Below are 144179 nucleotides of genomic sequence, written 5' to 3'. Positions count from 1 at the left end.
GTCTTTTTGATTGACCTGCACACTCAGATTGACATTCTCAACAGATTTTAGGTCTGTGTAAGGTGAAGTCAGTCTAATGCAGAACCTATGGGGCTGAAAGTATGTAACTCAGTGTGATTAGATAATTTTGGAACAAGAGATGCAGTAATACCACATGGAACTATACTGGTCAGTATACAATAAATATTTGAGAATGAGGTACTTCCCATGGCAAGGAGACAATTTCAGAATAATAGAAGACAGAATTCATTACCCAGAAAGGACGTATACATGATCATACCACTACTTAAAAATCATTTCCCCGAGAAGTTATCGAATTTAACTGAGTTTCAACAGAATCCGTTATATCCAGTCTTAGAAGACTTCACATATTTGTTCAAGGGAAAGCAACATTTGTCAGCTATTGTCCTTGGTTACCACAAAATTCCAACCAGAGGTCCTAAACGAAGAGCACAGAAACGATACAGAATCCTATACAACTTACAGTTGGTTATGGAAGGAAGTATCTAGCAACAATTCCAGAAGCTCAATGCAACAATTATACAACTGTCTGCTAGCCCCTTGGCATCTCCAGTAGTGGTTCTTCCCGAAAAGCCTATTAATGGTAAGAATATTTATGGCCTGTGTTTGGATGTGAGGGTGGTAAATAAAGTCACCACTGCTGACATGTAGACTTTGCCTCGTATTGATGAACCTCTGGACAGACTGGGAAACTGTAAATTCTTCACCACATGAGATACGAAATCCAGATATCATCAGATTCTGACTGCACCCCAAGACACTACAAAAACTGGTTTTGTAACGTCCTTTAGATTGTATGAACTTTTGAGAATGCTTTTTGGTCTATGAAATGTAGGCCTACCCATCACATGTCAGTGATTTGCAGACTTGCTCTTACGAGGATTAATGCCTACAACGTGCTTACTCTATTTAAATAATATCATTTTATTCTCCAGAACAATTGAGGAACATGCTGATTGTTTAACAAATGTGCTATAAAGGTTGCAAGGCGCTTATTTGAGTCTGAAATTGGAAAAAGACTCTTTTGCAGATGCCATTGTGATTAAACTGCTATCAGATTTACTGAAGAAAGGAGCAGCTTTTGAATGGATTGCAGAATGTGAAACTGCAATGCAAAAGGTTAAAGATGTGTTAACAAATTTGCTCTTGCTGATGTACTATGATTTTGAGAAGCATTTACATTGTCAAATGATGCCTGAAATTTTGCTGTGTGTTTCATTCTGAGCTAGGAAAAAATGGCGAAGAAAAACTGATTGGTACACCTCTCACCAACTTGATAGGGCTGAAGTTAATTACAGCACCACAGAGAAGGAACTGTCAGCCTTGATGTTTGGAGTCAACTATTTTAAATGCTATTGTATGACAGGAAGTTCACAGTGGTAACTGATCATGCTGCCTTTTTATGACTCCCAAATTTGAAAGAATCCAGTTATCACTTATCGCCTTTGGGATTGAAATTGACTGTGACTCTGACAAACGCCATCAATTGGACAAATGTCATCAAACTGCAAATCTTAAGTTCTAATGTTCATTTATATATAGAATACGACGTTGTGAAGCTCAAAATCAATCAAAACGTATTGGAACAATGCCACCTGCGACTGACATTTGAATCACATAAACGGACAGACATCGCCTTCAAGATCCAACAACCAGCAAATACTACAATCCTGACAGCTAAAAAGAGAAAGCATAGATGGTGAATGAGGTTTGTGATGAGGTGGTGGTCCAAAGAACAAGGTGGAACTGTCTTTTTGATTGACCTGCTCACTCAGATTGACATTCTCAACAGATTTTAGGTCTGTGTAAGGTGAAGTCAGTCTAATGTAGAACCTATGGGGCTGCAAGTATGTAACTTTCAGGAGACCTGAAGATTTTGATGTAATCCATGAAGTTCGAAAATATGCAGCCAGCACTTTACGAAGGTCGAAGTGATTGTATGAGAAACAGCAGTTGGAACAGATCGATCAGGATTTCCAGAAAAACAATGCCAGAGAGTTCTATCAGACATTCAACTCTTCTCCATCTGGTAAAGAGGAGATCAAAGAGATCATCAACAACCTTAAGAATAATAAGGCAGCAGGAGAGGATTCAATAGTGGCGGAACTACTGAAGCTGGTAAATAATGAAACTCTAGATGCACTGTCTAACTTTTTGAGGAGATCTTGAGAACTGGGATGTTAATGGCAGTAAGCTTTAATCAATCTTCTACACAAAAACGCGATAAAAAGAAAGTCAATAACTATAGGGGCATCTCATTAGTATCTGTTCCATATAAGATTCTCTTCAAAGCAATACAGAACAGAATAGAAGGTCATCTTGACCAACTGATTGTGGAATATCAAGCTGGATTCCGAATGGGCCGTTCTTGCCCAGAACAGATCTTTATCCTGAAGAATATCATCAGGTACAACAAACTGGAGAAAATAACTATGTGGTTGTTTTGGTTGATTTTCAGAAGGCATATGGCTCCATCGACCGAGACATTAATGAATATTTTTGAAGAGTTTAGGGTGGATGATACATCAAGAAAGCTGATCAAACAAACTCTCACTAACACATTGTCAAAAATAAAATTGATGGGTGAGATCTCAGAACCCTTTACAATCAGAATGGGCATAAGACAAGGATTTGGACTATCCCCACTCCTTTTGAATTGCATCTTGGAAAAGGTCATTCGAGAGTGGAGAAATTTGTTAGCCCAAGAAGAAACAAATGAAGAGCGGTTCAGACTGAGTTCTAAGAACAAAGGGGTGTACATTGACTGCTTGGCCTTTGGAGATGTCCTGGCTATTATTGCTAACAACATAAAGTCAGCATCAACAAGATCAACAGACTGTCAGAAATTGCTGAAGAAGTTGGACTCCAGATCTCTATTCAAAAGAAAAAATACATGACGAACATCTGAGATGGATCTGAATGGATGATCACCAATCTGGGAAAAATCGGATGAGTCAAGAATTTCAGGTATCTCGGTGAAGTCATCCAGGACAATGGATTAGAAGAAGAAGCAATTAATGTCAGGATGAGGAAGTTAGAACAGGCATATCAACTGACAAAAAATTCCTATAACAAAAAGTCTATGAGTATAGCGCCCAAGTGCCGACATTACAACACAGTTGTAAAACCTGAGGGCTTATATGCATCTGAAACTTTGACCATGAATCAAGGTCAAGCTGAGTGGCTGGAAAACTGAGAGCATAGGATATTAAGAAAAAACCTACATAATATATGGATTGGTGAACAATGATGAATGAGAGCAAATGAGGAATGGTACAGCATCCACTAAGAAGAGACGGTTCTTATTTTACTGTCATCTCATGAGGATGGATGGTGACTGACGAACAAAAAGAATATGGAGTTTCATACTATCTAAGAAAACAAGGTCGAGATGGTTCGAAGAATGTGAAAAAGATCTTAGGCAGATTGGTATCTCAGAGAGAGAAATTCCTGCAAGGAAGAAATTTAGAAGATTGGTGAACAACTATCAAGGTTTTAAAATGCCATCGATGTCCAAAAGACAGAGAGGACCTTTGTCTAAAGAGCATAAACAGGCACTTCTTGGTGGGCTCAGAAGACACTGGCAGGAAGTCAAAGCTGGAACAAGAACAAGACCTAGACACTAAAATGAAATTGGTTGTTACCACACAGGTCAAAGAGGCTCAACTCGATAGTAATAATAAAAAATATGTCATTTAGTATAGGAGATGAGGTCCTTATTCTAGAACCAAGATAAGTGCAAAGAGAAAATGCCAACTGTAAGTTGCTATAATTCCAAATTTCGTATCTGGAACAGTTTATTTCTATTGTAAGACTCCTTTTGGGAATTTGTTAGTAATACCGAAAACTCTCTAGTCTCATATCATTGGCCAATGTCACAATGGCATCCAGTCCTGCCACAGTAGCAAAAGAGCTACACATGCTCGAATTGCTACTTGTTATTCGTCTAAAAATGGTTACTGGTGACTTGGAGAGGTATACCGGTATATCTGCTTATTTTTCGTGAGCACAAAGAGTGCAACATAGACGATCATGGATTTCACTGCAGACTTTGCCAGTAGCATCTATGTCACTTGAGACTGTGGTCCTAGATATCACTGGATCTTTTCTCCAGTCACAACGGGAGAATTAATACATTGTGTCAATTATTGAGCATTTTTCTCAGTACCTGATGTCAGTGATTGTGGAGAGTGTGGCACGAGGCTTTGTCAATCACTTGATAATACCACTTGGAAGTCTCGATGCCATTTTGATGGACCAAGGAACAAACTTCATGTCTACTTCATTTGTACAGGTGTGTAAACTGTTAATGATTAAGATGCATAGAACCACTCCCTTCCATCCTAAAGCCAAAAGCTGTGTTGAAAAAGTCAAGAAGACTATTGTCTGAGTGCTATCTTATTAGGTGGATAAGACACATAATGACTGGGATCGTTAACTGCCAAATATTTTATCTACATGTAACACAAGAGTTCAAAAGTCAACTGTCCTATGATCTGTCCCTCTGAACTGGATAAATTGCATTCAGTTGTTGATCTGAGAGAGGCAAAAAGTTTATCAAAATGGCTTAAAATGATTGGCACCACGCACAGCAAAGTAATTTCAAAGCAGCTTCAAGACAAGTACAAAGATATAATAAAGTAGTACTGTTACCACCATATCGACTGGGTTTTGCTCCAGAAACTGTCAATTAAAAAAGGGAAAACTAAGAAGTTTTCTCTGGTGGATGATGGGCCTTATCAAATTATGCAACTGATATCGCCTGTCAGAGCTGAGATACAGCTAGCAGACTGCTCTGTAATTGTAGAAAACTCTCTGTAGTTGTTCACTGTTATAGACTGAAACACTATTACAGACAAGAGACACCACCATTCCTATCGTGGCTGCAGAGCCACTATGGGATAGAACACATGTCGCTATTTGTATGTGGAAAAGAAAAAATCTACTGCCCCTTCTTCGCCAAGATATGCCATACAATCCAAGCCTCCTTATGTGCTTTGGTCATGATATAGGCGTGTTCTATTATTTCATCCTTCAGTGTATTCTCTATATCCATGTTGAATGCTATTAAATATGCTACGCAATCCAACTGTGCTGCAATGCTTATTGCTATGATGCCAATTTTAGTGTTTTACCCTTCTTTTCGCAGGAATGGACAACTGTCACGACATCGAATGTCTTATTTTGCCCTGCTGTGCTGCACCTGCTTGCTTGTGACATATTGGTTGCTCGCATGTTTATGTTGCCTGCAACTGTTATGTCCTGTTGCCACAGTTTCAGAGGCGGTAGGAGTAGGGTTTATTCACTCAATGGCAGATATATTCAACAGCTAGCTGCAACAGAATGTGATGCAGTAAAGTGCTATTAGCTTCATAAGCAACAGATATCAGAGTGTATAAATGTAAGGAATAACCCTACTGTCGCCACCAGTAAACAATGAAGAAATGTTTAACAGTATACTTGTCACAGGACTTTACTTGCTATATCTTTTATTTTAACAACATTGTAAAAATACGAATTACTAACAACTTTCGTTTTTATACTTGATCATTTTCACGGATTACACTATTTTTAGAGTAAATGAATATCCTTTTTATTTATCGCTAAATAAATATAAACGTTTTGTCTATAATACAAAGTATCCCATTATGATTTTGACACCATGTTACACTATTACTACATCTTGTTAACACAAACCACACTCTACAGTTTTACTATGATATTTGACTTCTGTTCTTATTCCGTTTTGTACCTCCGCCATTACCGGTATTCCCCCGCTAGGCGCATGTTCCTTGGGGCATGCCAGCTTTCGTTGCAGTCAAGTACCATTCAAACCTTTGCGTCACCACCTAGATGGTGAGATTTGTCTCTGCTGACTACTATTAAGTGATACCCTCTGGCAGAATTACCATTGCAGTTTGAAGTTCTGAGTCATACATCGTACTTACGAAACCTGGAAGTTACAAACACACATGCTGATTACACACCACATTATCATATTTTTATACAAATGCACCCTTAACATATCCATGTTTGGTTCATCTGTTTTTATCCAGTAGTGTGTTCTTATATGCTACCTGTCTGTTGTTTATGTTTGTGTGTCATACTGGTTAGTGATGGTCATATAACATTTGAGGCAAGTTAATTGTTACATCTCTGTAGCAAGCCTAAATCCACTCTTTACTTACATGTGGAAACAATGGATAAGAGGTACAGCACATTCAATATTTACGTCCTATTTGCATGTTTTATGTATAAGATTTACTTGTAGGTGTCTCAGCTTGCATTAGAGCAGAAGCTGAGAAATGAACCTGTTAAAACACAAAAAAGGCGAACATGCTTGTCTTTAAAGGACTGTGATAATAAAGTGGGAAACTAGCTGTCTCTTTCTGCCTTCAGCCGGCCGCGGTGGTCTAGCGGTTCTGGCGCTGCAGTCCGGAACCGCGGGACTGCTACGGTCGCAGGTTCGAATCCTGCCTCGGGCATGGGTGTGTGTGATGTCCTTAGGTTAGTTAGGTTTAAGTAGTTCTAAGTTCTAGGGGACTTATGACCTAAGATGTTGAGTCCCATAGTGCTCAGAGCCATTTTTTTCTTTCTGCCTTCCTCACCAAAACTTCTGTCAATGGAACATATTAGCGCTCTTTTAAGACAGAACACACTAAATCCTTTTCCCCTTGTCTCCACTTGTAGTAATGCCTTCATACTCAGCAGCTGCATCTCACTGCTTCTGTCTTTATGTGTCTCTTTCCCACTGCATTCCTTTTCCTCCCATTGACACTTTCTTCTGCCTCTATCTCCTATTGTCTGTCTTCAATCCTTTCTCTTACTTCTCCTTAACACTCCCACCTTCTCTGTCACTTTCACTGTCTTTCTTTCCCACTGCCATTTTAGTTGAACCATTTCTTCTCTCCCATTGCCATTCTTTCTTTCTCGTGCAGTCTGCTATCTTTCTCTTCAACCACCATTGTCTCCTCATCACACATGTCCTTGGGGACAATTTGCTCAGGTTTTTGACCTCTAGACTGGGAAAATTTGGTGGATTTAGGGGACGTGTGAATGGGGCAAAGTTTTTGCATTAAAGTTTACCTATGTATGGTCTCCAATCATCTCTCTTTTTCATGTCCACTATCTACTCTCCTGTTTGCTCCCACTGCTAATTTCTTCATTCGTCTCTGTTTCTGTTTTAAATCCAGTGTCTCACTGATCACCACTATCTCCTCTCTCTTTGGCTTCCACTGCTTATGTCTTCGTTCAATTCTCTTTCTCTTTACTTGCCACTTTCTCTCTCTCACCATCACTGTCTCCTCTCTCTTTCTCTCTTATCTGTGCCTGTCTAAGATGATGTGTTCTTTCTGTCTGCCTGAGAAGAACTGCATACCAAGTCGCTATTATAGAAATTGGACTGGGTCTCCCAGCGTTGGATACTCTTTGCCAGTTACAGGAAAGACTGCGAAAAGTTCCGAGATATGTTACCAAAATCGCTTCCCTTACGTATTTCTACTTGATTAACCAATGAAGTTAACTGTCTGTAAAGTGGGGGCAGAATTTCGGAGTTCTTTCCCTCCAAAGGCGCAGCATTTCACCCTGGGCAAATGATAGGGAAGGAACAGACACAGACACACACACACACACACACACACACACACACACACACACACACAAGCCTATGCTCCCGCTCCCAAAAATTTTCATGAACCAGCAAGTGTTCGTTTTACAAGTTTGATTAAGGACAGCTGTTTGCTTGCTCCTTACTCGCTACCGTGACACTCTCTGCTATCACAGCATGTCGTGTCTTTTCCACACTGTAGCTCTGCATCTGTCTAACAGCATTCGTGAGACTCCAGGTGGCAGCTGAAGGTTTAGTCTCGTAGTTTCTCCAGGACACTCCCTGTTGTTACTGCCTCTGGATGACTCTGTCCTCATCCCAGAGCGGTAGCACATCCACAAAGGAACACATTTATAACCCAATATCGCGCTCCTGCACAGGGATGTCCCACAGCAGCTCGTCAAACTTGGTGGCAGAAAGAAAGGACGCGACAGAGTGAAAAGACAGAACAGAATCTAAACAGATTTGCAGTCATTGCAGTAACTCGTACTTGCATGCATACGCAAGTGGACTACTCATATCAAGACTTTATGAGGGTGTCCTATATTAATTATATGAATGACAATTAGGTTATGTAACAGTTTGTCAAAAACTGTCACGTTATACTCATCTCAGAGATAAGAGGTCAAGTGCTTTGAATAGCCCTTGGCAAAGCGACCAATTGTATACCTATTGGAAGAATGCCATAATGGATCCTACAGTACAATACAGGGTCAAAATTTAAACATTATTCATCTTCCCTAGTCCAGGTAAATTGACAAATTGGTTGGTTGTTTTGCATTAGGTGTTGTCCATGGTGGGCCTTTTGTAACCATTTGTTCAAGGGCGGTTCCTGAGGAAATCCCGATAAACAATGTTTTTTTGGTACCAAAAGTACCAATTGTGGGGACATACACTTCGACAGTTTCTATTCAGGCAGATCGTCGAAATTTTTACCATATGATATCAAGATGATGTCTCCAGGAATTTTGAAACTTTTTTCCATTTCATTATCCATTACCGAGATCCATAGGTTTAACGTTACTCGTCCTACTTATGCACAAATCCACAAAAGAGTATTTTTTCTATATTGTAGGTGTAGCCTAAAATTGTTAACCACATTTACCTAAAGTAGTTAATGTGAACTTGCATTTGATGGAATACGAGTTTATTTTAACCCTATATTATGCATACTGATTTGTTTTTTATGTGTGCCAGAGTATGTAAATGTGTCGAAGTATACAAATAAGGTGTCAAAACTTTACCTACAGAATTTGTTTTATACAAGCTGCACACTTACCTGTAATATGAAAAAGAAGGGAACCAGCTGAAAAATAACTCCTGTCAGGCACGAAATAGGAGAATATGCTCATCTTTTAAAGTCTCTGACAGAACCACATGAGCACTCCTCCGTCTTGACGCTAACAACACTTCCCGAGTTTGCACTTGCACCCACTTCCCAAGTGCACCCCATCTAATTGTATACGGGTGTACTGTATAACACTGGTACCGCGAATTGATACCCATCACTGGTATTTGCACTTCTACGTGTATACCCGCCTGATCCGTAATTACTCTCACTTTAGACATGCGATAGAATAACGGTAAATTGCGCTTCGCCGGAGGCACGACATGACGCACTCCTTCCGAGAATTCTTTCTGCGCTTTCAGCAACGCCTTCAGCATCTGATCTGGACCTAACAAAGTGGCACTCAATTGCCCATGCACTGCGTGATGCATAGCTTCAAATAACGCTTCCAATTCGACACGCGCATCATCCACCCTGTCTGCTAATGCCCTCAATAAAACTGCTACTTGTACTTCCCCGTCTTTTCGGCTCAATCTCGCCTGTATCGCATCTATATCCCCATTCAACACTTTCCTGGTATTTGCTGCATACCGTACCAGGTCTGACGTCAACTCCCGCACTGTTCTAGTGACATTCAATATCCCCTGCTCCATGTTACCTATACGTGTCGTGTGCCAATCCACTTTCGACTTTGTACCCTCCGCCAACTACTGCACCTCCCCCACTGTACTATTTAAGCTCCTTATATCTTCCTCGTACGTGGTTCCAAACACTGTTTTCAGCAATTTTCCCCCTGCATCCAACCACCCTAGTTTCCTGCGAACGAGCGTTTGCGGGACCACTTCCGTTACTTGTTGCAGCTGCCTTCTCAGCTTTTCGTATGAGAGCTTCAATTCCTGATACTCGTTCCGTATGTCTTGAAACAATCCCTCCTTCTCCGTGGCCGCCTGTAGCGCCATAAACCTATCCTGTAGTGTCCGCACATCATTCCTCACTCCCCATATATTGTACGTGAACACAGTTGTCCACCTGCGGCTTGACAATACCACATCTAATTGTCTTGCTAACAAAATTCCCTTATCTAGTGGTTGCACCTGCACCACCTCTCTTCTGCAACAGTGTAGCAGTACCAGACTGACGAAAACTTTCCCGGGCCACATCCTGGCACGGCACCTGAAGGAAAAGGAAGCCATGTCAATCGCTCCCTTCCTTACAATGTCTAAAATATACAAATGACAAGTAAAAACTACAAATACCCTATTACCTAATAACAATAAATACAACGTGTTCCTCCCCGAGGACACTTAATCTACTTATCCCTAGACCTAAGTGCGTAAGGAACGTTCCTCTGCTGTTCTTTTAGCTTCGGTACCCTCACACCCTTTGTTACTGCTGGAGGAATCTGCGATAACGCATCCACTGCGCCCTTAAACGGCTTAATCCTACTCACATGAACTACTGACGACTTGGTTGGTAACTGCAACTTTACGTTCACTGGTGACACTATTTCATTTACCTGATACGGTCCAGAATATTTCGTCAAAAACTTCTTCGTTTTACCCTTCGGAACATAAGGATTAGCCAACAATACCCATTGACCAACTCTGTATTGCGGCAGTTTACCTGTTCTTTGCCCAATACTCTCTTGTTTCTCCAAAGCTTTAGTATTAGCACGCCGTACCCTTTGCCAAATCTCTCTCAATTTCTCGGCGAAATTCTTCACTGCCTCATCATGTGAACCTACCTGAGGTTTGAGCACATCAAATGGTAATGGCATTTTCCGACCATAAATTACCTCACACGGAGAGAGCCCCGTTCCTGTATCAACTTTCGCGCTATATGCGCTTGTCAACAGATTTAAATACACGTCCCAATCCGTGTGTTCTGAATTTACGTAATGACTAATCATCTTAACTAACGTCCTATGAACCCATTCTGTTCGTCCATTCGAGTGGGAATGAAATGGGCTTGTCCGCAATTTCTTAACTTCCAATAAACGGCATAACTGCTTCATCAGCTCCGACATAAAGTTACTACCCTGATCTGTAATTATAGTATCAGGCACACCATACTTCAGCAACCAGTTATTTACTAAGGCTTGCGCAACAGTGCTTGCCTTCTGATCTGGAATAGCTACCATTACCAGGTATCGGGAAAAATGATCTAATATTATTAATACGTATCGATTACGCGCTTTGGTCTTGTTAAATGCTCCGATTACGTCTAGCCCCATGAATGCGAACGGACGATCCGCTTCAGGTAGTCTCTGTAACTGAATTTTCTGATGACTTAGATCTGCTCTCTGCGCACATGGTATACAATTTTGCACATACTGCTCTACATCATTGCGACGTGTCTTCCACCAAAACCTTTCAGCTAACCGTCTATCAGTCGCTCTTTTACCACCATGACCCGACAATACATGGTCGTGCACTTGTTTCAACACTTCTTCCCTCAGCGAATCCGGTACTACGACGCGTAGTCCGCACTTCGTCTTCCTGCAAAGCGACCCATCCTGCATTTCAAACTGCGGTTGCGTTCGGAACAATTGACACTCTCTGTCAGTGGCTTGCACCTTTATCCACTCCTTCTCACTTATGCCCACAACTTGTACAGCTGATATTTTTCTACTAAGCGCATCTGCATTCGTATGTTTTACCCCTGGTTTGTGAATTACCTCGTAGTCAAATTCACTTAGTTTCAGTGCCCATCTCGTTAAACGACTCGAAGGATCTTTCAGCCTCAACAACCACTTCAATGCTGTGTGATCTGTAATCACCTTGAACTTACGCCCATATAAATAACAGCGAAAATACGAGATACCGTAAATCACTGCTAACATTTCTTTCTCTGTAGTTGAATAATTCTTCTCTGCCTTATTCAGTTGCCTGGAAGCATAAGCCACTGGATGTTCCTGTCCATTAACCCTCTGAGAAAGAATACAACCTACAGCAATATTACTAGCATCACAAGATAGTATGAACTCTTGTTCGAAATCAGGAAGTATCAACACTGGGTCTGATGTTAGTATCTGTTTGAGCTTCTCGAATGCCTTCTGACACTGTGCTGTCCATTCAAACTTAACCCCTTTCTTTAACAATCTCGTTAATGGATGAGCAATTTCCGCGAACCCCTTTACATATCGTCTTTAGTAATTACATAAACCGACACATTGCTGAACTTGTTTAGTGGTCTGTGGTACTGGAAAACCACGCACAGCCGATGTTAGACAAGGATCCGTTCTTACCCCATCCTGACTGATAATATGCCCATGATAAGTCACGTGCGTCTGAGCAAACTGACATTTCTCGACATTAAGCGTAAGATTTGCCGCTCTTGGCCTACTAAATACTTCGTTCAGTCGTTCCACATGCTCTTCTATATTACGCGAAAAAGTAACAATATCATCGAGGTACACCATAGCAATCTTCGGTTTCAGTCCCCGAAGCACACCATCTAACAGACGCTGGAAAGTAGCAGGAGCGTTTGTCAACCCAAATGGCATTCTGCGATAATTAAAGTGACCAAGGCTTGTTGTAAAGGCCGTCTTCGGTCTATCCTCGGGACTTACTTCTATCTGATGGTACCCACTCTAAAGATCTAGTGTCGAAAAATCTTTACACCGACCTAGGTTGTCCAATGTTTCCGTGATGTTTGCTATTGGATACTCCTCTGTTACAGTTCGTGCGTTCATAAAACGATAGTCACAACAAAACCTATACTTTTTAGTACCGTCCAATGACTTCTTAGGAACTACCACTATGTTGGTAGACCACGGGCTTTCACTGTTCTCTATAATACCGTCCCTTAGCTGTTGATTAATAAATTCTTCCACTAGTGGTTGTTGGTGTTTCGCTATCTTGTATGGTTTTCTATAGACCGGCGGACTATCGCCAGTCGGTATACGGCGCTGTGTAATAGGAGTTGCTGGTAATGGGCCTTCTGAATTAAGCAAATCCAAATACTCTAATAACAAAGCTTCCATAGCTTTCCGATCACCATTCTCCAAATGACGAATCTTATCACGTAGTACAGATGCCTTGACGGTTTGCTTGACGTTATAATCACCTTGTGATTCACCTATATCCTCATCATCGAGTATTTCCAAACTTGCTGCCACTAAACCCTTTGAGAGATCCACTTCATCTGCCCCAAAATTATCTAAACTGACCGGAATCATCAGTTCCCCATTTATATCCGTTACGCGCGCAACGCTCCTCCTAATAAAACAATGCATTTCATCCAATGCTTCATTGCTCTGCAGTGGCTCCACCACACATAGTCTCTGCTGTGGTACATTGGTACCTACTGACAACCAAACTAACTTCCCTGTACCCGAAGGCACTTTGACATGCGTAATCATCTTTAATGCCCTTGTACGCGGTTCAATTGGTGACATCTTAGCAACGGATGCACCTCGCGACGTAGAAACATTTACAGTTGTTGTACCCATTGAAAACAAGTTTCCACTAAGTTCAATTGTACGCTGTTGAAATGGTTCAAATGGCTCTGAGCACTATGCGACTTAACTTCTGAGGTCATCAGTCGCCTAGAACTTAGAACTAATTAAACCTAACTAACCTAAGGACATCACACACATCCATGCCGGAGGCAGGATTCGAACCTGCGACCGTAGCGGTCGCTCGGCTCCAGACTGTAGCGCCTAGAACCGCATGGCCACTCCGGCCGGCAACTGTACGCTGTGAAAGATTAATTTTGCCATGGTGTTTATCGAGGAAGTCCAGTCCGAGAATCACAGAATACCCTTGTCCCACAGTTGGCAACACTTCCATTTGCTCTCTGAACTCTACAGTTCCAATCTTAAAAACGAGCTGTGTTGTACCCAATTATTGCACCTCATTATTTCCTACTCCACGTAATCTATACCTAGGAGTACCTAGTCTTCTCCAACCCACGAGGTCTAGACTAGCAACAGATACATGTGCCCCTGTATCAATCAAAAAACTTACATCTGTTATTCCTTACAACACCCATCAAGCAACAATCCGTCTCTGTACTAGTTTTCGCCGTACTTCTGCTTACCGGGAATGTCTCCCGACGGACGAAACACTCCCGTTCCCGTTTAACGCTTTTTCCTGTTTATTCCCGTTACCATTCTGCTTACTACGACACTCATTCGCCTTGTGACCGTAGCGTTTACAAGCATAGCACTGCGTCTGTCTGCATTGAGCCTTCACGTGAGCTTTCCTCCCACAACGGTAACAATTCCTCTCCGGCGCAAAGATGCGTTTATCATTGCGAACCCTTGTTGCAATGTCTATCTACTGCAGATGCGTTGCAATACGCAGTGCTGCAGCTAAATCCCCAGGATTCTCCATCCTAGCCCTACGAGAAAATTCTGCAGGAATTCCCCTGAGGAATACATCGAGGGCTCTGTTTTCTGCCTCTCGTAGTAATACACGATCCGCATCAGGATTACTCGATAATTCTGCGAATTAATTTTCCGTATCCTATCTGAAAAAGACTCCACTGTCTCATTGACCTTCTGTGTCATATTAACTAACTTCTCCCTAAAAAACTTGCACTATTCTGCTTACGATATCTTTGTCGTAACCCATCTGCCAATTCGCCAAACGTGCTCACCTTACTAAGCGTCTCATAGTACATCACGAACGTCTTGGCTTCCCCTGCAAGTCGCAAATTTGCCATACGTAACGTAGTTACGTCCGACCAATTGCTCATAGCAACTGTTGCCAAAACATCGTTAATGAACGCTGTGTCATCCTCTGTTGTTTTACCCGAGAAAGGCGTGATCAGGTTAGCTACTGGAGGATATATTGCAAGGTTGGACATTGCTACTGACTTGCACTCACTTGAACCCGTTTGCGACTTTTGCGCCGAACGCATGGTCTCCATTTGCGTCATTAATTCTACATGACGCAACTTATGCTGCGCATTCTCTTCTAACAATTTTGAGACTTGCTCCGTCAGAGCAGCTATACTCACTTCAGTACTAACGGATCTTGTTTCCGGCATGATTTGTGCAAATTACCAACAACTTACTCTATACTGAATTTACTCCTCAGAACAATAACTACACTAGCTACTCAACTCCTTTGTCACAGTTGAGCACTACACGCAAGAAGACAAACAAGACTCACAATGCACAACCAAACAAAATTAATCCTTCTGCCTTGTTATTTCCCAGCGACACTCTCTACAATTGTGCGCCGTGTGACCAAACCGTCTACAAATTGAACATTCTACTGGTACAAACATCGTGCATGGCTCCCCACGCCCCGTTAAATTACACACAGTACATCTGACTGGTGCCAAGTACGTTTCCCAACTGTTTCCCTTAAACTCAGATAAATCTGCTGTTTCCGCAGGCCTCACAAAGTGCACTCCCAACAAACAACGTGCATCCATAGTTATTAACAAAAATCACCTCTTGCACTTACCACAAGGCTGCGTAGAGTCGACAGTTCTGACCGCAACTCTGTGGTATCAGTCCTGCAGTGGCGGTCTCGACGACTCCAGATACCAGATCTGCAGGCCAGTGCTGTAGTGGGCGATTCGAACACTTCTGATACCAAATCCGTAGGCGGTGTGCGCGAGGACTTCTTACACCAAATCTGTAGGCGCCCCGGTGGTCCCGGGCGCCTATGCTGGACTGGAGGCCGAGCAGTGACCTCTCCAGTTGTCAGGATGCTAGGAAATGACTGCGGACGCGTCAGAAACGCCAAAGAAACATTATTAATTCATGACACCTTTATTCCTGCCGAGTACAATGTGGCCCGCGTAACACAGGCTGGCTGAGCTTGGTGATATCAACGACCTTCCCCGAGTCCTCGCTGACTCGTAGCGATGACACCAGCTCCGGGCCGCACCAGTCTTGCTAGCGCACCGCCGCGTGCTGTGATATAGCAGTGGACTTCAGCAGCGCGGGGCTGGCGGCATCCGGCTGGCCGGCCGGCTCGGCGCAGACAACAGGCCGCTGCGCGTGGGATGCTCCGGGTTGGAGTCCCGGCGCTGTCGGCACGGGAAGCATTCTCGTAGTGTGGAGTGTACTCTATCCCACCCCGTCTTCTTCCCTTCTCCTCCTGGTGGCTCGCCCGCGGTGAACGGGCGGAACGGGCTGCAATCCCCCAGCGTCGTCGGCTCACACGGTTGTGATGGCGGATGCACAGGGCCTAGGCCCCGCACGATCTTGACGACGGATCACTGATGTGGTCAGCATTGACGGCGAGCGAGTCTGCCGCGATGTCTGCTAATCCTGGGTCGATGATTGACAGAGGCAGCAGAGGACCAGAGCTGGTACTGTCCCCTCACGTCTACGCTTGACGGGCCGCTCTTACTGCAACATCTCCTTAATAAAGATTAACATGTCGATCACCGAGCTGAGCGCTACACAGCGATCCAGTACACATCTAACTGCAAGTCTAACTGCGAGTGCCTTGTTGCTATCAAAGCTGGCGTATTTAAAGGAAGCACGAGCGATGTCCTGACGTCATGCTTGTTTGTAATGAACGCATTCGTTCCACTTATACTGCTGATTCATTTGTCGTACTCGCCCCTTAGGTGTTCTTGCGACCGAGTTATGTGTTGTTACGGCAGACTTACGCGAAGTTGTGAAATGCAATACAGTTGACGCTATACCTCTGTCTTACGCTCTACGAAAGTCTCCGTCTAACACAAACCCTCGTGCTAAGCAATTCTCTCTCGCCTGTTGTGTGTAACCAGGCCATTGCCTCTGCGTGATGACACATTCCGATACATGTGCAATCCTCTTACCTCTTGGCCAACCTACTGCCTCTGGCTCTCGGCATAGGCAACGAAACTTTGACAATATTCCACGTTTCCAACTTTTTACTATTCCGCGACACTACAGGAGACACTCCATATGACCAGCAACAGCGGTGCCCTCACACTAGCATCAGTATAGAGCTGAGATAGGAAGAGGTCCGCACAATTCGAAACTTCAGTTTCAGTAGTCAACAAAATCGAGTACAACAGTGTTTGTGGAGATTCAGATGGACTTATACTTTTTTCAGGGTTGAATATTGTACCAGAAGATAACAGTTACTGCATCAAGTGATGCTTTGCTGGCCCAGGAGAGATGTAAATTATCCAGTACTACTGCGGTAAATAAGTGTGTCAAAGTTACATAATTGTTTTATTCATTCAGACAATAAAGTGAACTAATATTTAATGTGTTCTAATTTGACGAGCCTTCTCTCAGAGCAAACAAGAAACCCACAGTTGTGGCTGGACGAAAGTAGTTTCACCTGGCCACAACAACAGAGATCTGCTGAGCTCCCAATCGTAGTCTCACAATATGACCCATTGAAAAATCGCATTTTCTCCCTATTGTCAACACAGATTGCTGTAGATGCCATTGCGCGAGTTTTCATTAAATAATTTCACGCGATTTCATCGGTGGGTCAGTCTGTTTACTGATTACATCAGTTTAAGATTTTACTAGTATCACAGGGGTATGCTCGGCACTGAATCGTGTTCTCACAATATGACCTCCTGATAAATCGCATTTTAGCGCCCAGTTATTTGGAACATTTTGATACTGTGCATGACAGTGCCTAGGGATAAACTAATGCATACACTACATACTATCCAGCCGGTGTGGCCGAGCGGTTCTAGGCGCTACAGTCTGGAACCGCGCGACCGCTACGGCCGCAGGTTCGAATCCTGCCTCGGGCATGGATGTGTGTGATGTCCTTAGGTTAGTTAGGTTTAAGTAGTTCTAAGTTCTAGGGTACTGATGACCACAGCAGTTAAGTCCCATAGTGCTCAGAGCCATTTGAGCCCACTACATACTGTTGTTTGTCGCCAGTACACGAGCTATCACAGGTGATGTACTGCTTTGTTTGATGTCTCCCTTCGACATTCTGCACAATTAAACTTATACTGAAAAGGCTAGAATCACAGCGTCACAGTACAAAACAGAATCAAATTATAAGATACGTATTATTTCGCCTCGTGGTGTCCGACTATCGTATTTTAGGAAGCAAGGCCCCATAACAATTGAAACTACGGTATTCCTTCTGTCCAATTATAGTCACCCAAAGGAAATTTGAATTTTTCTCTGTGGAAATGTGAACACATAAAAGAGTGATATTGCGTATAAGCAACGAAGTGCATTTTGTGGCGTAGCTGCCTTTGTTCTGAGTGTAACTTGTTCTTTACCATAAAGGGCTAAAATACAACTGATGCCACAGAAGGGACTAACAGTAGATGCCGTTTCCTGAAGAAGTAAGAAAAATTTAAAGAACCCATTTACTGTGCCTGCCACACATACTTCTCCAGGTTATAGAATTAGAATTTTAGCGTCAATTGCAGTTGGTCTCTTCTTTAAGCCTCGATTAGCAACTAGAATACGAAAGGTAGAGATGCACTAGGCGAATAGAGGGCTGTTAAAGAAACTGTATTAGTTATAAAATTCACTCCATCATACTCCTTATTTTAAGATAATTGATCAAATTCAGTCATTTGCAGACTTAATGAAAGAAACGACTCTAAGCTTAATCCATTTCTTACTGTTTAAACGCCCTGAGCTCCTTCTAATGCTCACTGGCTAGGGTGTTACAGAGCCTGTATCATCCAGTTCCCTGAGGTGTGAGCAACCTGGCAGGCACCATCTACCATCAGCAGCCATGAATCCCTCTTACTGCTGCATCTGGCCTTATCACCACGCTGCCACAAGTCGCTGCACCACTCCATCACCTCCCTTGTCGATCTGTTTGAAAATTTTAATGCAAGAACATTTCAGAAAAAATGCCCCTGTAACCAACTGCACCCCCCCCCCCAAAAAAAAACATTGAATGAATATAAATACTGTGAGGCTGCACCCCACACCAAAAATTTCATTATCATGTAACAACAGCTACCCTCCCTTAGCCTATAAGGTCATCTGATATCACCATCTGTCCAAACGAAAATTCCACTGATATCACCATCTGTCCAAATGAGAATTCCTTATTCATTAAATTTGTAAATTAGTTGCTCTACTCTTAAAGGAGGCAGAAGGAATGTTCAGTGGGCTACCTGCTTGGAGGTAGAAGCAGTGAATTATTCAAAATTTTCATTTTATGAATTGATTTCAGAAATTAAGTTTTCTGCTGTTGAGAAATCGCTCACAGCCTGCCCACCAACGCAGCACATGATGCTTGGCTCAGCCAGGTTCTCACAGTGAATATTTCTGGTGGCTGGGGGTCTTGGTAAAGTCTTGGTCGCAGTCCTTGACCAATCGGAAAGTAGGCAGGGCCATGTGGGCTTTCCGATCCTGAGAGCCAGCGCAAAGACACTTAGCTCTCTTGGTTGCTGATTTCCCATCCATTAACCGTCCCTCTCCTATGTTCCATTTGGGACTTTGGCCGTAATTACCTCCTCCAAGTGTATAGCGATTACCCTAGGTGCACCATATGTATCCCTTAGAATGTAATATGTTTTTATTTACAAACGCAACCATCTTGGATGCCCAATTACCCGCCTATCCTGAAAACTGAATTTCGACTCCACAGGCCCGCAGTTCGACACAGGACAGACATGCAATATCACTGTCCTACATTCACCTGCGCAATAGGGAGCACAGAGGGTGCTAAATTTAATTGAGGGCGGTAATTCAGCAAAAACACCTATGCGCATGCATTTTCGATATAAAGTCAGTGATGTGCATCAAAAGTTGTCTGTCTAAAACACATCTGAAGATGGCTGAATGAATGTCAGCAGAATTATTGTGACAAGATGTCGACATCATCTGTCTGCAAACCAAAAACCTCCAGAAAACTTCAACGATCAAACTATTAAATAATTTTCAAGATATCTGTATTTTCATTTTGACATACTAATGTTTCAGTAACAGTTTTGATTACAATGTTATATCATAATCAGAGATAATTATTTCAGGTTATTGGGCAAACAAAGGCAGGTAATTTATACATAATAAAAATAAGAGTGGACCAAAGACTGATCTCCTTAGAATCCTGTTTGAAATCCGAAATAAGACGTACAAACAATCTCATTTTGGCATACTCATGTTACTGCTCCTGTGTACATAATGTTTTCCAGTGCCTTTAAGGAGAATACAGACAGTGAGACTGCTTGGTAGCTACTAATGTATCAGTGAATACCATTCTTGTAAAGCAGTGTGACAATATATTTCAGAATTTCTAAAAAATTTCCCGAAGTAGTTGTGTATTCTGTGCGTTTCTGAATATATTGCGTGTATGTGAAGTACATTCTGGAGTTTAGTGATTTGCTTGAAATATTATGAGCTGTATGGGAATTTTGATTTTAAAAGAATTAACTGGATTCTTAATTCTTTTGGTAGATAACAGAGAAACTGTGGTTTAGATGTATACATATAGTGCCATTTCATGCATGTATCCTATTGCATTATCTGATAACTTGTTCACACCACTCTTTTGAAATATTTCCTGGGAATTGTTACTAAATACGTTGGATATGTGCCTTATCATTTATTACTTGCTGTTTTATTTAATAACTAATTCCTCATCTTTCCTGACAGGAAAAGGTTTCATGTTACTATCTGAATTGTTAATTTCAGATATTAATCCGTCATTTAAAAATCTGACTTGCATGAATATCAAGAGCTTTGATGGAAAACCAGTTCTGGGCACAGAAGGGAAGGCAGAAAGGTGGAAGGAGTATATAGAGGGTCTATACAAGGGCGATGTACTTGAGGACAATATTATGGAAATGGAACAGGATGTAGATGAAGATGAAATGGGAGATATGATACTGCATAAAGAGTTTGACAGAGCGCTGAAAGACCTGAGTCAAAACAAGGCACCCGGAGTAGACAACATTCCATTAGAACTACTGACAGCCTTGGGAGAGCCAGTCCTGACAAAACTCTACCATCTGGTGAGCAAGATGTATGAGACAGGCGAAATACCCTCAAACTTCAAGAAGAATATAATAATTCCAATCCCAAAGAAAGCAGGTGTTGACAGATGTGAAAATTATCGAACTATCAGTTTAATAAGTCACAGCTGCAAAATACTAACGCGAATTCTTTACAGACGAATGGAAAAATTGATAGAATCCGACCTTGGGGAAGACCAGTTTGGATTCCGTAGAAATGTTGGAACACGTGAGGCAATACTGACCCTACGACTTATCTTAGAAGAAAGATTAAGGAAAGGGAAACCTACGTTTCTAGCATTTGCAGACTTAGAGAAAGCTTTTGACAATGTTGATTGGAATACTCTCTTTCAAATTCTGAAGGTGGCAGGGGTAAAATACAGGGAGCGAAAGGCTATTTACAATTTATACAGAAACCAGATGGCAGTTATAAGAGTCGAGGGGCATGAAAGAGAAGCAGTGGTTGAGAAGGGAGTGAGACAGGGTTGTAGCCTCTCCCCTATGTTATTCAATCTGTATACTGAGCAAGCAGTAAAGGAAGCAAAAGAAAAATTCGGAGTAGGTATTAAAATCCATGGAGAAGAAATAAAAACTTTGAGGTTCGCCGATGACATTGTAATTTTGTCAGACACAGCAAAGGACTTGGAAGAGCAGTTGAACGGAATGGACAGTGTCTTAAAAGGAGGATATAAGATGAACATCAACAAAAGCAAAACGAGGATAATGGAATGTAGTCGAATTAAATCGGGTGATGCTGAGGGGATTAGATTAGGAAATGAGACACTTAAAGTAGTAAAAGAGTTTTGCTATTTGGAGAGCAAAATAACTGATGATGGTCGAAGTAGAGAGCATATAATATGTAAACTGGCAATGGCAAGGAAAGCGTTTCAAATTTGTTAACATCGAGTATAGATTTAAATGTCAGGAAGTCGTTTCTGAAAGTATTTGTATGGAGTGTAGCCATGTATGGAAGTGAAACATGGACGATAAATAATTTAGACAAGAAGAGAATAGAAGCTTTCGAAATGTGGTGCTACAGAAGAATGCTGAAGATTAGATGGGTAGATCACATAACTAATGAGGAGTTATTGAATAGAATTGGGGAGAAGAGGAGCTTGTGGCGCAACTTGACTAGAAGAAGAGATCGGTTGGTAGGACATGTTCTGAGACATAGAGGGATCACCAATTTAGTATTGGAGGGCAGCGTGGAGGGTAAAAATCATAGAGGGAGACCAAGAGATGAATACACTAAGCAGATTCAGAAGGATGTAGGTTGCAGTAGGTACTGGGAGATGAAGAAGCTTGCACAGGATAGAGTAGCACAGAGAGCTGCATCAAACCAGTCTCAGGACTGAAGACCACAACAACAACAATCAATTTCTTTGGAAGAGCAAAATATTTTTTTAATACAAAATCAATCTGATCTCTTTGCTTGCTTTAACTACTCTTTTGTGTGGGTTTCCTCTTTTTCCTATTAATGAAATTAGTTTTGAACGTTGTGTTGGAAATAGCAGAGGGTTAAGTAAATGTGTAACCTAGTAGAAAATTTGGCTCGCAGACATGTCTAATGGATGGTTACACATCACTCCATTTGTCAACCTTTAACAGTCTTGGCATTAAAATCGTTGAATTTTTAATCTGTAACCTATCAGTCTACGAAAACAGCGAAACGTGGCCGAATTTATAAATTAAACCTACAAAATAGAAAAGTTAACTGAAGTAAATTAATGCATCAACCGTTTACTATCGTATATTGGAATATAAAATTTTATTAAGTAAAATCAAAATTGTGAGTAGTGACCTCAAAATAAAAGGAATAATATAAAAGCGGTTTTGAGGTGAGCAGTTTGTCAAAAATTTTCATGAATGCATCTAGTAAAGATAGCAGTATATTAGATATAAATACAGTGAACTCTCATACTAAGTTAACATTGCAGCATTTGTCATGTTCCCTGGTACTGCTGTGCTTAATCGTAATTTCTCTTTTAACAACAGTTATGAGCTGGACTAGCTAGTCAGTTCCAACTTGACTTCTTGGTGTTCTCAGTACGTGTTTTCCTAAATGTGAGTCCATCACTGAAAGAGAGCGGAATTTCTGCTATCTGTAGCTATGTGAATTATTTTCTACAGTGATTTTGCTTTAAAAACCATATTTTCTTCCATAAACTTACACAATTACAACTCGCAAACATATAACAGTAACTTTTAATCTGGACCTTCACCCACATTCAACCAGTCTCTTTCGTGTCTTTACTAGTATTGATGATCCAGGAGGTCTCCTTATGTATTCTATAATAGCCCCTCCAGAGCACCTTCAGCTGGTGGCTGCATGGAATAGTGCACACTATCAGCAAGTGTAGACACCCACTCACCACTCAGGCTGCACACCCAGGTAATGACTTGTCTCACTTAACTTGTACAGAGAGGAACCTCTTGACAATGTAGTACTTTTACAACATCCATTTAAGCAATATATAGTTTTTCATATTTCGTTCGAGTGGCTATCCTCCATACTTCGAAGAGCCTAACAGCATCCCATAACCTTTCCCATGGAAATGCTGTCAAATACCATGCATTCCCCAACTCTGAATGGAAGATATCATGTTAACAATCCCTACACTTCTTTATACCATTGAATCATACATTTGTTAATCTTAGATACTACTACAAATTCACCATTGAACATTTTCTGTAATCCTTAATAATACTTTGCATTTGTTTTCTTTAAGTGTCTGTTTAATATTTATTTAAGATGATAAATCATCATATCCAATTTTTTCTTTTTCTTTTCAATTATAATTATTCATTAAATTACATCTGTTGGTCAAATGGAACTCTCGGTTCCAAAACCGATAAGATTCTGAATAGTTTTTATACCTCTCACATAGAAATACCATGTTCTGGTGAACATCACATTGAAACTCAAATATGGCGAATTCAGAAATGTGCCAGCGCTTCAATCTTACTTTTTAGGGCCAAACCTCAGGATCCAGTACAGCCAGCATAGTGAAGCTCAGAAAAAAGTAAGTCTAATGATTCCTTTATTACTGTTACATCATACTGTCTTCATTTCAAATAAAAAAAATTGTCCTTTCCTAACCTTCCATCACTCTACAGCATTTCCAGGGATAGTTTATCATCCCTCCTCATACACAATCATGATGTGATTAAACCTGTTGCCTCCTACTCCCATCATCCTAAAAATTTGTTTGGGCCATCCCTCCTTTGGGCCCAACCTAACGTAACATAGGTTCCCATGTGTGATATAACCTACCCTACAAACCATCCTTGTCTCTCTCTTCACGAGGTGCATCACATCACACAACTACCATTATGAGTATTGAAGTATCCTAACCCTTTTATAGCTCTTCAAACTTCTTGTCGCACCTCCTGGTGCCTCCGTAACAGATCTTTTGATTTCCTGCCCACTTTGCTGCACACCTTTTTCGTGCCTTTCTTTTGGTTTTCTATGTCGCTTTAACTTCCCTATGGCATATTTGCTTCCCACCTCCCCACTTATGTGACTGTATTTCCTTGCATTCCAGTGTACCGTGTCATCTGTTTCTTTATCTCCATAGTCACTAATTTCGTAAAACATTTAAATCGTAATTTATATTTGCCTCGGTGATTAAATATCGTTTATGTCTTCTGACACTGATCAAACAATATGTTTCTTAAAAATAGCCCAATTTTCGTGTCCTCTACTAAAACGATCTTGTTTTGCTTATCGCGTATCTGTGTTGTTGATTAATCGGTTTCTTGCTAGATGGCACTATTGTCTTCTGCACGTTACCCTCATGTTAGCATGTTATATTTCATACTGTTGCACTGCATGCACACGCTTTCTCCCATTATCTTCTCACACAATGTGTGATAGCCTAACGTGCAGTATACTGATGTCATACACAATATGTGTATGGCACGAAAATAACGTCGACTTGTCCAAATCATATTGTCACACGTGTTGCTCCCCTCAGCCAGCCTGTGACAACAAGTTGTGATACAAGTATGCAGCAAAGAGAACGGTTTCACTGACAGAAAGTGGTACTTCAGGTGGAGAAGGAAGAAAAGAAATTAAAGAATAGATTTGCTAAGACCAAAGAAAGAAAGAAGACAGCCACAAAAGACAAAATCCCTTACCACCCCTCACCACAAGACAATCCCACTTCTGCTAGATCTTCATGGTGGCGCTGGAGGGAGAATGTGATTGGCATTTTCTACAGAACAGATTAGTCACAACTTCACCGTCATAGAGTTCAGAAATTGACTTTAGTAAATCTATTGCAGGTGTGGAGAGAAAGAATAATAATACGAGAAAAAAATTGTAAATCTTCGTCGACAAAGTCTGTTGTCATCTCTATCAACTCCTCATAAAGTGTCTCCCATGCAAAATTCATAGACGCTTAGCATTTTGTATTTTTCCTCTCAAAAAATATAAAATCCCAATTATACATAACAGTGTATGTAGATATCACACTATGTATCTTTCTCTGTAAGAAACAATCTACACATTATTAATACTGAAAAAAGAATAATTACAGCTATCTGAATAGGAACTTGGGAGTCCTGTATTCTTGCTTTTACAAAATTCACAACTAAATATTCCCAGTTTGCTGTTACTATTCCATAAAGGTGGATATTTCAAACGTTTTACCTGTTACACAGTATATAAGCCTTTATCTTGTACTGTAGTTGGTTCTATTAGGAAAAAAGCTTTTGGTTGTGGAATCCACTGATGAGCCAGCACATTACGACCACCTATCTAATAGCAAGTATATCCACTGTTGGCATGGATAACATTGGCAACATGTTATGGTGTGTAAGGAATGAGACCTTGGTAAGTCGCTGGAGGGAGTTGGCACCACATCTGCACACACAACTCACCTAATTCCCGTAAATACTGGGGAGAGGGCGATGAGCTCTGACGCCACATTCAATGACATCCCAGATGTGTTTGATCAGGTTCAGACCTGCCGACCTGGAGGGCCAGCATATCAATTGGAACTCGCCACTGTGGTCCTTGAACCACTCCATCACACTCCTGACCTTGTGACATGGCGCATTATCTTGCTGATAAATGATACTGCCATTGGGAAACATGGTTGTTATAAAGGGGTGTATGTGGTGTGCAACCAGAATGCAATACTCCTTGGCCGTCATGATGCCTTGCACGAGCTCCACTGGACCCATGGATGCCTATCTAAATATCCCCAGAGCATAATGGAGTCGCTATCAGCTTGTCTTCATCCTGCAGCACAGGTGTCAAGGAGCTGTTCCTCTGGAAGACGACAGATTCGCACCCTCCTATCAGCATGATGAAGAAGGTATCAGGACTCATCAGATCACACAACGCTCTGCCACTGCATTAACATCCAGTCCATGGTCATGTGTCCATTGCAGTCATAGTTGCCAACTACATATTGTTATCATTGGCACAAGCGTGGGTCGTCGGCTGCGGAGGGTCATCGTAAGGAGTGTTCAGTGCACTGTGTGTTGCGACACACTTCTACTCTGCTCCAAATTAAAATCTGATGTTAGTTCCACCACAGTTCGCTGCCTGTCCTGTTTTACCAGTCTACAATGTCTTATGTCTGTAATGAGGGGTGACTGCCTAACCCCACGATGCCTGGACATGGTTTCATCTTCATTATGCCAAGTATTGAAGACACTCACCACAGCACTCCTCAAAAACCTGACAAGTCATGAAATTTCGATAATGCTCATGCTGAGCCTCCAGGCCATCACAATCTACCCTCGGTCAAACTCTGATAGATTGGGTTCCTTCACCATTCTACACATGGACAGCACTCTCACTGACACTACATGCACTGTGTGTTTGTCTGACTAGCACTCATTCGTTGTCAGGTGACACTGCTATTGCCTGGATCATTCGTCGTCAGGTGACACTGCTGTTCCCTGGATGGGTTTTTATCGGTAACAGAATGGTGGTCATAATGTTCTGGCAGATCAGTGTATGGTCCTCTAGATTATGTGTAAAATTTGTTTGTCTGCTTTTTGATATTTCAACTTAACTGGTGATTACGAATCAATACCAGTTCGCCAATTTTGAATTTTGGAACATGTGCACGATGGTCATGTTGCCACACATGTTGTTACGCACATAAACGTAAATTATTGCACATGCTTAGTTGTATTTCATTCATAGAGTTTGCTTCCAGTTTGTACAGGGGAGTCAGACGTCAAGGAGAACTCAGCCAACAAGTTTGACGCTCTGTCATCCTCTGTAACTCAGCCAGTGAGACACAGTTCACCTGCTATGTCCCATGTCAATCCCCGGCAGGATAGTAGTCGTCACCAGTATTGAACGAATGGCAAATTATGGTAACCCCTACAGAAATGGCAGCAGTGGGTGGAAAGGATGACTTTGTGCATTCAATGTATATGCATGGAGGCCCCATTTAGTATGCTGACTAGTTTTTCCTGGCAGCTGTTGAAGGGACAAGGCGCAATCAACTGCACACTATGTTGCATATTGGAAAAATTATACCTGTCACCAGAACATCATGTACATTAAGTAATTATCCCTCATGCATCACTATAGAAAATGTGTGAAATCATTGTGATTCCAAGAAAGTAAGACAATGTTCACTTACCGCCAGTGCAAATCCAGTCACCTCCTAAAATAATGTCTTAAGTTGAACTACCCACCCCAATACCATTACATCTACATCTACATCCATACTCCGCAAGCCACCTGACGGTGTGTGGCGGAGGGTACCCTGAGTACCTCTATCGGTTCTCCCTTCCATTCCAGTCTCGTATTGTTCGTGGAAAGAAGGATTGTCGGTATGCTTCTGTGTGGGCTCTAATCTCTCTGATTTTATCCTCATGGTCTCTTCGCGAGATATACGTAGGAGGGAGCAATATACTGCTGGACTCTTCGGTGAAGGTATGTTCTCGAAACTTCAACAAAAGCCCGTGCCGAGCTACTGAGCGTCTCTTTTGCAGTCTTCCACTGGAGTTTATCTATCATCTCCGTAACGCTTTCGCGATTACTAAATGATCCTGTAACAAAACGCGCTGCTCTCCGTTGGATCTTCTCTATCTCTTCTATCAACCCTATCTGGTAGGGATCCCACACTGGTGAGCAGTATTCAAGCAGTGGGCGACCAAGTGTACTGTAACCTACTTCCTTTGTTTTCGGACTGCATTTCCTTAGGATTCCTCCAATGAATCTCAGTCTGGCATCTGCTTTACCGACGATTAATTTTATATGGCCATTCCATTTTAAATCACTCCTAATGCCTACTCCCATATAATTTATGGAATTAACTGCTTCCAGTTGCTGACCTGCTATATTGTAGCTAAATGATAAAGGATCTTCCTTTCTTTGTATTCGCAGCACATTACACTTGTCTACATTGAGATTCAATTGCCATTCCCTTCACCATGCGTCAATTTGTTGCAGATCCTCCTGCATTTCAGTACAATTTTCCATGGTTACAACCTCTCAAAATACTACAGCATCATCCACAAAAAGCCTCAGTGAACTTCTGATGATATCCACAATGTCATTTATATATATTGTGAAAAGCAACGATCATACGGCACTCCACTGCGGCACACCTAAAATCACTCTTTCTTCGGAAGACTTCTCTCCATTGAGAATGACATGCTGTGTTCTGTATCTAGGAACCCTTCAATCGAATCACACAATTGGTGTGATAGTCCATATGCTCTTACTTTGTTCTTTAAATGACTGTGGGAACTGTATCAAACGCCTTGCGGAAGTCAAGAAACACGACATCTACCTGGGAACCCATGTCTATGGCCCTCTGAGTCTCGTGGACGAATAGCGCGAGCTGGGTTTCACACGACCGTCTTTTTCGAAACCCATGCTGATTCCTACAGAGTAGATTTCTAGTCTCCAGGAAAGTCATTATACTCGAACATAATACGTGTTCCAAAATTCTACAACTGATCGACGTTAGAGATATAGGTCTATAGTTCTGCACATCTGTTCGACGTCCCTTCTTGGAAACGGGGATGACCTGTGCCCTTTTCCAATCCTTTGGAACGCTACGCTCTTCTAGAGACCTACAGTACACCTCTGCAAGAAGGGGGGCAAGTTCCTTCGCGTACTCTGTGTAAAATAGAACTGGTATCCCATCAGGTCCAGCGGCCTTTCCTCTTTTGAGCGATTTTGTTTCTCTATCCCTCTGTCGTCTATTTCGATATCTACCATTTTGTCATCTGTGCGACAATCTAGAGAAGGAACTACAGTGCAGTCTTCCTCTGTGAAACAGCTTTGGAAAAAGACATTTAGTATTTCGGCCTTTAGTCTGTCAACCTCTGTTTCAGTACCATTTTGGTCACAGAGTGTCTGGACATTTTGTTTTGATCCACCTACCGCTTTGACATAAGACCAGAATTTCTTAGGATTTTCTGCCAAGTCAGTATACAGAACTTTACTTTCGAATTCATTGAACGCCTCTCGCATAGCCCTCCTCACACTACATTTCGCTTCGCGTAATTTTTGTTTGTCTGCAAGGCTTTGACTGTGTTTATGTTTGCTGTGAAGTTCCCTTTGCTTCCGCAGCAGTTTTCTAACTCGGTTGTTGTACCACGGTGGCTCTTTTCCATCTCTTACGATCTTGCTTGGCACATACTCATCTAACGCATATTGTACGATGGTTTTGAACTTTGTCCACTGACCCTCAACACTATCTGTACTTGAGACAAAACTTTTGTGTTGAGCCGTCAGGTACTCTGTAATCTGCTTTTTGTCACTTTTGCTAAACAGAAAAATCTTCCTACCTTTTTTAATATTTCTATTTACGGCTGAAATCATCGATGCCGTAACCGCTTTATGATCGCTGATTCCCTGTTCTGTGTTAACTGTTTCAAATAGTTCGGGTCTGTTTGTCACCAGAAGGTCTAATATGTTATCGCCACGAGTCGGTTCTCTGTTTAACTGCTCAAGGTAGTTTTCAGATAAAACACTTAAAAAAATTTCACTGGATTCTTTGTCCCTGCCACCCGTTATGAAAGTTTGAGTCTCCCAGTCTATATCCGACAAATTAAAATCTCCACCCAGAACTATAACATGGTGGGGAAATCTACTCGAAATATTTTCCAAATTATCCTTCAGGTGCTCAGCCACGACAGCTGCTGAGCCATGGGGCCTATAAAGACATCCAATTACCATGTCTGAGCCTGCTTTAACCGTGACCTTCACCCAAATCATTTCACATTTCGGATCTCCGTCAATTTCCTTCGATACTATTGCACTTCTTATCGCTATAAACACGCCTCCCCCTTCACTGTCCAGCCTGTCTCTGCGGTATACATTCCAATCTGAGTTTAGGATTTCATTACTGTTTACGTCTGGTTTCAGTCAACTTTCCGTCCCTAGTACTATATGGGCGTTGTGACCGTTTATTAATGAGAGCAGTTCTGGGACCTTTCTATAGACGCTCCTGCAGTTTACTACTAGCACAGTCCGCAGCTCGTGGTCGTGCGGTGGCGTTCTCGCTTCCCACGCCCGGGTTCCCGGGTTCGATTCCCGGCGGGGTCAGGGATTTTCTCTGCCTCGTGATGACTGGGTGTTGTGTGATGTCCTTAGGTTAGTTAGGTTTAAGTAGTTCTAAGTTCTAGGGGACTGATGACCATAGCTGTTAAGTCCCATAGTGCTCAGAGCCACTATTAGCACATTAATATTGTTATTACCTGTTGCATTTTGCCTACTCCTACCTTGCCGCGTCTCAGGAGGCGTCTTCTCGGGCCTAGGGAGGGATTTCTCTAACCTAAAAAACCCCCATGTGCACTCCACACGTACTCCGCTACCCTTGTAGCCGCTTCCGGCGTGTAGTGCACGCCTGACCTATTCAGGGGGACCCTACATTTCTCCACCCGATAGCGGAGGTCGAGAAATTTGCATCCCAGATCTCCGTAGAATCTTCTGAGCCTCTGGTTTAAGCCTTCCACTCGGCTCCAAACCAGAGGACCGCGATCGGTTCTGGGAACGATACTACAAATAGTTAGCTCTGATTCCACCCCGCGAGCGAGGCTTTCCACCTTCACCAATTCCGCCAACCGCCTGTACGAACTGAGGATGACCTCTGAGCCCAGACGGCAGGAGTCATTGGTGCCGACATGAGCAACAATTTGCAGTCGGGTGCACCCAGTTCTCTCTATCGCCGCCGGCAGGGCCTCCTCCACATCTCGGATGAGACCCCCAGGCAAGCAGATAGAGTGAACACTGGCCTTCTTCCCCGGCCTTTTCGCTATTTCCCTAAGGGGCTCCATCACCCGCCTACCATTAACATATCCCACCATCCTATTCCTATACACATGTGGTTATCATGGAAGATTAGTTGAGAGATAACACCCTTAATATCGAATAAAAATTTATTGGTCACATTGTAAGAGCCGGCCAGCGCGGGAAGTGGGGGTGGCAGTGTCGGCAGTGGTGCAGCCTGGTGGTTCCCATGGCTGCATGTGAGAGGTGACGGCAGGTGGAGGCGAATCAGCTGAAGGCAGGATGGCTGCGTCGGCAGGTAGGTCGTTGAGGGACCACACTGGTTTTAACTGTGTCAGTGGCCATCTGTAGAGTTGGATGACTAACGTGTTGGTACTGCAATGTAGCACACGATGAGGGCCCAAATAGGGCGGCTGAAGGGCTGCTTACACAGTGTCGTCCCGCAGCATAACAAAGTCACACGTAGCTAGGTCCTTCGGACGAATACAGTGGGGGGGGGGGGGGGGTCGAGGGGGTAGGGGGCGGGGCAGGGGGATGAGGCGCGCAAGGTGCATGCAGACACGCTCGACCAGGGCGGATAGATCCTCGGATGTAGATCCCCGAATTCTGCGGGGAGAAGAAGAGGCTCGCCGTGCAGAAACTCGGCAAGTGAGGCATTAAGATCTTCTTTATGAGCCGAGGGAATAGCCCACGGGAGGGCCTCTGAGCAGAGGCCTCCATGGCACATTAGGGTGGCTTTGAGTGCGTGGTGCCACCGCTCAACGAGGCCGTTCAACTGCGGGTGGTATGAAACTTGCTAACGCCACAGAGTCGTGCGAAGAGTGTGGACTCAAATTGATGTCCCTGGTAAGTGGTGAGAGACAGGGGACAGCTGAAGTGAGCAGCCCACGCCGAGATAAAGGAACGGGCGAAGGTCTCGGCCGTGATGTCACTAAGGACGACTGTCTCGACCCAACGGTTCACAAGATCGATAAGATGTATATGCAGCTCTTGGATGGGGAAAGGGGACCAAAGGTGTCCATATGGATGTGCCAGAAACGCCCTTTCAGGATGTCAAAGTTTCCCAGAGGAGGTAGAGCATGCCTGCATCTACATCTACATGATTACTCTGCAACTCACATTTAAGTGCTTGGCAGAGGGTTCATCGAACCACAATCATACTATCTCTCTGCCATTCCACTCCCGAACAGCGCGCGGGAAAAACGAACACCTAAACCTTTCTGTTCGAGCTCTGATTTCTCTTATTTTATTTTGATGATCATTCCTACCTATGTAGGTTGGGCTCAACAAAATATTTTCGCATTCGGAAGAGAAAGTTGGTGACTGAAATTTCGCAAATAGATTTCGCCGCGACGAGAAACGTCTTTGCTTTAATGACTTCCATCCCAACTCGCGTATCATATCTGCCACACTCTCTCCTGTATTACGTGATAATACAAAACGAGCTGCCCTTTTTTGCACCCTTTCGATGTCCTTCGTCAATCCCACCTGGTAAGGATCCCACACCGCGCAGCAATATTCTAACAGAGGACGAACGAGTGTAGTGTAAGTTGTCTCTTTAGTGGATTTGTTGCATCTTCTAAGTGTCCTGCCAATGAAACGCAACCTTTGGCTCGCCTTCCCCACAATATTATCTATGTGGTCTTTCCAACTGAAGTTGTTCGTAATTTTAACACCCAGGTACTTAGTTGAATTGAAAGCCTTGAGAATTGTACTATTTGTCGAGTAATCGAATTCCAACGGATTTCTTTTGGAACTCATGTGGATCACCTCACACTTTTCGTTATTTAGCGTCAACTGCCACCTGCCACACCATACAGCAATCTTTTCTAATTCGCTTTGCAACTGATACTGGTCTTCGGATGACCTTACTAGACGGTAAATTACAGCATCATCTGCGAACAACCTAAGAGAACTGCTCAGATTGTCACCCAGGTCAATTATATAGATCAGGAACAGCAGAGGTCCCAGGACGCTTCCCTGGGGAACACCTGATATCACTTCAGTTTTACTCGATGATTTGCCGTCTATTACTACGAACTGTGACCTTCCTGACAGGAAATCATGAATCCAGTCGCACAACTGAGACGATACCCCATAGGCCCGCAGCTTGATTAGAAGTCGCTTGTGAGGAACAGTGTCAAAAGCTTTCCGGAAATCTAGAAATACGGAATCAACTTGAGATCCCCTCTCGATAGCGGCCATTACTTCGTGCGAATAAAGAGCTAGCTGCGTTGCACAAGAACGATGTTTTCTGAAACCATGCTGATTACGTATCAATAGATCGTTCCCTTCGAGGTGATTCATAATGTTTGAATACAGTATATGCTCCAAAATCCTACTGCAAACCGACGTCAATGATATAGGTCTGTAGTTCGATGGATTACTCCTGCTACCCTTCTTAAACACTGGTACGACCTGCGCAATTTTCCAATCTGTAGGTACAGATCTATCGGTGAGCGAGCGGTTGTATATGATTGCTAAGTAGGGAGCTATTGTATCAGCGTAATCCTAAAGGAACCTAATCGGTATACAATCTGGACCTGAAGACTTGCCCGTATCAAGCGATTTGAGTTGCTTCGCAACCCCTTAGGTATCTACTTCTAAGAAACTCATGCTAGCAGCTGTTCACGTTTCAAATTCTGGAATATTCCATTCGTCTTCCCTGGTGAAGGAATTTCGGAAAACTGCGTTCAACAACTCCGCTTTAGCGGCACAGTCGTCGGTAACAGTACCATCAGCACTGCGCAGCGAAGGTATTGACTGCGTCTTGCCGCTTGTGTACTTTACATACGACCAGAATTTCTTCGGATTTTCTACCAAATTTCGAGACAATGTTTCGTTGTGGAACCTATTAAAGGCATCTCGCATTGAAGTCCGTGCCAGATTTCGCGCGTCTGTAAATTTTAGCCCATCTTCGGGATTTCGCGTTCTTCTGAACTTCACATGCTTTTTCCTGCCGATGTTGCTGCTCTGGTACGGAATGCACGCAGAGCTCCAAGTGTGACATTCGTGCCAGACGAAGCGCTCTGTAACGAGCTGCGTGGTGACTCGCATCCCAGGGTGAGCTAAGCCATGCAAGATGGTAAAGATCCTATGGCAAAGGGTGGCGGAGTCCAGAGAGCGAAGTGTGCCTGTAGAGCTGTCACAAAGGACAGGGATCACTGAACCAGGTAGTATATGGGGCTGGACAGAGAGCGATGAGCCGTTGTCTTATTTTATTCGCTGTATATCATCATCAGCTCGTAGTCGAGCGAGTTCCTCCAGATTCAATGGTACGGTTAGCACGCAGATGCAGGAATGATAGTCTGCCACAACGTTCTCTGCGCCGTGGGTATAGCATGTGTTGGAAGAGTGCTGACAGATGTAGTCCATATGGTGGAAACGCCTGGGTGGGAGGTCCTTAGCCAGATTACGAATAGCATCCACAAATTGCTTGTGATCAGTATAGATCGGGAAAGGGTCGCCCCTTGAGGTCACTATGAAAATGTTTAATCACTTTGTACACAGCGAGTAGCTCATAGTCAAGCGCTGACCACTCGCTCCTAGTTAGTTTCATGGAAAAGAAGAAGAGGGGCTGGGTGGAGTCGGTGGTGTGCTGCTGTAAAACGGCGCCCACAGCTGAGTCACTGGAATCAGTCATGATTGAAACATGGGCCTCAGGGTCAGGGTGGGCGAGCGTGACGGCTTTGGCTAGGGCAGTTTTAAGGTTACCAAAAGCGTCGATCATAGGTTGGGTCCACTCCAACTTCCGTTTTCCAGTGGTGTTCCTGCCGGAGAGATCGTCAGTGAGAGCGATTCGGACGGAGGTAGCTTGAGGAGTATGGCGGCGGTAAAAGTTTGCCATTCCCAGAAAATGACAGAGCTGAGCATAATCTTCGGGGAGAGGAACTTTAAGTATGATTTTGACATGAGAACTCGTCGGTCGGAGGCCGTCGGACGTGGAACACAGTTGAGATTTATCATGGTTGATCATCAACTCGTTGGCAGTGAGGGCCAAACGGACTGCATCGAGGTGAGCTTGATGCTCCTCAGCGGACGAAGAAAAGATAAGGATATCGTCTAAGTAAGCATAGGGAAAAGGTAGAGGGAGAAAAATGTAATCAATGAACTGCTACCATGTCTGTGCAGCATTTTTCAATCCATAAGGCATGTAACAGTATTCAAATAGGCCGAAGGGTGTGATGATGGCCATAGTCAGAATGCATAGGAATGTGGTGATACACTTTGGAACAATCTAATATGGAGAAAAAGGTAAAACCATAAAGCAACTGCGTGAAATCTTGGATATGTGGAAGTTAGTTACAGATAATGGTGCAGGACCTGTAGCCCCTGCACATGCGTAAGGTGTCATCCTTTTTGGGGACAAGGTGAATAGGGCAAGACCAGTTGCTATCGGAGGGGCAGGGGACGCCCAAAGCCAATAGATCCTGACGATCTCCTTGGCACGCAGAAGTTTGGAAGTGTTAAGGCGCCTGTCCTTACAACGAACAGGTGGGCCGTCGGCGGTGCGAATCTTATGGCAAGTGCCATTACTGATGGCCAATAATCGCACAGGGATGGCGGAAGTCGGCATGAGGGGTCAAGAAGGTATCCACAGGCAAAGTCAGTTCACCGACCTTGATGAGCCAGGACAATATAGGCGGGGCGTCGGCTGCAGTTGGCGATGGAAGGCGCGATGCAGGAGTGAAGTGGCGCGAAGAATCAGAAGAGGTGCATGCAGGTGCATCTTGGAAATTCAGCCATGGTGATGCGATAAAAACAGCAGACGGTGTAATGGGGTGTGCTGAGCCACCTCGCTGCAGGGCTGGAGATAGGCGATGTATGGTACGCCGTGCATGTGACAATTCAGCAGAGGCAGAGATGATGCGGGCATGTAAGTCATCATTCTGGGTGCGGAGTTCTTCGATCTAGGAGTGCACGTACGACAGATCAGAGAGCCGTGTGGTTATGTACTCGACCAGGGAAGCACACATGGAAAGTGTAACCAAGGAGGCATAGAGCGAAGTGGTGCTGAACTTGGGTGTGCATGGAACTGTAGAACCAGACGTGTGGCAGAGTGTGGCGACCTGCAGTTCTGAGGAAAGATCGTAACAGTGAAGAAAATCCAACCCAATCACAGGTCCATGTCGGCAGTGTGGAAGGTCCAAGGGAAGGTGTGAACTGGTGAGAGGTGAAGCGACATCTTGATGGAGCCGTGAACCACAATGGGAGAACGGTTGGTGGCGATCAAGGTGAAGGTAATGGGGGATAGCACGTCGACGACATGCTTGGCCGGTATGACGCTAATGTTGGCACCAGTGTCGACGAGAAAGCGAACGCTGGTCGATATATCTGTGGCATAGAGGTGTCGTGTCGCTAAAGCGAGTGGTGCAGCATCGAATGCAGGCGCCATGAAGGTACCGGTGGGACGTAGCACCTAAACGTGCCCTCCAGTCTTGTTTGGGTAGGCGCAGAGTGTACAGCAGTTGTGGGCGGCGTCCCCGTAAGTAGCATGGAAATAGCACAGAGGGTAGGCCAGTTGGTGGGATGGTGTGGTGTGGGCGGGGGTCGCGGCTGACTGCAGTGGGGCCAGTAGCCAATCAGGCCGTTGCTCGGGCGAGGTCATGGTTGTCGGGAGCCCGCTGGCAGTACGTCCCGTAGGCCGCTAGGTGACTGCTCGTGACAGGCAGCTGAGGCGCCTAGGCGAGAGCGCTCACCTCTGCCGACAGGGTGCGGAACCAGAGGCACAGGTGGCCAGCTGAGTAGGATGGTGGAGATGTCGTTCGTTACAGGTGGTGTTGGTGATGAATGATGGTGTACGCCTCATCCACCATGTGTAACCAAACCTCAAGTGGATCACGACGTGAGACAGTAGATGAAGCTGCAGACCCGAAGTCATTTTGACCATCCACAACATCCAAAAGGCAGTGTCAGGCAATGCTTGGTCGTCGATTAAAGCACGTAGACGCTGCCAAAGTTGCGAAGGTGTGAGGGCATCAAGCTGCTCCTCATGAATCATGTGATGGATCGCCTCTGCCAGAGGAAGGGAAAGGCGTTCGATAAGCAGTGATTTGGTGGTCAAATAGTTGTGCAATGCGGGTGGTGAGAGGAGCAAGTCACTGATGAGGTTCGTATGTACATGGAGATGGCTCACCATGCAGACAAAACGGGCGCCGTCGTTGGAAATGCCGTGAATGTCCAGGATGTGGTAAACTAAGGCGAACTAAGTTTTTGGATTCTCTTTTTGCAATGCAGGTAGCTTAGGTAATCTGCATGGTAACACATGTTGAGACAGCACCAGCAGATGGAGATCGGTGTGGGCAGAGCAGGACGAAACAGAGTGGCCAGAGGAGGCAGTGTACACATAACCGGCGAGGTGTGTCCAATCGGCAAGCCTGATGAGGAGCGCGACACAGGTGTAACGGTAGGTGGCGTAGCAACAGCGGGCGAGGGGCAGTCATAGTGCAGGCGCATGGCAGCGGAACCGATAACCAGAGTGGGTGGAACGACTGGCGCCATTACTAAAGCGAGCGGAAGGCACTTGTGGTGCAACCACTGTGCGATGGTAGCAGAAACCGGCATGGCCAAGGCGACAGGTGTCGCCAAAACGGCGTGGGGGGTGCAGTGACACTATGTAAATGAGAATGTGCTACCCCATGCATAGAAATGTTCGATTCACAGTTCTGGAAATTTGCTGGCATGTCAAGCCATCCCAAAGGTAATGACAAACATGAAGGATAAACCACAATGTCTTTAACTGGAAGGTCCTCCATGTTATGGTTAGGTGGGGCACGGTCCATGTTGTGGCTATTGTTGTGTTGCCATGCCAGGCGGCGGTCATGTTGAAACGGGTAAGGTTAGGAGGCCACTGGCGTGTCCACTCATGGTCGCAAGCGGCAGAGTTGATGGGGCTCATTACACTTGCACCAAAAGTCACAGGTAGATCCATTGTATCGTAAACAATGGAGTCCAGAACGCGATGTGAGTGATTGATAAAAACAAGCACAAATGACGCTGGATGAGACGTCGACAGTGTCACCATTGTGGTTATCACGGAAGATCGGTTGAGAGACAACACAATATCGAATACAGATTTATTGGCCACTCGTACACATAACAAAGAATGGCTGTTACATATCTGCACGCTGGACGTTCACAAGAACAACTAGTTTAGAGAAGGAAGGTGCCAAAGATAGGGCACTCTGCACCAGAGACGCCACCAATGTAAGATAAAAATTCCCACTTACACGTCTTTGGGTAGCTGTCTGCATCCACCTTGTCAACACACCCCTTCAGCCGATGATTTCGTACCTCTTATTCCCAACTTTGAAGATATCATCTACTGTGCCAAAATGTCCGTTCTTTGGGTGGCCGCATTTTGATCAACACTGGTCGCTAATTGCATGTATTATCTGAGTGTCAGTGTCGTGTGTTTCCAGAACTACTCGTCTTACTTTTTTCCACCTTGATACACTAGTTTATAGGCACACTATCCCTCTTTCATATCCTCATCGTTATTTCATAATCCTGTCCCAATCATCAATTTTCTGGACCTATTTGTAAGTTTCTGGTCGTTATCTTCTAATCTACTCACTGATATACTAGCAGTATTAACTGGCACAACATAAAGTCCTCTATATTTCCTATGTGAATCATTCACTACTTGAAGGTCACTTGTATAAAATAATACCACCAGTTTATGTGTAAACTTTCTATATTTTTTTTATTGAATTTAAAAAGCTGAAGTGGTGAAGAACGGTTACCCATCCCGTTCCTTTGGAGAAATAAAACGATTATAAAGAAGAAAACTAATATAAAGCGGGAGGACGACATTAGGAAATTTACGTGAACAATATACAAGAATATGTTGCTGAAGAGTGTAGCACATGTAGGCCTCTGAAGGAAGATAACATCCTGCAGTGGATGTCAAATGGCTGGACCTGTTGCCAGTGATCTCCATACGAATAGTAATCACTGCCTGTTACCGACACTGATGATCTCTGACGTTAGGCTTACCGTCGACCTATCATGTCACAACAGTCGATACCTAATTGCAAAGATTTTGATGTCATAGAAAAACAAACTCATGTAATGGGACGTGTTGGTCTGAGTGTGGCGGGTGTTTGGAGTGTTGGATTTGAGATGAGCAAACGACCGGCAAGTGACGATGGACTGCCGTCGAAAAAAGCACCTGGATTTTGGGCAAATGGCCTTTTAACGGCTATGAAGGACCCTACATTAATTGTGAAGGAAGACAGCATTGTTGTGGTTATAAAAGATAAATATCCAAAAGTGAGTTGTACCCTCGGTATTCAGTTAAAGAGTTTCCTTTTCAGTGGGCCTAGTAGGCAGTAAGAAGTAGCAAAATATACGCTTTAGTTTTCTATTGCTGTCTGTACACATGCTAAAACTGGGTCAAAAGCTTTGACCATGTAGAAATCTCAGTGGCAATGGTAATACATACTCATTCAAAATACCACATGTAAGAATGTTCCACCCACTTCAAAGTCCAACTTGTATACATACGTTAAAGACTATGAAGTCTACTAATTATTTATACAAATGAGAAAAATTGTTTCGTAATCTCTGAATCTCTACGGACGTTTTGTGCAGAAATTTGTCTAATGTTGGGTATCGTCATATTGGGTAGACACGAAGAATAATTCTGTTAATTTCATACAATTTTTCGCTAGAAGGTATGAATGGCACTCCTTTTGAATTTTTTTTTTAAGTTGATACTCGATATTGGTACATCGTATGCGCAACAGCAGTGTAATGCAGCTTTCCTGAATGTTTGTCACTGCAGTTTGACTGATTCGTAATGTTAAGTGATAAATATGGAGTGAATGTTGACCTCAAGCTATGAAGCAGATCTTTCAAGTACTACCACCTTCTTCACACTCTTTTTCACCACATGACAACCAATTTGTTACTTTCCAGTCTAACCTAGACCTCAGGCTATGTTACAGATCAGTTTGTCACAGATAAGATTTAAAGGGTGGGCACTAACACATGCTGTTACTTCTCCATGTTGCCTAATGTTTATTTACTAATGGAAATTTTTTGAAATCATCTCAGAGCTTATGATCTTATCACTCAAGTATTAAATGTTTTCAGTGTTATGTTACCCTCCCTACAAGAATTATCGACCAGCACATTGTATTACTGCCATCTGAGATAAGACTTACCCCTTGTTTCATGATTTTGTAAAATATCTCTTGCATATATCAATTTCTGTTACTGAAGACCCCTGTAAAGGGGTCTCGATGATCCCCATTGAAAATTGAATGTTTTGTAAAATATTCATAAGCTAGGTATTGTTGAAATACACATTTCTGCGAATATAACTATCAGTCCTTAAAACACACTGCAGAAAACTGTTAACAATTCCTTTTGGGGCCAATGAAGAAGTTTCCCTCAATTTAATTTATAAGCAAATATTTAGAGCTTGCTTTAAAAAAGAAATTAACTACAAAGTGTGTGAAATCGTATCAACAGATTATATTGTATTTTTTGATACTTTTGTTTTCAATATGATATATGTTTATCCAGAAACGGAAATTAAAGGGTGAAATTGGCTCTGGGATCAATGTTACTCTTGGGGGAGGGGGAGCTTCAGAATCACCCCAGTTGACAATACTATACCTATACCCAAATGAAAATGTAAGTGGCTGTATGAATTGAACTATTCAGCATTCACACAACAAAATGTGTCTACACTTAGACTCTGCAAACCACCGAGAAGTGATTCGCACAGGGTAGGCCTACGTCCCACTGTCTCCGCCACGTTTGAAGATGAGTTACACACTGATGCAATTTGGCCTTTCTTTTGACACTTGTTGCAAACAGCCCAATGCTTCGGGTATGCTGCACACACATATTGGATGAAGCAGTAAAGGTGAGATGAAAACGGGCACACGGCCACTGTTGTGTGCTGCGGCCTGTTGCTGCTGTGCTTGTAACCGACACTGCTCCATGCGACACTCAGTCTAAATGTTACTGCTGCGATGGCTTCCCCATTCAGTGAATTCGAAAGTAAAATTCTATGTACCGACTTGACAGAAAATCCTAGGAAGTTCTGGTCTTACGTTAAATCAGTAAGTGGCTCGAAACAGCATATCCAGACACTCCGGGATGATGATGGCATTGAAACAGAGGATGACACATGTAAAGCTGAAATACTAAACACCTTTTTCCAAAGCTGTTTCACAGAGGAAGACCGCACTACAGTTCCTTCTCTAAATCCTCGCACAAATGAAAAAATGGCTGACATCGAAATACGTGTCCAAGGAATAGAAAAGCAACTGGAATCACTCAACTGAGGAAAGTCCACTGGACCTGACGGGATACCAATTCGATTCTACACAGAGTATGCGAAAGAACTTGCCCCCCCTTCTAACAGCCGTGTACCGCAAGTCTCTAGAGGAACGGAAGGTTCCAAATGATTGGAAAAGAGCACAGGTAGTCCCAGTCTTCAAGAAGGGTCGTCGAGCAGATGCGCAAAACTATAGACCTATATCTCTGACGTCGATCTGTTGTAGAATTTTAGAACATGTTTTTTGTTCAAGTACCATGTCGTTTTTGGAAACCCAAATTCTACTCTGTAGGAATCAACATGGATTCCTGAAACAGCGATCGTGTGAGACCCAACTCGCTTTATTTGTTCATGAGACCCAGAAAATATTAGATACAGGCTCCCAGGTAGATGCTATTTTGCTTGACTTCCGGAAGGCGTTCGATACAGTTCCGCACTGTCGCTTGATAAACAAAGTAAGAGCATACGGAATATCAGACCAGCTGTGTGGCTGGATTGAAGAGTTTTTAGCAAACAGAACACAGCGTGTTGTTATCGATGGAGAGACGTCTACAGACTTTAAAGTAACCTCTGGCGTGCCACAGGGGAGTGTTATGGGACCATTGCTTTTCACAATATATATAAATGACCTAGTAGATAATGTCGGAAGTTCCATGCGGCTTTTCGCGGATGATGCTGTAGTATACAGAGAAGTTGCAGCATTAGAAAATTGTAGCGAAATGCAGGAAGATCTGCAGCGGATAGGCACTTGGTGCAGGGAGTGGCAACTGACCCTTAACATAGACAAATGTAATGTATTGCGAATACATAGAAAGAAGGATCCTCCATTGTATGATTACATGATAGCGGAACAAACACTGGTAGCAGTTACTTCTGTAAAATATCTGGGAGTATGCGTGCGGAACGATTTGAAGTGGAATGATCATATAAAATTAATTGTTGGTAAGGCGGGTACCAGGTTGAGATTCATTGGGAGAGTCCTTTGAAAATGTAGTCCATCAACAAAGGAGGTGGCTTACAAAACACTCGTTCGACCTATACTTGAGTATTGCTCATCAGTGTGGGATCCGTACCAGATTGGGTTGACGGAGGAGATAGAGAAGATCCAAATAAGAGCGGCGCATTTCGTCACAGGGTTATTTGGTAACCGTGATAGCGTTACGGAGATGTTTAGCAAACTCAAGTGGCAGACTCTGCAAGAGAGGCGCTCTGCATCGCGGTCTAGCTTGCTCGCAAGGTTTCGAGAGGGTGTGTTTCTGGGTGAGGTATCGAATATATTGCTTCCCCCTACTTATACCTTCCGAGGAGATCACGAATGTAAAATTAGAGAGATTCAAGCGCGCACGGAGGCTTTCAGACAGTTTCTTCCCGCGAACCGTACGCGACTTGAACAGAAAAGGGAGGTAATGACAGTGGCACATAAAGTGCCCTCCGCCACACACTGTTCGGTGGCTTGCGGAGTATAAATGTAGATGTAGATTATCATGAACACTAGCAGTGTGGCGAGAGCCTGCTGCTGTTCTGTGAAAGCTTAGGTATTGCTGGGCAATGGTGCATTGGAGTATTTCTTCCACCGAGACTTTTGTCGGGTTACTTAGCACTGACACTTACACACGGAGAAAATGTAACACTTCCTCATTGCCAAGTTTGCTGTAGCGAGAACAAACACGATTTATGGAACGTAGTACTTCATAGAGCAACTTGTAAGATACAGTGCAGAACAGGTTGGGTGTAGCACTGACACACTGACTGGACTATTCACTTAAATAATAATGGTTCTTTGGCGGCTCACCAGAATGCCCCAGGAAGTTGACACAGGTGGCCTCCACAAGCAGACGTGTGAACTGTATGGATGTGCGATGTCTGAAACTGCGAGCTCATGAAAAGCAGTGAAGGTCACATTATACTGTGTACAGAAAGCTGGTTGAAACCTGAAATTGATAGCAGTGAGATTTTTGGTGGAAGTAAGTGTATATCGAAACGATAGGCAAATGGGGAAAAGGTGGTGGTATATTTGGCGTAGTAAACAAGAAACTCAAATCCACCGAGGTAAAAATTGAAGCTGTATGTGAGATTGTGTAGGCAAGACTCGGTATTGCCCGCCAGACTCATCTGATGTAAGCGAAAACTTTAGAGAAAACCTCAGTTCACTTGTATGCAATTTAGTCAATCATGCTGTAATCAATTGGTAGGGACTTTAATCATCCAATAATTAGTTGGAAAAAATACAGTTTTGTTAGTGGTTGGCATGATGAGACTTCCTGAGAAAGAGTACTAAATGCCATCCCTGAAAACTGCCTAGAAGTGATAGTTAGGAATCCCAGTCATGAAGGAAGTGTATTGGATCTAATGGCAACAAATAGACCTGACCTCTTTGAGGGTGTGTACATCAAAACTGTTATCAGTGACCATGATGCGATTGTGGCTACATGTATTGGATCTAATAGCAACAAATAGACCTGACCTCTTTGAGGACGTGCACATCAAAACTGGCATCAGTGACCATGATGTGATTGTGGCTACAATGGTTACTAAAGTGCAAAGGACAGTCAAAACAAGCAGAAAGATATATATGTTCAGTAAACTAGATAAAAAATCAGTAGTGTCATATCTCACAGAGGAACTTGAAACTTTCAGCACAGATCAGGAACACGTAGAGGAGCTCTGGCTCAAGTTTAAAAGAAATGTTGACCATGTACTGGATAGATATGTACACAGAACAACAGTTCATAATCGGAGAGAATCTCCATGTTAGACAGTAACTGTAAAGAAACTTCTAAAGAAACAGAGATTACTGCATTATGGGCATAAAACAAAGTGTATGGCTGTAGATAGAGAGAAGCTGAATAAAGTGCCTTTGGCTGTCAAGAGTGCAATGCATGATGCCTACAATGGCTGCCATAGCGGAATACTGTTAAGTGGTCTTTCACAGGACCCAAAGAGATTCTGGTAGTATGTAAAGATTGCTAGTCGCATTACATTAATACTTATTCTATAGTCATGAATACGATGTTTTGTAATGATGCGGAACATGAAAGTTTCACGTAAGTTTTCTTTACACAATATAATTTTTTTTTAAATTTTTACTGCTTCATATCTAAAAATTCATCTATTGAGCAGAAAGAATTGTCATTCAGAGATTCTTTTGTTTATAAATGTTGGTTGGCTATCTGTCAGACTTTTAATGCTATTTGGCAAATGACCAAAGACTTTTGTGGCAGCATAATTCACCCCTTTCTGTGCTAAAGTTAGTGTACAGTCCCTGGTGAATGCAACAGGAATTAAAATTGGGTGTAGTGAAACAAAAGCTTGAAATGATTAACTCTGTTTTTAAATGCCCTTTTACAAAGGAAAACCCAGGAGAATTGCCCCAAATTAATCCTCGTACCACAGAAAAGATGAATGAAATAAGTATTGATGTCAGTGGTGTTGAGAAGCAACTGAACTTGTTAAAACTGAACAAGGCTCAAGGATCTGATGGAACCCCTGTCATATTCTATACTGAATCTGCCACTGAGTTAGCCCCCCCCCCCCCCCCCCTTTTTTTTTTAGCTATAATCTGTCGTAGATCACTTGAACAAAAAACTGTGCCCAGCTCTTGGAAAAAGGCACAGGTTATACGTGTCTTCAAGAACGGTAGTAGAAGTGATTCACAAAACTGCCACTTAATATCCTTGACATCAATTTGTTGTAGAATCTTACAGCATATTCTGAGCTCAAACATAATGAGGTATCGTGAACATTTAATGAGGCATCTTTAACAGACTGGTCTCCTCAGTGCCAGCAATCACGGATTTTGAAAACATCAACAAAGATACTCTGCAAATCACATTTAAGTGCCTGGCAGAGGGTTCATTGAACCACCTTCATGATTCTCTATTATTCAAGTCTCGTATAGCACGCGGTAAGAATGAACACCTATATCTTTCCGTACGAGCTCTGATTTTCCTTATTTTATCTCAGTGATCTTTTCTCCCTATGTAGGTCAGCATAAACAAAATATTTTCGCATTCGGAGGAGAAAGATGGTGATTGGAATTTGTGAGAAAATTCCTCTGCAGCAAAAAATGCCTTCATTTTAATTATGTCCATCCCAGATCCTGTATCATTTCACTGACATTCTCTCCCCTATTTCGAGATAATACAAAACATGCCCTTCTTTGAACATTTTGATGTACTCCGTCAATCATACCTGGCAAGGATCCCACACCAAGCAGCAGTATTCTAAAAGAGGACAGACAAGCTTAGTGTAGGCAGTCTCCTTAGTAGATCTGTTGCATTTTCTAAGTGTCCTGCAGTCTTTTGTTAGCCCTCCCCACAACATTTTCTATGTGTTCCTTCCAATTTAAGTTGTTCATAATTGTAATTCCTGGGAATTTAGTTGAATTTAGGGCCTTTAGATTTGACTGATTTATTGTGTAACCGAAGTTTTAAGGAATTCCTTTTAGCACTCATGTGGATGACCTCACACTTTTCATTATTTAGGGTCAACTGCCAATTTTCATACCATAGAGATATCTTTTCTAAATTGTTTTACAATTTGTTTTGATTTTATGATGACTCTACTAGTCGATAAATGACAGCGTCATCTGCAAACAACTTAATGCTGCTGCTCAGATTGTCTCCCAAATCGTTTATATAGATAAGGAACAGCAAAGGGCCTGTAACAATGCCTTGGGGAACGCCAGAAATCCCTTTTGTTTTACTTGATGACTTCACGTCAATTACTACGAACTGTGACCTCTGACAGGAAATCACAAATCCTGTCACTTAACTGAGACTATATTCCATGAGCATGCAATTTCACTACAGGCTGCTTGTGTGGTACAGTGTCAAAAGCCTTCCATATATCCAGAAATACAGAATCAATTTTAAATCCCTTGTCAATAGCACTCAACACTTCATGTGAGTAAAGAGCTAGTTGTGTTTCACAAGAACGATATTATCTAAACGCATGTTGACTGTGTGTCATTACCGTTTTCTTCAAGGTAATTCATAATGTTCAAACACAATGTATGTTCTAAAATCCTGCTGCATATTGACGTTAACTACACGGGCCTGTAATTTAGTGTATTATTCCTATTACCTTTCTCGAATATTGGTGTGACCTACGCAACTTTCCAGTCTTCGGGTATGGATCTTTTGTCGAACAAACGATTGTATGTGATTGTTAAGTGTGGAGCTATTGCGTCAGCATATTCTGGAAGGAACTTAATTGGTGTACAGTCTGGACCATCAATCATGTGAAACCTACTAGCATTTTTCTCACATGGCGTACTGAAAGCTTTGGATTAAGGCAGTCAGCTAGAGGCTGTATTTTTTTGATATGCAAAAAGCATTTTATTCAAAACCACACCTACCTTTGTTATCAAAGTATGATCATATGGGGTATCAAGTAGGGTTGCCAGATTTCAGTGAGGGAAAATAGGAATACATTTATCGACACTGACATTTTTTAAAATAATTATATTTACTGCACATTTTTTTCATAATACACTCAACACAATGGAGTGCTTTTCAGTTAGCACACAATTCTCAACATTGTTTCATTAGACAATACTGTCATAAAAATCACTGCAACTTTCATCATAATGGAAATAAGTGTGCAATTCATTTTTTATTGGATCAACTGAACATTTGTTTCGATCATCCTTCCATTTAATGTTCATAGTGGAGAAAACTCTCTCCTTGAATGCATTCTTCCAGTTGATTTGTTTTTCACCTGGGATCAGATATGCCAATTTATTTAGCAACTGTTGCACCTTATAGCCAAAAAACTGATTGTTTATCCTAGGGAGAAAATAAAAATGGAGTTAGAACATACTCCACTTTTATTTTCTCCATCACATGATATACTTAAAAAATTGTCAGCTAATTTTTTCGAAGTTGAGTACACCCTTTGAAAAACTGTCAGTCAAGTGCAAGGAAAACTGCAGATATAATTCCATTAAAGTAAGCTGTTTTCCTGAACCAAACACACCTATCAAATTGTTTTTCATGGAGCTGGGGCAATCATCTACACTAGAAAAGTATGATATAATTGTAGGTAGATTTTTCAGCAACTTTTCTATGGCAGGCTTTATGCTTAAACAACATGTAGGTGCATGTCTCAACAAAGCATTGTGTTCTGTATCAACAAATTGAAAGAAATCTTTCAACTGAGGTACCCTTTTAGCTGAATTTGAGAAAAAGTTGAAAGTCCGAATTACTAACATTTTGATATCTATTGACATAGTGTTCATATCAGATTTACAGCAATTATGGACTATACAGGGTGTTACAAAAAGGTACGGCCAAACTTTTAGGAAACATTCTTCACACACAAAGAAAGAAAATATGGTATGTGGACATGTGTCCGGAAACGCTTACTTTCCATGTTAGAGCTCATTTTATTACTTCTCTTCAAATCACATTAATCATGGAATGGAAACACACAGCAACAGAACGTACCAGCGTGACTTCAAACACTTTGTTACAGGAAATGTTCAAAATGTCCTCCGTAAGGGAGGATACATGCATCCACCCTCTGTCGCATGGAATCCCTGATGCAGCCCTGGAGAATGGCGTATTGTATCACAGCCGACCACAATACGAGCACGAAGAGTCTCTACATTTGGTACCGGGGTTGCGTAGACAAGAGCTTTCAAATGCCCCCATAAATGAAAGTCGAGAGGGTTGAGGTCAGGAGAGCGTGGAGGCCATGGAATTGGTCCGCCTCTACCAATCCATCGGTCACCGAATCTGTTGTTGAGAAGCGTACGAACACTTCGACTGAAATGTGCAGGAGCTCCATCATGCATGAACCACATGTTGTGTCGTACTTGTAAAGGCACATGTCCTAGCAGCACAGGTAGGGTATCCCGTATGAAATCATGGCGGTGAATCGAGGAAGTACAGTACATACTGATGAAACTAAAATGAGCTCGAACATGGAAATTAAGCGTTTCCGGACACATGTCCACATAACATCTTTTCCTTATTTGTGTGTGAGGAATGTTTCCTGAAAGCTTGACCGTACCTTTTTGTAACACCCTGTATAAGGAGGATATAATATGAACATCAACAAAAGCAAAATGAGGATAATGGAACGTAATCGAATTAAATCGGGTGATGCTGAGACGATAAAAGTAGTAAATGAGTTTTGCTATTTGGGGAGCAAAATAACCGATGATGGTCGAAGTAGAGAGGATATAAAATGTAGACTGGCAATGGCAAGGAAAGTGTTTCTGAAGAAGAGAAATTTGTTAACATCAAGTATAGATTTAAGTGTCAGGAAGTCGTTTCTGAAAGTATTTGTATGGAGTGTAGTCACGTATGGAAGTGAAACATGGATGATAAATAGTTTGAACAAGAGGAGAATAGAAGCTTTCGAAATATGGTGCTACAGAAGAGTAGATGGATAGGTCACATAACTCATGAAGTACTGAACAGAATTAGGGAGAAGAGAAATTTGTGGCACACCTTGACTAGAAGAAGGGATCGGTTGGTAGGACATGTTCTGAGGCATCAGGGGATCAGGAGAGCTGCATCAAACCAGTCTCTGGACTGAAGACCACAACAACAACAACATGCACTATATGCGCGTAGCAGTTTGATTCCACTATACCACGATTTTTCCTTTTTAAGTGAACATAGAGTTTTTCATCCCATAGTTTGCATTTGTATAGTCTGCAGTAAAACTTGAAATCTGGGACAAATTCAACTTGTGTTTTGGAATCCTTTTCAAGATCTGCTCGGACACTGCAGATGCAGATTCACCAGAATCTTCATAGAAATTAGAATTCTGTGTGACACACCTGCTTGCACATCAAAATATCTTACACAAATACAGTAACACTTTTGATTACCTTTGTTGGAAGTGTCAAACGCCACACCAAAAAACTTGCTATCCTTCAACTTCTGATTAAAATTATTAATGCTATTTGGTTCCAAAACATCAGTAATTAATGCCTCACATTTTGATCTACCACAGTGATTTTATTTGCAATTGTCAAATCAGGGAATAACAGAAGATATTTTTACATAGTCAGTGCTGGCATAGCTAAGACGATGATTAACTGTGTGAAACGCGAATGTAAGGTCAGATGTTGTTATCTGAAAACAAAGAAAGAAGCACTAATAATAGTACCTTTTCATAATTGCCTAAACAGCTCTATTATTTTCATCATCTTAAAAATTAGAAATATTGAAATTAGCATGCACCTACTACGTACCTTGTTGCTTCAACAGAGTTCACCTTGTACTAGAGAGTTTTCATCAGTGAGGTTTCTACCGATGTCAAGCGTCTGTGTTTGCAGTTGACATTGTTAAGATGATGCCCAACATCGGGTATGCTGCCATGTGAAATCGAAAATCCCTCTCCAGTTTTTCCAACACATACGGTATACCCTGCTTTTTGCCCGCAATTCTGGAAATCTTTTTCCTGAACAATACACTTGCGGTCTTCTGTTCTGGCGTGTGCTGGTTTGAATATCTTATTTTCATTTTGTGGGATTTTTGCCATCCCATCCATTTTCAACACACTACTTCCACAAAGAAATAAGTTCTAAAACGTGAAATGTATGATGGCATACAATAAAGTGTTGAACCTGCTCCCGAAATGAACAAAACAATGTGCCTTGTTGCATGGGGTCAAAGTACAAATTGTTCACAAAAGAAGAAAATTTCTGTGGGGATGCAGTGTTAGGAGATTAGATTAGATTAGATTAGACAGTTTCATGTTGAATGATGGTGCTTTTTTGCTCTTAATTCCGTATCACAGACAATTCGAAATTGAAAAGACCCAGTAATAAAACTTACATTTTGGCAATAAAAAGAACACACAACAACAATCACTTCACAATGGTTATAATGCAAGGTTCTGTGGATCGCTGAGGTTGGCAGTGACCAACACAAAACATGAGCAGGCCGAAGTCAACTGACTTCTGCCAAGCCAGAACTAGGCAGGTCCCCTTGATCTCTTCGTTAATAGACTGCACACACTGCAGTTCTGCTTCTGACGTCACATGTACGAACTCTGCATAGTAAAATTTGGTACTGGAAGATTAAAAAATATGTCATTAAACCTCATGTTCAAAACAGGAACATTTGGCACACAGTTAAAGGTGTGCTCTGTACCTGGAACAAAACAGGGGAATTTCATATTGTTCTGGCTAAAACCGTACAGCTGGCAACCCTAGTATCACATGAAATTTGTGACTGGATTGAGGACTTTTTGGCAGGGAGGACGCAGCGTATTATTGTGAATGGAGTCATTGTCAGATGTACATCTACATCCGTACTGCGCAAGCCACTTGACGGTGTGTGGCAGAGGGTACTTCTATCAGTTCTCCCTTCTATTCCAGTCTCGTATTGTTCGTGGAAAGATTGTCGGTATGCGTCTGTGTGGTCTCTAATCTCTCTGGTTTTATCCTCATGGTCTCTTCATGAGATATACATAGGAGGAAGCAACATACTGCTTGACTCCTCGGTGAAGGTATGTTCTCGAAACTTCAACAAAAGCCCGTACCGAGCTACTGAGAGTCTCTTTTGCAGTCTTCCACTGGAGTTTATCTATCATCTCCGTAACGCTTTCGCGATTACTAAATGATCCTGTAACAAAACGCGCTGCTCTCCGTTGGATCTTCTCTCTCTCTTCTATCAACCCTATCTGGTACGGGTCCCACACTGGTGAGCAGTATTCAAGCAGTGGGTGACCTTTGTTTTCGGACTACATTTCCTTAGGATTCTTCCAATGAATCTCAGTCTAGCATCTGCTTTACCAACGATTAATTTTATGTGGTCATTCCATTTTAAATCACTCCTAATGCCTACTCCCAGATAATTTATGGAATTAACTGCTTCCAGTTGCTGACCTGCTATATTGTAGCTAAATGATAAAGGATCTTCCTTTCTTTGTATTCGCAGCACATTACACTTGTCTACATTGAGATTCCATTGCCATTCCCTGCACCATGCGTCAATTTGTTGCAGATCCTCCTGCATTTCAGTACAATTTTCCATTGTTACAACCTCTCAAAATACTACAGCATCATCCACAAAAAGCCTCAGTGAACTTCTGATGATATCCACAAGGTCATTTATATATACAGGGTGATTCAAAAAGAATACCACAACTTTAGGAATTTAAAACTCTGCAACGACAAAAGGCAGAGCTAAGCACTATCTGTCGGCGACTTAAGGGAGCTATAAAGTTTCATTTAGTTCTACATTTGTTCGCTTGAGGCACTGTTGACTAGGCGTCAGCGTCAGTTGATGCTAAGATGGCGACCGCTCAACAGAAAGCTTTTTGTGTTATTGAGTACGGCAGAAGTGAATCGACGACAGTTGTTCAGCATGCATTTCGAACGAAGTATGGTGTTAAACCTCCTGATAGGTGGTGTATTAAACGTTGGTATAAACAGTTTACAGAGAATGGGTGTTTGTGCAAAGGGAAAAGTTCTGGACGGCCGAGAACGAGTGATGAAAATGTAGCACGCATCCAGCAAGCATTTGTTCGCAGCCCAGGAAAATCGACTCGCAGAGCTAGCAGAGAGCTGCAAATTCCACAATCAACTGTATGGAGAGTCCTACGAAAAAGGTTAGTTATGAAACCTTATCGTCTGAAATTGGTTCAAGCACTGTCTGCCTTCCCCCATGAACCATGGACCTTGCCGTTGGTGGGGAGGCTTGCGTGCCTCAGCGATACAGATGGCCATACCATAGGTGCAACCACAACGGAGGGGTATCTGTTGAGAGGCCAGACAAACGTGGTTCCTGAAGAGGGGCAGCAGCCTTTTCAGTAGTTGCAGGGGCAACAGTCTGGATGATTGACTGATCTGGCCTTGTAACATTAACCAAAACGGCCTTGCTGTGCTGGTACTGCGAACGGCTGAAAGCAAGGGGAAACTACAGCCGTAATTTTTCCCGAGGACATGCAGCTTTACTGTATGATTAAATGATGATGGCGTCCTCTTGGGTAAAATATTCCGGAGGTAAAATAGTCCTCCATTCGGATCTCCGGGCGGGGACTACTCAAGAGGACGTCGTTATCAGGAGAAAAAAAACTGGCATTCTACGGATCGGAGCGTGGAATGTCAGATCCCTTAATCGGGCAGGTAGGTTAGAAAATTTAAAAAGGGAAATTGATAGGTTAAAGTTAGATATAGTGGGAATTAGTGAAGTTCGGTGGCAGGAGGAACAAGACTTTTGGTCAGGTGATTACCGGGTTATAAATACAAAATCAAATAGGGGTAATGCAGGAGTAGGTTTAATAATGAATAAAAAAATAGGAGTACGGGTAAGCTACTACAAACAGCACAATGAACACATTATTCTGGCCAAGATAGACACAAAGCCCATGCCTACTACAGTAGTAAAAGTTTATATGCCAACTAGCTCTGCAGATGATGAAGAAATTGATGAAATGTATGACGAGATAAAAGAAATTATTCAGGTAGTGAAGGGAGACGAAAATTTAATAGTCATGGGTGACTGGAATTCGTCAGTAGGAAAAGGGAGAGAAGGAAACATAGTAGGTGAATATGGATTGGGGGGAAGAAATGAAAGAGGAAGCCGCCTTGTAGAATTTTGCACAGAGCATAACTTAATCATAGCTAACACTTGGTTCAAGAATCATAAAAGAAGGTTGTATACCTGGAAGAATCCTGGAGATACTAAAAGGTATCAGATAGATTATATAATGGTAAGACAGAGATTTAGGAACCAGGTTTTAAATTGTAAAACATTTTCAGGGGCAGATGTGGATTCTGACCACAATCTATTGGTTATGAACTGCAGATTGAAACTGAAGAAACTGCAAAAAGGTGGGAATTTAAGGAGATGGGACCTGGATAAACTGAAAGAACCAGAGGTTGTACAGAGTTTCAGGGAGAGCATAAAGGAACAACTGACAGGAATGGGGGAAAGAAGTACAGTAGAAGAAGAATGGGTAGCTCTGAGGGATGAAGTAGCTAAGGCAGCAGAGGATCAAGTAGGTAAAAAGACGAGGGCTAGTAGAAATCCTTGGGTAACAGGAGAGATATTGAATTTAATTGATGAAAGGAGAAAATATAAAAATGCAGTAAATGAAGCAGGCAAAAAGGAATACAAATGTCTCAAAAATGAGATCGACAGGAAGTGCAAAATGGCTAAGCAGGGATGGCTAGAGGACAAATGTAAGGATGTAGAGGCTTGTCTCACTAGGGGCAAGATAGATACTGCCTACAGGAAAATTAAAGAGACCTTTGGAGAGAAGAGAACCACTTGTATGAATATCAAGAGCTCAGATGGCAACCCAGTTCTAAGCAAAGAAGGGAAAGCAGAAAGGTGGAAGGAGTATATAGAGGGTTTATACAAGGGCGATGTACTTGAGGACAATATTATGGAAATGGAAGAGGATGAAGATGAAATGGGAGATAAGATACTGTGTGAAGAGTTTGACAGAGCACTGAAAGACCGGAGTCGAAACAAGGCCCCGGGAGTAGACAACATTCCATTAGAACTACTGATGGCCTCGGGAGAGCCAGTCATGACAAAACTCTACCATCTGGTGAGCAAGATGTATGAGACAGGCGAAATACCCACAGACTTCAAGAAGAATATAATAATTCCAATCCCAAAGAAAGCAGGTGTTGACAGATGTGAAAATTACCGAACTATCAGTTTAATAAGTCACAGCTGCAAAATACTAACGCGAATTCTTTACAGACGAATGGAAAAACTGGTAGAAGCGGACCTCGGGGAAGATCAGTTTGGATTCCGTAGAAATGTTGGAACACGTGAGGCAATACTAACCTTACGACTTATCTTAGAAGAAAGATTAAGAAAAGGCAAACCTACGTTTCTAGCATTTGTAGACTTAGAGAAAGCTTTTGACAACGTTAACTGGAATACTCTTTCAAATTCTGAATGTGGCAGTGGTAAAATACAAGGAGCGAAAGGCTATTTGCAATTTGTACAGAAACCAGATGGCAGTTATAAGAGTCGAGGGGCATGAAAGGAAAGCAGTGGTTGGGAAAGGAGTGAGACAGGGTTGTAGCCTCTCCCCGATGTTATTCAATCTGTATATTGAGCAAGCAGTAAAGGAAACAAAAGAAAAATTTGGAGTAGGTATTAAAATTCATGGAGGAGTAGTAAAAACTTTGAGGTTCGCCGATGACATTGTAATTCTGTCAGAGACAGCAAAGGACTTGGAAGAGCAGTTGAACGGAATGGACAGTGTCTTGAAAGGAGGATATAAGATGAACATCAACAAAAGCAAAACGAGGATAATGGAATGTAGTCAAATTAAATCGGGTGATGCTGATGGGATTAGATTAGGAAATGAGACACTTAAAGTAGTAAAGGAGTTTTGCTATTTAGGGAGTAAAATAACTCATGATGGTCGAAGTAGAGAGGATATAAAATGTAGACTGGCAATGGCAAGGAAATCGTTTCTGAAGAAGAGAAATTTGTTAACATCGTGTATAGATTTAAGTGTCAGGAAGTCGTTTCTGAAAGTATTTGTATGGAGTGTAGCCATGTATGGAAGTGAAACATGGACGATAACCAGTTTGGACAAGAAGAGAATAGAAGCTTTCGAAATGTGGTGCTACAGAAGAATGCTGAAGATAAGGTGGGTAGATCACGTAACTAATGAGGAGGTATTGAATAGGATTGGGGAGAAGAGAAGTTTGTGGCACAACTTGACTAGAAGAAGGGATCGGTTGGTAGGACATGTTCTGAGGCATCAAGGGATCACAAATTTAGCATTGGAGGGCAGCGTGGAGGGTAAAAATCGTAGAGGGAGACCAAGAGATCAATACACTAAGCAGATTCAGAAGGATGTAGGTTGCAGTAGGTACTGGGAGATGAAGAAGCTTGCACAGGATAGAGTAGCATGGAGAGCTGCATCAAACCAGTCTCAGGACTGAAGACCACAACAACAACAACACACTGTCTGCAGCTGATAAGATTAAAAGAATCGATTTCTGTGATTTTATCCTTGCTCAAATGGAAACAGATGAATCTTTCGTTTCAAAGATTGTGTTTAGTGATGAAGCAACTTTCCACACTAACAGGAAAGTCAACCGTCACAATGTCTGTATATGGGGCACTGGGAATCCGCGGGAAACAACTCAGTATGAACGTGACTCGCCTAAGGTGAACGTTTTCTGTGCCATTTCAGCCAATAAAGTTTTTGTTCCATTTTTCTTCGAAGGTGCTACTGTAACTGGACTACAGTATCTGGAGATGTTAGAGAATTGGCTGTTCCCTCAGCTCGAACAAGAAGCACAACAATTCATATTTCAGCAGGATGGAGGGCCACTACATTGGCACTTATCTGTCCGTAACTACCTGAATGTCAACTACCCGAGGCGATGGATCGGCCGCCAGGCAGCCCGTGACAGAGCACTTCATCACTGGCCTCCAAGAAGCCCTGATCTTACCCCCTGCGATTTTTTCTTATGGGGGTATGTTAAGGATACGGTGTTTCGGCCACCTCTCCCAGCCACCATTGATGATTTGAAACGAGAAATAACAGCAGCTATCCAAACTGTTACGCCTGATATGCTACAGAGAGTGTGGAACGAGTTGGAGTATCGGGTTGATATTGCTAGAGTGTCTGGAGGGGGCCATATTGAACATCTCTGAACTTGTTTTTGAGTGAAAAAAAAACTTTTTAAATACTCTTTGTAATGATGTATAACAGAAGGTTATATTATGTTTCTTTCATTAAATACACATTTTTAAAGTTGTGGTATTCTTTTTGAATCACCCTGTATTGTGAAAAGCAACGATCATACGGCACTCCACTGCGGCACACCTAAAATCACTCTTTCTTCGGAAGACTTCTCTCCATTGAGAATGACATGCTGTGTTCTGTATCTAGGAACCCTTCAATCGAATCACACAATTGGTGTGATAGTCCATATGCTCTTACTTTGTTCTTTAAATGATTGTGGGAACTGTATCAAACGCCTTGCGGAAGTCAAGAAACACGACATCTACCTGTGAGCCCGTGTCTATGGCCCTCTGAGTCTCGTGGACGAATAGCGCGAGCTGGGTTTCACACGACCGTCTTTTTCGAAACCCATGCTGATTCCTACAGAGTAGATTCCTAGTCTCCAGGAAAGTCATTATACTCGAACATAATACGTGTTCCAAAATTCTACAACTGATCGACGTTAGAGATATAGGTCTATAGTTCTGCACATCTGTTCGACGTCCCTTCTTGAAAACGGGGATGACCTGTGCCCTTTTCCAATCCTTTGGAACGCTACGCTCTTCTAGAGACCTACAGTACACCGCTGCAAGAAGGGGGGCAAGTCCCTTCGTGTACTCTGTGTAAAATAGAACTGGTATCCCATCAGGTCCAGCGGCCTTTGCTCTTTTGAGCAATTTTAATTGTTTCTCTATCCCTCTGTCGTCTATTTCGATATCTACCATTTTGTCATCTGTGCGACAATCTAGAGAAGGAACTACAGTGCAGTCTTCCTCTGTGAAACAGCTTTGGAAAAAGACATTTAGTATTTCGGCCTTTAGTCTGTCATCCTGTTTCAGTACCATTTTGGTCACAGAGTGTCTGGACATTTTGTTTTGATCCACCTACCGCTTTGACATAAGACCAGAATTTCTTAGGATTTTCTGCCAAGTCAGTACATAGAACTTTACTTTCGAATTCATTGAACGCCTCTCGCATAGCCCTCCTCACACTACATTTCGCTTCGCGTAATTTTTGTTTGTCTGCAAGGCTTTGGCTACGTTTATGTTTGCTGTGAAGTTCCTTTTGCTTCCGTAACAGTTTTCTAACTCGGTTGTTGTACCACGGTGGCTATTTTCCATCTCTTACGATCTTGCTTTGCACATACTCATCTAATGCATATTGTACGATGGTTTTGAACTTTGTCCACTGATCCTCAATACAATCTGTACTTGAGATAAAACTTTTTTCTTGAGTCATCAAGTACTCTGAAATCTGATTTTTATCACTTTTGCTAAACAGAAAAATCTTCCTACCTTTTTTTAATATTTCTTTTTACGACTGAAATCACTGATGTAGAGGTAACTTTGGGTGTGCTACGCAGAAGTGTGTTGGAACCGACCCTTGCTGTTCATGTTGTATATTAATGACCTTGCAGACAATATTAATAGTAAAATTAGGATTTTGGCAGATGATACAGTTATGTATAATGAAGCTCTATGTGAAAGAAGCTGCATAAGTATTCAGTATGATCTTGATAAGATTTCAACATGGTGCAGAGATTGGCATCTTGCTTTAAATGTTCAAAAATGTAAAATTTTTCACTTCACAAAATGCAAAAACGGAGTATCCTATGACTATACTGTCAGTGAGTTACTGTTTTAATTGGCATAGTCACTCAAATACCGGGTAAAGCAGGTGGTAGACTTCAGTTTATTGGTAGAATACTGGGGAAATGCAATCAATCTACAAAAGAGGGGCAGCACAAATCACCACAGGTTTGTTTAAGTCCTTGGGAGAGTGTCACAGATATACTGAAGGAACTGAACTGGCAGACTCTTGAAGATAGATGTAAACTATCCTGAGAAAGTCTATTAACAAAGTTTCAAGAACTGGCTTTATATGGTGATGCCATGAATATACTGCAACACCCTACATATTGCTCACATAGGGATCATGAAGAAAAGATTATAATAATTACTGCTCGCACAGACACATTCAAACATTCTTCCCACTCTCCATACATGGATGGAACAGGAAGAAACCATAATAACTGGTACAGTGGGATGTACCCTCTACCATGCACTTCATGGTGGTTTGAAGAGTATAGATGTAAATGTAGAAATCTCCTTTGTGGACTGATTGTGTTTTGCCAGTATTCTGCTAATAAAGTGAGTTGTACCATCTGCTTTACCCACGACTGAGCCTATGTGATCATTTCATTTCATATCCCTACTAAGTTACACCTAGATATTAGCTGACAGGCTCCAACCATGAGTCACTGATAATCTAGTCATAAGATCCCATGTTTTTTGTTTTCTATAAAGGACTGTGATATCTTATGCAGATGACATAAGATAATTTATCACAAGGTACCATTAGAGGTCTGTACAACATACTGTTGTGTGCATCTGATTCCATTAATATGCAAGGCACCCAAATGCCATACTGAATGCAACATTTGTATGTGCCTCATTATAGATTATTCATACTAATGTAATGTTTTAATCATTTGTTGTAACAATGTGGAAAATAAAAAGATAAAAATCAACTTGCCATTGGTACTGGTATAACGTTTTCACTGCAGCATCTAATATACGAGGGCCGTTCAGAAAGTAACCTCCGGTTGATTTAAAAAAATACACCAAGTTAAATAAAAATATTTTAATATATACATCTTACAACTACATCTTTGCACTATTTTTCTACATAGTCTCCATAGCGATTGAGGCACTTATCGTATCTCTTCACAAGCTTTGAAATTCCTTCTGCATAAAAATCACCCGCTTGTGCCTGGAGCCAGCCTGTGACCGCATCTTTGAGCTCTTCGTCGTCATCAAACCGCTGTGACCCGAGCCATTTCTTCAAATGCATGAAGAGGTGATAATCACTTGGCGCCAGGTCTGGGCTGTAAGGTGGATGGTTGATAACGTCCCACTTGAAGGACTCAAGAAGGGCCGTTGTTCTGCGAGCAGAGTGAGGACGGGCGTTATCGTGCAAAAAAACGATACCGGAAGTCAGCATACCACGGCGTTTGTTCTGTATAGCCCGTCATAACTTTTTTATTGTTTCACAGTACACGTCTTGATTAATGGTCGTACCACGTTCCATGAATTCAACCAACAACACCCCTTTGGCATCCCAAAACACCGTTGCCATCAGTTTTCTGGCAGAAAAATCTTGCGAGGCTTTTCTTGGTTTGGTAGGCGAATTTGAATGTGCCCACATCTTTGATTGTTCTTTTGTCTCAGGGTTCACGTACTTAATCCAGGTTTCGTCACCGGTCACGGTTCTGTTTAACAATGGTTCTCCTTCGTCCTCATAACGTGACAGAAAGTCTAATGCAGAGGCCATTCTTTGAGTTTTGTGGTGGTCGGTAAGAATTTTGGGCACCCATCGTGCACAGAACTTACGGTAACCCAATCTTGCTGTCACTATCTCGTACAAGAGTGTCTTAGAAATCTGTGGAAAACCAGTAGACAACTCCGACATTGGGAAACGTCGATTTTCACGAACTTTTGCATCAACTGTCTGAACGAGTTCGTCAGTCACCAATGATGGTCTACCATTCCTCTCTTCATCATGAACGTTTTCTCGTCCACTTTTAAATAAACGTATCCATTCACGGACAACTCCTTCACTCATAACTCTTGGTCCATACACGGCACAAAGCTCACGATGAATAGCTGCTGCAGAATATCCTTTGGCTGTAAAAAACCTTATGACAGCACGCACTTCACATTTGGCGGGGTTTTCTATTGCAGCACACATTTCAAACTGCCACAAAAACTAAACTAGCGCAGGTACGACGTTCACTCGACCACGGCTTGATGCCGACTGACCTGTTGAGTGCGTGAACGCACAGATGGCGTCGCTACTCCCCCCACAACCCGCACTGTGACCAATCGGAGGTTACTTTCTGAACCGCCCTCGTATGTATCAATTGTAACAGTCTTAGCAAATGAAACCTACCAGTACATCAAAATTGGTTGAACTAAATTCTACGTGTACACAAATTAGAACTGTATCCCCTAGAAGTGTTATAACATCTAAATTCTTTGCTAGTGGTTTGTTGTGTGCATTAAAAATCCACCACAGAAGACAAATCTGTACTCAAAATTCATCTTTGTTAATCCACTTGGCATGGTACAGTGCACAGAAGGCAATTCAATACAGCTTTTCTGTACATTAGAATCTTCTCCATTTTTATCAACATTTTAAAAGTTTTTTGCATCCACATTTGCCCTGCTTGCATCTTTCTGACCCTTATCATGAGGAATCCAGAACGGAATCTCCTTTGTCCATCTGCCATTATTTTGCATCGGTGTCTGCCCATTTTATGTTTTCACCTCCTATTCTTTATATTATATGTTGTTGTTATTCTGTACATTCTTGTTATGTGCAGCAAGCACCCTTCTTTTGGTTGTTCGGCACCCTCCAATTTTTTATTGTCTTCGCATCTAATGTTCGCCCACATTTCACATGTGCAAGTCAATACTGGCAGAATACACTGGTTATGGACTTTTTGTTCAAGTCCTGGGTGCCTACATAAGGGAGGTACAGTCACCCCCCCTCCCTTCCTTTGATGTTCTGATCGCAAATGGAGTGAGGGAAAATGATGGTCTATATGCCTCTGTACGGTCCCCACAACTCTTGTGGATACGTGTGTAGCGAGCATGGGACCCCGAGCTAATGTGGCCCTCCTTCCTTTCCGGGCTGCATACCTTCCTTTTCCGCATCCTTCCCCATCTCCCATCTTTGTCCCCCCCCACCCCCCCACCTACCTCCGCCTATTTCCTTCCCTTTCTCCCCCTCTGGGAGTGTGTTTTGTGCCTACGTCCGGAGACGGAGACGCTCGAAAATGTAAAACAGTCTCTCTTCTTCACTTTCTCTGCTGGCAAGTCTTTGTCCTTCTCTTTTCCTTACCTCTTCTCTTTACCCTTTTCTCCGCTGCGGCGTTTGATACCTCTCTTCTTTCCTTTTCCTTTCTTTGTTCCTCCCTTTCTCTTTTTTCCTCCCTGTGCGTGTCTGAAGGCCGACCCATGCATTCCCATGCGTAGCCAGTGACGGGGTAATGTGTAGTTCCCTGCCCCGTGTAGACAGGTAGGACACGTACGTACCCTCTGGTAATGGCCAGGCCCAGGGAGGGGTGATTACCCGAGCTGATACCTTCCGAAAGTACCGATTGGTCCCTCCATCCGTTTCTCGGGAGGTGTGACCTGAGGTGTGAACAATTACCTAAGGCGGGAGTGCCATCCGAGAGGGCCCACACAAGGAAGGAGTGCGCCGTCGGAGACGCCGGTAATCATGGAGGATACTTCCGCAATGGTTTCCTCATCATCTACTATGTCTGCTCACAAGCGTAAGTTCAATGAGTCTCAGCCACAGACAGTTCTTCCATCGTTGCCACAGTTCCTTGTTGTTTCTCGGTCTGACGAAGGTCACGACTTCTCCACGGTCAACCCTTTCATTATTCAGAAAGGTGTCGACGCAATTGCAGGTCCTGTAAAGTCTTGTTCCAGATTACGAAATGGCATCTTGTTGTTAGAAACAGTCAGTGCTCTCCAGGCACAAAAATTGCTGCGTACTTCACTGCTACACACCTTCCCTGTCCGGGTGGAAGTGCACCGCACTTTAAATTCCTCACATGGGGTCGTTTATACACATCTTTCCAACCCGTACTGTCTTCTTGACATTTGACAGAGTTCAACTCCCATCGAACATAAAAGTGGGCTATGAGATAATTTCCGTTCGCCCTTACATCCCAAACCCTACGCGTTGCTATCGGTGTCAGCGGTTCAATTATACCAGCCAGTCCTATTCCAATCCGGCCAAATGTGTTACGTGTGGCAAGGATGCCCATGAGGGTGCTTGTCCACCTCCATCCCCTCGTTGTATCAACTGTATGGGTGACCACACTGCTTCCTCTAGAGATTGCCCCATTTTTAAAGACGAAAAGCTCATTTAGGAAATCAGAGTGAAGGAAAAGGTGTCTACCTTTGCTGCTCGAAAATTATTCGCCAGTCGAAAGCCCACTGTGCCTCAGACAGGTAAATACAGCACTGTCCTTGCCTCTCCTCGGCCAGCAAAGGAGGCAGCCACGCAGACTTGCGACCTCACCTTTAATGCCATGGTCGTCAGATCGGCCAGTGCAAAGATCGCCCGTTCAACTTCCCCACTTTCGCCTGCTCTCTCTATGGCTCACCCTTCATCGGGTTCTGCTAACTCTCGAGCCCAAAAGTCAGAAGCCCGGACTTCCAAAAAAGAGCCTACTCGTGAAGATTTTTTACGTACCCCAACTTCACAACCATCGGTTCCTCCTTCATCTAAACATCCTGTTTCCAAGAAGGCTAATAAGAAACCCAGTTCCTCTCCTTCTCCGCCACGGCACATCTCATCTACAGCACCATCTGGTGGTGGTTCGCCCTAGGCCGTCTTCTGTGTCGCCGAGGCGCATTGCTGGCGGCCGATCAACCGGCCGATCGCTGGTGGCAAGAGCTGCTCCTGAACAACCTATGGATCAGGATCTTCTGCCTTCGGCTGAATGCCGTTCCACGCTGTCGGTCGCAAGCTCTGAGCAGTCGTTGAGTTGAGGGCAACCTTGGTCACATTCTTCCATTTTCTGTCCACCCTATGTCCATTATCCATTGGAATATCCGCGGCATTTGAGCCAATCGGGATGAATTGTCGATCCTCTTATGATCCTACTCGCCGGTCATCTTCTGTCTTCAGGAAACAAAACTGCATCCCCACGACCGCTTTGTTTTCCTCCATTTTCAGTCAGTCCGATTTGATCTCCCCTCTGTTGAAGGCACTCCAGCACATGGAGGACTCATGATTCTTCTCCATGATACTCTCCATTATCACCCAATCCCCTTAAACACTTCCTTCCAAGCTGTCGCTGTCCGTCTTTCCCTTTCTGGATACACCTTCTCTCTTTGTACTGTATACATTCCATCGTCCACACCAATGGCACGAGCTGATCTCCTTCATCATCTTGGTCAGCTTCCACCACCCCTATTTGCTGGTTGGGGACTTCAATGCCCACCACCCGCTTTGGGGATCTCCACATCCTTGTCCGCATGGCTCACTATTGATAGATGTCTTCCACCAAGCCTCAACACTGGGGACCCTACATTTTTGTCTGCCTCCACGACAAATTTCTCTCATTTGGACCTTTCGGTCGTTATTGTTCCGCTAGCTCGACGCTTCGAATGGTTCGCCCTTGATGATACACACTCGAGTGACCACTTTCCATGTGTCCTTAGATTGCAGCCACAACTGCCATATATGCGCCCGAGACGCTGGAAGTTTGCCCAAGCCGATTGGACACTTTTTTCGTCTGTAGCGACATTTGATGACCGTCACTTTCCTAGCGTCGACGATGAGGTTACTCATATTAGACGTTATTCTTACAGCTGCAGAACGTTCAATACCTCACACCTCCGAATTGCCCCAGCGACCCCCAGTTCCTTGGTGGAACGAGGCATGCCGTGATGCAATACGTGAGCAGCGACATGCTCTTCGCGTTTTCAGACACCATCCTACTTTGGCCAACTATATCCGTGCGCGATGCCGTCGCGTCATCTGCGCTAGCAAGAAGGCAAGCTGGGACTTCTTTACTAGCTCATTTTACACCTTCATTCCCTCCTCAGAAGTTTGGAGTCGGATTCGACGGTTATCCGGCGTGCCTAGTTTCTCCCCAGTCTCTGGGCTCACTGTCGCGCATGATACATTAGTGGACCCCGTCGCAATTTCTAACTCATTGGGTCAACACTTTGCTGAGAATTCGAGCTCTTCAAATTACCCGCCAGCGTTTCTCCCGAAGAAACGTGCAGCGGAAGTGCAACCTCTTGCTTTCTCCTCTCAAAATCGCGAAAGCTATAATACTGTTTTCTCCATGCGGGAACTCCAACATGCACTCTCTTCTTCTCGCTCCTCCGCCCCAGGACCGGATGGTATCCACATCCAAATGTTGCTGCATTTATCATACCATAGTCTGCATTACCTCCTTCGCCTTTATAATCGAATTTGGACCGACAGTACTTTTCCCAGACGATGGCGGGAAGCTATCGTCGTTCCTGTTCCGAAACCTGGAAAGGACAAACATCTCCCCTCTAGCTATCGCCCCATTTCTCTCACGAGTAGTGTCTGTAAGGTTTTGGAGCGTATGGTGAATTACCGTTTAGCATGGTGGCTGGAGTCCCGCAGTCTTTTAACACCTGCCCAATGCGGTTTCCGAAAGCATCGTTCTGCAGTTGACCATCTTGTTGCTCTCTCCACTTATATCATGAACAATTTTCTCCAGAAACGCCAAACAGTAGCAATATTTTTTGATCTGGAGAGAGCATACGATACCTGTTGGAGGACAGGCATCCTCTGCACATTGTTCTCTTGGGGCTTTTGAGGTCGGCTGCACACTGTTCTCTTGGGGCTTTCGAGGTCAGCTGCCCCTTTTCTTCGTGAATTTATGGCAGAGCGCACATTTAAAGTGCGGGCGAACACTACTCTCTCCCGTACTTTCTCCCAAGAAAACGGGGTACCCCAGGGCTCCATGCTAAGTAAGTGTTGTACTGTTTGCCATTGCCATAAATCCAATTATGGATTGTCTCCTTCCTGATGTCTTGGGCTCCCTCTCTGTGGACGATTTTGCAATCTACTACAGCTCTCAACGGACCAGTCTTCTTGAACGACGTCTTCAAGGATGTCGCGATCGCCTCCACTCTTGGAGCATCGAAACCGGCTTCCGCTTTTCTCCCACTAAGACAGTTTGTGTTAATTTCGTACAGAGTTTCTTCTGCCTTCCTTACATCTAGGCCCTGTCAACCTTCTGTTCGCGGACGTCGCTAAATTCTTGGGTCTTATGTTTGAAAGAAAGCTATGCTGGTTCTCCCACTTTTCCTATCTTTCGGCTTGCTGTCTGCGATCCCTCAACACCCTCCGTGTTGAATGGCACCTCCTGGGGAGCAGACCGAGTGGTCCTTCTCCGCCTCTATCGCGCCTTAGTGCGCTCGAAATTGGACTATGGAAGCATAGTTTACTCCTCTGCTCGGCCGTCTATTCTTCGGCGTCTTGACTCTATCCACCACCGTGGATTACGTTTAGTGTCTGGAGCTTTTTACACCAGCCCTGTGGAAAGCCTGAGACTGCTGAACCTCCGCTGTCCAATCGGCGAGCCGTCCTTCTGAGTTGTTATGCAAGCCATCTGTCTTCCATACCTACAAATCCGGCCCATGACATTTTTTTCGACGCCTCCTTGGATTTAGAGTATGCAGGCCGCCTTTCCTCCCTACTACCACCGGGAGTCCGCTTCTGTCAACTGCTCCATTCTCTTTCCTTCCACTCTCATAAAACTTTCTTGACAACTTGGGGTACAGCACCGCCTTGGCTCCAGCCCCGGACCTGCCTGCTCTGTGACCTTTTCAGTTTCCCAAGGATGGTACCCCTTCTCATGTTTATCATCGGGAATTTGCTGCTCTCTGCGCACAAATGAAGGATGCCACATTCATTTACACTGATGGCTCAAAAACTTCGTTTGGTGTTGGGAGTGCCTATATTGTTGGCGACACCCCAAATCGATTTCGGCTTCCCGACCAGTGTTCGGTTTATACTGTGGAGCTTTACGCTGTTCTCCAGGCTGTCCAATACATCCGTCGCCATCAGCGGATACAGTAAGTTGTCTGCTCAGACTCTCTCAGCTCTCTCCTCAGTCTCAAAGCTCTCCACCCTGTCCACCCTCTGGTCCACCGGATTCAGGACTGCCTCCACCTGCTCCACTTGGGTGGCGTCTCTGTGGCGTTCCTCTGGATCCCAGGACATGTTGGCATCTGTGGAAATGAGGCGGCCGATATAGCGGCCAAGGCTGCAGTCTCTCTTCTTCGGCCAGCTATTCGCATGATTCCCTTCGTCGCTCTACGGAGTTTTATGTCGTCATGTTGCTCTTTTATGGCATGCACATTGGTCGACACTCCCCAATAATAAATTGCGGGATGTGAAAGCTCTTCCTTGTGCTTGGACCTCTTCCTCCCGAACTCGTCGTTGGGAGGAGGTAATTTTAACTAGACTCCGGATAGGGCACTGTCTTTTTAGCCATCGACATCTTTTAAGCGGCGATCCTCTCCCACTCTGTCCCCACTGCTCTCAACTGGGGACGGTGAGACACCTTTTACTTGTGTGCCCCTTTTTTACTCCGTTACGCACCCGTCTACAGCTGTCGCCTGATATATCTTCCATTGTAGCAGATGACATGCGCTCAGCCGATTGCGTTCTCGAGTCATTTGAAGCTCTTTTTGGGGACAAACAACCCCCCTTCTATAGTGGTTTTTTAAGCTTCCCTTCTGTTTTTGGTTTCCCCCAATTTTTGAGTTTTGCTCCCATTGCTGCTGATTTCCAGTTTCGTTTTTTTAGCTTTTTCTTAGTCACAGACCGGGCGCTAATGACCATAGCAGTTTTGCGCCCTAAAACCATATTAAAAAAAAATATGGTCCCTATTTTCATCTACATTGGTGGCAATAGAATTGTCCTGCAGTCAGCTTTAAATTCTGGTTCTCTAAAGTTTCTCAGCATTGTTCCTCAAAAAGAATATCGCGTTCCCTACAGGAATTCCCATTTGAGTTTCCAAAGCACCTCCTTAATAATTACGTGTTGACTGAACCGTCGCAAATCTGGCAGTTGGCCTTTGAATGTCTCCTCTTCATCTGACATGATAGGGATCCCAAACACTTGAGAAGTAGTCAGGAATGGGTCACACTATAGTGTCTTGTGTAGGTGTGAAGTTAAGAACACAATTTATTTGACTTATTAAACTGACCCAGTATAAACACAACAATGCAGAAGTTTGATGTCACACGAACAGAAAATAGCTAGCCAATGTTAAAGTCCATACATAGTCAGAGACAAAAGCAAGTCATCAACAGATAGCAGCCTGTAAGTGAACATTCAATCAAGTGAATACACAAACGAATGAGTCTTTGCATGGCAGGTGCACAGTTGTAGCAGATCGGAGGTCACGGGGTTCCACCAGATGACGTGACATGAGATCTGGAGGTGGGGCCTGTTCTGAGTGTGTCTTCCGGACACAGCTTGTAGGCTGTGGCATAAGCAGTGGTGGGGGCTGGAAGTAGGAATCATTCTCCGACACTGTGACAGCTCCATGTCACTGTTGTAGTTTTTTAGTGCATTCTGTACATCATCATCTTTACAGATGACCCACACTTTCCTAAAATTCTCCAGTAAACCAAAGTCATTCATTCACATTCCGTATGACAGTCCTTTCAGGCTAGTTCCATTTCATATATCTTTGTAATGTTACATCTAGGTACTTGATAAACGTGAATGTGTCAAGCAGCATATTATGAGTACTATATTTGAGCATTACAGGATTGTTTTTCCTACTCATTTGCATTAATTTATAGTTTTCTGCATTTGGATATAGCTGTCATTCATCACACCAACTAGAAATTTCATCAAAGTTTTCTTGTATTCTCCTACAGTCGCCTGATAATGATATCTTTTCGTACACCACAGCTTCATCAGCAAACAGCTCCAGATTGCTGCTAACCCCATGTCAATCAGACCATTTATTTACATAGAAGATAAAAGCAGTCCTTTCATACTTCTGGGACTCTCCTGATGATATCCTCGTCTCTGATGAACACTCACTGTCAAGGACTGCATACAGAGTTCTATTAATTAATGTGTATTTAAGATCCTCACATATTTAGGAACCTAATCCCAATGATTCTTTAACAGTCTGCAGTGGGCCACTGTGTCGAATGCTGTTCGGAAATCTAGGAATACAGAAGCTGCCTGTTACCCTTCAACCATGCCTTGCAGGGTATCGTGTGAGAAAAGGTCAAGCTGAGTTTCGCATGAGCAATGCTTTCTAAATCTGCACTGATTTATGCACAAATATTTTGGCATTTCCAAGTTTGTAATGAAGCTATAAGATTAAAATACACCTAATCCATACATGTGTTGATACCACTGTACATCGTGCAAATTAATGAAAGGCAGTACACAAATTTATTAAACAATTATCTTGATGAAGTGTATCATAATTAAGAGAAGCAAATTTGAATTGCACTCTGGCACATAGTTTTAATCTGCTAGGAAGTTTCATGCTAATCACAAATAATGACTAGTGCTCATCTGACAATTATGAGCAGTGTATGTATATTAGGAGAAAAACAGTCACTTTGGGAAAGCCACTGATTCACTTAAACTACTCAGCTGCTGTTTGTATCCAATACGTCAAAAATATGTTTATGTAGCATCACATACACCAAAATCAGCTGACTATATGCTGCTGAAGTATGATCTTGTGACTTTAGCAGCCTGGAGTTCAAATTTTCTGTTAAACTGTAGGAGTGGCTAATGAGAGATTATTTTACTTGGATTTTGAATATCTGTGGATTTTCAATTTCTTATTTGGTATGTTAGTAACTCTGTATAGACTTTGTTTGTACCAGAATATAAAATTCCATTCTGATTCCCAGATTAGGGGTTCATACTCTATCAGGACATTATTTTTACTTGTGCTACTGTGGATGTGAATTGTACAGTTCATCCTAAATTCGCCCCTCTTATTAACAAAGAATACAAATAAGAAATATATGATTTATTGATACCTAAATGTAAGAATCTGTAGGTCCTTGAACAGACGTCTGCAAGGTGTACAGTTATCAAGTGTAAACATTATTCTTATTGCATACTTCTACAAGCAGTACACGGAAGAATATCAAATGTCCTTATAATGCTGACAGAACAGACTGATAACTGACACTAATATTTTCCTAAACTGTGTAAAAACATGCAAAAATTTGTTGGTCACAGCACAGATAGGGTGGTCCTTATATGGGAGTTACATGAAAAGGTCAAGTGATTTGTGCACACAACACGTCCAAATTCTTGACTGAGATGAACTCATCAATTTCTTTACGTGTAGTAATACAGAGATTCACAGCATAATCTGTTTGGTAATATTTTGAAACATTCTTAATAGTGTATGTGAAAGTGCTAAATTGAAATTTATAAAATTATATTATGCCCAAAAAGTTTTGTAACTTCAACAGGTAGAACATTGTACTATGTGTGTTTCAGTGTCATTGTTAATGAGGTCATCAAACAGTGATAACACACAAAAATATCTCTTCATTTAAATACCACAAGTGCTGACAAAACTTCTTTAGACCGCGTGAAGAAACTATTGCATTTACTTTTTTGTTCAGTTTTAGTTCTTGTAAAAAGCACAAATCATCGTAAAGTGCAGTGATTGATGAGGAACCCAGAAATTGCCATTTTGCATATAATGTAACTACATAAAAACAAGCATTTTTCAGGCCATCCACTTCACTAACGCTGAGGTATAGCTGAGAACAATAGAATAGACAGGTCAGTGGAAACCAGAAAAGATCACAAATTTTTGTACAGTTGTAGAAAATAATGCCATGAATAACATACTAAAAATCTCTACTGGCTGTGTGTTGAGGTGTGCAGTGGTGCAGGGTAGGGGGTCTTCAAAGGTTAGTTTTTTATGGTTTTCTTGAATAACTTGAAAACTGCAGCTTCTAGTGAAAATATTTCCCAGGATAAAATTAAACTAGATTAATTTCATATAAAAAGGTCACATTAATTTTTTTTCTCTACAACTAGAGTTGTGGCATTGAAAAATCACAGCTTATTAAAAATAATGTTTTAATGACTTGAAATTAATGTTTATTGTTAAATGAAATGGATTAAGATCAAATATCAAATGTGTGTACTATGTAAAAGTGCAGTAGAGCCTTATTAACCCCTTAATGCCAAGTGCCACAAATTCACGTCATACCAGTGCTGTGCTAATAATTGGAAGATTAACTGTTTTTGAATACAAGTGTCGATAGGTACTGATTCTTCACGAAGCTGCCAACACTCTGACAAGTGCTGCATTCTCCTGAGTGTTGAGTGAAGGTAGGTTGCCAAACTGTGTTCATCAGCTTTCCTCCTTCACATGTCTGCAAATGAAGAGCAAGCAGGTGAATCTCCACTCTGTCTACCCCACCACGTCACGAGAAACAACTACAGGTTGTTTCATAAGTTAAACCGACCCTCCACAACACTATGCAGTGTACAGATATCACTAGGGGGAAGCTGGGGGGGGGGGGGGGGGGGGGCAAGGGGGCTATTTTCCACAAACTGCATCAGTAACTCATATCTGTTTTCCACAAACGTGGCATACAGGAGTGAGGTACTGATACTGCTAATGCAAGAAACACATGTCATCCCATATGGTGGCTGCAGTGTTCTTCTGGGAAAGGCAACATCCTCCACCATGAGTGCTCGCTTTTCATTTTGCAAACTACACTTTGCCAGCACTTCCTCTCTAGTTCTCTTGTGTGAATATACAAAATAACTTCACTGAGTGCATGTTTATATATTGGAGTTATTTTAAGTGTATTAAATGAACACTTATTTGCCATTGTTAAGTGAGCTATAATGTAAAAAAGTTAAAACAGCTGGAGCTATCAACTGTATACCACACTAAAGAGCCTGTCCCAAGCGTAACATGCTGTCAATATGTATTTGACAATTTTGATTTCATTGTCTCCCCTCTCACTGGCTGGAATAAATATCACAGTATGAGGGGTTTTAAATGCATCATCCCAGCCTCAACTCTCCTCAAATCTCAGGAGGCCCAGAGGTTTAAATTTCTCTCTGCAACAGAAATAGGTCACCTAAGTGTTCTGGAAATTCAGGTATTTCGACATAAGTTGAGTAATGCATTACAGCAGATTATTGTTCTAGATTTGAACATGATTAGTCCTATTCCATCAGAGGTGTTAGCAATTCATGAATGGAAGATATTTATGCAGTCTACCAGTAACACAATTAATAGTGGGAGAAGCACAGCTACTTTATGACCATTCATTAATTTATTGCCGAGTGACAATGACACTATTACACGGCTTTACAATATGTTGTCGACAGTAGACAGCAGCAAGGTGCCACATTTGCCCATTAAATCCATTTCCAACCAATACTGCAAAGGTTGCTGACAGCATCACACACAAAAATTATACACTTCTCAGCCACTGTTTATAGGAACATATTTTACAGAAAAACTCATGTAACAATGGCAAATAAGCACTCGTATAACAAACTAAAAATAAATGGACTATTATATAAAACATGAGCTCAGTGAAGTTATTTTGTATACTCACATAACAGAACAGGGCAGGAAGCTGTCGTACATGATGACAAAGAATGAATGTACCCTCTAGCAGTGTGGAACTGTGTAGAGAGAGATTTACAAAGATTCTGTCCATAACCATTTCTTGCATTAGTATTGATGGTAACTAATACCAGCATTCTGTGTAGCAATTCTGCACAGTGTGGAAAATAGACAGCCCCCTGCCGTATCTGTGCACTGTGTCATGTTTCGAAGATTTTAGTAAAAGGAAATACACGACTACAATCTGGTGACCTACCTTCTCTCATCCTTTTACATTCCAGCCTATTTGTCTCCACCATGATACCTCCCCAAAACACAATTTATGCCTTAGAAGGCTCTGATGCACATGGAGGCAGTATACACATTTAATATTTGTACTTAACCCACTGTTAATTTTATGCAATTAAAACAATATTTTTAATAATCTGTGATTGCCCCTTCCCCTGCAACACGGAAACTGTTAGTCGTAGAGAAAAAATGAACGCGTCCTTTTTTATAGGGAATCTGATGTAATTTAATTTTGTATTGTGAAATATTTTTGCCATAGGTTGCATTTTTCGAGTTATTCAAGAAAACCACAAAAAAGTGATTTTTTTACTCCACTGACCCCATGCTCACACCCAACTGGTGGTATGCTGGTCACGACAACCCCTCTTAGCACTACAAAAATTTGAGACAATATTCCTCCTCAATTTTCCTTTGTTGATTGGACTAGAGGGACATTTTCACTGAATATTCCTTTGGCCATTGAGCTTGCATGATGCAAAACTCCAGACAGTGTCACTTCAAGTCCACAGTTGTCCCCAGAAACTGATGCACAGTTCAGCGAGTTTCAGGTGCCCTCCTTTTATTAGTTTTTTAAAGAAGTTAAGTGATCCATTAATTTTGAGAGCACTGAAAGTCTCACATAACTGTCAGTCTTCATAACTTGTTTTTTTCCATGCCATTCCACATTTCTCTAAGTTTTTTTGAAAACGCTGAACTTGACTAACTGTCGCTGGGGTAACACATTTTTTAACACATTCCATCTCAGTAGCTCATACATGTGACTGTTCCAACAAAGTAACAGCTCCACTGAAACGACATTAGTTGGAGCCAGGTGGTGTCACAACAAAGAATTTGAATTTTCTCGCCCAGTCTTCAACTTTTATTGCATTCTAAACTGCTGTGATTATTCTTTCCCCACTAGAATTCAGTAATGCATGCACACCAATTACACTGTCCAGTCACATGTGACCACCTGTTAAAAGCAAGAATAACCACTTTTGGCAGCGTGTACTGCTGCAAGATATGCAAGAAGAGGTCAATGAGGTTCTGGAAGGTATGGAGGAGATGTGGAGCCATGCGCCGATACCATAGAGGCATACTTGTGTTGATCCGCTGCCTTTCATAATCAATATCACCCAGGGAAAGCCACGAAAACATTCCACAGACCATAATGTTCCTGCCCTTATTTGTTTCCAATGTTTCATACTGTACAGAACAACGGTCACCTGTCTAATGGTGAGAAAAACTTGATTCATCTAAAAAGGCCACATTGTGACATTCAGTGGACATCCAATTGTGGTACTGGCATGCAGGTCCCTATCTTCATAGCCGATAAAAAGCTGTCAGCACTGTTGCATGAACCAGGCACCTGCTAGTGGAGGCCCATATGCAGCAGCATTCGCTGATCAGTTGTTGAGGAGATATTGTTGGGTTAGCATCTTGGCTCATCTGGATGGCTAGCTGCTAAACAGTTGCTTGTCTGTTTGTCCGTACACATCTCTGGAACCGTAATTCAACCCTATCATCTATGGCCTGTGAAGCACCACATTTGCCTTGGTGCAAGTTTTGAATAGCACTGTTTTGCTATGCACAATATACTTTAAGCGGGGTGGCATGTGAACAGCTTACAGACTTAACCATTTTGGAAATGACTCAATCCTTGATCTGAAAGCCAAACTTTCATAGTAAATGGGCTAAAGTATATTAACAATATTACCCGCTCCAAAAAACTCAGTGTTTGTTGTTGTCTCCTCTTGTAGTTTCTAATTAGACTCTTGTTAGCCTTGTTGAGCAGAACTATATTCTTATGTTCAACCTAATTCTGTAGTCTCTCTCTCTCTCTCTCTCTCTCTCTCTCTCTCTCTCTCTCTCTCTCTCTCTCTCTCTCTCTCTCCCCCTCCCTCTCTCTCCACTAAGTATTCCTTTCTGTACCAGCTCTTCATACTCTTAACTTGTTTCCTTATTCCTTTCTTGTTATTTCAGTGTATTTTACACTATTACTTCGTCTCCTTCCTATGCACCCTTTCACTATCCTTCATATTTAGTTCGTTTTCCTCCTTATCCTTCATTGTTTTATACTGTTAGGGAGTTCCAAAATAGCACACACTCAGCATTAGGGTGAATGTCATTTGGAAACAACCCTGTGGATAGACCATATCTCCAAGATATTCTTCCTTCCATGAGTGTGTTACACACACAAGATATACTGGAGAACTTCTGGGAAGTTTGGAAAGTAGGTGAGAGGCACTGGTGGATTTGAAGCTGAAAGGATAGGTAACAAATTGTGTCCTGATATCTCATTCAGAAAGAGATGATATATAATCACTTGCCTCTGTGGTGCTACTTTCTGTGTAGGGAGGCATGAACTTTCAGGTGAAACATCATTCAAACATCACACACATCCCCATATTAATTGTATGTGTACGCCATAATTTCTTGTTAGCTCTATAACATCACTATTCCATAAAGTTAGTTTTGTATGGATGTGTTGTTTTGGTGAAAAAAATACAGGGTGGGTGTTTCACAATTCATGTTACAAACTTCTAGAGGTTTTACCAGGGACTTATAACATCAAGTTTTACATAGGAACCCATGTCCGAACACATCATCCAATGTTGACACAGAGTGTCAAAATTATAGGCACTGGTGCCTGTTAATGTATGAATATACAGGGTGATTTCGTGATGATGTTACAAACATTCAAGGGTGATGAAGAAGGTAAATGTATCATTTGAGGTAAGGGTGCCTGTAGCGGAAACAAACAAGTTGAAAGTTATAAGCGAAAACACTTCTGATACCTCTGACAGTGGAGTACTGTTTCTGCTAAATTGTAACGTAGGAAACTTTCAGAATTGGTAGTATGGATCAATACAAGAAAAAAGTCTAGTAAATATGGGCTGTAAAATGTATACCTGAGGGGCTACGAGCTCTTGTTCATCTTCGCTAGTAAGAAGCACTTCTCCTGTATTGAACAAGTGCTCATACCTCTTAAAAGGTATGCATATCTGAGTCCAAGTTCACTAGAAATTTTATCTTGTTTTGGTTCACACTGCCACCTCTAAAAGTTGCCAACTCTTAGCAACAACAGTACTAATACATGTATTCCACTGTCAGAGGTATCAGAATGCTTTTCGCCTATAACTTTAAACTTGTTCGTTTCTGGTACAGGGACCTTTACCTCAAATTGTTGCGTTTAACCTTCTCCATCTTTCTTGAAAGTTTGTACCATCATCATGGAACCACGCTGTATATACATACATTAACAGGCATTGGTGCCCATAACTTTGATGCTCTGTAGCATTGTTGGATGACGTTTCCGGACATGGGTTCCTATGTAAAATTTTAAAGTCCCCTCCACAACCTCTAGAAGTATGTAACATAAATTGTGGAACACCCTGTATAACTACACAATATCAAAAAATGCTAGTGACCATTTTATTTGTTAGAATAAATCATCTGAGTTCTTTCCAGTAGAGTAAGCAGATAGGGGTTTTGGTATCAAAGAAATTTTGCCTTGAACCGTTTTCTGGTTGTATCAGAATTAACACAGGTTTTGGAAATACTAACATTAGATAGGGCAGCAATGCTACAAATACATACTGAAGATATAGCATTTCATAAAAAAATAAGTCCTGTAGGACTCAGCCAGATGGTAAGTGTTTCAGTCAGATGTCATTTCGGTAGCTCACGCATCAGTGTTACAGCTTACTTTATTTAGCAGCTTCGAATCAGGTCTCTCTGAGCTGGGTGGACTAAATTCCAGACTTTTGGGCAGAAAAAAATTCTGAACCCATGAATTACAGTGTAGTAACTAGAATAACAATATGAAAATGATAGATTGCTACTCACCACCCTCCTCCTCCTCCTCCTCCTCCTCCTCCTGAAGGGGGCTTTTTTTCTGGAATCTAAAAGTTTAGCAATCTTTCCATTGTGTCAGTCTACATCAGTGCCTCGTCTGTCGGGTGAGTACTGGTCTATCCTTTCCATATTGTCGTTATTCCGTAGTGGACTTCCATTGTTAAGATAGTAGATAGAAATAGACTGTGAGAATAAGTGCATTGTGGAACTGCTAACAGAAGTAGTGGAAGCTGCTAGGTGCATGGAAACAGGAAGTAACCTTCGTAATAATCAGATAACAGTAGAAATTCTAAAAGCAGGGAGCTAAAAGATTATGAAAGTGAAATTTGCGCTGTTATCCTCAGAATGCTTTTGTAAGAGCATAACAGAGATACACTTAGTTGGAACAAAGCTGTATTTGTTGTAATCCACAAGAAAGGAAGCAGAGACGATGTGAAGAACTTTGGATTCATTAGTCTTTTGCCAGTGGTATACAAGACGAAATTTTCACAAACATCTTTACTTGTTGTTTAGAAGAAAAAAAAAAATCAGTCTTTTAGATCTGTGTGTAGTAGAATATATTACTGCTGGTTGTGGGCAATGTTATATAGAAACAGCAAAGATTGTTAGTTTCTAGTTTGTGTGTGTGTGTGGGGGGGGGTTATAGACAATGAGAAAGTGTTAGCCTATAGAGCCTGTATTGTCAGCACTTGAGCACCAAAGAATACAATCTACCTATATCAGTTTGTTAAAGAATAAATACAAAGTAATGCTACAGCTTCCATTTCACTAAAACCATTTTTTGCGGCCTTGGCAGAGGTCTTCAAACCAATAATTATTTACGATGAAGACACAATAATCCCAAACACCTCTTACCTAAACCACTATTGATTTGCAGATATCTGCTTTGGATCATGAACAACTTCAGCAAAGGATGGAGAAACACAAAAGAGCAAGGATAGTGGCAGATTTGAAGATTAATAACAGTAAGATCAAAATAATGTAGGATAGTGGCAGATTTGAAGATTAATAACAGTAAGATCAAAATAATGTATAATCAGTACAGGTGTTGGACAAAAAAATGGAAACACTGCAAGAGATGGTTGCTTGAAGAGAAATGCAGATGCTAGTCAAGCCTGTGGGTTGAGCTGTTGTATTTGATCACGAACGGCACAGAGCAATGTCCTCAATACGTTGCATGGTCAGTACCAGTGCTCTGTGTAGCCTTGAGTGCATTACGTCAGAGCTGATTGAATTTGAACACAGGCAGATTGTTGGTGCTCATATGGTGTGGGTGCTTCCGTAACCAAGGCAGACAAAGTGTTTGGTGTTTCAAAATGCACAATATCGAAGATTTATGACGCACACAGGGAAAGCAGAAAAATATCATCCACTCAGTCATAGTGCAGATGAAAGTGTGTGTTGTACACTGTCATTAAAAACGATTGTGACAAAAAATAAGGCAGCAAGAGCAGTAAAAGTCACTGCAGAACTGAATGTCACTCTTGCGAAACCTGTCAGAACCGAAACAATAACAATGGGACTCCATAAGCAGGCCACACTGGAGTTCCAAAACCACTCATCAGTGATGCAAATGCCTGTAACAGTAAAATGTGGTGTCAAAGCCATCAAACCTGGACTATGGAGCACCAGAAGGAAGTTGTTTGGTTGGATGAGTCTTGTTTCACAGTGTTTCCAACTTCTGGCTGAGTTTATGTCTTAAGAGTAAAATGTGGAAGGGATTTGGTGATGATCAGTATGCCCGTATTGTGGCATTCCATAGGCCTCAGGGTTCTTCTGGAAGGTCACGTTATTGCCAAGGATTATGTGACCATTTTGGCTGATTGGGATCATCCCCTGGTACAATGTTTGTTCCTCAGTGATGTGATCTAAAATGCCAGGGCCCCTGTTCACACAGCTCACATCATTCAGGACTGGTTTTGTGAGCACGAGGAGGGATTGGCGCATCTTCCATGAGACCACAGTCACCGGCTCTGTCTGATTTGGAGAGAAGGGTGCACGATTGCTATCCACCTCTGCTGTCGTTATCTTAACAAGCCATTATTTTTCAAGAAGAATGGTATGGGATTCCATTGAAAAACATACAGGACCCATATCCATTTGGAGATGACTGGAAGCTGTCTTGAATGTCAACAGATTTCCTACACCATATTAGGCACAGCAATGTATTGTATTTTTGGTGTTCTCATTTTTTGTCCATCATCTGTTTGTTAGTAGGAAAATAGTTAGGATTAATGTCAAAATTATAGAAACAGCTGACAAATTTGTTTACTTTGAATCGCTGAAAACAATAAGGGGATGGACAACTAAAGAAATAACTATGAGGGTAAAAAATGGCTTGGAACTCTGGGAAACTGAGCACTATATTCAGAAGAAAATTCCAAATTTGCCTCAAACCATGTCCCCCCTGCGGGTCCGGGGGTAAGAATAGGCCCGCGGTATTCCTGCCTGTCGTAAGAGGCGACTAAAAGGAGTCTCAAATGTTTCGGCCTTATGTGATGGTCCCCTCTCGGGTTTGACCTCCATCTTTCTAAATTCTTCCGAAGAGCGAGCCAATTGGGGAAGGGCGCCTTACATGGTGCACTGTATCCGTCGTGCAATTAGACCTTTAGCCGGCTTTCTCGTCGTTGCAATGGTGTCCCGCTCGTTTTCGATCTCTTGGGCGATTACCACGCTGCACTCTGCAGTGTTTCTTTTACCTGCGACGACGACCTTAAACAGTTTTGCACCTAAGATCCAGCACGGTAGCCAGCCCGTTGTGGTGGGGCCGCCATGTACCCTCTTGGTTGTAGCCCCCTGACAACACAGGGATCGCTCTACTGATGCCTGCGCCGTTAACTCCCCACGTATGCCAAGGAGTAGATGCCCATCTCCTTGGGGCATCAGGACTCCCGGCAATGGCCGTCCTGCCAGGTGGCTATTGCTGCGGCTGGGTGGCGCCCGTGGGGAGGGCCCTTGGTCGGAGTAGGTGGCATCAGGGCGGATGACCCGCAATGAAGCGTGGTACATCATCTCTCGCTGGCGGCCAGCCGCCAGCAGTCTCTAAGCGTTCTCGGGCTCAATTTAATGCTGAAAAGTACAATCCCAAAACGTTCCCCTCTCTGGCCACGCCGTGGGAGGAACGTAAATCTCAGGATGGCAGTGGCAAATATTCGCCCCGATTCTTAGTTTGTACGAGAGCTGATGGGGAGTCTTTTCTCTCTACAAAGCCTCAGTTCTTCGTCGAGCATTTAGAGGACAAGTTTGGGGAGGTGGAGGGTTTGTCAAAAATGCGCTCTGGATCGGTCCTGATACAAACGGCATCCTCTGCCCAGTCACGGCGGTTACTTGCTTGTGACAAGTTGGGGGATGTTTCCGTCACCATCACTCCCCATAAAAGTTTAAACATGGTCCAGGGTATTATATTCCACAGGGATCTTCTTCTGCAGTCCGACGATGAATTACGCGCCAACCTCGAACGACGAGGTGTTCACTTCGTCCGGCGCGTCCATCGGGGTCCGAGGGATAATCAGGTAGCCACCGGTGCCTTCATCTTGGCCTTCGAAGGTGATGTATTACCCGAAAAGGTCAAGGTGATGGTTTACCGTTGTGATGTGAAGCAATATATCCCTCCTCCGATGCGGTGTTTTAAATGCTGGAAGTTCGGGCACATGTCATCTCGTTGTACTTCCAGCCTCATGTGTCGGGATTGTGGCCGTCCTTCGCATCCCGATACTCCATGTGCCCCGCCTCCTATCTGTGTTAACTGCGGAGAACACCATTCCCCCTGCTCGCCGGACTGTAGGATATTGCAGAAAGAAAGGAAGATAATGGAATATAAGACCCTGGACCGGCTGACCTACCCCGAGGCTAGACGGAAATATGAGAGGCTCCATCCTGTGGCAATGACGTCCACCTACGCCGCTGCTGCAACGACGGTTCTGCCAACATCACGAATCTGCTCTAAGATCGGTCAGCATCCACCAGCCCCCTTGCTTGTGGGGGGGCACTTCACACCCTGTTGCTCCTCCTCAATCTTCTCCAGGAGCAACACCCTCAAAACCATCGGGGACATCAGCTTCCCCTTCCCAGCCGGAGAAGCGTAAGACTTCTTCGGCTACTCTTGCCAGGAAGGGATCCCTTGGGGACCTCCCTTCGCAAGTCCCGACCAGTGGAAAAGCGGACGCCCGCAAGGGCTTGAAACAACCGCCAGTCCCTGGTCATCGGGCCTCGCGGTCGTCGTCTGTCCCTGAGACCGACCCAGTGAAGCCCATGAAGCCTGACCCACCGAAGGCACAGCGCGACAAGCTGAAACAGAAGAAAGTTCCCAAGACTAACGATGTTGCGGTGGCACCCGTCCCACCGCTTCCTACAAGCTCTGCCTCTGAAGACGAGGTGGAGATTCTGGCGTCCGCTGAGGACCTCGCTCTTGCCGGTCCCTCGGACGCAATGGATGGCATTTGCACGGGTGCTCCATCGGAGGCATCAGGTGACCCAGAGGCATAATCTGCCTTCCCAGTCCCGTCACGCCATTCCCAGCCATGGACAACACCATCCTCCAGTGGAACTGCAGCGGTTTCTTCCACCATCTAGCTGAGCTCCGCCAACTTATCAGCCTTCACCCTTTCTTTTGCATTGCTCTCCAGGAAACTTGGTTTCCAGCAATGCGAACCCCCGCCCTCCGTGGCTATCGGGGTTATTATAAGAACCGAGCAGCTTATGAAAGGGTGTCTGGTGGCGTCTGCATATATGTCCTTCACACTCTGCACAGCGAGTCTGTCCCTCTCCAGACGCCTTTAGAGGCTGTCGCTGTGCGCGTGTGGACGCCACAGGCTGTTACCGTCTGCAGTCTTTACATTCCACCGGATGGTGATGTCTCGCAGCATGTCCTGGCTGCACTGGTCGCCCAATTGCCGCCACCTTTCTTGCTATTGGGCGACCTCAACGCCCATAACCCTCTGTGGGGTGGGTCAGTGGCAACAGGTCGAGGCGCCATCGTTGAGCATTTATTGTCGCAGCTCGATCTCTCGCTGTTAAATGATGGTGCCTTCACACACTTCAGTGTGGCGCATGGCACCTACTCCGCCATTGACCTTTCCATCTGTAGCCATAGCCTCTTACCGCCTGTCCAATGGAGTGTGCATGACGACCTGTGTGGTAGTGACCACTTTCCGATCTTTTTGTCACTACCACAGCGCCACCCTTCTGGGCGCCCTAGCAGATGGGCTATGAATAAGGCTGACTGGGACTTGTTCTCCTCCACTGCCGCTTTTGAGCCTCTCTCTACTGATGACATTGATGCGGTGGTTCAATCGGTCACCACCGGCATCGTTACTGCCGCCGAATCAGCCATTCCCCGTTCCTGTGGGTCCCCTCGGCGGCGGACTGTGCCTTGGTGGTCGCCTGAGATCGCTGAAGCGATTAAAGATCGCCGGCGGGCGCTCCAGCGTCACAAGCGACATCCCTCCATCGACCACCTTATCGCCTTCAAACGGCTGCGTGCGCGGGCCCGCCTCCTTATCCGCCAAGGCAAGAAGGAGTGCTGGGAGCGGTATGTATCCACCATTGGCCTCCATGTCACTCCATCGCAGGTCTGGGCCAAGATTCGACGCGTCTACGGCCATCGGACCCCTGCCAGCGTCCCTGCGCTCTCACTGAATGGAGCAGTTTGTACTGACTCCGACGTCATTGCAAATCGCTTAGCAGAGCATTTTGCTATGAGTTCCGCCTCTGCGAATTACCCCCAGGCCTTCCGCTCCATTAAAGAGCGGATGGAACGTCGGAGCCTTTCGTTTCGCACCAACCACCTAGAATCTTACAATGCTCCATTTAGTGAGTGGGAATTTCGCAGTGCCGTAGCTGCTTGCCCTGATACCGCTCCTGGGCCGGATGGCATCCACTGTCAGATGCTGAAACACCTTTCCGTGGACTGCCAGCGGCGCCTTCTCGATCTTTACAACCGTCTTTGGGTCGAGGGGGAGTTTCCGTCGCAATGGCGGGAAGGCGTTGTCATCCCCGTTTTGAAACCTGGAAAGAACCCTCTGGAGGTGGACAGCTACCGTCCCATTAGCCTCACCAACGTTCTTTGCAAGTTGCTTGAACGGATGGTGAGCCGGCGCTTGAATTGGGTACTGGAGTCTCGGGGCCTTCTTGCTCCATCTCAGGGTGGGTTCCGTAAAGGCCGCTCCGCCACCGACAATCTGGTGAGCCTGGAGTCGGCCATCCGTACTGCCTTTGCCCGCCGTCAGCACCTGGTCGCTGTCTTTTTCGACATGCGGAAGGCGTACGATACGACATGGCGTCATCACATCCTTTCTACGCTTCATGGATGGGGTCTTCGGGGTCCTCTGCCGATTTTTATCCGCAATTTTCTGTCGTGTCGTACCTTCCGCGTGCAAGTCGCGGCCTCGTATAGTTCCTCCCACGTCCAGGAGAACGGTGTGCCACAGGGTTCTGTTTTAAGTGTCTGTCTGTTTTTAATAGCCATTAACGGGCTTGCTGCGGCTGTGGGAAATTCTGTCTCCGCTTCCCTGTATGCTGACGACTTCTGCCTTTATTACAGCTCTACTGGCATTGCAGCGGTTGAACGTCAGCTACAGGGCGCTATCCGCAAGGCGCAGTCTTGGGCTGTAGCGCATGGGTTTCAGTTTTCGGCAGCCAAGACCCGCGTTATGCATTTCTGCCGGCGCCGAACAGTCCATCCTGACCCGCAGCTTTATCTTGCCGACGAACTGCTTGCTGTGGTGGAGACCCACAGGTTTTTGGGGGTGGTTTTCGATGCCCGGTTGACTTGGCTGCCTCATATCCGGCAGCTCAAACAGGCATGTTGGCGGCATCTCAATGCTCTGCGCTGTTTGAGCCACACCCGCTGGGGCGCCGACCGCTCTACCTTGTTACGGCTCTACCAGGCGCTCATCCAGTCCCGCCTGGATTATGGGAGCCTGGCTTATGGCTCAGCATCCCCATCTGCGTTACGGGTGCTGGACCCAATTCTCCACAGCGGGATACGCCTTGCCACTGGTGCTTTCCGCACCAGCCCTGTGGACAGCGTACTAGTGGAGGCAGGTGTACCTCCACTGCGGTTCCGACGCCAACGTTTGCTGGCCGCTTATACTGCCCATGTTCTAAGCTCGCCCGGGCATCCTAACTATCGTCTCCTGTTCCCGCGATCGGTCGTCCGTCTGCCAGTACGTCGGCCCCGGTCTGGTTGTACAATAGCGGTCCGCGTCAAAGAGCTTCTCTCTGGGCTTCGGGTTTTCACTGTTCCACCTCCTTTCCGGGCTACTTTGCATACACCCCCATGGTGTGTTCGTCGCCCTTGCCTTCGGCTCGATTTGGCACAGTGCCCGAAGGACTCAGTCCCTCCAGAGGCCTTCCGCCGCCGCTTTCATTCCATCCTGGCCACGTATCAGGGCTCTGGCATTGTTTACACCGACGGCTCGATGGTTGCTGGTCGAGTCGGTTATGCGCTAACTCTAGGGGACCATTCCGAACAACGTTCCTTGCCGGATGGCTGCAGCGTTTACACTGCTGAGCTGGTCGCCATCTTTCGTGCCCTAGAGCATATCCGCTCCTGCTCAGGTGAGTCCTTCGTTATCTGTAGCGATTCCCTGAGCGGTTTACGAGCTCTCGACCAGTGTTTTCCTCGTTCTCGTCTGGTGCTGGCTATCCATGAGTCTCTGCATACTCTTGCCCGTAGCGGCCGCTCTGTGGTCTTTGTGTGGACCCCCGGTCATGTCGGTATCCCGGGTAACGAACATGTTGACCGCCTGGCGAAAGAGGCCACCAGTAAGCCATCTCTGGACGTTGGCCTCCCAGAGACTGATTTGCGGGCAGTCTTCCGCCGCAAAATCTTGGCGGTATGGGACGATGAATGGCGCGAACTGACAACGCGCAATAAACTCCGTGATGTCAAGGAGACGACGGCTGTGTGGCGGTCATCCCTGCGAGCCACTCGCAGGGACTCCGTAGTTCTTTGCCGGCTCCGCATTGGCCACTCCCGGCTGACACACAGTTATTTACTGCGCCGGGAGGACCCTCCTCTATGTCGATGTGGGGCTGCTTTGACAGTGGCCCACATTTTGATGGCCTGCCCCCTTTTAGCTGTGGTCAGGCAGACATTTGCGCTGCCTGATACGCTCCCTGCCCTTTTAACAGACGACTCCACTATGGCTGACTTAGTTTTACGTTTTATTCGGGCAGGGGGATTTTATCATTTAATCTGAGTGTTTCTGTTTTATTTTATTGTTTTGTGTTGATTCTGGCCTTTGGCCTATGATTTTAAACTGATTTTTTTTTAATGTGTTTCTCAGTGGTTGACTTTTCCTTTTTTATTTCTATGGTCGGCCAACCACCGTCACACTCTGTGTGGTTTTAGTTCGTTTTGTCTTGTCTTTGTCTGAGTTTCTCTTGTTCTGTTTCGTCTGTGTTCTATTCTGTTCCTCGTTTTTATTCTCTGTGGGTGTTCTTTGTCTTTGGAAAAAGGGACCGATGACCGTAGCAGTCTGGTCCCTTTGATCCCCCAAACCAACCAACCAACCTCAAACCATGTGCGCTCATATGATTATCTGCCGCTATGTCTTACAAATTCATTTGTCTTACTTTCTCTGTGTGTGTGTGTGTGTGTGTGTGGGGGGGGGGGGGGAAGGTAACAGGCATATACTTCAAAGACTTTCCTGAGCCATGCCTTCAATTGCCTGAAGGTGCTAAGTGATTTATCGACGGCGCACATTTTTGGTGGAATTATATACTTCAGCAGAGCCCATTTAACTGATGGGAAACATGTTTGCAGAAAACACTTCTAAATCAAGAACCATTATTATCTCATTAAAGCGTACCAGCTTCTACTTTCCTCTTCAACACTCTATCATAAAACACAGACAGTTACTTTGTAGTTTTGACCAAAATAGCGTCACGTGTATTTTTCACAATTTTGGGATAAATGAAAACTGCTTTGAAAGGTATATTACAGTTTCCTGTACATCTTGACTCAGTGACACAATGACACAGTCTAACTACTCTGTAGTAACTATTTCACTTGCCGCAGGAATTTTCGCAGAAAGTATAGCCTTTTGAATGTTGGTTTTTAGAAGTATCTTTAAAATTTAGATTTTCTCGTTTCATGGTGGGTTGGATGATGCACAACCTGGATGTTTATGCTTATCTTAGTAAACCTGGTCTGGCACAGAGTTTTAATCTGCTAGGATGTCTCAAATCAGTGCACACTGTGCTACAGTCTGAAAATTCATTCCGGTATACTTTACGGAAGTAGCCTGCAGTGGCTGTTTTTTCTTTCTTTTTTTTCCTATCTGACTTATTCCACATCCCCAAAAGCTCTTCTTGGTAAAGAGATTAACAGAAAAAGATCTTTAATGAATACAAATGCAGCACACATTTCCTGCCAACTTTTTCTGCAAATGAACAATGCAGCCCTGTTCACTGTTTTTAGGAATAGGTCGTAACTGAATTTGAATATGCACATAAAATCATGGGTTTACTTTTATATTTGAAAGCCACTTCTGTGTGTGTGTGTGTGTGTGTGTGTGAGAGAGAGAGAGAGAGAGAGAGAGAGAGAGAGAGAGAGAGAGATCGATCTGTCTTCTCAACCAGAGTTTGATTTTCCAGACTTTACACTTGTATAACAATTTTCTTCTTTTCACAGTAATTCATTTTATCTTGTGTGCTGATAAGAAGAGGAAAACATTTAGTTGAATTGTACGTAATAATTCCAATTTTAAGATGGTAATTGTGTTTCCTGTGAGTGACCCCAAAACAAGGAAAAGAACAAACAGCTCAAAACTTTGAAAACTTGAACCCCATAATGATTATGATGAAAAGTTTTGCTTAGTGTGTTTTGGGTTCACATTTACTATAACGGCTTGTTTGTATCAACATTCTGAGTAAGTGATGGAACTGAGAATTCCATATTCAACTTCCTGATGTATGTTCAATACCAACATATAAATAGCACTTTAGCAACACACATTTTGAGGCATTAAAGTGCTTATCAATTGGCTGTGAGTCATTTCTGTTGTATCCTTCCTCTGATTCCTTGATTTTGTACTTCTGTCCAGCTGCTGTCCTGACTTTGTTCAGCACGGGAGTCTAGTTGTTGAACAACTCGAAAACTTTGTGGGCTTCAGGTTTTTTCTGAAATCAGCCCACTGTCCTGTGGCTAAGTCATTAGCTGTTTGGAATATTTACCTGAAACACTGAATCAGCTGTTTTGCACATAAACATTCCGATTTAACTGGGTTTCATACATTCTAAACAGATGTCCATGGATTTCACCTTTTTCTTGTTTTGCATGTAGCAAGCGCGATGGCACAGTGGTTAGCGCACTGTATTTTGAGAGGATGACGGTTCAAATCTGCATCTGGCAATCCAGATTTAGGTTTTATGAAAAAGATAGCTGCTATGCACCATAGAGCAGAGATGCTGAATTGCAGATAGGCACAACAAAAAATGTCACAAAATGAGCATTTGGGCAACATGTCTGGCTTCAGCTGTCAGATCCTGCAGTCACGTGTGTGTGTGTTGACAAAGAACTTGTTGGCCGAAAGCTCACTTGGTGACAGTCTTTTTGTTGTGCCTATCCGCGACTCAGCATCTCTGCTATACAGATAGTAGCAACTATACTTTTCATAATATTGTTGCATTCTGTCCTGGATTTTCCATTGTCAAATTTAGGTTTTCCCTGATTTCCCTAAATCTTTCCAGACAAATTCTGGGTTGCTTCCCTTGAGTGTACTTGGCTTTTTTTCTTCCTCATCCTTGAACCAATTTCGAGCTTATGTGCTCTGTCGGTAATAACCTTAGTGCTGACGGATCATTAAAATACAATCTTCCTTTTTGTGTTTTCGTGAATTGTATCAGTCATTTGCTAACTTTTCACTTTCTCTCAACAAATTGTCTTCTGAAGGATGTCAGCCAAACCTCTTTGGCATCTGTTAGTCCAGCCCTCCCTTTATTGCAGACACACAGGTGCTTGGTTGCTGTACCCGAGTACATCCAATTAGCAGAAACCATTTCTTCTTGCTTGCAGTTGTTAGCATACTTTCTGCCAGTTTGAGTGTGCAGTATCCTGGCAAGATGTTAAAAAAAAGTACCTGATTTTTCAGTTCTACTGTAATGTTTGTTACAATGATGTTGATGGTCTTGCTGTTTGAGTATTGACCATTTAGTCTGATATCTGATAGTGTCTTGCAAGGAATCACTGCACCAGGAGAGTGAAGACATTACTCAAATCATCAGAGTGATCCCTTTTCTAAACCCTTTTAACTGAAGTTAGTACTTTTAATTATTTGCATGTCCTATGAATCGTAATTGCAATATCTTACTACATCTACATCTGTACTCTGCAAACCATCATGAGGTGCATGGCAGAAGATACGTCCCTTTGTACCAGTTATTCGGGTTTCTTCCTGTTCCATTCGCGTATGGGAAGTGGGAAAACTGATTGATAGAATGTTCTGTGTGCGTTGTAATTATTCTAATCTTATCCTCAAGATCCCTATGTGAGCGATACACAGGGGGGTTGCAGTACATCTCAGATATTTAAGAAAAAGCCAGCGTGCTGACCCAGCTGTGAATAATATGAATAACAGATTTCATGACAGCACAAGCGAAATACAAAGTATGAACCACCATTTCAGTGGCTCTCCTACACTCGATGAAGCTGAAGATAATCAAACACCTGGGCATCTTTTAACGCTGGTTCTTGAAACTTTGTTAATAGACTTTCTTGGGATAGTTTACGTATATCTTCAAGAGTCTTCCAGTTCAGTTCCTTCAGTATCTCTGTGACACTCTCCCACAGATTAAACAAACCCGTGACCATTTGTGCTGCCCTTCTCCATATACGTTTACTGTCCTTTGTTAGTCCTATTTGGTACAGGTCCCACACATGTGAGCAATATTCTAGAATCGGTCACATGAGTGATTTGTAAGCAATCTCTTTCGTTGACTGAGTGCACTTCCTCAGTATTCTACCACCTGTTTACCCATGACTGAGCCTTTGTGATCATTCCATTTCATATCCCCACAAAGTATTATGCCCAGATAATTTGTATGAGTTGGCCGATTGCAACAGCGACTCATTGTTATTGCAATGATAACATACTACATTTTTTCGTTTTGAGTGCAAAATTTTACATTTCTGAACATTTAGGGCAAGTTACCCATATCTGCACCTCGTTGAAATCATCTCAAGATTTGACTGCATATTTATCCACCTTCTCTCAGATAGTACTTCATTACAGATATCTGCATCATTTGCCAAAAGCCTGATTTTACTATTAATATTGTCTGCAAGGTCCTTAATATATATAACGTGAACAGCAAGGGTCCCAACACACTTCCCTGGGGCACACCCGAAGTGAGTTCTACATCCGACGATGACTCCCCATCCAAGATAACATGCTATGTCCTTCCTACCAACAAGTCCTCAATCCAGTCATAAATGTCACTAGATATCCCATGCGATTGTACTTTTGACAGTAAACATAGTCAAATGCTTTTCAGAAATCAAGAAACACTGTGTCTACCTGATTGCCTTGATACAAAGCTACCAGTATGAAAACTACAGTGTACAATGTCTTCTCTACGATTATTACAACTGAATATTGTTTCAGTTACAAATCTTGTAATTTAAATGTCATTGATGATTTCCTGATTACATAATAAATATTTTCACTAAAAGTTGTTGTTGTCTCTTTACAATATGATAACCAACTTGAGGAACTTAAGTTGGACCTCTTTAAGTATTCGTAATCATGAAAGCAATTCATGTTTCCAAAAACGGGAGCGAGGACACTGTCATACCCATTATCAGCAAATTTCCACTCCTCCAACTAGGTCAGAGTATAGGGAAAGTCATCAAAGTAGCAAATGCCTTGGAAAGGCCTCAGTTTGCTTTAGGCCTCTAAGTTTAGGATATACAATAAAACAGCGCTTTACAAAGCAACTTTTCTCGATTTAATTTGGGGAAATTTAGAGATAAAACAAGTGAAATCAGAGTTTCTAAGCAAATTAGGCTATATTCTGTGTTCACTAAGGTGGGGACCTTCCAAGTCCTTGCTCCATGTGTTCCTTAACTCATTCTAATGCGCTTTAATGTTAAAAAAGAAAATTCCCATTGCAAAAGAAAAGTAAATGCCTAACACTATTTCTACATTTGGGAAAGACACAACTCTAAGGAATTTCCCTTAAATAGTTTATAAAACACAGTTCCAGCGACTCATGATTTTCTGCTATCAGTAGCGACAGCCACATCTGTTTTGAACAGCTGAGAAAATTGCACCAGTTCGTCTCCCAGTATTTCTTGCAAATCGTCTTGATAAACAGAGTTCTTTCAAGATCTTTTCTGCGGCTCAAGTATTAAATTTCAGAATATTCCAAAGACACTTGTCACTTTATGGTACACTTCCATGTGTTTCGCTAATGCAGACAATACATTACCATTTATGAAAATAAACAAGTGAATTTTAAAATGTTGCCCAGATGTTTGATTTTCTCCAGCTTCATCGAGTGTAGGAGAAATGGTGGTTCGTACTTCGTATTTCGCTTGCGCAGCCGTGAAATCTGTTACTTATATTATCGTAGCTGGGTCAGCACGTTGGCTTTTCCTTAAATATCTGAAAATATGGACTGCATGGACTTGGGCGCACCCTTGGTTGTTTTTTTTTTTTTTTTTTTTTTTTTTTTTTTTTTTTTTTTTTTTTTTTTTTTTTTTGGCCAGTAGAAAATATGAACGTTATAACAATCACAATTTTTTGTACAGTCACGTTATTAAATTTGTACAAAATAGTAAAGTTAATACAACGATTGAAATGAGGCGGGTTTACGGCGCTATTGAGTTATTTTTTTTAACGGTTTAGTGTCTCACGAGAAATTATTTTCGTCACATTTTCCAAAAGAGGTTTCACCAGGATACGATGGATGCCTGCTCGGTGTGCAACCTGGAACCAATTCTACACCGCTGTATAGATGATTTCAGGAATTCCAACCCCCCCCCCCCTCTTCCCTGGTATCACAGTGGCAAATAAATCTTAGGCTACTGCATTCCGAAGCACATGAATAATAACATTAATATTTCACGAGTACTATCCGAACACATACGGCTAACAGATATCTACATTGTTATAAACGTTGCACATGTAGAAGCTATTTGTTTTCCTTCAACTGGTGACGCGTATAAATATAACAAATAAGCTTGCCTTATTCTTCAGTGTTTCTCGTTTTCCTGCCGCCAAATTTCGCACTCACTAGATAAAATTATATTTCATACCCTTAATGCCTTCTAATGTTGGTAAACAGTGACGCTGAATCCTGTTAGTACAGTGATCGGGATAAAAGAAGAGCAGAAACCGCGAAACTACTCGTCCTACAACAGTTAAGTTTCAGCAAGATAGCAATCTTTACTGTAGTTGGCTTGTATCAAAAGTAGCTGTAAGTAATGTAAATACATTATAGAAGGAATGAACGACTGTAACAGTAGACTTACAGAAATAAATATGGAATCCGTTAACTACCTTCTTATTGGTGATCAATAACACCCTACTCCAATCGATCAAGTTATTACGACTAGCTTCGTAAACGTTAGGGAATTCCCCTATCAGTTTTGCGGTGTTGTCAGTTTGCGAAACACAATGTATGGTGTGATCAGAGCTCACTTTTAGAAATGGATGAATTTGTTGCTACTCAATCACTCATTTACATGGGGCTCCCAAATCCGGATTTCATAAATCGGTTTCCCAGTGCCACTTCTGGGTGTTCATGCAAACACTTCAAAATCGGCTTTGGAAATCCGTTTCTGGTTCATCAATTCCGCAATCGATTTTATTTCCCATGTAAACGCAACCGGTTTTGAAAAGTGCTTGGATTATCAGATATTGTCTTATTTTAAAATATTTTCGACTAATGTGGACGGAGTGGCTTTTTGTATAGTGAAGGATAAGTACAAATAGTAGACTGAAGCGGTTTACACCTCGTCTAATTGAAGAGAAATAGCAATTGTTCTGACTAAATCATAGAGAGTGCCACCTGTTTTCCAGGCGCCATATTCAACAGTGCTATTACTCCATTCATCATAAGAATAAATCTGACGTAAACAAACACAAACGCGATTACTTGTCAGAAGCTGTAGCAGAAGTACACTGGTGTTAAGCTCTTGGAAGTAGGTCCTACTTATGTGTTAGATATATTATTACTAAGTTACGTTAAATAAAATTCGAAGGTATTCAAATGTATTAACAGCCTTCAGCGTTTTTCTTAATCACGCTTTAGCTATGTAGTTTTTATTTCAAAAAAACGTGTGTAATCACAGCCTCTGCACTGTTGTCGCGCTGTTAATATGCAGTATGAAAATTGCTGAGGCTGCTTCCCCATCCGTGGTGAAACACACATGTGGAACACGGTTATAAAATGCCGAGAAATAGGTTGTCCGTACCGTTTTCTCATTGTCAGTCTATTTGCGTGTAACACAGCATAAAATATACTTGACTGCACTGGTCACAGCTTGACTTGCGCTCCATGTGAAACGAAATCCAACGAGATTCAAGCAAACACGGAAGAAAACATGGCGTAATGTTTCAGTCTGGTTTTTTCTTATGCAGAACAGAGTATAGCAAATCTACTTCAGACCTTCACTTGTAAACACGACAGCAAAAAACGGTTTCCGAAATTAGGTTTTTGTCTTTTAGAAGATGTGTCGCATGTAAACGTAGTGATTGTAGATTTAGAAACTACCGTCATTTCATTGGACAGTAGGTAAATACCATTCATATCGAACTTGACAAATTTTTTTTTACGTCCGGGCGCGGTACCCCCTAATGCGCGGGCCATTTTCCAGTTCGTAATTTATATCCTTTTTGCTTCCATCATAAGCTCTCATTTTGTTGCCCAAATAGCAACTCATGCCTACCATTGTTAGTGTCTCGTTTCCTAATCTAAATCTCCCAGCATAATCTGACTTAATTCAGCTTCCCGCTGTCAGCTTCGTTTTGATTTTATTGATGTTCATCCTAAAACTGCATTTCAAGACATTATTAATTCCATTCAAATGATACAGAAGTCCTCTGCTATCTCTGACAGAATTACAATGTCTTTGGCAGATGTCAAGCTTCTATTTCTTCTTCGTCAATTTCAATTGCACTTCCTTTACTTCTTGCTCTATCTACATAATGAACAGGAATTTCTGGCCCAGCTATTGACAGATATATGTCCACCTTTGGCTTAATGCAAAAATGTTACATAACATTATATTTGACAATATAAAGTAAATACAACACCTACAAAGTTTCTGAGAATACTTGTTGACGAAAACTTAAATTTTAATGACCCACTGATAAAACTTGTACAGAAACTCAATTCAGCATGCTTTGTTTTAAAAATATCTCAAACATTGTTACCTCAGAAAGTTCCAGGTTGGCATACTTGGCTGTTTCTAGTCTCCTGCAACTTATGGAGTGTTGTTTTGGGCTACCACCACTTGCCACCTAAAGCAAACCTTTTCATTACAAGAGAAGTAAATTCAAATAACAACATAAATCCTTCGCAGACACACTGAAAACCTATGTTCAGAAAGTTAAAATACTAACAAACAATATCCACACTATATAGCTACAAGCTTAGCTGCATGCAGTGTAGCGTAGTGGTCAATGTTTCTAGCTGGGGTGCTATGCATTGCCAATTCAGACCTGACCACAAGGAACTGTTTGTTATTTAGCTTCTATCATTTCTGGAAGGTTCTGTATAGTTATTGTGTTTGTATATTCTAGAATATTTTATGTTGGTATAAATAGCAGTACACTCTGTGCAGGAATTCAGTCCAGTTCTGTTCTGACTGTACATTGGTGCTTCAAAACACCATCATCATGATTGTGGCTGCAATTAGGCAATGTAAAAGCTGTTGCTTCATGGTCAGGCACTGTAATACAAACAATAAATCATTCTCATATTCTGCATATTCAGGAGACTAATGGATTCCAAAACAGCAGGCATCCATCAGTGTTCGTGGAGATGCTGGTCGGAACGTGACAAAAGGCTGAAAATATTCGACAGAGTTTCCATACACAAAAGGTGGGCTAACTTGATGTGTGGCAATGTGTACTTTTACAATGAAGAGAAACTGCAATAGCAGGGGTAGATTCCAGGTCGAATTCAAAAAAATATTTGGTGACAATCAACAGCAAGTTCACTTAGTGGAAGAATTATTGAACAGGGTCCAACATCATGGAAAATACCAGAGTCCTATGTGCAGAATGTTTTAGCCTAATGACATGTTGTGAATCCAAATATGATGTAAGCTGACAAAATCTGACATTTGATGAAAGGAGTCAAAAAAGACTTGTACCATGCCCATTTGCTAAAGGATGTCACAACAACAAGAATTCTTCAAGTGTGCTAGCGTATTGAGTAGATGGAGCAGAAAATAGATGGACTAAAGAGGTCTGACCAATTCCCAAATGTGTGGTACCTGTGGCAGTTGTAGAAAACCACTATGACTTGGTCTCTCTTATAAACCATGTTGTGAGAGAAGAGATTCAGCATTTTATAGCAGCCAGAACTGAGGGACTGAGTAGGCAATAATTAGCAACCACAAATGTTGACCCTATAAATCAGCAGATAACAGAGAATGTTGAAGAAGCAGTGTATCAGTCTTTAGCCACAATTCCCACTGCCAGTTAAATACGCCAGGAAGAATGGTCTTGGGCTCATGCCACGGCCGTCAAGGGACAACCCAGCACCTAACCAACGCAGGTACAACCAAATTGTCTGTCAACTATAATACACCAGAAAACAGCTGACAAGAGGACACCACGCCAGTATGTTTCCACTGTGGATGCCCTGGATACATTGCATGCTGCTGCAGAGAAAGAAGACAAGTTTTTGACAACTAGTAACCTGCCAGATATTAACCATCCCTACAGATCTGTTCACGCCAGTCAACAGCAGATGATTGTGGTCAACTTGTGTGATGCCCATTGCCTTACCCTGGGTAAGGTTACTCCTAAACACAGTCAGAGCCATTCCTCATTGCCGAACAGAGGTACCAACCACTTGCCTAGTCATTGAATTCAGGAAAACTTAAGTAAGGTGACCATTTATGGAGGTGAGGCTGCCACAGATGAAAAGCCTACATGGACGACAGTCACCACATTGTCAGGAAATCAAATTGACATCATCGCTGACAGCCAATGTGTCCCAGTACTAGTCGACTGAAGAGTTTCATTTTCTATAATGTTAAATGCTTACCGTAATCAGATAAAGAAGACTATGTTCCGTTATGCAGAAGTGGCTGTGCTGAGGGTTGCAAATGGGAAATAGTTCAGCTAACAGGAACATGTATTACAAGAATAGCTGTCAATGACAGAACACAGATTGCAAAAAGCTACTCAGTCTCACAAAAGAAATCTATATGCCAGCAACAATCGTAAGCATTGTAGGTGGTCAAGGAGAACTGAGGATCACTAATTGTCATGAGCAGCCACAACTCATCCCTGTTGGTATCTGCCTAGTAACATCTGAACCAGTTCAGGAAGGGCAGCCCAGTGCCATCGACAAAAGAATCTTGCTCTGCTACCACTACGGATAATGCAGAGGAAAAATCTACTATGGAACTGCCAGTGGTATCTGACGTGACCAAGAAACAATATCTGTGAGTGTTGGTTGTTCTGCACCAATTGTAAATGCTTTAAAATCCAGAGTGGAGATAAGACATACCTAGTGGGACATAGTAAAACACCATATCAACACTGGGCATCATCCGCCAATCAGCCAGTGCTTGTATAGAGTGTAGCTAGCTGAACAATGGATAATCGTGGAGGAAGTGGTGAAGATGATACCAGGTGTATACCACTAGCTTCGTTATACGTCACTCTTCCATAACAACCTAACCTCAAGTCGCGTCGTGGTAAAAGCCACATATAGCACTAGCGTGCCGTGACACGAGATAATGTTACCCTCTGGGAGGATTTAGCATTTTGACTGTGCGTGTGTCTAATGGATGAAGGTGTCAGACAGTAATTTTGAATATATTGTCATTGATAGAAAAACTAAACAGGCTTTTACTTTCGGGATAGTGAAAGTAGTAAAGTTTATATACGAATGAAAACTTGAACGGTCACCAGCCCAATTAGGCACATTAATATGAAATATTATGTTCAAGAAAATTGAATATTGGTTGCTGTAGTGACCTTCATTAAGACTCCCTTTGAATAGCACACTGGATACACATGAATACAGTGCAGTCTAAGTTGTGGGTAGCAATAGTTACCATTAATGCACAAACTAATAATCATAGAAAGCAAAATTGTACCCCACTCATAATAGTAATAACAGCTGCAATCACGATCATTATGTGGCTCGGTACTGAGATGTTACTGTAGGAAGCACTGATCTAAAGTTGGACATGGAAAGGTTTTTGATTTAACTGACATATTAGTACCACAAATAAGATTAAATAATAGTACAATTACACTGTTTATACTCCCATTTATAGAAATGTATCAGATTTCTTTAGTAGCGATAATTTTCCGATTATCTTTCTAATATGAGAATAATAGGGTGGGGACCCATAAACTGATACTGTATCACTAGTCAAACTCTATGATTATTTCAGTAGTAAGATTCATTTCAACTAAGTTTAATTCTTAACCCCACTTGGAATAGTTTGTTTTCATCCTTCAAAGCAAATTACTCAACACCAAGCTCGATTTACCTCAAAAAAATCATTCATGATAGCAATCAAGGCTAAATTATGCTTCAAATAAGTTTAACTCGTGTGCCTTTTTCAGCACCTGTGAAGCAGGTATTGTAGACAGTAACATTTACACAGTCTGGCACTGAATTCTAGCACATTTAAGACACAGAAGTAAATCACTAATTCGTTGGAAACAGGATACTCGGTTTTCTGAACACTTAGGAGGGGATCCTGTATAGGCTTATGAATAGGATAAAAGTTATGGTTCTAAACACAGGTTTATAGCACTTAGATTATTATTGAAAACTCTCACACAAATTAACTGGTCCATGCTCCGATACATATCTGTATGTATGAAGCTGATGGAGCAGTGGCGAAGTAGTGGTAGCAAGCGACATGGTTGTAACTGTACTCACGGCTCTTGATGTTTGAATGCTCTTTACAATTTCTTCTTGGCCACGGATTTTTAATATGTTAGAGCCATTCCTTATTGCCGAGATTACCATGCAACAGCCAATTCCACATCCGACGCAATATTCCTTGCATAACGGCTTCCAGTTGCCTCCTTTGGCACCTTTGATGTGTACCGTGCAATGGCTAGACACTGATTGCATACCGTTCTCACCAAGGAACCGCCCAGTTCGACTGCCAAAAGCACCTTTTATATCGCTCCAAGCCACTTCCATTGCGGAGAGACTTCCCTACATCTTTTACGTTATACAATACAAGTGTCCTAAGCATGAACCAGCTTCCAGTACACAATATTTTCTTTATAAATGTAAATATATTATAAAAATTCATTATTTTAAACATTATTTAGTTTTTTTCTATATATAGATTAAAAACTTTAAATTTCATGTCGCAAATCAATGATTTTAAGTAACGAAGAACAAACACTTCATAATCACAGATACACAGCTACGTAGTATAACCTGCTTCTAATTGATATAGGTGACATCAGTGAAACTCAGTCTGTGGTGCTCTCCTGTGCCCCTTGTGAGGGAGGAGTATTAGGTACTGTACAATTCCCAATTGAATACTGATGACTGAACAAAATCATGAAAATAGATGTCTACCCACTGCTGCACATTGATGGCACCCTAAACTGTTTGGGAGGAGCAAAGTATTTCTCAACTATGGACCTTTAGCCAGGCTAGTGTTAAATCGAGATTGGCAAGGCTAGCATTGTGCAGGCCCGGATCTGGGAGGGGGGAGAGGGGAGGCAGAGGTGCAGGCTCAAACCGGAGTATCTGCCCCAGGCAGCAACTTCAGGGGGCACCAAATTCATATTCTTGACAAAAAAAAAAAAACCCTTGTTTTACAAAGTCCCTAGCATCCAGCACACACTGTACTATCTAATATTTGTATGATTTCATAACATCCCAGTTGGTTTTTAAATGTTGTTGTTGTTGTGGTCTTCAGTCCAGAGACTGGTTTGATGCAGCTCTCCATGTTACTCTATCCTGTGCAAGCTTCTTCATCTCCCAGTACCTACTGCAACCTACGTACTTCTGAATCTGTTTAGTGTATTCATCTCTTGGTCTGCATCTACGATTTTTACCCTCCATGCTGCCCTCCAATACTAAATCAGTGATCCCTTGATGCCTCAGAATATGTCCTACCAACCGATCCCTTCTTCTAGTCAAGTTGTGCCACAAATTTCTCTTCTCCCCAATTCTATTCAATACCTCCTCATTAGTTATGTGATCTACCCATCTAATCTTCAGTAAACATTATTGAACACATTCTAAGTTGATTTTTGAATATGTGCACAGAGTACATGATTTCTTGGCCAGGGGAATCCCTGTCACATCAAGAAATAGAAAACTTTTCCAGAGAAAAAAGGGGACTGGTTTTGAGCTGAGCTGAGCTGAATAAACCCGAACGAGTGAATGCCAATCGCTGTTTATGTGGTTGATTGGGTTTGTGAATGATCAGCATTGTCATAATTACTAGCAAAATCCATAGATTCAAACTACCAGAGTGGAAATAAATGAGTAACAGGAATAACAGATAAGTAAGATTACATATTATCTTTTCAGTGTATCCAAGACAATGAAATTTTGACAAACTTTTTGCTAGATTGCTATACTGCCAGTTGTACAGTCCTCGATTGGCAGCTGCTTTAAATTCTATTCTCCTGATGCAGGATCTCGGCAGTGAGTGAAATGATGAACAGACAAGGATGGACTTCCCAAATTTGCAAATTAATTTTATCTTTGTAATAATTTTTTATAACATTTTTAATGTATGATTGAGATACAAATTTTTTAACAATGCTGGTACGACAGATCCAAGCATATGTTCATAGCCTACCACTTTCCAAAACAAACAGTTGAAGACAGGGGAATTAATAAAATGAAGAGCTTATTTCTTCTTTTGTTTCATACAGGAGCATCAAAACATTATCCTTGCCACAAAACAACTCATTAATTTATCTTTGTCAGGATCTGTAACCCATTGAGTTTACATGTATAAAAAGGAAAGAACACAAAAATAATATGATTCAACACAACTGATGGCACAGAAATAGGTTAAAGTTGTCTACATTATCCCTTCCTCCCTTTTCATAAAGCAGCTTTACTTGTGAGTAATGTAATTATTCAGGAAACTGACCATTCTTAAAGGAAAAAATACAAATATGGCTAAGTACAGGGCTAACAAGTGCAGCACAGTACTTCAATATTTTGATAGGCACTCCAACATGAGAGTCCTTAGTCTTCAGTGATTTAATTATTGACTCAGTCTCCCCCATGTCAGTATCACAGAGTAGTATTTCAGACATCACTCTCTGAAAGGCATTTTCCAAGAGCGTTGTAAGATTCCCTGTAGAAACAGTTTTTATTTAATTCACCAGCAATGCTCAGAAAATGATTGTTAAATATTGTACATATACCTGGCTTGTCAGTAACAGAAATATTTTTATTACGAAATGACTTTACATTGTCAACCTTGTGCTGCTTACCAGACACTTCCCTTTCAACTGAACATATGGCTTTAATTTTATCCTGTGAATTAGCTATTCTGTTTCCCTACCACACACTCTTTGCTTTCCTAATAACATTTTTAAGCATCTTACAATACTGTCTGTAATGGGCTACTGTACTGTGATTGTGACTACTTCTAACAGTTTGATATAATTCCCACTTTGTTCTACATGACGTCTTTATCCCACTAGTCAGCCATCCACACTGCCTTTTGCTGCTAATACTTGGCTTGGAACATTCTGATGGATAGGAACTTTCAAAGAACATGAGAAATGTATTAAGGATAGCATTATATTTGTCATCTATTTTATTGGTACTATAAACATTGCACCACTCTTGTTCCTTAATGGAGTTAAAAAAAACTCTCTATTAGCTTTTGTACATAGTCTGTAATTATATATAACATTTGTTTGAGTCTCCCTTTTACTGACAGAATGCCCATCTAGTAACGAAGAATGAATAAGAATATTATCTATGGCTGTGCTACTGTTCCCCTGCACCCTGGTTGGGAAAAAAACATCCTTTTTCTTGCACAATCATATATAAAATTAATATTGAAGTCACCACATATAACTAATTTTTGGTACTTCCTATAAAGTGAACCAAGAACCCTGTCTGGCTTGAGCAGAAATACTCTGAAGTCAGAGTTAGGGGACTTATAAACAACAACAATTGGAAGTTTAGTTTCATTAAATTCAACTGCCCACTCACAACATTAAAATACCTGTTCAGTGCAATGCCATGATATGTCTACGGACTCAAATGCAATACTGTTCTTTACGTACGTGGCCACTCCCCCACTCCACAAAGAACTCCTTCAAAAACAATCAGCTAATCTGCATCCTGGTAAAGGAAGTGTCTGAATTGTCTAATTATTTAAGTGGTGCTCCCATATACCAATAATGTCAGAGTCAACATCTATAAGCAGTTCACTAACATTATCTATAGTATCTCTTATATGTCGGTGAAATATGTTAATTCCTTCACTACTTGGATACCTGACCACCTCTGAAAGTGATTCCTTTGTTGGATGGACTTCCTTTAAGCAGGGATACCTTTCAGCTGACTGATCAGTGGGGCAAAAATGGTTGTTCATGATCCCAGCTCATCTACAGCCATTACAAAGTCTTGCTCAAAGTTTCAATTTAGTTCCAATGGTTAACAGTGCAACCAGAATAACAAAATACTCAAAGACAGCTGTTGATCAGGTATTAACTGTTTTAGGCAAAGATAACTGTGAGGCGGTGGTAGCAGAGCTAGGATTATCTGATCACTCAGCTCAAATCATTAATATAAAAGTGGCTCCAGAAGAAACAAAGAAAATGCATATTTACAGACGAATTTTTTCTAAAAAAAATAGACATGAGTTTGCCAAACAGATAGCAGGACAAACATGGGACTCAGTATACTCAGAGGTAGATGCAAATGAAAAATTCAAAAATTTCATGACATTGTTTAAATTAAATTTTGAAAAAACATTCCCTAAAGTATTATGTCCATTATCAACAGCAGGAAAAAGCAAGTGGGTCACAAAAGGAATCAAACAATCATCTGAAACACTAAAGTACCTGAGCTCCATTAAACGCAGCCAAACTAATCCTGCTTTCTCACTCTTTTATAAAAGATATAGGAAAACATATAGGAAAATATTGCTTGCAGCAAAGAGAGCTCATAACTCCAAAATAGTGCACTTTGCTGAAAACAAAAATAAGACAGTATGGAAGATTGTGAAGCAGGAAACTGGTACCAGGAAAATGAATCTGTCAAACTTGCAAATCAAAGAGGAAGGGACTCTAATAAAAGACCCAATATATTTGGCAAACTATATAAATGATTATTTTAGTAGCATAGGAATAAAATTACAGGAAAATTTTCTAACAGCCCCTCAGGTCAAAAAGCCAAATAATGGTGTATCACACTCAATGGTGTTATTCCCTACAACACAGGAAGAAGTCTATAAAGCAGTCAGCAAACTGAGAAACAAAAACTCAGCTGGTCTGGATGAAGTCCCCATTTTTATAATTAAGGACTGTATCAAGAGCCTACTTTCACCTTTAGTTGATATTATAAATCAATCTTTCAAGCACGGCTACTTTCCAGACTATTTAAAATATGCGAAATTACTACCTCTCTTCAAAAAAGGTGATGCAGGAATAATTTAAAATTATAGGCCAATTTCTCTACTATCATGCTTTGCAAAAATATTAGAAACTATTATGAAAGATAGGCTAATGAATTATTTAAATAAATACAACTTACTGTCTGTTGACCAGTTTGGATTTCGATCAGGGAAAAGCACAGAATCAGCAACAGCACACCTCACAAAACACATTCTAGAAGCATTAGATAAAGGGCACTACACAACAGGTATATTTCTTGATCTAACTAAAGCGTTTGATACAGTAGACCACAACATATTGTTAAATAAGTTAGATGAACTTGGAATAAGGGGTCTTGTGAACAATTGATTCCAGTCATATCTAAAAAATAGAAGACAGATAACTGAAATCTCACATATTTCATGTTGCTCAAACTATATTGTAAAGTATACTTCAGACCCAAATTATGTAAATATAGGTGTCCCACAGGGTAGTTTCCTTGGCCCAGTACTATTCCTCATTTACATAAACGACTTCCCACAGAGCATCAAGCATGAACAAACAATATTGTTTGCAGATGACTCAAATGTTCTAATCAGTGACAAATCACCAGATGCACTAAAAGAAAAAGCCAAACAAACACTAAACAGTGTACGTGAGTGGGCATCCAATAATAAACTAACACTAAATCTTAAAAAAACAAATGCTGTTAACTTCTATGTCTGCAAAAAACCACACTATAACAACTTTAAGTTAAACAATGAAACTATAGAATGTGTAGACTACACAAAATTTCTTGGTATGCATGTTGACAGCCAGTTAAAGTGGGAAGAACATATTAAAATACTTAGTAACAGAATCGCTACAGCATGCTATGCTCTGAGAATTCTGACTGCAGTTTGTGATACTACATGTGCCAGATCTGTATATTTTTCTTATATCCACTCTGTTATTACCTATGGAATAATATTTTGGGGAGTCAACAGTAAAAATATTCAAATAGTTTTCAAATTACAGAAAAGAGCAATTCGTATAATAACCAAGAGTGGCAGTAGGGCTCACTGCCTTGAACATTTCCAAAAGCTGGAAATCCTAACTGTCCCCTGTGAATACATTTTTCAAAGTGTTATGTATGTAAAAAAAAATATTGACTGCTATATGAAAAATTCTTTAGTTCACAGCTATGAAACTAGAAACCAATACAATCTGCATCTAGAGAGGAAAAATAAATTTAAAACTTAGCAGAGCTTGTTGTACAATGCTGTTAAATTATATAATAAATTACCCCAAAAAATAAAAGATATTGACACAATCGGACAGTTCAAAACAAAACTAAAATTTTTTGTATTAAATAAACGTTATTACGCAGTAATGGACTATCTGAATTACAACATGTAGTGTAATTAAAGTAGCCTGCATTGTAATACATGAGGAAATAATTATAATATGAAATCAAAAGTTGTACAGTACTATAAGAAAATTACAAATTACACAAGGATATAAAACTAATTTAAGATACCTCAAAAATGTGTGTAAATACAAATTTTATGTGTATAATTGTAGGTATATTGTATTGTATATGATTTTGCTGACGAAATCCACACAATGTAAATTGTTACATGGATTAATAAAGAAATCAATCAATCAATCAATCTATTCTGAATAATTTCCATGATGATCTAACATCTGGGCACCCAAGATTGATTAAGGCTCTAGATAGAGTTAGAAACAGATTTCACTGGCCATGTCTCTACTGAACTGTTACACAGTCCCACTTTAAGGAATGCCAGCAATGGTAGCTCATGTTGCAATTGCCTCCAGGGCACCTTTTACCACTTCTGCCTGCAGCAGCAACATCCCACCAAACTGGCATTGACCTATTCGGGAGGCTCCCAGAGTTGGCAAACAGGAATTGATGCATTATAGTCTGTAATGATTACCTCACCTGTCATGCTGTCACTAAAGCTGTGCCAACAGCCGAAGATGTGGAAATTGCAAGGTTCCTTGTAGATGACATCAGTTTGAAGCACTGATCGCTCTGAATGATAATCTCTGATTGTGGAAAAGTTTTCCTTTAGAGACTTGCATCATAGGTAATTTCAAGTTGCAGTATCACCCCCAGGAAGGAAACTGCCTACCATCCACAAGTGAATTGCCTCACAGAATATGTTAATAAGATGTTGGCAGGTATGCTCTCTATGTATGTTGATGTTGAACAGTGCAATTTGGATACTGTACTGCCCATTGTGACATTTGCTTACAGCACACCACAGGTTTCACTTTGTTCTTTCTGCTTCATGGTTGTGAGGCTGAAATGATAACTTATACACTGTCCCAGTTTCAACCACATATACTCAAGATGTATGTTATTGCAGATGGATAGGAAAAACAATCCTTTAATGTTCAAATACAGCATTAGCAGTGCACTTCTTGACACAGTCATGTTGATCAAATATCTAGGCACAACATTCGAGAGCTATATGAAATGAAATGAGCACGTGAGGACAGAAATGTGGAAGATGGTCAGCTTCAGTTTGTTAGGAGAATTTTAGGAAAATTTAGCTTTCTAGTAAAGGATACAGTGTATAGAACACTAATGCAACTCATTCTCCAGTAGTGTTTGAGTCTTTTGGATCTACACCAGGTCGGATTAAAGGAAGACATTGAAGCAGTTCAGAGGCATATTGCTATAGTTATTACCAGTGAGTTTGATCAACATGCAAGTATTGTGGAAATGCTTCATGAACTCAAAATTTAGAAAACTGACATTTGAAGCTGACTGCAGAATGATTCGAATGGTGCCAATGTAAATTTCACATAAGTACTATGAAGATACGAGCAATTAGGTCTCATATGAAGGCATACAGATAGTCTTGTCCTTGCTCCATTTGCACATGTACAGGTAAGGAAAAGGCTAGTAGTGGTGCAATGTATGCTCCACCACCTGTGTATTGTATTGTACAGTGGCTTACGGAGTATGTATGTTGTTATAAATGACTATGTGAAACACCACATCACCAGACCAAAGAAGTAAGACGGTTGCCTCACATTCCGATCTTGGATTCCTAGGAGAAAGATCGAGTGTGCTGTAACGCCAAACCGTGACGAGTGGGATAGAGTGTGGGAGTCTTAGTATGGATTTTTATGCATGAGCAGAAAATGGGACTATCCAAAAAGTCACTAAAGCACTCGTTTGAGCCATATTGCATACGTCATTGTTTGTTGGATGTCACATATGAAGTCAAAGATTATGATTCTTCTTGAAGAACACAAAAGTGCAGAGGCATCATCCATGTTCTCCATATAAAACTGTACCACACTTCTATGGTGAACTGATCTTCATAGAGGTTTGATTCTAAAAAAAAAATTCCATTCTTTTCTAAATAATTCGTGTTAGATTTTTGCAACCATGACTTATTAAACTGATAGTTTTGACAATTTTCAAACCTTGCAGCAACTGTTTTCTTTGGGATTGGAATTATTATATTCTTCTTGAAGTCTGAGTGTATTTTGATTGCCTCATATATGTTGCACACCAGATCAAAGATTTTGTCATGGCTGGCTCTCCCAAGGCTATCAGTAGCTTTGACGGAATGCTGTGTATTCCTGGGGCCTTGTTTCAACTTAGGTCTTACAGTGCTCTGTCAAATTCCTCTCACAGTATCATATCTGTCATCTCATTTTCATCTGCATCCACTTCCCTTTCTATAACATTGTTTTCAAGTTCTTCTTCCTTGTATAGACCCTGTATACACTCCTTCCACCTTCCAGGTGTCCCTTCTTTCCTTTGGACTGGTTTTCCACCTGAGCTCTTGATATTCATATAGGTGCTTACCTTTCCCACAAAAGCCTCTTTAATTTTCCTGTCGGAGGTATCCATCTTTCCCGTTGTGAAATTTGTTTCTAAATTGTTAAGTTTCTCTTCTAGCCATTTGTGTTTAGCCATTTTGCACTTCCTATCAATCTCATTTTTTAGATGTTTGTGATTCTTTTGCCTGTTTCATTTGCTGCATTTTTATATTTCGTCATTTCACCAGTTAAATTCAGTATCTCCTGTGTTATCCAAGGATTTCTACTAAGCCTTGCCTTTTCACTTATTTGATCCTCTGTTGCCTTCACTATTTCATCTCTTAAAGCTACCCATTATTCTTCTTCTGTATTTGTTTCCCCTGTTCTAGTCCATTATTGCTTAATGTTCACTCTGAAACTCTCAACAACCTCTTGTTCTTTCAACTTATATAGATCACATCTCCTCAATTTCCCACCATTTTGCAATTTCTTCAGTTTTAATCTGCAGTTCATAACCAACAAATTATGGTCAGAATCAACATCTGCCCCTGTAAATGTCGTATAATTTAAAATCTGGGTCTGAAATCTCTGTGTTACCATTATGCAATCAATCTGAAACCTTCTGCTGTCTCCAGGCCCCTGATAATAGAGTTTATAGATGTAAGCATTGTGGTCATATCTCAGAGATTCGTTCAACACATCTGTTCACACTAGTCTATCCTGTGCGAACCTTATCGTGTCTAAACAACTACTGCAACCTAACAGTCATTCAAACCATTGTACTGTGTCCACTCTGTGGTGTCTTCCCCTACAGCTTTCACTGTCAACACTTCCTTCCACTTACAAATTAATTATCTACACCTATATTCTGCAAACCACCATGAGGTCCATGACAGAGGGTACGTCCCATTGTACCAGTTATTAGGATTTCTTGCTGATCCATTCATGTATGAAGCATGGGAAGAATGACTGTTTGAATGCCGAAACTTCCTGGCAGATTAAAACTGTGTGCCCGACCGAGACTCGAACTCGGGACCTTTGCCTTTCGCGGGCAAAGCTGTGAGTACCGGGCGTGAGTCGTGCTTCGGTAGCTCAGATGGTAGAGCACTTGCCCGCGAAAGGCAAAGGTCTCGAGTCTGAGTCTCTGTCGGGCACACAGTTTTAATCTGCCAGGAAGTTTCATATCAGCGCACACTCTGCTGCAGAGTGAAAATCTCATTCTGGAAACATCCCCCGGGCTGTGGCTAAGCCATGTCTCCGCAATATCCTTTCTTTCAGGAGTGCTAGTTCTGCAAGGTTCGCAGGAGAGCTTCTGTAAAGTTTGAAAGGTAGGAGACGAGGTACTGGCAGAAGTAAAGCTGTGAGTACCGGGCGTGAGTCGTGCTTCGGTAGCTCAGATGGTAGAGCAGTTGCCCGCGAAAGGCAAAGGTCCCGAGTTCGAGTCTCGGTCGGGCACACAGTTTTAATCTGCCAGGAAGTTTCATATCAGCGTACACTCCGCTGCAGAGTGAAAATCTCATTCTGTTTGAATGCCTCTGGCCTGCAGTAATTATTCTAATCTTATCCTGATGATTCCTATGTGATCAATACATTGGGGGTTATAGTATATTCTTAGAGTCACCATTTAAAGTCAGTTCTTGAAACTTTGTTAATAGACTTCCTTGCGATAGTTTGCATCTATCTTCAAGAATCTTCCAGTTCAGTTCCTTCAGCATCTCTGTGAAACACACTATTGGATTTGAAGGAGATATCAAGGTGGTAAGGTAATGACCATGGTTCTCTCTTCTAATCATCACTACTTTTATTACACGACAAATGTACAGGTCGAAGACTAGGCGGGAACTGAGGTCCCGGAAGTATACAAAACAAAGATCAACTCGAAGACATAATACACATATGATGATCTGGCCTATCAATGTGTGGATCGACGCCACAGAGTAAACAAACCTGCTGCCCTTATCCATATATGTTCAATATCCTCTGTTAGTCCTTTCTGGTATGGGTCCCACATACTTTAGCAATATTCTAGAACTGGTCACCTGAGTGATTTTTAAGCAATCTCCTTTGTAGACTGATTGCATTTGCCCAGTAGTCTACCAATAAACCAAAGTCTCCCACCTGCTTGACCCACGACTGAACCTATCTTATCATTCCATTTCATATCCCTGCAAAGTGTTATACCCACGTAGTTGTATAAGTTGGCCAATTCCAATGGTAACTCATTGATATATAGTAACAGAATATTACATTTTTTTCATTTTGTGTTGTGCAAAATTTTATGTTTCTTAACATTTAGAGCAAGTTGCCAATCTTTGCATTACCTCTAAATCTTGACAAGATCTCACTAAATATTTATGCAGCTTCTTCCAGATTGTACTACATTATATACATCTTCATTGTCTGCAAAAAACCTGAGATTACTATTAATATTGTCTGCAAGGTCATTAATATACAACATGAACAGCAAGAATCATAACGCACTTGCCTGTGGCACACCCGAAGTTACTTCTACATCCGACGATGGCTCTCCAACCAAAATAACATGCTGCAGCGACCCTACCAAAAAGTCCACAATCCAGTCACAAATTTCAGTTGATACCCCATATGATCATACATTTGACAATAATCTCTTGATGCTTCAGAATGTATCCTATCAATCTCTCTCTTATTTGTGCCATAAAACTCTCTCCTTTCTGATCGCATTCTGTACAACTTCATTAATTACCCAAACTACTCTTTTAATCTCCAGAATTTTTTTGTAACATTGAATTTCAAAGACTGCTGTTCTTTTCTTGTTGGTACTGGTTATCTACATTTCACTTCCAAATAAATCTAGAAGAAAGAAAGATATGGAAAACATTGACAAAGATGAGGAACAGGATGGTAAGAAACATGTAAAGACATCAGGGAATAACAGGGAGCTGTTGGGGGTAAAATGGTAGGGGATGACAGAGATTGGAATGCATCTAATAAATAATTGAGGGCGTAATGTACAAGTAGTACTCGGAGATTAAACAGTTTGCCACAGGAGAGGAAGTTGTTGTGGGCTGCATCAGACCTATCAGGGGACTGCTGAGGAAAAAAGGCTACAATCCAGATAAAAACATTCAGTTAAATCTTGCTAGCAGTTCAGTTGACATGCAACACTAACATATTTGCCTTTTTCAGGGAAGTTTGTCTAGATGTTGCAGGCCTACTTCATATCAACAAAGTTAATTAAGGCATGTTCTTGTGAGTTAAGTACAATTCTAAGCTACTTGTGTAACCAGTCAATTATAACTGGGACATTTCCTGACTGGCTAAAATATGCAGATGTTAAGCCTCTATTCAAGAAAGGGGATAAAGAGATACCATCAAACTACAGACCGATTTCACTTTTGCCAGCATTCTCAAAAATTTTAGAAAAAGTAATGTACAGGCAGCTGCTCAACCATCTGACCACAAAGAACATATTATCAAGAACACAGTTTGGATTTCTGAAGGGTTCTGATATCGAGAAGGCTATTTACACCTACAGTGAAAATGTACTTAATTCATTAAATAACAAATTACAAGCAGCAGGTATTTTCTGTGATTTGTCAAAGGCATTCTTTTAAGTAAATTAGAATTCTATGGTGTCACGGGCAGTGCTGCAAAATGGTTCAAGTCATACCTCACTAACAGGAAACAAAGGGTGTCAGTACAAGGGACTAGTGAATTAAGTCATCAGTCATCATCAGAATGGGAAGAAATTACATGTGGTGTCCTACAAGGATCCATCTTAGGGCCATTGCTTTTTCTTGTGTACATTAATGATCTCTCATCAGTCACACTGCCAGAAACAGAGTTCGTTTTGTTTGCAGATGACACAAGTATTGCAATAAATAGTATGCCAATTGGTCCCTCTTGTGAAGGGGTCCCCCAGTTGGAAGGTGCACGCCATCGGAGATGCTGGCAATCGTGGGGGATTTTCTCACAATGAGTCAATCATCTTCCCAATCAATGTGTACGAAACGTAAACATAATGAGGCTAATGATTCAAAGACCATTCCCGCTGCACCATGGTTCCTTGTGGTCTCACATACTGAAGATGGTCAGTCCTTTGCAATCATAAATCCATTTATTGTTCAGAAAGGGGTTGATGCAATTGCTGGCCCTGTGAAATCCTGCTCTCATTTAGGGAATGGCGCTTTTCTTATGGAGACTATTTCTGATTCTCAAGCACAACAACTGCTTGCTGCCTCGATTCTTCCCAGCTACCCTGTGTGTGTCGAGGCTCACAGATGAGTTCTTCCTGTGGTGTAATTTACACCAGGCTGCTCGATGGTCTAACCGAGGCCAAAATCCAATCTTACCTCTATCAGGGTGTGTTTGCCATCCATCGTGTAATGAAAAAGATAGATTCCTCCTTAGTGCCCACCCGCACTCTTTTGCTTCTCGCCTTTGATAGAGTGGTGCTTCTGTCCAAGATCAAAGCAGGCTATGAAATTATCACAGTCTTGCCATACATTCCGAACCCAATGCACTGCTACCAGTGTCATCATTTCAGTCACACTAGAATGTATTGTCGACACCCAGCCAAATGTGTAACCTGTGGTAGGGGTGTGCACGAGGGCAGTTGTTCACCTCCTTCTTCCCCACTGTATCAACTGCAATGGAAGCCATGCTGCCTCCTCTCGGGATTGTCCCATGTATCATGATGAGTGGGCTGTCCGAGAGATCTGGGTAAAGGAAAAAGTGCCTTACCCAGTTGCTCGCAAGTTACTGGCTAGTCGCAAACCCTGCATTCTCCCGTCTGACACCTATAGTTCTGTTCTTGTTATCCCTCTCTCCATGAAGGACATGGCCATGCAGACGTGTGAGCTCCAATTCAACTCTGATGTTGTGAAACCGCCCAGTGTTAAGGTAGCATCACCACCCCCCATTCAGCTGTGCAACAAGCCACCAAACTTTCGCCTCAAGGGGCGAAGCCACCAGCTACACAACTGGTAGGCTGGAAAGGACAGGAGGAGTACTCCCGCGAAGACTTCCACTGTCCCTCCAGCCAAATAACACTAGAGTCTTCCTCTAACTGGAAAGGCTCAAAGAAATCCACGAAAGGCAAATGGACTTTTCATTCGCCGACTTTAAGATCTTCTTCGACGGTGTCACCACGTGATACATTAGCTCGGCCAGCCTCCGGGTCGCCGGTGCGCACCACCAACCATTTTTTCAGCATTTGACTCCACATGCCAACTGCACAAGCAAGCCCTACATCTCTTCCTCATCATGACTCTCCTCCAATGGAACGTTCACCGCCTTCGGTCCCACAAAGAGGATTTATGGCTGCTTTTAGCTTCTCAGCGTCCCCTTGTACTCTGCCTTCAGGAAACGAAATTGTGCCCTCAAGACTGCTTTGAGCTTTCGCATTTCTTACCGATTCATTTTGACCTCTCCCCCCGAGATCAGCATTCCATCTCATGTGGGCGTCATGTTGCTCATATGGGATGACATTCATAGTCAATCCATCTCCCTGACTACCCATCTTCAAGTTATTGCAGTTCACCTTTTCCTCCCCCTCTTGACTTTCTCTCTCTGTACCATTCATATCCCTCTGTCATTTGATGTCACCAGGGCAGACGTCCTTCGTCTTATTGGGCAGCTACCTCTCCCATTTTTGCTACTCAATGACTTCAATGCACATCATCCCCTTTGGGGTTCTCCCAGGACCTGTCAGAGGTGCCCTCTTGGCTGACCCTTAACCTCTTCTGCCTTAACAATTTAGCACACACTTCTCTTTCCAATTCCTCACACACCTATTCCCATTTGGATCTATCCTTCTGCACTGCCCAGCTTGCCCATCATCTTGAGTGGTCCCTTTTTTCTGACACTTATTCGAGCAACTATTTCCCATATGCTATCCACTTGCTGACTCCTACCCGATCCACGTACACACCCAAATGGCAGGTTACTAAGGCTGACTGTCAGCTTAGCTCCTCCCTGGTGACCTTTGAAGAACAAGATTTCCCCAGTTGTGATGACTAGGTGGAATATCTCACAAACATTATCCTTACTGCTGCAGAATGTTCCATTCCTTGCACTTCCTCTTTGCCACATCATGTCCCAGTCCCTTGGTGGACTGAGGCATTCCGTGATGCAATTCGCACATGGAGACGTGCTCTCCACTTTTTTAACTGTCATCCTACAGTGGCAAACTGCATTCTTTATAAACAGATGCGTTCAAAGTGTCATCGCATTCTTAACAGTTCCAACCCTTCCTCTGTCATGTGGGCCAACCTCCAATGGCTCTCTGGGACCAAGACCCATTCCAAAATTTCTGGCCGGACGGTAGCAGACGATGTCATTGTGGACCCTATTGGTGTCTCCAACACCTTGAGTCGCAATTTTGCGGAAGTTTTGAGCTCTTCCTACTATCAATCTGCCTTCTTCCATTGGAAACGGGCAGAGGAGGCTCAGGCAATACCCTTCTCTTCTCTGAATCATGAGTGCTACAATGCCACACTTACTATGAGGGAGCTAGATCATGCTCTCAGTTCATCCTGATCCTCCGTCCCAGGGCCAGATGCCATCCACATTCAGATGTTGCAGCACCTTTGTCTTGTGGGCAAGCACTTTCTGCTTAACATGTACAACCACATTTGGGCAGAGGGCACATTTCCCAGACTTTGGCATGAAGCCACTGTCGTACACATACCTAAGCCCGGTAAGGACAAAAAACTGCCTTCTACCTACAGCCCCATCTCTTTTATCAGCTGCATTTGCAAGGTGATGGAACGTATGATTCTTGCCCGGTTGGTATGGTGGCTCGAGTCTCCCTATTTACTGACGAATGCACAGTGTGGATTTCAAGCACGGCATTCTGCAGTTGACCATCTCGTTACTTTGTCCACCCATGTCATGAACGGTTTTCTGTGGAAATCCTAGACTGTGGCTGTGTTTTTCTATTTGGAGACGATCTACGACACCTGCTGGAGAACTGGTATCCTCCATACTCTTTACGCATGGGGCTTCAGTGGCCAACTGCCCTGTTTCCTTCAGGCATTTTTAAAAGACAGATTTTGAAGGTGCATGTGGGTTCTGCCTCGTCGGACACCTTTATCCAGGAAAACCGTGTGCCTCAGGTTGCATGCTGAACATCTTCTTTGCTGTCACCATTAACCCTACAATGGCCTGTCTCCTGCCTGGCATTACTGGCCCCCTTTTTGTTGACAATTTTGGTATCACTGAGCGGCGTCTTCAGCGATGTCTTGATCGTCTTCACTCCTGGTGCATCAACAGTGGCTTTCACTTTTCCACTGACAAAACCATCTGTATGAATTTCTGGCAGTGCAAATGGTTTCTCCCACCATCTTTACACCTTGGGCCTGTTGCCTTTCTGTTCATTGAAACTATGAAATTCCTGGGGCTCATGCTCGATAGGAAGCTCTCTTGGTCCTCCCATGTCTCTTACCTGGCATCCCACTGTATGTGGTTCCTCAGTGTCCTACGTGTGCTGAACGGTACTTCCTGGTGTGCCAATTGAACCACCCTCCTCTGTTTGTACCAGTCCTTTGTCCATTAGAAATTCGACTGTGGGTGCTTTGTTTATGCATCTACACGTCCATCCCTCTTACGCCGTCTCAACACTATCCATGATCGTGACATCCGTTTGGCTACGGATGCCTTTTACAATAGCCCAGTTGAGAGTCTGTATGCTGAAGCTGCTGAACTGCCACTGTCCTACCGCTGTGACTTTTTCCTCAGCAGGTATGCATGCCGTTTGTCTGCCATGCATGGCCACCCATCCTATGCCTCCTTCTTCGATGATTCCTTTGATCGCCAGTATGGGGCGTGTCCCTCTTCTCTGTTACCTTCTGGAGTTCGCTTTCGGCACTTGCTACAGTGGCTTAACTTTATACACCTACACCTTTCCTGGTGGGTGTGAACCCTTCACCACCTTGGCTTCGTGAAGTGGGCCATGTTAACCTGGGCCTTCATTCATTTCCTAAGGACATTGCTTCAGCCTCAGTCTATTGCCTTCAGTTTCACAATTTTTGCATGGAACTTCACGATAGTACCTTTGTATACACTTATGGCTCTCGGACTGACCGTGGGGTTGGGTGTGCCTTCGTCATTGGCAGCCGTGTCTTTCAATAGTGGCTTCCGGCATACTGCTCAGTATTTACAGCTGAGCTCTTTGCACTGTATCTGGCCAAGGAGTACATCCGTCGACACAGTCTTTTCAATTGTGTCCTCTGCTCAGACTCACTCAGCACCCTTTAAAGTCTATGTGCGCTGTACACCGTCCATTGATTAGTGCAGTGGGTCCAGGAAAACTGTCACTTGCTCGCTCTTGGTGGAGCCACTGTGATGTTTCTGTGGGTTCCTCGTCATGTCGGTCTGCCAGGAAACGAGCCTGCTGACGCTGCTGCCAAGGCTGCAGTCGTCGTACCTCAGCCCGTGAGTTCCTATATCCCCTCCGATGATCTCTGTGTTGCCATCTGTCAGGAGGTGGAGTCCCTTTGACATCGCCAATGGTCCTTGCTTCACGAGAATAAGCTCTGGCTTATTTGAGCCTCTCCCAGTGGCTTGGATGACCACCTCTCCGCCCTCCCACTGGGAGGAGGTCATTTTAACTAGGCTGTGTATGGGCACTGCCTTATTAGCCATCCTCATTTGATAAGTGGTGATACCCCACCACTTTGTCCACATTGCACCGAAGTTTTAACTGTCCACCACTTCCTGACGGACTGCCCATTTTTTAACAGGATTTGTTCCCACTTGGGTTTGCCATCTGATTTATCGGCCGTTTTAGCAAATAACATGTGGACTGTCTACTGTGTTTTACTTTTTATCCTCCAAAGCAATATGGCGAAGGCCATTTAATTTTTAGTTTTGGACCTCTGTTTCTGTATGGTGTCTTTTTTTTAGCGCTTTTTCCTCTGCCTGTTTGTAGCTGTCTTCTATTACGTCAACTGGGACTGTCGTATAGTTGCTTTTTAACTCCTCTCTGTCTTTGTGTTCTGTAGTTTTGATTCGGGCGCGTATGACCCCAGTTGTTTTTTGTCCTCAAAAGCTAAACAAAACTAAAACTCAACCATTTCATTCTGTTGACAGCAGGAAGGATGATGATGTATCAGAATAGATATGCAGCACCAGTTCTCGACTATTTTTTAAGCTATTCTTCATTATTATTCTGCTGTTTATGAAATCTTCTCTATAAGCCGAGTCACCGTGTCATGTTCTGCAATGTCTCGACAAGTTTTCCTCTCATCACCTTCAGGCAAAGTGTCAAGTTCATGTCCGATTCATTCTTTTCTTCCTGTTGGACCACAGACTGTTACACTAAGAGCTCAATGGGTAGGCCAGTTGCGTGCCTCTGGAAGAGATGTTGCTGCCATGGTGGAATGCCTCCCCAGGGGGAAGAGGGGGCTCCTGGTATTGAGAACTAGTGCTACGTGTCTTTACCGCTTGCTGCTTCCACCACTTTTGCATCAAGCTATTCTGGATGTATTTTTGCTAACACTGCATCCCATGTGGAGCTCAGTTGGACATTGCTGTTCCCATTGACAAGATTGTGATGTACTCTTATTTCCATTGCCTCATTGACCAAATCCCAGAACTGGTTGGGACAGGTGAGAATCTTGTTCCGTTCAAAAACAAACCTGTCTCCTTTGTTGATGCTGTGCTGTGCTACTGCAGACTTGTTATTTTGGCTGATGCAAATGCTCTTCACACATTCTGAAAAGTGCTGCAGGATTCATCGTTGTGTCTGGCTGATGTACTTCATGCTTTACTGATAACCATTGCTGTTGGATGTCAAGTATCCATAGCCGTAGCTGAGACTGCCAGGATAATAGAGAACTATGACATAAAAACAATTTTCTGTACAATAGTTAAAATCAAGGTGAGGCTCCAGTCAACCAGAGACCATCTACTGTTACGGGCACCTGACATCTACAGCATTGGTTCAGAGTATGGCACGGAGTGCATCAGCCGGGTGCAGTGATGCATCTCGCAACACTGTTCAGAGCCTGTGAAGAGCATTTGCCTTGGCCAAACTGAGAAGTAGCATTGGCAGAGCACAGTATCAGGGAACGAGATATGTTCATTTTTTAACAGAAAAGGTGTCAATGCGTTCTGGAATTCTGTCCTAAAAGAGGCAGTAGAAATAAGATTAGAAGATTATCTCGTTGACTGGGACAGCAGTTTGCAACTGAGCTCTGAATGGGATGTGGCATTAGGAAAATAAATCAAGAATGCTGTGATGTGAAAGGGACGTAGACCGCATGGGGGTTGGGCAGGCAGCACCAGTTCTCGACACCAGTAGCCCCCTTCCCTGTGCTCAGGCCCTTCCCACCACTGGCCGTGACATACCTTACAGAGGCACGTGATTGGCCATCCTTTCGGGCCTGCGGCAGAGGAGTCAGCTGTCCAGTGACTATAAAAGAATGAACTGGATGTAAACTTGGCACTTTCATGCAGGTGACAATACAGAACCACTGTGACAGCACAACGCCATGACTTGGCTAATAACATGAAGTTTTCGGCAATGATTTTCAGTGAAAAAGCTTGCTTTCCCTCTTGTCTTTTATTTATTTTTATCAAGGTTGTTAATTTAAATTAAACTGTTATATATGCAGCTGCTCTCATGTGAGGCATATCTTTTTGTAAGTGTAATATTTACCTCATGTTGTCCACTTTCCTCTTCCACTTCATCCTCGTGCCCCTCCCATGGCCCACTCATTCACGTGACCAATGTTTAATCTTAATGTTTTTTGGATTATTGCCTTTAAATTTGCTTGCTGTTTAGCTTTGACACTTTCAATTATGTTACTACTACACTGTAAAAGATGACATTTACTCTGAGTTTGTAACTCACTCTCCATGCATAATATCTTTTTGGATTTTGTGGATTTAAAAATTTTCTCAGGGAATCGAATGTTCAAACAAATTTCGGGCTTGCAACCGGTCATCATTTTGTACATCCCATGGTATTTCAACTGGGCACCTGCCAGTCTTATTTAGGTCAGCCATCAAAGACGGTGTCATTGATGGCTCACCTGAAGATGAAATATAAGGGGATGTGTTAGACGACGGCTGGCACTGAGTGCAAGCCCAAAATTTATTTGAACTTTTTGGATACTGTTCACTAGTAATGGAGCATCTATGTGACAATGTCAGTTGTAGCATGACGGCGGCCTTGTAAACTGAAAACTGGTTAACAAAATAAATAAATGCTGTAGAACATTTACAGTTATGAAGTTGTTCCACGAAGCAGCAATGGAAGAACCAGTTAACAACTGACATTAATGTATCTTATAAGAGATGTGAGTTTTGAAATTTTGATTGCTTGCTGCTTTGTACTGAATGCTTATTAAAATAAACAATAAACCCTTTCATTCCAGGCTGAATTCCACTATCTTGTACTTCCAAAGGAAGATATACATTCCTTGACAAATGTCACTAGAGCTAATCTACCACTTCTTAAACACATGGATAAAATTGCTCAGGAAATAACAAGAAACCATGAGGAAAGACAGTTCAAGTTAGTATACATTTTTGCTGCTTCTGGTGAATGTAGGAAATACAATGTAATAGAAAATGAGTTGGACTTAAAATTATGTTATATGCATGTTGAATAAAACTTAAATTTAATGTTTGGGTTGGCCAAGGCTCAACTCTAGGTCTGCTATTGTTCCTCATATACACTTTATGATCAAAAGTATCTGGACACCCCTAAACACATATGTTTTTCATATCAGGTGCATTGTGATGCCATCTACTGCTGGGTACTCCATGTCAGTGACCTCAGTAGTCATTAGACATCGTTAGAGAGCAGAATGGGGCACTCCACGGAACTCACGGACTTGAATGTGGTCAGGTGATTGGGTGTCACTTGTGTCCTACGTCTGTACGCGAGATTTCCACACTCCCAAACATCCATAGGTCCTCTGTTTCCGATGTAATAGTGAAGTGGAAACATTAAGGGAAATGTGCAGCATGACACCGTACAGACCGACCTCGTATGTTGGCCGACAGTTGAAGAGGGTCGTAGTGTGTAATAGCTAGACATCTATTCAGACCATCACACAGGAATTCCAAACTGCATCAGGATCCACTGCAACTACTATGACAGTTAAGTGGAAGGTGAGAAAACTTGGATTTCATGGTCAAGTGGCTGCTCACAAGCCACACATCACGGCGGTAAATGCCAAACGATACCTCGCTTGGTGTAAGGAGCATAAACATTGGACAATAGAACAGTGGAAAAATGTTGTGTGGAGTGACAAATCACGGTACACCATGTGGTGATCCGATGGCAGGGTTTGTGTATGGCGAATGCCCAGTGAACGTCATCTGCCAGTGTGTTTAGTGCCAACAGTGATATTCAGAGGCGGTGCTGTTATGGTGTGGTTGTGTTTTTCATTGGGGGGGGGGGGGGGGGTGCGGCTTGCACCCCTTGTTGTTTTGCATGGCACTAACAGAGCACAGTCCTACATTGATGTTTTAAGCATCTTCTTGTTTGCCACTGTTGAAGAGCTATTCGGGGATGGTGACTGCATCTTTCAACACAATTGAGCACCTGTTCATAATGCACAGCCTGTGGCAGAGTGGTTACACAACAACATCCCTGTAATGGACTGGCCTGCACAGAGTCCTGGCCTGAATGCTATAGAACACCGTTGGGATGTTTTGGAATGTCGACTTGGTGCCATGCCTCACTGAAAGACATCAATACCTCTCCTCGTTGCAACACTCCATGAAAAATGGGTTGCCATTCCCAAGAAACCTTCCAGCAACTGCTTGAACGTATGCTTGCGAGAGTGGAAGCTGTCATCAAGGCTAAGGGTGGGCCAACACCATGTAGAATTCCAGCATTACCGATGGAGGGCGCCACGAACTTGTAAGTCATTTTCAGCCAGGTGACTGGATACTTTTGATCACATAGTGTATGTAAACAATCTTTCATGCAGTATGTAACAAACGTCATCATTTCTTTTTGTGGATGACACTAATATTGTGATTAATCCAGGCATATATACAACAGAATAAATGATAAATATTGTTCTTAAAAGCATCATTGACTGGTTTTCTGTGAATGGGCTGACTCACAATTTTAAAGAGACACAAATACTCAGTTTGCACATCTGATGGTACTACATCAATGATAAGTGTAATACATGGTGAAGGAATAATACATAATGCAGAAACTTCAAAATTCTCAGATGTTCACATTGATAAGAATTCAAATTGGAGAAAGCACATTATGAAACTCCTCAAAAACCTTATTTCAGCCATATTTTCACTTAACATCATTGCAAATCTAGGGGTTAGAGAAATCAGTATGATGAGACATTTCACATGTTTTCATTCAATAATGTCATATGGAATAATGTTGTGGGGTAAAATTTTAAGAGAGAAAGTGTTCATTGCTCAAAAATGTGCTGTAAGAATAATATTTGGTGCTGACCCATGTGTGGTGCTCATCCACGATCACTTCTATTACTGCTTCCAGTATATTTATTCCCTCATGAAATTTGTTGTAAATAATCCACAGCAGTTTAAAAGGAACAATGATGTACATAATTACAATGCCAGAAGGAAAAATGGCATTCATTTCTCCATATTAAGGTTGTCTTCAGCACAAATGTAGATGCACAAACCTGCAAACAAAAATTTTAATCACTTACCCAGTGATACAAAATGGAACATCAAAATAACTAAGTGCATTAAAAATTTATGCTTAAATGTAGACAGAGCATTATAAAATGATCAGCTTTTTTCATTAGCCCATCCTTTTCTGTCACTCTGTTGCTATGACTTCTGCTTCCCCCCCCCCCCCCCCCCCCGCCCTTCACCCCTCAATCCAAAACAACAAAAACTAAAAAATTCTCTCCTACCCAAAATGTTCTCGGTTTTCAAGCCGCGTCAAATTGAATAAAATCCTCGAGCTTTCGATGACCATCTCCGCCATTGTCGTCAGGAGTTCACTGACTGCCAGAGCTGCTACAGTTTCTCACTTATGTAGGCATGATGACATCAGCAGCATCCAATCAGACAGACCCAATGTGGCATGCGCGCGCGTAAGTCGACCCGGGCAGCTGGTGGCGCTATTGCCTGTGGCCGCACCGGTGACGTCAGGTGGCGCCAGGGGGGGGGGGGGGGGTGCCACGTTTGAAACGGCCGCTCCCACGTCGTGCATCTGTCTTTGCTTTCTTTCGATGTCCAACGCCCACCCCCCATGATCTGCTGAGTGTGTACCACTAGTCTCTCTTGAAATTGTTGTTGTACAAACGAATCTCACCTGCTTACTTCCCTGGCGCCACCTGACGTCACCGGCACGCGCCACATTGGGTCTATCTGATTGGCTGCTGCTGTTGTTGCCATGCCCATATAAGAGAGAAACCGTAGCAGCCCTGGCAGTCAGTGAACTCCTGATGGCGCTGGAGGAGATGGTCATCGAAAGCTTGAGGATTTTATTCAATTTGACGTGGCTTGAAAACCGAAAACATTTTATTCATGTATGCCATTGCGAAAGACTAAGAGGACACAAAGTACTGTATATTTGACAAGAGTAATAATTTACACGTTAACACTTTCAACACTGCCCTCTTTACACCCGGCACTTGGCTGTAAACTGGCATATTTAATGAATGTTTGAAATTAGATTCCAAAGAACAGGAAAATGATAGGAATATGGTTCTTGCATCATTTAAAAGGAAAAAAGTAAGAGCTTTACATGATAGTGAGTTTATTTTACAATATAAATTACAAATGGGTGTTATAATTAAAAAAGAAAACACAAAAATATCGTGGATAAAAAAGTTTTACATGATCTCTCTCTTGAGTAATGCCATTATTACTGTATCTAAATTTAAAACAAAATATCACTTGACTGTCTAACTGCTGGTACCTGTAAACTAGAATATTTTAATAGTTCAGATGTAGTTAGCCTTCGTGTGAAAATCCTGGAAACACTGTGGGAAGCAAAGGCCAACGCCACAGTCCTTGCACCACCATCTACTTCCTTTCTGATGCGCTTACCCGTCTCTTTCTTCCCCCTGTCTGAACATACTTTGCAATACCTAGTAGTATTCACCTTGTTTGCAGTGGGTGGGACCTTCTCCTGAAAGTGCCTTGCAAATGTCCTCTCAATTTGTGAGGATGAAGCGGCTTGTTGCTGAAAAATATTTCCGCCCTTCTCAGCCAATTTCTTCCCCACTCTGTGAATAAATTCTACTAGGAATACATTCTACCTAGTGTTCTCTTTATATAAAATAAAACTATTGACAGTTGACACTATAAACAAGTGGAAAAACAGCTTTTACCACCAATCAAAGTTTTTCGGGCAAACGGGCTCTTCACTTTATGAACAATTGAGACATACATACCTGAATCGTCACTTGTACTTTCGTCTGGAGAGTACGAATCCTCTTTGTCAGAATCATCAACTTCAGATCCATCATCTCCATAAAGAATATCTAAGATCTCTGCCTCCGTCAACTTGCTGCGCGATATTTTCACGATCGTAAACACCTGTGAATGAACTGCAGGTAACTTCGACTTTGCAGTGCTCACAGCCGCTCCCAGGATGAGATAGCCGATAAGTGCTTGCCTCTTGCAGAAGAAGAACGAAATATGTACACATTAGTTGACGAAACTGCTTCGGAGACGCACTAAACGCGCTTATGGAGCCAAATAAAGGCTCGCCCATTACGGTATACGGGCGCCGTCGCCAACGTCAGGGCGGCTGCGCCCATATGGCGTACGAGCACCGTGCTGTAAGTGTTAAGCAAGTCATTGGAATTACATAGGGCAGCTGGGTCAACACTGTGTTCTCTTCTTGGCTCTTAACTACAGACTGTGTTTTGTGGCAACATGCAATCACCTCTCTGACTGAGCTTTAAGCTAACTCCTTATCACTTAGTGCCTGTGTGCAGTTCTGTTGTCCCTACTGTCAAAGGGCAACACAACTGACATTTTTTCTTCCCTGTGAGAGATTTTGATGCATTTATAGTCAGTTACTTAGTAATGTAATAAGTGTGTATTTTGAAGTTTTCCCAGCACAATGAGCATCTCATGAGATTTTGGGATTACAGCCACGTGATACTGACTTCTTGCATCGATATTTTGACAACCAGACAGCCATTTTGAGATGAATAGTATGACTAGAAATTAGTATTGCACATCACTACATTCTTTACAAAATTTGAAGTGTTGGCCAGAATGAAACTCTTGGCCATGAAAAGATCCTTTTGGAATTAAATTACAGTATCTGCAGAAATACATTTGATGTAAGTTTTTATTAATTGGGATGGTGGCTTTCAGCTGCATAAGTTGAGACACCCAGTCATTTGGTTATTTGTTCACAAAGCAAAATTATATGCCTAGTGCCATTTAATGTGTAGAGAAAGTACATAAAAGGACATGTATGTGTATTTGCGCTGATGTCCACTTAACTTTATTGTATCAAACAATAGAAAACCCAGGATGGAATGTAACAAAGAAGTTTGTAACTTTATTATATAGTGTAACAGAAAAACAAATTACATCAAGTGGGAAACAAAACACAGTTCTCCAAACTAGTCCAAAGAAACTGGCCCCAAAGATAATGCACATGGTGTCCTGTTGACTGTCGATAGTCACTCCCACACAAACCCCTATCCCCACCCCTAAAGTGCAGAGTACCAGATAGGCCAGGGTACTTAAACTTCATTTCCCGGCCCACACGAGTGTGGATGTAAGGGGTCGGGTGCCGTTGGATGGTTCTGCTTATATAACTGGTCCCAGGGTGTGAAAGTTGGGCCGGTTACAGCTATCTGACTCTGGCGTGATTATTGACCTGGTGTGAGGTGTGCATGAAGTTGACTTTGGGGTCGTGAGCGTTGCTGGCAGCATCCAAGCAGTTTTTACCCACAGTGTGGAGACTTTGGTCCTCTTTCTGTGGTTGAGGACAGTCACTGTGTATTTTTCTCATTGTAATGCTCAGTACAGGCCGATGTACAGTGGCTGCAGAGGATGTAGTACCAGATCTATGGGAAGCACGGTGTGTGCGAAAACTGGGTGTGTGTGGTATGCTGTGATGCCAGAGTTGCACAGAAGGTCTCTGCATGCTTTCTGATTTGCTGCAAGAGACAGGTTAGCTGTGCCTTGTTTGGGAGAGGCATGCGTGCAAGAAATTCCACTGGGATGCATAATTGTTCCCCGTACACGAACTCTGCCAATGAACAGCCCACATCAGTTTTTAAACAATCCGTAAACACAACAAAACCGTGGCAATGCTTGAGTCTAAGCGTCTTTGTGGTACATCAGATAGGCCTTTAACATACAGTGCCACCTTTCCACCAAGCTGCTGCTGGCTGGGTGGTAGCTGGTTGTTCAGTTATGTCAGAAACTGCAAAATGTTGACAATTGCTAGAACATTGTGGACTCAAATTGGCGTCCCTGTTTGGTGGGAATGAGAAATGGAAACCCAAAATGGGGCACTCAAGTCTCCATGAATTCTCACGTGGTAGTCTTTGTGGGAACATCTCTGATCAGAATGGCCTCTGTCCACCATGTGCAACAATCCACTGCCATAAACAAATACCTGTAGCCTTCAGAAGGGGGAGGGGCGCAGCCAGATCAATGTGGACATACCCAAAACATGCACTAGAAATTGGGAATTGTCCTACTGGAGCATGCACATGGTGTCCTACTTTACTGTGTTGGCACTGAAGGCAGGAGCGGGCCCAGTCCCATGTATCGTTCTTGACTGACGGCTACACAAAACGGTCTGTCACAAACCTCACTGAGATGTTAGTTTGTGGGTGCGCCAAGTTGTCAATGCTGTCAAATTGTCATCAGAATTGGGGAGTAATGTATTGGCATGGTCTAGCAGTAGAAATGTGGCACCATACTTAGACAAGCCGCAGGGCACGTCCATAAGTTGGGAATGCAGGCCGGTGGAAGAGTCTGCAACAAAGATTGTAGTTGTGTTCCGAAAGTTAGAGCACTTGCAAGTTCAGAACAATCCAACATCGAAGTTTGCCCATTGATGTGTGAAAAATAGTCTGCCACAATAGTGTCAGTTCCATGGCTATCACACACATCTGTAGAAAATCATCGTATGTACTCGATTTGGCGAGCCTGCTGTGAAGAACATGAACTGCTGATTTTGTGGAAACTTGACACGATGGGTTTGTGGTTGGTAAATATTGTGACAGGTCTGCCCTCAATGAAGGGGTGGAAATGCTTGACACTCATAAATTTCAAGGAGTTCTGTGGCATATGCACGGCAGCAAGTTTGGCCGGCATGTACCTTCTGAGAGAAAAAAACTTTGTGGTTGCCAATGTCTGTTTACCTTCTGACAGAGTGCTGCACCTGTTTTGAACTGGCTTGCTTTGACTACACAAGCTGGGTGGGCTCCTAATGCATGAGCATCATGCAGTCTGTTTTGCAGCTTTGTGAAGACTGACTCTGTCTTGTGCATCTGTGGAAGCGGGCGTTTGGCATTTTTGTTACCTCCAGCCAATGCATTGTGTAGCATTGTCCGAATGGCGGACATTCTGGGAGTTGGCGTTGATAAAAAGCATATCATTCCCAGGAATCGCCTGAGTTCTTGATAATTTTGAGGTTGAGGGAGAGTATGCAACAGTTCCACTCTTTCACTTTGAGACGTAGGATCCCATGACGCTGTGAACTGTGGAGTGTGCTGTATCATGTCGAGTTGCTTCTTGATGTTCTGGATGGTGTCGTCAATGTCTCAGTGGAAGTTTTGCATGGACGACATGCTGGTATGGGATGATGTGGGGTATGTGTAAAGAAAAATTGTCCACTGCCACACCACTGTAGTTTTGGGCTCATCATTTATGTAGGGAAATTTTCACTTCATAAAAGGAAGAGTACACATATTTGTGCTTATGTCCACTTAACTTTATTATACAGTGTGACAGAACAACAAATTACATCAGGTGGGAAATGAAACATCCTTCTCAAACCTGGTCCAAAGAAACTAGCCTCGAAGATAATGAAGATAGTGTCCTGTTAACTATTGATAGTCTCTCCCACATATTCTTATCAATTTAATTACTGAGTTTTAACTTTGTGGTTGTGCACACAATAACACTGTTGCCTATGTGCATCTCAGATGCAGAATAACATGACAAGAGACGTGGTTGTCTAACTTAGACCTGTGCACATGCATTGTTTTGACTATTTTTAGTATAAACATAGCGAAGCACACTAATAATCTCCACTCCTAAAATTAATCTGTAGGTTGCTGCCTAGTTTTCTGTTTAAAGAAGGTGGCAAGAAGTCAACCTCATCTAACTGCAATCCCATAATCTTGTGGAATTGAATGAGAAGGAAAGACTTCCTTGAATGTGTGCATGAAAACAGTAATTCATAACTCTTCTTCCGTACAATGAACAAGAAAGGTTAAATAGCGTTGTATGAAGGCTAACAATAACAGTCTGGCAGATTGATAGCAGTAATCCACAGACATGCTGGGCACAACTGTAGATTATTTGTGTTATAGTTTTGTAACTAAGTAAGTACAAATCAAAAATGTGGAAGTTATATTTTTTAAATATTTTGCAGGATTGGTTACCACGCAGTTGCAAGTATGGCAAGACTACATTTGCATGTGATCAGTGATGACTTCAACTCACCATCTCTCAAAACAAAGAAGCACTGGAACACTTTTACAACTGACTTCTTTGTTCCCTCAGCAAGTATGTACTTTGCGGACCATCTGTTGTGACCTTAAGAAATTCTAAAGATGAAAGTAGAGCATCTACATGCCCCCCTCCCATACTCTGCTAAGCTGATCTGCCATTTCATAGTTGGTGAAAACAATATTGTTGTTGTTTTTCTGACTCTCTCCTGTGCAAGCTTCATCTCCCAGTACCTGCTGCAACCTACATCCTTCTGAATCTGTTTAGTGTACCCATCACTTGATCTCCCTCTACGATTTTTACCCTCCACGCTGCCCTCCAATACTAAATTGGTGATCCCTTGATGCCTCAGAATATGCCCTACCAACCGATCCCGTCTTCTAGTCAAGTTGTGACACAGATTTCTCTTCTCTCCAATTCTATTCAATACCGCCTCATTAGTTATGTGATCTACCCATCTAATCTTCTGTAGCACCACATTTCAAAAGCTTCTATTCTCTTCTTGTCCAAACTATTTATCGTCCATGTTTCGCTTCCATACATGGCTACACTCCATACAAATACTTTCAGAAACGACTTCCTGACACTTAAATCTATACTCGATGTTAACAAATTTCTCTTCTTCAGAAACGCTTTCCTTGCTATTGCCATTCTACATTTTATACCCTCTCTACTTCGACCATCATCAGTTATTTTGCTCCCCAAATAGCAAAACTCCTTTACTACTTTAAGTGTCTCATTTCCTAATCTAATTTCGGCAGCATCACCCAATTTAATTCGACTACATTCCATTATCGTCGTTTTGCTTTTGTTGATGTTCATCTTATATCCTCCTTTCAAGAAATTGTCCATTCCGTTCAACTGCTCTTCCAGGTCCTTCACTGTCTCTGACAGAATCACAATGTCATCGGCAAACCTCAAAGTTTTTATTTCTTCTCCATGGATTTTAAACCTACTCCGTATTTTTCTTTTGTTTCCTTTACTGCTTGCTCAATATACAGATTGAATAACATCAGGGATAGGATACAACCCTGTCTCACTCCCTTCCCAACCACTGCTTCCCTTTCATGTCCCTCGACTCTTATAACTGCCATCTGGTTTCTCCACAAATTGTAAATAGCCTTTCGCTCCCTGTATTTTACCCCTGCCACTTTGAAAGAGATTATTCCTCTCAACATTGTCAAAAGCATTCTCTAAGTCTACAAACGCTAGAAACGTAGGTTTGCCTTTCCTTAATCTATTTTCTAAGATAGGTCATAGGGTCAGTATTGCCTCACGTGTTCCTATATTTCTGCGGAATCCAAACTGATCTTTGCCGAGGTCGGCTTCTACCAGTTTTTCCATTCGTGTGTAAAGAATTTGTGTTAGTATTTTGCAGCCGTGGCTTATTAAACTGATAGTTCAGTAATTTTCACATCTGTCAACACCTGCTTTCTTTGGGATTGGGATTATTATACTCTTCTTGAAGTCTGAGGGTATTTCGCCTGTCTCATACATGCTGCTCATCAGATGGTAGAGTTTTGTCAGGACTGGCTCTCCCAAGGCTGTCAGTAGTTCTAATGGGATGTTGTCTACTCTCGGGGCCTTGTTTCAACTTAGGTCTTTCAGTGCTCTGTCAAACTCTTCACTCAGTATTGTATTTCCCATTTCATCTTCATCTACATTCTCTTCCATTTCTATAATACTGTTCTCAAGAACACCACTCTTGTATAGACCCTTTATATACTCCTCCTACCTTTCTGCTTTCCCTTCTTTGCTTAGTACTGGGTTTCCATCGGAGCTCTTGATATTCATGCAAGTCGTCCTCTTTTCTCCAAATGTCTCTTTAATTTTCCCGTAGGCAGTATTTATCTTACTCTTAGTGATATGTGCCTCTACATCCTTACATTTGTCCTCTAGCCATCCCTGCTTAGCCATTTTGCACTTCCTGTCTATCTCATTTTTGATACGTTTGTATTTCTTTTTGCCTGCTTCATTGATGCATTTTTATATTTTCTCCTTTCATCAGTTAAATTCAATATCTCTTCTGTTACCCAAGGATTTCTATTAGCCCTCATCTTTTTACCTACTTGAACCTCCGCTACCTTCACTATTCCATCTCTCAAAGCTACCCATTCTTCTTCTACTGTATTTCTTTCCCCCATTCTTGTCAATCGTTCCTTAATTCGCTCCCTGAAGCTCTCTGCAACCTCTGGTTCTTTCAGTTTATCCAGGTCCCATCTCCTCAATTTCCCACCTTTTTGCAATTTCTTCAGTTTTAATCTACAGTTCATAACCAATAGATTGTGCTCAGAGTCCACATCTGCCCCTGGAAATGTCTTACAATTTAAAACCTGGTTCCTGAATCTGTGTCTTACCATTATATAATCTATCTGAAACCTGTCAGTATCTCCAGGCTTGTTCCATGTATACAACCTTCTTATATGATTCTTGAACCAAGTGTTAGCTATGATTAAGTTATGCTCTGTGCAAAATTCTACCAGGCGGCTTCCTCTTTCATTCCTTACTCCCATTCCATATTCACCTACTACCTTTCTTTCTCTTCCTTTTCCTAGTGTCGAGTTCCAGTCACCCATGACTATTAAATTTTTGTATCCCTTCACTATCTGAATAATTTCTTTTATCTCATCATACATTTCATCAATCTCTTTGTCATCTGCGGAGCTAGTTGGCATATAAACTTGTACTACTGTGGTAGGTTTGGGCTTCGTATCTATCTTGGCCAGAATAATGTGTTCACTGTGCTGTTTGTAGTAGCTTACCCGCATTCCTATTTTCCTATTCATTATTAAACCTACTCCTGCATTACCACTATTTGATTTTGTATTTATAACCCTGTATTCACCTGACCAGAAGTCTTGTTCCTTCTGCCACCATCCTACACTAATTCCCACTATATCTAACTTTAGCCTATCAATTTCCCTTTTTAAATTTTCTAACCTACCTGCCCGATTAAGGGATCTGACATTCCACGCTCCTATCCGTAAAACGCCAGTTTTCTTTCTCCTGATAACAATGTCCTCCTGAGCAGTCCCCACCTGGAGATCCGAATGGGGGACTATTTTACCTCCAGAATATTTTACCCAAGAGGACGCCATCATCATTTATCCATACCGTAAAGCTGCATGCCCTCGGGAAAAAATTACAGCCGTAGTTTCCCCTTGCTTTCAGCCGTTCACAGTACCAGCACAGCAAGACCGTTTTGGTTAGTGTTACAAGGCCTGATCAGTCAATCATCCAGACTGTTGCCCCTGCAACTACTGAAAAGGCTGCTGCCCCTCTTCAGGAACCACACATTTGTCTGGCCTCTCAACAGATACCCTTCCGTTGTGGTTGAACCTACGGTACGGCAAGGTCCATGGTTCATGGGGGGGAGGAAAATGAAATAGAGTAGATGGGATTGTAATAGAATTTGTAAGGATATAAGGAGAGATGTAGATGAAACAGATATTCCATCAGATTCTTAATTGTGAAGGAGAAAATGTTGCTGCTTAAAAAAATCCTTTTTTTCTCTCCTTTTATCCCCCTTCCCGAATCCACATTTTATCCTCTTTACTTCAGACAGTTATTTTGCTGCCAAAGTAAAAAAAAATTACCTATTTTTAGTGTCTTGTTTCATAATCTAATTCTCTCAGCATCACCTGATTTAATTCGACTGCATTCCATTAGCATTTTTTTTTATGTTGATCTTATAGCCTCCTTTCAAGACTCTGTCAGTTTCATTCACCTGCTCTTCTAAGTCTTTTGCTATCTCTGAGAGAATGACAATGTTGTGAGCAAACCTTGATGTTTTTAATATCTTCTCCCTGAACTTTAATTGCTCCTGCCAGTTTGTCATTTTTTTCTTTACTGCTTGTGAAAATGCACAGATTGAGTAACATCAGGGATCGGCTACAATGCTGTCGTACTCTCTTTTCAACTTTTATGTCCTTTGGCTCTTATAACTGCTGACTGGTTTCTGCAGTGAACTGGTCAATTGACAATAGCACATTCCTTGTGTTCACTGTAGGTTCTACATCTACATCACTGAAAACTTTCAACCTGCTGGCTGACCTGTGATTGAAACATGACCCCAGTTGGTAGGGGTTGGAGGCCCAAAAATATTGTTTTAAGCAAGTGCTCCAACACACAGTTATTGAAACTTTCATTGGGATTTTGAGCTCTCCCATGGGTGCATTTAGCAAGCAGGTGTTTGTTAGCTATGTATCTGTAGACAGGTTTTACATCATCTGCTATTGACATTGATGGTCATGTCTGTATTCATCAGCAGTTACACTAGCTGTTTGGTGCTTATATTATGGCTCAGATCCCTTTGTACACAGAGAATGACAGGGTTCCTCTGTTACGTTTAAACTTATTCCTACTATTAAGTTTCCTTATTCTGCCCATGTTTATAATCTGCAGAGATGAAATGTAACTTCAACACAATTCCTAAAAATGAAGTGCTATTTCAGATCATTACGATCACTAAAATGAAAACAGAATGCTGAACTGATGTTCCCCTGTTACCTACAGCACCTCAACACCATCCTGACCAACCTACAAAGCAGTGGTCAAAGAATAAGTAGAGTGCAGCCAAAGGAAGTCTGCTGCAGCTGTGACAAACTTAGCTCAATTAGTAGCAAGCAGAAGGGGGCCTGTCATTTAGAAAATACTCTTTTTTCCATTAATATACACCAAACATACAAAAACCATACATATTCTGATTCGGGAAAGACTAGGGTGTAACCTAACACAACAACAACAAAAAAACTTGTTATTTTTGACAGATTTTCTGTTCGTGGTTCCATTAAGAATTTGTTTTGGAAGGATTTCTTTCTTTCCTTTCTTTTTTTTTTCTTTTTTGTTTCATCAGTCTTGAAACTGATTTTGTGTCCACTGTGACTTCTGCTCCTCACCTCAGATTACCACTTAAACTCAGTATCCTCAATTACTGTTTGTATATATTCGAATCTCTCTCTACTCCTCTGTCTCCATTGAAATGTTTCCCTAATGTCATTAACACTTGTACCATCACCTTGTCCATTCTTCTAATTAGTATTTTACTCATAGCTGTATTCTTTTCCTCACTAATTCTGTGGAGAAGCACCTCATGTCGTATTTTCAGTACATTTAATTTTCAGCATCCTACTGTAACATTACGTCTGAAACATTTTGATTCTCTTCATTTCCTGTTTTCTTGTACTCATTGATTCACTTCCATACAATGCTTGTCTCCAGATGTACCTTCTCACAAGGGAACCTCCCCATCGCACCCCCCTCAGATTTAGTTATAAGTTGGCACAGTGGATAGGCCTTGAAAAACTGAACACAGATCAATCGAGAAAACAGGAAGAAGTTGTGTGGAACTATGAAAAAAAATTAGTAAAATATACAAACTGAGTAGTCCATGCGAAGATAGGCAACATCAAGGACATTGGGAGTCAAGGAGCGCCGTGGTCCCGTGGTTAGCGAGAGCAGCTACGGAACGAGAGGTCCTAGGTTCAAGTCTTCCCTCGAGTGAAAAGTTTAATTTTTTATTTTCAGTTTATGTGACAATCTCTTATGTTTTCATCACTTTTTTGGTAGTGATTATCACATCCACAAGAAAACCTAAATCGGGCAAGGTAGAAGAATCTTTTTACCCATTCGCTAAGTGTACAAGTTAGATGGGTCGACAACATATTCCTGTCATGTGACGCACATATAGAATATATCAGACGTGTTTTCCCGTGGAGGAATCGGTTGACCTATGACCTTGCGATCAAATGTTTTCAGTTCCCATTGGAGAGGCACGTCCTTTCGTCTACTAATTGCACGGTTTTGCGGTGTGGTTGCAAAACACAGACACTAAACTTATTGCAGTGAACAGAGACGTCAGTGAACGAACGGACAGATCATAACTTTGGGAAAATAAAGAAAGTAAAATTTTCGGTCGAGGGAAGACTTGAACCAAGGACACCTCATTCTGCAGCTACTCATGCTAACCACGGGACCACGGCACTTCTGAGCTCAGAGTATCCTTGATGTTGCCTATCTTCCGCATGGACTACTCAGTTTGTATATTTTACTAATTTTTTTCACAGTTCCACACAACTTCTTCATGTTTTCTCAATTGATCTGTGTTCATTTTTTCAGGGCCTATCCACTGTGCCAACTTATAACTAAATCTGAGGGGGGTGCGATGGGGAGGTTCCCTTGTCAGAAATTTATTTCTCAAATTGAGGCCCACATTTGGTGCTATCACTCAATTGGAATAATAAAGTGATTGACAGCTAGTTGATTATGAGGCATCTACCTTAGCAACAGCCAAATCAGCGAATGAGCTTGGTCATGCCTTCTGCCTCTTCACTGTTGTCATATCACTCTGCTACCTCAAGAAGTGCCAATTTCTGCCGTCAGTTGAAGACGACACTTCTGCCGAGTAAAGAATTGTGTTTCATTTCTCTCTGTGCGGTGCATTTATTTTTGTACGAAAATGTCTTAAACTAGTTGAGAAAATTTGCAAAAAAGTGATAAAGACTATTACCACCCAGCTAAGCAAATTCAATACTGCAAATTAATGGATAGAAGGTGAATCTACCCATAACAAAATGGCCAGTTGTTGCTCCTGCAGCCATGTTGTGTGTACAAACAAATGGGAACTGATAACATTGGCCAACCCCCCATGCCCGACTGTCAGTCATTTTGTTAATTTGATTCATACAGAGTAAACTTCTTTTGACAAGAAATGTCTGTTCCTTCTTATGTAATCCTTGCTTTGTCCATCATATATTATTTTGCTCATGAGGTAGCAGGATTCCTTCATTTCATCTGCTACATTGTTCCCGGTTTTGATGTAAAGTTTGTCGCTAATCTCATTTCTACTGCACCTCAATACCTTCATCTTTCTTTGATTTACTCTCAATCTGTATTCTGTGTTCAACGGACTGTTCATTTTATTCCATTCCTTACGCCTTGTAATTCTTCCTCATATACATAGATACAGGGTGGTGGTGGTGAGGGCATGGTGAGATAGGTTCCTGACAAAGGTGCAGGCACAGAGGGGATCAAATACTGACCAAAAAAAGATGATGGTTTGAGTTCTCTTATCTCTTGTGTTCCTATATTCTGCCTGCAAGAAGCCTTCCCCGTGTCCAGCAACTGGAAATATATGTTGTAGGCACACTTTCATTTTCACACCAAAAAATTCTCCCCCCCCTCCCCCCAATAGAGCCTGGTTGTCTAGGGAAGGCATATCTGCAGTGACAAGAACTCACTTGGTCAGTGTGCTGAAGACTCACACCAAGGCACTGACCCCCAGACCTGGTCTGCAAACAGATCTCCTATGCCACTTCCCTTCACATACCCCACCCCCAAGAAGCAGCTATGAGAGACTTCCCCCTTTGTCACTTATTACCACCCTGGACCAGAACAGCTGAAGCACATCCTTTGTCAGGGCTTCTATTATGTATCATCATGCCCTGAAATAAGGGATATCGTACCAAAGATCCTTCCCACCCACCAGAAGTAGTGTTCTATAGCTCGCCCAACCTCCACAACATACAATCCCATATCCATGTGGAAGACCCAGGTGCAAGACCTGTCCAATCCACCTACCCAATATTTCCTGTTCCAGTCCTGTTACAGGCTTATCCTTCCCAATTAGAGGGCCACTGGTAAAAGGAGTAATGTGATATACCAGCTCTGCTGCAGTCATTGCATAGCTTTTTATATTGGTATGACTACCAACCAGCTGTCCACAATGGTGAAAAGCCTCCACCAAGCTATGGCCAATAGCACAATAGACCGTCCTGAGGCACAACATGCAGCTAAACTGGATCTTCTCCTCCACTACAAGCATTTCTGAACTGTGTAGGTGGAGTTAACTTTGCAACACATTCTCCACTCTCAAAATCATCCTGATCTCAACCTACAGAAACCTATTGTCCCCACACCGTCCACCCAACAGTTTCTGTTCCCTCTGCCCTATCATCCCTCTGTTCATGTTCCCTCACCCTCATTGGGTGCCGCTCTCTGCCAATGCCTTTCCCCTTCCCTGCTCCTTTCCTCCTCCCCCCTCCCCCCCACCCACCACTTACCACCTTCCTACCTCACAGCCTCCCAATCATAAGCCTAGCAGGCTTGTCACACCCTGTACTCTCCACTAGACAGTGCCCTTCCCCCCTGCGTACCACCCCCCTCCCCCACTCCCCATCGTATCCTGCTATCCCTGCCCCATCGCCATCCCACTCCAGGTTGCTACTTTCATTCAATGTGAGACTTGCATTCCAGTCCAAGCTACTGGAGATAGTGGTCATGTGTGCATAATGTGTGTGTGTGTGTGTGTGTGTGTGTGTGTTCTTTTCTGAAGGCTTCAGCTGAAATGTCTAATTGTGTAACAGTTTCTTTATTATGCCTGTCTGCAGCTCAACGTGTCATCTTTACGGTGAGTAGCAATCTATCCTTTCCCTAACATTGTTGATATCCCAACCTGGAGTTTCATTTCTTAGGCTAGTTAGTTAGTAAGTTAGTTAGTCAGTCAGTCAGTCAGTCACCTCCGTACTCCGTGGAGTGTAATTGCAATGCCCCACTGTGATAGCTGCTCTTTGTCAAATGTATGTTTCCGTAATATTCTACTGATGAATGAATAATAGATACATCATCATATACACAGTTATTTTCTTCAATAAATTCTTGTATCTTCATTTTTCTGTGTGGAGACTGCATAATTTATCACTTTTGTTTTCATGATCTATTTGTTGTTTCAGAAGTATTGGCAGAAGTTGAAGAACATGGTAAATTTACCCGCATTTCTAGTGAAGTCGCAAAAAAGTTGATGGACACACCACTGAAATGTAATAAGTGCAGCTTTCAGTCACCAACTATTCCAAAGTTAAAACAACATTTACTTACACATATAATGAATAAATGAATCAAACTGGACTTCAAATTGGGAATAATGTTCCTGCAGTGATTTTTTTGTTTTTTGTTTTATGGTACTTCCACGTCAACTGAGATTTTATTTTGAATAGAAAATATGGACTTTTGTCATGGATTTTATTTGCATAAAATAAATTGTCTTTATTACGCAACAGCATGCACTTATGTTTTTGTCGGCAAATATTACTTTCATTATTGAATAACATTAGCTAATGTGTACATATTAACCTGACAAGAATTAAGAAAGGAACTATATTATACGTACTCAGAAAATAAAAGCTAATAGAAGTAAGTAACACAATAAGGTCCTATATTTATCTACACTGCCCCATAATTTCTGTAATTATAGTAGTAACAGCACTCTGGTAGCATGTTCAATATTTGATGGATGCAGTGAGCACATCAATACAACTGCCTGCAGGCTTGTGGTGAACATTGTGAAAGTGTCTGTTGCTTATTGCTATTTCCTCTCAGAGGTCAACCTACAAAAGTAACAAAAAATGAGTATTTGCAAGTACTTGTAAAATACTGATGAAACTACTACATTACTGAGAGAGAAAATGATTTACTGTATCACTTAGAACCATCAGGAGACACAAGACTCCGTTCTCATCTGTTTTCATTTTCGAGTGACAGCAACTATTGAATGCTAATGGTAGTTCCACGGGGTACAAACAATGATATACTTAAAGCAAACAGTACTTTGTATGTCGTGGGGAAATTCTTTTGCAGAACTGGATGACTGATTCTTTATCTGTGTATTGCAGAAAGCTTCCGATAAAACATCTTGTGAAACACCATTTGGCAAGCTACTACTTTTACTCCTTTCATTATTCACTCTCACAAGTTGAATAGATCACTATGAAACTATACGAAGCTACAGATATTAATATGAATGTTTTTTACATTTCTTTGTTCTGAAATTACTTTTCTCCTTTCCAAATGCCAGAAGACTGTAGAAGACTGTTTCCTATGTGCTTCTTTGAGAGCTCTAATAATAATAATAACAACAATAATAATAATAATAATAATAATAATAATAATAATAATAGTGACACACATGTTACATATAGAAGAAAAATTTCAGCTGACATATATAGAATACAAAGACACAAATACAGACATTAGACCATTCTTGCATAGACCGCCAAATAACCCACAAGTCGAAGCAACAATAAAAACTATCAACACAATCATACACAACAAAATAAATGAAAACACAACTATGGAAGAGTTACAACTACTGGTTTATATAGGAGCATTCACTACACTAAATATACACATTAAGGCAGAGATGAGAACCAACCAACACACAGAAGAAACCCACAAAACCAGCATGGCAACACAGGCTACAGATCAGAATAGAAAAACTGAGAAAAGACATCAGACAGCTAACACAATTTATAAGAAATGAAATGTCAGAAAAAAAACGAAAAAGGTTAGGTAAAATCTCACAACAAGAAGTGATAGAGCAATTAGATGAAAAGAAGCAGAAATTACAAGCATTGGCCAAACGACTTAGAAGATACAAAAAAAGTGAAAATAGAAGGAAACAAAACCAAACATTCAACACAAACCAAAAGAAATTTTACCAGACAATAGATAACACACACATTAAAATAGACAATCCACCAAACATAACAGACATGGAACACTTCTGGAGCAACATATGGTCAAACCCGGTACAACATAACAGGCATGCACGGTGGATACAGGCAGAAACACACACATACAAGATGATACCACAAATGCCTGAAGTGATAATTTTGCAGCATGAAGTCACCCAAGCAATTAATTCTACTCACAATTGGAAAGCCCCTGGTAAAGATAAAATAGCAAATTTCTGGCTAAAGAAGTTCACCTCAACACATTCACATCTAACTAAATTATTTAACAATATGAATATAATAGAGGGAAACATTCCACACGGGAAAAATATATTTAAAAACAAATATGATGTGACTTACCATATGAAACCACTGGCAGGTTGATAGATACATAAACAAACACATACATACACACAAAATTCAAGCTTTCGCAACCAATGGTTGCTTCGTCAGGAAAGAGGGAAGGAGAGGGAAAGATGAAAGGATGTGGGTTTTAAGGGAGAGGGTAAGGAGTCATTCCAATCCCAGGAGCGGAAAGACTTACCTTGGGGGAAAAAAGGACAGGTATACACTCGCGCGCGCGCGCTCTCTCTCTCTCTCTCTCTCTCACACACACACACACACACACACACACACACACACACACACACACACAAGCAGGGACTTTCCAATTGTGAGTAGAATTAATTGCTTGGGTGACTTCATGTTGCAAAATTATCACTTCAGGCATTTGTGGTATCATCTTGTATGTGTCTGTTTCTGCTTGTATCCACCGTGCATGCCTGTTGTCTGCTTGTGTATGTGTATGTGCGGATGGATATGTGTGTGTGTGCACGAGTGTATACCTGTCCTTTTTTCCCCCTAAGGTAAGTCTTTCTGCTCCCGGGATTGGAATGACTCCTTACCCTCTCCCTTAAAACCCACATCCTTTCATCTTTCCCTCTCCTTCCCTCTTTCCTGACGAAGCAATCATTGGTTGCGAAAGCTTGAATTTTGTGTGTATGTATGTGTTTCTTTGTGTATCTATCGACCTGCCAGCGCTTTCATATGGTAAGTCACATCATCTTTGTTTTTAAATATAAATTATTTAACAGTTACATTGCAGACACATACACATTCCCTGATACACTTTCACAAGGAATAACTTATCTGAAACCTAAAGATCAAGCAGACACAGCAAACCCAGCTAAATATCGCCCCATAACATGCCTACCAACAATATACAAAATATTAACTTCAGTCATTACACAGAAATTAATGACACATACAACACAGAACAAAATTATAAATGAAGAACAAAACGGCTGTTGCAAAGGAGCACGAGGATGTAAAGAGCAACTGATAATAGATGCAGAGGTGACATTTCAAGCTAAAACTAAACAAAGGTCGCTACACTACGCATACATTGATTACCAAAAAGCTTTTGATAGTGTACCCCACTCATGGTTACTACAAATATTGGAAATATACAAAGTAGATCCTAAATTGATACAGTTCCTAAACATAGTAATGAAAAATTGGAAAACCACACTTAATATCCAAACAAATTCAAATAATATCACATCACAGCCAATACAGATTAAGTGTGGAATATACTAAGGAGACTCATTAAGTCCTTTCTGGTTCTACCTTGCTCTGAACCCACTATCCAACATGCTAAATAATACAAATTATGGATACAAAATTACTGGAACATACCCACACAAAATCACACATTTGCTATACATGGATGATCTAAAACTACTGGCAGCAACAAATCAACAACTCAGCCAATTACTAAAGATAACAGAAGTATTCAGCAATGATATAAATATGGCTTTTGGAACAGACAAATGTAAGAAAAATTGCATACTCAAGGGAAAACACACTAAACAAGAAGATTACATATTGGATAACCACAGCGACTGCATAGAAGCAATGGAAAAAACAGATGCCTATACATATCTAGGATACAGACAAAAAATAGGAATAGATAATACAAATATTAAAGAAGAACTAAAAGAAAAATATAGACAAAGACTAACAAAAATACTGAAAACAGAATTGACAGCAAGAAACAAGACAAAAGCTATAAATACTTACGCTATACCAATATTGACCTACTCATTTGGAGTAGTGAAATGGAGTAACACAGACCTAGAAGCACTGAATACACTTACACGATCACAATGCCACAAATATAGAATACATCACATACATTCAGCAACAGAAAGATTCACATTAAGGAGAAATGAAGGGGATTTATCAACATAAAAAAACCTACATTATGGACAGGTAGACAATTTAAGAAAATTCTTTCTAGAACGAGCAGAAACTAGCAAAATACACAAAGCAATTACTCATATAAATACATCGGCTACACCACTGCAATTTCATAACCACTTCTACAACCCTTTAGATCACATAACATCAACAGATACGAAGAAAGTAAATTGGAAAAAGAAAACACTACGTGGCAAGCACCCTTATCATCCAACACAGCCACACATCGATCAAGACGCATTCAACACATGTCTAAGAAAAGGCAATATATACAGTGAGACGGAAGGATTCATGATTGCAATACAGGATCAAACAATAAACACCAGATATTACAGCAAGCATATTATTAAAGATCCCAATACCACAACAGATAAATGCAGACTTTGCAAACAACAAATAGAAACAGTAGATCACATCACAAGCGGATGTACAATACTAGCAAATACAGAATACCCCAGAAGACATGACAATGTCGCAAAAATAATATATCAACAGCTTGCCTTACAACATAAACTTGTAAAACAACACGTTCCCACATACAAGTATGCACCACAAAATGTACTGGAGAATGATGAATACAAATTATACTGGAACAGAACCATTATAACAGATAAAACAACACCACATAACAAACCTGACATCATACTCACCAATAAAAAGAAGAAATTAACACAACTAATCGAAATATCCATACCCAATACAACAAATATACAAAAGAAAACAGGAGACAAAATTGAAAAATACATCCAACTGGCTGAGGAAGTCAAGGACATGTGGCATCAGGATAAAGTTGACATTATACCAATTATACTATCAACTACAGGAGTCATACCACACAATATCCACCAGTACATCAATGCAACACAGCTCCATCCAAATTTATATATACAACTACAGAAATCCATAATTATTGATACATGTTCAATTACCCGAAAGTTCCTAAATGCAATATAACATATACCATACAGTTAAAAGGAAGTGACACTTGATCAAGGTCCGCGTCACTTTCCATTTTTGACCAGACATAACGTCTGAGAAAAGAAAGAAATAATAATAATAATAATAATAATAATCCCCGTGGAGGCCCGGGAAAAGAATAGGCCTCCGGTATGTTCTGCCAGTCGTAAAAGGCGACAAAAAGAACAAACCACTAATAGGGCTAACCCCCCTTTAGTGTGATTAGTTGGTTCAGGACAGAACTAAAGAAGCCTCGGACAAGCGCCGTCATGGTCTGGGACGACGCTTGAACCCTATGCCCGCCCACAATGGTAACGACACTGCTAGCCAACTGGAAAATGATTTAAATCCAAATAGAGGTGTTTTGCAGGATATGCTTCCTGCAACCACCCTAGAAGGAAAACAAAGACAGAGGATGAGATGGTCAGATGAAGTTAATCGACACCTCATGTTCTGTTATTACCAAGCAACAAACCTAGGAACCAACACAACTGGATACAGATCACAAGTATACACAACATTTATTACCAGAAACCCAGAATTAAAATTTTTAACAGAACAATGACTAGCTGATCAGATCCGTGTAATAATCAAAAATAACAGGATACCCCAGTCAGAATTAGAAAACATCAAACAAGAAGTACAACAAATACTGGAACAAAATAATGTGCAATCAGAAGAAGAAGAAAATACAGTAATGGACTCAAACATCCCAGAGCAAACAAACAAAGAACAACACGCACCAATTAAACAATCAGAGGAAAACGAAATCTTAAGACAGCCACCAGAACAAGCACAAATAGAACACGAAGTGACACAGATGCTAGATATAGAAGAAAAATTTCAGCTAACATATATAGAATACAAAGACACAAATACAGACATTAGACCATTCTTGCATAGACCACCAAATAACCCACAAGTCGAAACAACAATAAAAACTATCAACACAATCATACACAACAAAATAAATGAAAACACAACTATGGAAGAGTTACAACTACTGGTTTATATAGGAGCACTCACTACACTAAATATACACACTAGACAGAGATCAGAACCAACCAACACACAGAAGAAACCCACAAAACCAGCATGGCAACACAGGCTACAGATCAGAATAGAAAAACTGAGAAAAGTCATCGGACAGCTAACACAATTTATAAGAAATGAAATCTCGGAAAAAAAACGAAAAAGGTTAGGTAAAATCTCACAACAAGAAGCGACAGAGCAATTAGACGAAAAGAAGCAGAAATTACAAGCATTAGCCAAACGACTCAGAAGATACAAAAAAAGTGAAAATAGAAGGAAACAAAACCAAACATTCAACACAAACCAAAAGAAATTTTACCAGACAATAGATAACACACACATTAAAATAAACAATCCACCAAACATAACAGACATGGAACACTTCTGGAGCAACATATGGTCAAACCCGGTACAACATAACAGGCATGCACGGTGGATACAAGTAGAAACAGACACATACAAGATGATACCACAAATGCCTGAAGTGATAATTTTGCAACATGAAGTCACCCAAGCAATTAATTCTACTCACAATTGGAAAGCCCCTGGAAATGATGAAATAGCAAATTTCTGGTTAAAGAAGTTCACCTCAACACATTCACATCTAACTAAATTATTTAACAGTTACATTGCAGACCCATACACATTCCCTGATACACTTACACATGGAATAACTTATCTGAAACCTAAAGATCAAGCAGACACAGCGAACCCAGCTAAATATCGCCCCATAACATGCCTACCAACAATATACAAAATATTAACTTCAGTCATTAAACAGAAATTAATTACACATACAACACAGAACAAAATTATAAATGAAGAGCAAAAAGGCTGTTGCAAAGGAGCATGAGTATGTAAAGAGCAACTGATAATAGATGCAGAGGTGACATATCAAGCTAAAACTAAACAAAGGTCGCTACACTACGCATACATTGATTACCAAAAAGCTTTTGATAGTGTACCCCACTCATGGTTACTACAAATATTGGAAATATACAAAATAGATCCTAAATTGATACAGTTCCTAAACATAGTAATGAAAAATTGGAAAACCACACTTAATATCCAAACAAATTCAAATAATATCACATCACAGCCAATACAGATTAAGCGTGGAATATACCAAGGAGACTCATTAAGTCCTTTCTGGTTGTGCCTTGCTCTGAACCCACTATCCAACATGCTAAATAATACAAATTATGGATACAATATTACTGGAACATACCCACACAAAATCACACATTTGCTATACATGGATGATCTAAAACTACTGGCAGCAACAAATCAACAACTCAACCAATTACTAAAGATAACAGAAGTATTCAGCAATGATATAAGTATGGCTTTTGGAACAGACAAATGTAAGAAAAATAGCATAGTCAAGGGAAAACACACTAAACAAGAAGATTACATATTGGATAACCACAGCGACTGCATAGAAGCAATGGAAAAAACGGATGCCTATAAATATCTAGGATACAGACAAAAAATAGGAATAGATAATACAAATATTAAAGAAGAACTAGAAGAAAAATATAGACAAAGACTAACAAAAATACTGAAAACAGAATTGACAGCAAGAAACAAGACAAAAGCTATAAATACTTATGCCATACCAATATTGACCTACTCATTTGGAGTAGTGAAATGGAGTAACACAGACCTAGAAGCACTCAATACACTTACACGATCACAATGCCACAAATATAGAATACATCACATACATTCAGCAACAGAAAGATTCACATTAAGCAGAAAGGAAGGAGGAAGGGGATTTATCGATATAAAAAACCTACATTATGGACAGGTAGACAATTTAAGAAAATTCTTTCTAGAACGAGCAGAAACTAGCAAAATACACAAAGCAATCACTCATATAAATACATCGGCTACACCACTACAATTTCATAACCACCTCTACAAACCTTTAGACCACATAACATCAACAGATATGAAGAAAGTAAATTGGAAAAAGAAAACACTTCATGGCAAGCACCCGTATCATCTAACACAGCCACACATCGATCAAGACGCATCCAACACATGTCTAAGAAAAGGCAATATATACAGTGAGACAGAAGGATTCATGATTGCAATACAGGATCAAACAATAAACACCAGGTATTACAGCAAGCATATTATTAAAGATCCCAATACCACAACAGATAAATGCAGACTTTGTAAACAACAAATAGAAACAGTAGATCACATCACAAGCGGATGTACAATACTAGCAAATACAGAATACCCCAGAAGACATGACAATGTCGCAAAAATAATACATCAACAGCTTGCCTTACAACATAAACTTTTAAAACAACAAGTTCCTACATACAAGTATGCACCACAAAATGTACTGGAGAATGATGAATACAAATTATACTGGAACAGAACCATTATAACAGATAAAACAACGCCACATAACAAACCTGACATCATACTCACCAATAAAAAGAAGAAATTAACACAACTAATCGAAATATCCATACCCAATACAACAAATATACAAAAGAAAACAGGAGAAAAAATTGAAAAATACATCCAACTGGCTGAGGAAGTCAAAGACATGTGGCATCAGGATAAAGTTGACATCATACCAATTATACTATCAACTACAGGAGTCATACCACACAATATCCACCAGTACATCAATGCAATACAGCTACATCCAAACATATATATACAACTACAGAAATCCGTAATTATTGATACATGTTCAATTACCCGAAAGTTCCTAAATGCAATATAACACATACCGTACAGTTAAAAGGAAGTGACGCTTGATCAAGGTCCGCGTCACTTTCCATTCTCAACCAGACTTAACGTCTGAGAAAGTAAAGAAATAATAATAATAATGGACTCAAACATCCCAGAGCAAACAAACCAAGAACAACACGCATCAATTAAACAATCAGAGGAAAACGAGATCTTAAGACAGCCACCAGAACAAGCAGTGACACACATGTTAGATATAGAAGAAAAATTTCAGCTGACATATATAGAATACAAGGACACAAATACTGAGATTAGACCATTTTTGCTTAGACCACCAAATAACCCACAAGTCGAAACAACAACTACTATCAACACAATCATACACAACAAAATAAATGAAAACACAACTATGGAAGAGTTACAACTACTGGTTTATATAGGAGCACTCACTACACTAAATATACACACTAGGCAGAGATCAGAACCAACCAACACACAGAAGAAACCCACAAAACCAGCATGGCAACACAGGCTACAGATTAGAATAGAAAAAACTGAGAAAAGACATCGGACAGCTAACACAGTTTATAAGAAATGAAATATCAGACAAAAAACGAAAAAGGTTAGGTAAAATCTCACAACAAGAAGCAATTAGATGAAAATAAACAGAAATTACAAGCATTAGCCAAACGACTTAGAAGATACAAAAAAAGTGAAAGTAGAAGGAAACAAAACCAAACATTCAACACAAACCAAAAGAGATTTTGCCAGACAATAGATAACACACACATTAAAATAGACAATCCACCAAACATAACAGACATGGAACACTTCTGGAGTAACATATGGTCAAACCTGGTACAACATAACAGACATGCATGGTGGATACAAGCAGAAACAGACACATACAAGATGATACCACAAATGCCTGAAGTGATAATTGTGCAGCTTGAAGTCACCCGAGCAATCAATTCTACACACAATTGGAAAGCCCCTGGAAAAGATAAAATAGCAAATTTCTGGCTAAAGTAGTTCACCTCAACACATTCACATCTAACTAAATTATTTAACAGTTACATTGCAGACCCATACACATTCCCTGATACACTTACACATGGAATAACTTATCTGAAACCTAAAGAGAACATAAGCATACACATAGAATGTAATGTAGAAATAACAGAAAAACAAAACAAATGTAGTATCTCATACGTGTCTTCCTCGTTTAGAAAACCATCCATGTTGTAGCAATATTTTTCACTATTTGCACCTGTGGGTTCTTGCAGTCCTTGAACTTTGAATGCATTTTACCGCTGAGCTTAAAAGCCACACAGTCTGGAGTATTTTCAAATAATGTTAAGTCAGTGGCAAGGTAACATGTAATCTTGTTTGTGCCTTGTTCATAAGCATGTGTAAACGAATTTCCCTCAAAAAGATGTGGGTTTTCTTAGCTCAAAGAAAAGTGTTTCATATATAAACATAGAAGGAATTGTCAGTAAGTCAAGGCTTACAAATAAAGGTTTGCGTGACTATCTATTGTTGGTTCCTGTCATGATAATTTTTTTCTGTAGCTTCAACACTCTGAGGAGGCTTCCTTTTCGTACTCCGCAAAAGTATGTCATACTGTAATATAATGTAGTGAAAATAATTCTGTGTGGTGAAGTTTGGGATGTGTATCATTGCTTAACACAAGACAAACAGAATACCACATCATATTGAGGATATCCTCCACCAAATAAATAATATGCTCCTTGTGTAATCCGGGTTGCTGCTTCTTAATGCTGTCATAGGTTCATCTTCATATTACTGCATCGCCACTCGGGACTTATGCAATAGTAGAAATAAGCTCCAGGAATTCATGTTCACAGGAGTTTTATTTTGCACGCTAGATGTTTGGCGGCGAACTCAAAGGCTGCCCTGAACTGATCCAAGACTGACTTATGGCAGCGTACAAATCTCCCCTGTTTACATGATGTTAAACAATTACTGACATTGTTACATATTACATTTTTAGAGTTATACAATTAAAATTTGTATGTACATCTTCCCAAATTACATAGAAATTTACATGAATTAAAAGTGAATAATTTCATACAAAGACAGGACGGAATCTGTTTCTATTAAGACTATAAATTACATGTTTTATCATTGTAACAATATATTTCATCAATTCGCAGATATCATTTTACATGCTTAAAGGATAATCACCCTATCATTTTCAGGTGAACAGAGGGATTAGTTTTATTGAATGAAAGGCTTAGATTCAATCAATCAAATTTTGTATGAGTAAAATTTTGCATTTCTGTATAGATGTAATTACAATCCAATTAACTAACACCAATTAAAACATGAGTGCTTAATTCTGACTGAAAAATTGTCGTGTCATATTTCTATTAGGGATAAGATTTGTTTTTGGCTTGAATACATAAAAGTAGCTGTCTTTCGATGACTAGAAAAATCGGAACTTTAATTGTTAATTACTCCATAATTACAATAGCAATTTTATTCCTACCATGTGCCTGAAGTTTGTACAATGTACAAATTGTTATGGTACATCAACTTTTAATCCAATATGTTTCCTTCAATCTGCATATTGGTGAGGCTCAACGTAAACAATGTCTGAACAGTAGTTTAAATTAGTGCAAGTTACTAATTTACTGCAAAAGAAAATCTTCACTGTATTCGAATCCAGATAACCAGAGGAGACAAAATCTAAGCAGCAGTTTAAACTGATGTAAATTACTGATATTGCATGTATGTCCTCCTTGGGAGAGTGGGGATGAGACTGGAAAAGGATGCATGATCCCAAAAAGGGTTGTGGTATTACAATACCTTGCAACTGATATAAAATATGTATGAGACCCAATTTTCCTAACAGCTAAGTCAGTTACTTTATTTAGAACCCTCACTGTGTAAACAAAGCTATTTAACTGCTTCAGTAAGCAATCCATGTGATCAGTCCATATCAAGTTTTTGTTTTGGTCACTCCAAGAAATTTAACAGATTTTGCTGTGATCAGTTCTATGCATTCATATCTTAACCATCATATATATTCAACAGTTTGTTTGATCCTGACCTGAAGTGTACAATTAGTGTTTTTGTTAGGTGTAGCTTCATAGCAGTATTATTTATCCAATTTTCTAATTCTCAAAGAGTTTGTTTCATTTTCTGTGTTAACTCTTCAGTGTTTTTACAGCAGGCTACTGCTGTTGAGTCATCCGCATACAGAA

The 144179-nt window shown here is 41.8% G+C and overlaps 1 protein-coding gene across 1 annotated transcript; it reads left to right on the top strand.

The window, feature by feature from the left end:
* Positions 1–39065: 39065 nt before the first annotated feature.
* Positions 39066–132527, top strand: LOC126251912 (aprataxin). The gene is made up of 4 exons (XM_049952643.1): positions 39066–39276; positions 115219–115358; positions 123396–123529; positions 132202–132527. Exons 1-4 carry the CDS (start codon positions 39076–39078, stop codon positions 132363–132365), a joined length of 639 nt encoding a protein of 212 aa, XP_049808600.1. The 5' UTR covers positions 39066–39075; the 3' UTR covers positions 132366–132527.
* The last annotated feature ends 11652 nt before the right edge of the window (positions 132528–144179 follow it).

Source organism: Schistocerca nitens, chromosome 4, assembly GCF_023898315.1.
Source record: "Schistocerca nitens isolate TAMUIC-IGC-003100 chromosome 4, iqSchNite1.1, whole genome shotgun sequence".
Taxonomy (NCBI): Eukaryota; Metazoa; Arthropoda; class Insecta; order Orthoptera; family Acrididae; genus Schistocerca; species Schistocerca nitens.
The sequence above is the reverse complement of the archived record's forward strand: the minus strand, read 5'-3'. Positions and strand labels throughout refer to the sequence as shown.

Coding starts and splice junctions, on each gene's coding strand:
- LOC126251912 (XM_049952643.1), top strand. CDS start 39,076: ATGGGACGTGTTGGTCTGAGTGTGGCGGGTGTTTGGAGTGTTGGATTT. Junction 115,359..123,395: donor CATGAGGAAAGACAGTTCAA/GTTAGTATACAT, acceptor AATATTTTGCAG/GATTGGTTACCACGCAGTTG. Junction 123,530..132,201: donor CTTCTTTGTTCCCTCAGCAA/GTATGTACTTTG, acceptor TTGTTGTTTCAG/AAGTATTGGCAGAAGTTGAA.